Here is a 144,179-nt window from a genome sequence, read left to right as displayed (position 1 = left end):
AACAACAGACTGGTTCAAGACTGGGAAAGGTGTACGGCAGGGTTGTATACTCTCACCCAACCTACTCAACTTGTAAGCAGAACACATCATGCAATGTGTGGGGGTTGAAAAATGCAAGTCTGGGGTTAAAATTGCTGGAAGAAACATTAACAACCTTAGATATGCAAATGATACCACTTTGATGGCCGACAGTGAGGAGAGAGAAGCTGAGGAGCCTTCTTATCAAGGTGAAAGAAGAAAGTGCAAAAGCTGGGTTGCAGTTAAACATAAAAAAACAAGATTCTGGCAACTGGACTATTGCCAAATGTATGCTACAAATCCCTTTTTAAAACTCACTCTCAGGACCCAAGTTCCTGCTACATTGCTTTGCCCAACCTACTGGATCATAGGAAAGACTGCAGCAGTGTCTTCAGAGGGCAAGAAATAAGAAGTATGACAATGATTGTAATGAATCATTCAAGATCCTCTGATGGGTTTTATAGCTTCACAAGATGCATCTTGAGAGTGGCTTTAAATATTCATTGTTAATTTGTGGTACAGATGGGTTAGTGGATCTAAAGGCTAGATCTAGCACTTTCGTTTTAAAGAGTGGTAATGTTAAACCCTGCATTTTGTAGGCAGTTGAAGTGGGAAGCACCATTTTTCAGCAAATGGCTCTTGGTGGCTACACAAAGCAGCTACAAATATTGGGAAGGGTTACAGAAATACATGTTGCTCTAGCAATCGGCAATTGAAGCCAGTTAAAAATTCATACATTAAACATTTGAAGCCCATAAGGAGGTACACATTGTGCTTTGAGGCTGTGCAATCAAAATAGAGAGGAGGAGTAATAAAGAAACAGAGTCTACATTGTATGGTCATTTGAGTGTTGGACTACAACTTTGGAGACCACAGTTCAAATCCCCACTTGGCCCATGAAAACCAATTGGGTGATTTTGGCCAAACCACATGTTCTAAGTATCAGAAAATCCCATGATAGGATCACCTTAGGGGTGCCCAGAAGTTAGAAATAAGTTGAAGGTACCCAGAAAGAATAACAAGAGAGGGGAACACAGAAAATAAATAATAATAAATAATAAACTTTATTAATATCTCACTGCCATCTCCCAAAAGGGACTCGGGGCGGCTAACAAGACACTGCAGTACAGTATATAACATAAATGATACATGAGTATAAAACAATATCACATAAAATATTTAAAAAACAAAACTGCAGGTAGTAGGTACAGGAAAAGTTCATGAAAACACTATGGATATCATAGTGTTGCCCCGAGTCCCCTGGGGAGAAGAAGCAAGATAGAAATAAATGTTGTGTTGTCAAAGGTTTTCATGGCTGGAATCACTGGGTTGCAGTGAGTTTTCCAGGCTGTATGGCCATGTTCCAGAAGCATTCCCTCTTGTCGTTTCACCCACATTTATGACAGACATCCTCAACCTCTGAGGATGTCTGCCATGGATGTGGGCAAAATGTCAGGAGAGAATGCTTCTGGAACATGGCCATACAGCCTGGAAAACTCACAGCAACCCAGAAATAAACTTTTTTATTATTATTATCCCAGATTTCTAGAAAGCATGATGTGGAGTGAAATAATTGTAAGAACGAACACAATACCACTGCATTTTTTAAAAATCTAATTATCCAAGTAGATCCACACAAATCAGTAGGATAGCCATTACCCTCCTAAGTTCTACTAATTTCAATAGGCCGACTTGTAGGGTCTTCTCAGTGGTTGCCCCTTAAACTTCCTTCCTAAAGAGACTCCTTATGAGCCTTCTGTCCCCACACAAAAACTTATTTTATTCTAACAGGTTTTTGAGGATTGATTATTATTTTATTTGTAGAAGCAAGGCTTTTAAGATTAAGCTGCATTGTTTTGCTTGTACTGCTTTTTAAACTGCTTTTTAACATTTCAATTCTATGTTTGAAATTGTTTTTAGTGAAAGCCGCCGTTTTATTATTTTAACCTTGCAGTATTTCTTTGCATCTATAAGCTTATAGAGTCCCATTTCTCAAGAAAAGGCAGGATATAAGCATAAAGGCAACAGATCTTGTTGGAAGATAAGCAGAACCAACCCTGGTTAGTACTTAGATGGGAGATTGCCAACAAATAACAGAATCTGTAGGCTGTATTTCAGAGGAGGAAACTGGCAAACCCACCTCTGTGTATTATTTGCCTATGAAAACACTATGGAAATCATAGTGTCGCCATAAGTTGGCATGTGACTTGAAGGCACACACACACACAGAGAGAGAATTCTCTGGGACAACCAGAAGTCCACAAACAAACAACTTGAAGGCACACACATACAGTTCTCATGAAGTCCAGAAACATATTTGCCCACCGCAAGCTAGAAGTATAGATAGTAGATACACTGCTGTACTGTAGTCCCAAAAGTCTTTTCTCCAATACAAAGTTTGGTTTTGTTACCCCTAGACAAGCAAGCTATCTGAAACTGCTCTCTTTCAGGTCCTATTACTCAAATAATTATATTCATCTTTCAAATAATTTTTTTAAAAGCACTGAGAAGAGTTTGAATTATACAGATTGAACTAAAATGGCAACTTCTCAAGGATATTTCATCTGCATTTTTGAAAATCCATCTAGGTGAAGCAAAATGTACTCCAAGACACACTAGCTGAGTAAAATTGCTACCTGTCCTGATTCCTTATCTTCTGCAGTGTACTAGATGTTCTAGAAAAAAATAGTAAAATGGCTGCATAAAAGTGTATTACTCATATTTGTTCAGCAACAAAGGGCTCAGACAGCACACAGACAGCTCCTCAATGGTTAATTATAAAGTTAGCATAAGTAGGTCACTGTTTAATGGTTTCCGACGAAACATGAGCAAATGTGTCTTGCTAACACAGTGACTTATTTATGACTCAGCCCCATTCGGCAAGTGTGAAGATGTGCATTAGTTATATATGTATAGTTTGGATTTAACTCCAAAACTCAGTCTCAGGTTCCAGTTGCTGGACGTCACTGAAACCGTACCATTTGCTTAAATTATAAACACTGTCTACAGGTGAGATGCTGGGTTACAAAGCTAAGGATTTTATTTATCGTGTCAGGGGCAACCAGACCATTGTATTACTTTTCTAACAGAACAAAACAAACAAATAGATAAAAAAACACAAAGTTTGCAAACTTGGTAGTTGATTAAATGTCCTTTGACCAGTATCTGGCCACTTGGAGTGCCTCTGGTGTTGCCACAAGGAAGTCCTCCATTGTGCATGTAGCAGGGCTCAGGTTGCATTGCTAAGGATGAAAGGGGTGGAATTGGAGAGAACCTAGGTGTATCTGCAGATGAAATGTTCCTCCGCTGAACAGTAGAACAGTAGAACATCTCCTTTACTAAGTGGTCCTTTTCCTTTCCCCACCCGCACTACAGCTTTTCTGCACTGCCTAGAGCAGCATTTCTCAACCTGGGTGTCGGGACCCCTGGGAAGGTTGCAAAGGGGGTTTCAGAGGGATTGCCAAAGACCATCAGGAAACACATATTTCTGATGGTCTTAGAAACTCTTTTGGCAGAAAAGGCTGAAGATCTCTTCACCTGTCCTTCTCTTCCTTTTTGGAAACAGATGGTGAATCTTCTCACTTGAGACTCCAAGCAGGGAGGGGAGAGCAGACGTTTGTATGTCAACTATAAATCCAAACAGCTACAATTCCCAAATGACAAAATCAACCACCACCACCATCCTTCTTACCACCACAATCCCACTGGTATCCAAATTTCAGCGTATCTGGTATTTGTGCCAAATTTGGTCCAGAACCATCATGGTTTGGGTTCACAGTGCTCTCCTGATGTAGGTGAAATACATCTCCCCTAAATCACTGTCAATTCCTCCCAAATCCCTCAAATATTTTCTGTTGGTCACAGGAATTATGTATGGGAAGTTTGGCCCAATTCTATCATGAGTAGGGTTCAAGGTGCTCCCCCAACTCCACCAGTGTTCACATTTGGGCATATTGAGAATTCATGTCAAGTTTGGACCATATCCATCATGGTTTGAGTCCACAGTGCTATCCAAATGTAGGTGAACTCAAGGTCAATGCCCACCAAACCCACCCAATATTTTTTGTTGGTCATGGGAGTTCTGTGAGCCAAGAGAGTTTCAAATCCATCATTGTTGGAGTTCAGAATCCTCTTTGATTGTAGGTTAATGATAAATCCCAGAAACTACAACTCTCAAATGACAAAATCAACCCCCCCCCCCTCAACCCCACCAGTATTCAAATTTGGGTGTATTAGATAGTTGTGCCAAATTTGGTCCAGTGAATGACAATACAAACTGCATGTCAGATATTTACATTACGATTCATAACAGTAGCAAAATTAGAGTTATGAAGTATCTACAAAAGTAATTTTATGGTTGGGGGTCACCACAACATGAGGAACTGTATTAAGGGGTCGTGGTGTTAGGAAGATAGAGATCCACTGACTTAGAGGAATAAGACTTAAGGAAAAGGGAAAAAGAAACAATGCACCAACTGGAACACAAACCCGCCTATGAAAAAAACACCTGGGATTTTTAAAAGCTCCTTTGAAATAAAAGTTTGATCTTGGTTAAATCCTGACAGCTAAAAATGGAAAACTAGCCCACTATTCTCCAGTCAAGTTGTCTTTGTATCTGGCTCTCCGCAAATAGATTTAATAGTTTGCATATTTTAAAATATTAGCTGGAGTCTGAGCAGGATTGGGACCCTATAGCCAGGTTAAGGTGCTGGTTAATGCCTTTTCCCACCTATGTGCCATGAAAATCATATAAATCCCTTTAAACTACTATTCAGGAAGGAAGATTCAATTGGCACTCATTCACAGACTCATCTAGGCCCTTAACATAAATTTCCATTACATTTGTGTTTTTGTCTCAATTAGATTGCACACACAAGAGCAAGGATTAATGATAGGTATTATTTCATACCTTCAGTACTGTTTGTATCAAATTTATTTATGGATCCTGGTTGGGTTTTTAAATCTGACTCTATATGCATACATGTGTGGGTGGGTGTCTATGGTTATAATTATTAATATAACCCATGTGGGGTGTGAATGTGATATATATGTGATTGGGATATCATTAATGAAATAAATACAACTTATGTTTTCATCTTTTGTGCTAAGCTATTATTTTTCTATTAATTTGATCCCTTCAATGTAAAAATGTTATTAAAAATATTACATCAAGTAGAATTGTCATGTAAAGTTATTAATTCTGATGTTCTAGCATTATAGCAAAAAGGGAAATAAAGTTTTAAAAAGAAAAACATCATTCTTCATAAATGTCAATAAAGCAGACCAATCTGCTTAATTTTCCTGCTTTGCTGTTACTTGTGATTTGCATTTCTATAAAGAACTATATTTAAATGCCTACTTGTGACTAAGTATATATAAAATGGCAATGATAAAACCAACTAAAATCTATTGAGTTATGAATTAAGTTGAAAAACGGGCAAAAGAAAAGGGGAGAAATTATTTTTGAAAAACACATGGGAATTTCAGCAAAAATATTTATGCAGAATTAAGTTATTAATTAAGCCATTTAACTAAATAAATGAAAGATAATGCTGAGGTCCCAAGAAATTTTACAAATCAATAGATTGTTTGATGCACTGGATGACAAGTGATGTTTTCAACAATTCACAAAGTTACATACTCTTTAAACCAATAGTTTCCAACCTGTGGTCCATGGACCACCAGTGGTCCGCAAGAACAAACATATGGTCCACGATCTCACCATTACTACACTGTTGCCTTGAAACCACGAGGTAACTAAAATGACTGGTCTCATGAAACCTTCTTATACTGCCGAGGCAATGAGGATGTGGGGAGGGGAGAGGCGGACTACCCATGAAAGATTACTACTACCACATCAGGTCTAGATTATTAAATATGGTTTTCTGTGGGTGAGCAAATGACAGCTACCGGATGGCATATGTTCTGTATCAGAAATAAGAGCTGATGTGGTCTATCCAATGCAATTTTCTGAATCAGCACCCCAAATAACCAAACCGAATCTAAAGTTGACCAAAAGCTTTTGGTGCTAATGTTGGAAAGTGGTCCCTGGTCAAATTGGTCCCTGTTCAAGTGGTCCTTTGTCAAAGTGGTCCCTGGTCAAAAAAGGTTGGAAACCACTGCTATAGACTATCTGACTAGTAATAGAAGTTAAAAACCCGCAAACATTAGGAAGCCACAGCTTTAAACTCAACACAAAATGAGAGGGGTAAAATGACGGATGTGATTTTTCATTGTCATTTTATGTAAAATAACTTTAAATAGCAAAATTACCAGTATTCTTAAAAAGTGCTCCTTTTGATATAATGGAAATTAAAATTTTAAAACATTGAGTATGCCTTGACTGGAATTTCAAAATCCAAAATAGTCCAAAGTTCAAAATTATCCACATGGGTGGCTGAGATTGTAACATATTTGCTTTCTCATAGTGTAATGTACACAAACTTTGTTTCAGGCACAAAATTATTAAAAAAACAGTGTGTACAAAATTACATTCAGGCTATGTATGTAATTTGAATTCCATGTTTAGAATTGTGTCCCATCTCATCTCAAAGATGTATATGCAAATGTTCTAAAATATAAAATTAAATATGGAACACTTCTGGTCCCAAGCATTTTGAATACGGGATACTCAATCTGTAATGTAACTTGTAACATAATGTATCAACCTTTTCATGTTTTGTAAAATGTTCATGTAACTCTCAAGCCGGTATGCCTCAATTAACAAAGCGACGGACAAAGTCCATTTTTACAAAGTCTTCTTATATCTCCTTCTTCCTCTTTCCCTCCATTGATCTGGAAGATACTTTGTTAGCATCAGCACTAGGAAAAAGACAAAATAAACCTGAAGAAGCACAGGCTTTTGGTGCTGCATTGTAGCAGCATGTTCATAGTAAACATTGCATATAGTTTCAGCTGGGAAAAATGGGATTGTATTCTAGCTATTCCTAAAGTAGATGACTGTGTGTCCCTAGCTGCAAAAGACATGTTAAAGAGCAGCTGTGGTCAGAATTCCTGACTGAGCATGTGCAAATAGTTAGACTGGAAAGCAAGGAGATAACAAGGACCTCATCAGATGGGAATGGGGAAAAAAGGGAACCATCCTCCTTCGTTCCTTAATGTTTTAAGGGATGGCCTTCCATTTATTTATTTACTATTCTTGTATACCGCCGTATCTCAAGCCCGAGGGCAACTCACAGCGGTTTCCAGACAGTAAAGACAATAAAAACAGCAGCAATCAATATACCATGACAATTAAACTACACAATTCTATTACTAGCAATAAACAACATCAATACACAGTTATCACAGAAAACCCACCCCCGATTGCCTCATCATCCAAAACGTGATCCAAATTCGTCGTCCATTGTTCCGTTCCTATGTTCAAATTACCTAAATTGCACTGAATTTACTCAAACGCCTGCACAAACATCCAGGTCTTCAACTTTCTACGGAATGTCATTAGAGATGGGGCCGGCCTAACATCTGCAGGAAGGACGTTCCACAGCCGAGGAGCCACCACCGAGAAGGCCCTATCTCTCGTCCCCGCCAGCCGTGCTTGAGAGGCTGGCGGGATCAAGAGCAGGGCCTCCCCGGAAGATCTCAAAGTCCGGGTGGGTTCATAGGCCGAGATGCGGTCCGCTAGGTATCTTGGGCCGGAACCGTTTAGGGCTTTATAGGCCAGTACCAACACCTTGAATTGGGCCCGGTAGCAAATCGGCAGCCAGTGGAGCTGGTGCAACAGGGGGGTTGTGTGCTCCCTGCGCTCCGCTCCTGTTAGAATCATGGCTGCCGCGCATTGGACTAGTTGCAGCTTCCGGGCCGTCTTCAGGGGCAGTCCCACGTAGAGAGCGTTGCAGTAGTCTAGGCGGGATGTGACAAGAGCGTGTACCACCGTGGCCCACATGGTTTCCCGTCCTTTCCATGCTTCCTCTTCATGTTCTTCAATTGGAGTTGGGTAACACTCGACTTCTGCAAAGCCACTCTGGGCTGGCTCTGTTTCTCCACGCTCCTGAAACGGAGCCCCACAGGGACCCACCAGAAGTTGTCCTGCATCACATTATAGGCTTGGTAGGACTCTATTTTGGCAATGCAGAGAAATGGGGAGAAGATGCAGAGAAGGCTGCAAGGGATAAGGTCCTAAGTCAGTCTTACCAACTCCCAACAGAATATTAAAAATGCAATACAAGTTTGGCCTCTGAAATGGAAATACCATATTTCCTTGAATCTAATGCTCACTTTTTTGTCTGAATTGCATAGCCAAAAGTGAGGTGCGCATTAAATTTAATGGCGCATTAGAGTTGCACATGTAAACACACCTGCGCCCCTCTATCAGGGCGAGGCTGGCATGCCAGCCTCAGCCTGATGGAGGGGTGCAGCTTCCCAACTGGCCTCATTCACAAGGCCTTCAAAACCAAAGGGAGGTTTTGAAGGCCTTATGAATGAGGCCTTCGTTGAAAGTAGTATGGATTCCTCTTGCCTTTCAGCCATTCTGATTCGGGCTGAAAGGCCAGCAGGCAAAGGGAAGCTGTGCATTACATTGGACAACAACTTTTTTTTTTTTGCAATACACAACTTCAAAATTGAGATGTGCATTACAATCGATGGCAGATAATACTCAAATAAATGTGGTAATAAAAGGCTGATAAAAGATAAAATCATCCTGAAAAGAAGTTTCATTCGTCTCCAAAAAGTTCAAAATGTTTTTGTTTCCATATATAAGGCACATCTGACCTGGTTGTTTCATTTCACATATGTATTTTATTACTTTAGACTAAAAGGTTTCTTAAATTATGCTGAACTACTCTTTTCTATTACAGCATTAAGAACCTATCACTTCTCTTTCCATGTTATTTCTGCTCCTAAATTTTCTGTAAAGAAAATTAGGCTAGGAACACACCTGCTTTGTTAATAGAGGTATATTTTGCTGTATAGATTTTATATTTATGTGTGCACAAACTATCTCTTAAAATCACCTGTTTTGTCATTCCAGCTTTGAATTCAAAACAAGCATATCAGGAGTACTAGCTTTATACCTCCGACCTGTTTCAGGCATGCCCTCTTAACTCCCACTGATTGAAAATAGGAAATAATGGAAAAATATTTCTTCATCTGAGTGCCACTTTTATCTAAGCAAATACTTTTTGAATCCATCGGGCTCCTGCTCACCTTAGAACTGGCTGAAGTGGCCTAGTAAGCTTTCTCTTTTTGTCTCCAGCCCTATGATAATTCACAACCTTTCAGCTGCTTAACTTCCAAAATCACATTTGTCCTCTGCAATACAAGACTTTCCTTCTTATTCCCAATGGATTAACAAGTATTGTTGAAGCTGGGCACAGACTGTCAGGTGGCAAAAGTGTGAAGATTAAACAACCTTATGGGAGTCTGTTTCTGTTCAAAAAAGCCTTTTCATCAGAGAGAGAGAGAAATGGTTTCCAAACAGACTCGGGAGACTGTAAAAGCTTATTTAATACTATTTTTAAATCCCATTTTCCATGGAAGGCAATAAAAGTTCACATTTGCCGTTAAGAGGGGGAGAAACATGGTTGGTGCTTCATTATTTTCATCGGCTTGCAAGTGCTTTTGGTTCTACATGTCCTTTCATTGCACATCCCCCTCCCATCTCTTTCTATGCAAAGATACACACACATTTCCCTTATATTAACACATTTGGCATTGTTTCTTCCCCAGGGAGTGGAGGGGCAAGATAAAGAGCCTTTAACTAACTTGAAGTAGTAAATCATAGCTATCAAGAATTATGGGGGGAACATTCCTTTTTTACAAGATAACCCAAAGCTGTCTTTATCTCTGAGTAACAGGATTCACCAAGTATTTTAGCAGCTTGTTCACACTGCTATGGTTAAGCTTGCATCAGCATTTTGTATTAAAAATTCCTTTCTTCACACAGGTTTATTTCTCTGCTTAGGAGGGAAAAAATGGACTAAATCTTGGTGCAAAGTGGGGCATGGGTTTAAGACTGACCCCCTCCCCCCTCAGCATTCAGTAATAAAAAACTAAACTTTAAAATGATTTTTAAAGGGGGTATCTAATAAACTGAAATAACAATAGTGTCTACTAATGCTGCCAGTACTGTTGCTACCACTATGAGATTTTCCAAAAGTTACAAGATGCCTATTTTAAGAGACCTCACAACCTCTGAGGGTGCTGCCATAGGTGCAGGCGAAACGTCAGGAGAAAATGCTTCTGGAACATGGCCATACAGCTTGGAAAACAAACAACAACCCACTGCCTATCAATGTATTTGATGGTGCCCCATGTCCTTTCTTTCATATGCAAGTGTATGTAATGCATCAGACCTTCAAATCACAAAGGTGTTGGCAAAAGCTAGCAAAGAGATAGAATCCTTAACAGGTTTGCCCTTGGGCTAAATCCATTTCTTAGTCTCAAACAGTATATTGAATCAATTGGATTTGTTGTGTCAACACTTATATTAAGTCCAATTGACTCATTTTTTATTTATTTATTGTGTTAGAAGTGAGTTGAGAGTACTGTTAAAATGCATTTAAATACCACAAAGTTTTTTAAAAAACGAATTTGGCATTATGCTAAATGTCCTTTGACCAGAAGCTGTACACTTGGAGTGCCTCTGGTGTCACTGCGAGAAGGTCCTCCATTGTGCATGTGGCAGGACTCAAGTCACATTGTAGCAGGTAGTTTGTGGTTTGCTCTTCTCCGCAATCACATTTTGTGGTTTCCACTTTGTAGCCCCATTTCTTATGGTTAGCTCTGCATCTTGTGGTGCCAGAGCGTAGCCTGTTCAGTGCCTTCCAGGTCATCCACTATTCTGTGTGCCCAGGATGGAGTTTCTCATCAGGTCTCAGCCACTAATTGAGGTGCTGGGTTTTATCCTGCCACTTTTGGACTCTTATTGCTGAGGTGTTCCTGCAAGTATCTCTGTAGATCTTAGGAAGCTGTTTCTCGATTTAAGGCATTGGCATGCTGGTTGATATCCAAACAGAGGTTCTTTCATTGCTGGCTGCTAGTTCCCGGTGGATGTCAGGTGGTGCAATACCAGCTAAACAGTGTAATTTCTTCAGTGGTGTGGGGCATAGACATCTTGTGATAATGCAGCATGTCTCATTAAGAGCCACATCCACTGTTTTAACCTGGTGAGATTTTTTCCACACTGGGCATGCATATTTAGCAGCAAGTAGCAAAGTGCAAGGGCAGATGTCTTCACTGTGTCTGGCTCATAGTGCGTACATGCATGCGTTCTGTTGGCCTTCCCTCGAGTGTGGAGAAGAGCAAACCTCAATGTGACTAATGATTAGACTTAGCTCCTTGTCAATAAGCAACATGATCCAAAACATCACGATGAATTAACAACAACAACAACAACAACAACAACAACCTTTATTTGTATCCCACCACCATCTCCCCGATGGAGACTCGGAGCGGCTTACATGAGGCCAAGCCCAAACAACAAATACAATAAAAATAAAACCAAAACACAACTGAAAACGCAAACAGTTAACAGCAACATCATAATAAAATAAAACATGTAAATACATAGCAATATAATATGAAGAGCCTTAGTTCCCATTCAGAGCTTTGAAGTCCCTTTCTCAAGACTTTATTGGTCATTTCCAAAATCAGATGGGAACCACAGAATCTCAGGATGTAAGTGAATCTTGTAAACCCTATGGCCCATTTGAGCACCTCCATCAGGTGGCTCTCCAGTTTTGGTTTCAAGATTTCAGTACCCCTCTAAGGTTATTGGTTCCCCTTTGAACTTGTGTCAAGATCAATATATCCTTCCTAATATTCACCTGGATTCTGCCTTTGTACAGTCTGACACTAGTTGGCTTGCTTACTGGACAGCAGAGAGTAAAACCTTTGTCTTATTTGAAATTAGCTTTTGAAATATTTAAAGGTTAGGCATTTTACAACTTGGGACAGTAGACAATATGTGCTCTCATTCTATGTACATAAGATAAACTGGACTGGTGATTTAATTTTCCCACTGGGCAGGTGGTTTAATTTCACACTGGTGATAAGGTAAAATCTTGTTCTACTACCTGGTCTAAATTTAAATTGCTGTTCTAAAAACAAGCATTTTTCAAGTCCTCAATGACTATGGGATCCAAATGTTTGAAAAAGATATACTTTTGCCCAAAAGAAGTGTCTGGTTCTCAAAAGTTCCATAACTTTGTCATTGACTTAGTGGATTATTTGGGGAAGTATTTGTAAGTCCAATTGCAAGTAGATGGGCTAGAATAAAACAACCCTTTTAAAAGAAAGGATGCCCCTTTGCATAAGAGGCCTTTAGATAATGACTGTAATTATCATCTGGCACTTGCATTGTCTTCTCGCTTGAGCCATTTCTTGCAAATCCCCAATTGACAGACTTTAAGTTGTGGATCCCCTTTGACTTCATTATAGTCATTTGTCTTCCATTGTTCCCTGAAACGAGGGTAGCATCATATATTATGCTGCAAACACTATCACCATTTGATCAGCTCTTTATCCAAGTACATCCTCAAATATTCATGTAGATGCAGCCCACTACCTTCAGACACTTCCACATAGGTGTACACAAGTACACAGCATCCACATTTTATTTGTGAATACAGCAATGAAGACACAACAAATATGAGGAGACATCCATCCATCCTGACTAGAAGCCATTGGTAGCTTTTTACCTGTTTTTGTTTGATGCTAATTGCCACCAAGTTGGCTTTGACTCATGACAACCTTGTGAATTAGAGATCTCCAAGGGTGCATCTAAACTGTGGCCACAAAATGGAGTCCACAACATGCAAGTGTGGAGAAGAGCAAACCACAGACCACCTATTACAATGCAGTCTGAGCCCTGAAACAGGCACAATGGAGGACCTTCTGATAGCAACACCAGAGGCACTCCAAGTGGCCAGCTACTGGTCAAAGGTCATTTAATATAATGCCAAGTTTTTTAAATGTTGTGTTATTACAACTGTACCCTAGATTCGCTTCTGATACAATAAATAAAATATAGATAAATCTAAACTGTATAATTAATGCAGTTTGACACTACTTTAACTGCCATGGCTCAATGCTCTGGAATCAATGGAGTTGTAGTTTGGTGAGGCATCTGCATTCTGTGGAAGAGAAGGCTAAATATCTTGTACAATTACAGCTCCCGTGGTTCCATAGCATTTAGCCATGGCAATTAGAGTGGTGTCAAACTGCATTAATTCTACAGGGCAGATGCACCCCAAGACACTGTAATTATTAGTAGCCCTGTTACAGTCTTGCAAGTTTTCCTGATTAAGTCTATACAACTGTAATGCAATCTTCCTCTTGTCCTACTGCCTTTCACTTTACCAACCCTTATCGTCTTTTCCATTGTATCACGTCATCTCGAAGTATGATAGCCTCAGTCTAGTCATCTTGGCTCCTAGGGAGCATTAAGGCTTGATTTGCTCTCAAATCCATTTATTTGTCTTTTTGGCAGTCCAGGATGAAGTCCTTTTTTAAAGCCACTCAAATTGGCAGCCGCCACTCTACCTTTTGGTGATGGATTCCATATTTTGATTCTGAGCTGACTGCAGAAGCATCTCCTGTTCCCTGTTCAGCATCTCCTACATTTAACTTCAGAAGATAACCATTGGTTGTGATATTATGAAAGATTTAGTATTGCCACATCATGTGTAATTTTATACATCTCTATGGTATCCCTTACTTGCCTTGTACTAAGTTAAAATAGTCAACATGTTATAATTTTGTCTTGCAGGGCAATTGTTTCACTCCCTTGATTATAGTGGTTGCTCTTTTCTGTTGCCTTTTCTAGCTCCAGAGTATCCCTTTTTCACAGAGGATGACTTGTCTTGTAACCAGCAATCCAAGTAAAGTTACACTATAAATCTGAATAAGAGCAGGATGATACTGGCAGCCGCAGTAATATATTTGATTCCTTTAGAAATTATTACACATAATTTGTTTTTTTTTTTAATGCAGGTGCACAATCAGGGCCAGCTAACATCTTCCAACAAAGGATTCCCCTAGACAGGAAGCAGACAGGCTTTGAAGCTGCAAGATCATTCAGTGCTAATCAAGGTGGCCAATTGCAAAATTCACACTTGCTTTAAACAGACAAGAGTTCTTTCTCCCACCCTGGACATTCCACAAATATATAAACCTCACTTGCCAGGTTTCCAACAGATCTCACAACCTCTGAGGATGCCTGCCGTAGATGTGAGTGAAATGTCAGGAGAGAATGCTTCTGGAACATGACCATACAACCCAGAAAACTCATAGCAACCCAATTGGCATATTAACCAGCTTTCCACCACAATTCCAAAATCCCTTTCTTGGTGAATTGCCAGTAGTTCAGTAGCGTCAGTGAATATGACAAGTTGGGAACTATTTTATTTTATTTTTTCTCAATAAGTATCACTTTACATTTGCTTAGACAGAATATCCTTTGCCATCTTAATATACATTTGCCTAGCTTAGGCAGATCCTTTTTGTGCTCTATACTCAATCTGTTTTTGTTCTAAATTAAATTATTTAGTATTGCTGGCAAACTTGGCTACCTCGTGCAATATAATCTGTGGAGCTTGCTTAGTCCTTATGGAGGCAAAAGCATGTGTGACAAATTTACTTCTTTTGTAGATAACATTTGCATAAAGCAACATCCGGATTTTGAAAAGCCGATGCTAACAATTGCTGGTTTGTCTGACAAGCTAAAATGGGGACCTCTCTCTGCTGACCTAATTTCCAGAGATGCCAAAATTAAACACCCACTAACCCAGCAAACATCGCTGGAAGCACGGCAGGAAACTGAGATCTGTAGGCTCGCTCAAAGGCAGGCATCCAAAAGCCAAACTCTTCCAAGACTCCAGTAATGGCATACCTGACTAATGCTTGTACATACTCTGAATTGCTCCAGTGAGACTTTGCATGAGCTTGTTAACCTGTGGTGTTCAATGGCTTACATGCAGGTCTTTCACAAGGCACACACTTCTTCACAGTGACAGCAAGCTGCGAATGATGAACCTAGTCATCTCCCCCTTGGAGAGTGTGGTGGCACTTTTCTAGCTTATCTTCCACAGGTCTCTCCAGAGGGTACATGAACCACAATTCACTCTATGTAGGCGGCTGCATTGAAAGTTGAAAATGCGCACTCCTAAGAGCATAAAAACATTAATAGGTGGGGTGGAGGAAGAGACACTATAATTTCCAGAATTCCCTGGCCATCATGGACAATCTGGTGCCTCTCTCCAGTCTTTTGGTTTCTTATAATTATCACCTAACAGCAATTGTTTGCATCGAATTGTTTTAAGATCTGAGTGTGACCTTTCTTTTTTTACTTCTTCTCCCTCCTTGTCCCTTTCATTGTATCTCATGTCCAGACATTTGAAAGCTTTTTGGCAGGAAAAGGGAAATTTTACACTGGAGGATGAATAACTGGCTGAAAAAAAAAATGTTCAAGAATTCCTGGAAACTGGCAATGTCTAGCCTCAAAATATAGATTATTTATGGTGCAGCTCCTTTCCACACTAAGATCTGTCTTAAAATAGGGGAGGGGGTGATGCTGCTACCATCTCATTGACCCTCCCTATGAGCTTCCCAAACTTTATGGACAATGACTTGATAATTGAATTCAGGGCTGCAGCATTTCAAAATTGCACAGGTTGCTGGTGAGACTGCAATTTTGTGCATGCCTTCCATTAACAAAAAAATTCTGTACAATTCTCCTTAGATGTAGACCTCATTGAGTTCATTGGTTTGACTGTACAGATGTAAGGAACTAGTGTTGCAATATGTTTAGGCGATTCCTTGTTGTTCGAGTATGATGGCCTTCCAAGTGTAGGGTCTTGGCGGTGGATTCGTAGGTGACTGGTGCTATTCTTGATCCGCATGTTCTTCCACAGTGAGGGCATCAGTTTCCAGGTGGAAGGCGGTTCTGGTCAGAGCTGACTTGATGTGCCTTCCTCTTGGCACATTTCTCCCTTTCGCCCTCTATTTGTGCCTCTTCAAATTCCATAGCAGTGCTGGTCACAGCTGACCTCCAGCTATAGAGCTGTCATGATATATCATCAACTGCATCCATGTCATAGTATTTCTGATTGCTATGGATGATTGTGAAAGCTGAACAGTGAAAAAAGCCGGCAGGAAAAAAAATCAAGTCACTTAAATTAATAATAATAATAATAATAATAATAATAAGTTTTGGAACACAATACGCCAGACATCGCAATTGTGGAAAAGAAAAAAGTTTAGATTCTTGATGTCACCATACTGGGTGAGAGTTGCATTGAGGAAAAACAACAAGAAAAACTCAGCCATTATCAAGACCTCAAAATCGAACTGCAAAGGCTCTGGCATAAACCAGTCCAGGTGGTCCCAGTGGTCATTGGCACACTGGGTGCCGTGCCAAAAGATCTCAGCCGGCATTTGAAAACAATAAACATTGACAAAGTCATACTAATAAAGGATAATCTAAACTTTGTGTTGGAAAAGGTCATTAAAGATACTGAAGGTAGATTCATAATGATAATAGGTAAAATTAACAATACTCAGGTATCAATAGCAAGTGTCTATGCCCCAAATCAGAAACAAGTAAAATTTATAAACAAAACTTGCTCAAAAATAGAAAAGCATGCAATAGGAGATATAATAGTCGGTGGGGACCTAAATTTACAATTGTACAAAAAAACGAAGAGTAATAGAACTGGAAATTCAGGTACAAATTGTAAGATAAATTTCAGTAAGTGGAACTTAATAGAGGCCAACAATAGAATAGGGGAAAGAGCAGATACCCCAACACACTACTCACATAGGCACTCAACATTTTCTACCATAGACTATTTCCTGGTGGGTATCAACAACACAATGCCAATAAAAGAACTTTTGGTGGGCAATTATTGGCCAGGAGACCATGCACCTCTCTACTTAAAATTAGGAAATTATACCATAAACAAAGTGAAAAAATGGAGATTTAACCCAAAAGTTGCTTATAAAGAGTCAGACAGGAAAGAGATAAATGAACAAATTATTCAGTATTTTAACTTAAACAGAACCCCTGGAATGAAAGAAAACATAGTTTGGGATGCTTTCAAGGCAGTAATTAGAGGAAAGTGTATAACAATCGAGAAGGGAATAAATAAAAGAGAAAATGAAAGATTAAGGAAATTGAGGTCTGAAGTAGAAGAAGCGTTCCAATCATTTCAAAAAGACCAAACAGTGGGGGGGAAAAAGAGATGGATAGAGTTAAATAAACAACTAGAAAACCTGGAGGAAATTGAAAGTACAAAGAAATATATCTGGGTCAAGAACGACTTTCAGACAAACTCCATAAATAACACAAAGAAATTAGCAAATTTCCTTAAAAAGAAACAAGGGAAAACAAAAATCTTTAATTTGAAAGACGAGATGGGCCAAATAAAAACAAGTGAGGAGGACCTAAAGGAAATTATGGCCAATTACTACGAAAAGCTGTACACGAGTAAGGATACAGTGAAATCGGAAGGACTACTCCAAAAAAAATTAGACCCTCTATCCCAAGCAACACTGGACAGGATCATCACTAGCAATGAAATAGAGGAGGTAATAAAGAAATTAAAAATAAACTCTTCACCAGGCCCCGATGGGCTCACTACAAATTTCTATAAAATTTTTCAAAAGGAAGTCACCCCTAATTTACTAATACTATATAATGAAATCATGGAAAATAAACTAATTCCAGAAACATGGAAAAAATCCGAAATTACAACAATTTTAAAACCAAACAAAGAGGGGACTGACCCCAACTCATATAGGCCTATTACTTTATGCAACGTGGACTACAAAATTTTCACAAAAATAATAGCTAATAGGCTGAAAGAGGTAATACCCACTCTAATTGAGGAAGATCAATACGGCTTTACTATAAAAAGAAAGATAGCGGACCCAATTAGAAATATCATAAATATAATTGACCATGCAACTAGAGAGAAAACAAAATTACTCCTAATAAAATTAGATGTTTACAAAGCATTCGATACAATAAATCATAATTATTTGGCTAACTTATGCGAGGAGAGTAACTTAGGAAAAAAGATATGTGGAGTAATTAAGGAACTGTATAAAGATAATCTAGCTGAAGTGATAGTAAACGGATCCAATTCTAGAACTATTGAAATCAAAAGCGGAACCAAACAAGGTTGCCCTCTTTCCCCCCTTCTCTTTGCACTAGCGATAGAACCTTTTGCTAATCTAATCAGATCAAACAAAAACATAAAAGGATATAAGATAGATAAAGAAGAAATAAAAATAAATTTGTATGCAGACGACGCAGTAGTCCTCATAGGTTCAATGGAGAATTCGGTAATTGAAGTAACGAAAGAAATTAAAAAATTTGAAAAGATCTCAGGCTTAACAATTAATATTGAAAAATCAGAAATCCTACCTAAAAACATGAACTGGAAGGAGGTGAAAGAAGTCCAATCTATTCTAGGGGTCAAACTGGGGGAAAAGAAGTTAAAATACTTAGGAGTGTATATACCTAAAAATCTAAATAACATAATTCAGATAAATTATAACCAACTATGGAAGAAAATAAGCAAACAGATTAACAATTGGAAAAAATGGAATTGGGATATAACAACAAGGGTGAAGACATATAAAATGATGATACTGCCCAAATTTTTGTACCTATTTCAATGCCTTCCATGTAGCATTCCTCCCAAAATAATAAAGAAATGGGATAACTCAATTAAAACATGGGTAGTAGGCTCTAGTAAAACCAGAATTGCAAATTCAATTTTTTATACTCCACAAGAAAATGGAGGTTGGGGAGCACCTTGCCTCCAGAACTATTACGAAGCCTGTCAATTGGTTAGGTTACTTGAATTAGATATCGGTGAGCCCAAAAGATGGGTTAGGTTAGAGAAATTAACAAACGGGTGGGAATATGGATCTTGCATTATGGGGAAAATTGGGGGGAAAGAACTAAAAAACATAAAAGGAGGCCCCTTGTCATTAACAATGACTTGTTGGGGAAAATGGCAAAATAAACTCCCAGTAAATAAAATAGACAAGCTCCCAATAGGTTCCTTAGACAACAGAAAACCCCAGCTATATCGCAACATTCTAAAGAAACTGGAACAAAACGGAATAACAAAGATTGAGGACTTACTAAAACCAGACGGGACTGTAATTCAATGGGAGGAAATAAAAGATAAATGCGGGCATGGAAATTGGTTACAATGGGGAGGGCTGTCTAAAAAGCTAATAGAATTGAAGAATAAGGAAACCTCAGAAACAAATCTCGACAAAATAATAAAATGGAAAGTAGAGAGGGAGAAAGGAATCATGGGATTTATATATAACACAATCACCGAAATACAATACAACACAAAATCTACCCTAATAGAAGTCTGGAAGGAGGAATTAAGTTGCAGTGAGAGAGAAATAGACAATTGGATTAATTCAATCAATAAAATAAAACACCTAAAGATTAAAGAAATGCAACGAAAAATATTGACAAAATGGTACAGAACTCCTGTGCAACTGGCGCATATCACAAAAACGTGCCCAAAATTATGTTGGCACAACTGTGGTAAAATAGGAACATATGCCCACATGTGGTGGGAATGTGAAAAAATCCAAAAGTTCCAAGAAATAATCAGGAAAGAAATGGAGGAGCTATTAGGGATCAAGATAGAATGGAATAAGGCCCAATTTTTCACTCAGAAATTCGAAAATAAAGAGGAATATAAGGAAAGTGAGGAAATAATAAAACATATGATAGAGGGAATTAAAGCCTCAGTGGCCCTGGGCTGGAAAGACCACAAGAAATGGGATACAAAAACCTGGTACAAATATTTAGCAGATTACCTTCTTCAAGATTATATTAGCGAAAGGAAAAGTTACTATATGACGGGTCAAAGCAAAAAGACATGGAAAGCAAAATGGAAGGGTCTCATATATAGAATAAAGGGGAAAGATAAATATACGGTGTTGAACAAAACTATTCTCATGATTGAACAATTGTAATAAACACAGTTAAAGTATCTATTTGTTCCCGGGGGGGGGGGGGGTGTGCTGGTGGCGGGATTGGGGAAAAAACTGGTATTTTGAATGTTATTTTCAAAGATGGAATGTTTCTATGTATTATACAATAGTAATTTTGAATGTTATTTTCAAAGATGGAATGTTTCTATGTATTATACAATAGTAATAATAAAATTTAAAAAAAAAAAAGGCAAAGTCATGATCTGTCAACGACAAAAGGCCACCTTACTTGGATCTGCGCACATCATTCGAAAATATATCACAGTCCTAGATGCTTGTGATTTTGTGATACAAAATCCAGCATATAAGTCTCATTTGCTGTGACATACTGTGCTTTTGTGTCAGTAAAATATTAATAAATAAAAAACTTTATTTATATCTCACAGCCATCTCCCTGAAGGGACTTGGGGTGGCTTACAAAAGCACTCCAAGGTGCATATATAACATACAGCAAGTAAAAAAATGGTACATAAGTACAAACAATCACATAAAATTGTAACAATGTGATGCTGAGGAAAGGTTTTGAGAGTTTTTCACCCATTTTAGAGGAAAGGCAGGTTCTAAATCCAATCCTTTGAGTGGATCTTTGTCTGTACTCTCGTGGCTTGTTCTCGGTCTTGAAGCTCTTCTGATGTCTGTGGTGGAGTATCCATTGGCCTATGGAACCCAGTGTAGGTGGTTCAGTTCACCTTGGGGGAGGCAGAGTTTGCTGATTCTTTTTGAATGATGTGCCAGGGCTTTCATTTTGCTTCTTTTTTTTTTCTTTTTTTTTACTTTAGGAATTCTTGGAAGAGTCTCCAAAACAATACCAAGTAGTGTGGGAAGCCTGTTACTGGCTTTGCTTCTGGCTATATATCTTTTTTCATTTGGAGGATTTATATTCCGCATTTTAACTCGTCTTTTGAGTGAGAACTGCACCAAATCTTAGTTCAGACACCACCAGGAAGGGTAGAGTATAAATAAACCATTAAATAAATAACACAAGTGCTGATAACAACACATATAGGTACAGAGCTAAGTTATAATCACAGGTACGATATGATACTATCAGCTGAAATGACTCACTCTCTCTCCAACACACTTTTCTTTTAAAATACATAGTGAAGAGATCCATAGGGACCTACAAGCCAAATAAAGGCAACATCCATGTTAGGACACAATGTACTTGAACATCAGATGCTGGTACAAGCAATTATGATGGAATACAGCATTACTTCCATGGCCTCCTTCTGAGCTTCCCAAGGGCATTTAGCTACAAATTTTGCCTAGCAGTAAAAACCTTGGGTTGCTGTGAGTTTTTTGGGGTGTGTGGCCATGTGATTCACCCTGTGATTCCAGCCATGAAAGCCTTCAACAACACAGTAAAAACTTTCCTAGGGATCAGGTATATTAGTTTATCTGAGGGAGAGAAGAAAAGCCTTCTGGTATCTGAAAGTTTGCACCAAATAAAACATGAATTATCTTTAAGGTGCCACAAGACTTTCTGTGTTGATACAGCTAGTGGAGGTGCCGGGTGACCTTCATTATGAGGGATGCACCTTATTTGAGGGCAGAAACAGTTCCTTTTCCTGAGGAACTGTTTTCTGAGGATGCCGTCCATAGTTGTGGGTGAAATGTCAGGAGAAAATGCTTCTGGAACATGGCCATAAAGCCCAGAAAACTCCCAACAACTCAGTTCCTTTTCCATTCCAGATGTGAAAAACCTCTGAAATTGGGGGTGGGGTGCTTCATATGGACCAAAATGTACACATTATATATTTTTTTAATTAGATTTAATTTCATTAATTTTACAGAAAACTTCGGATTAAAAGAACTGGAATCAATGCTTTAATTTGATTACTAGGTAGGTAGGAAACAAAATATTTTGTAACTCCAACTTAATTGTAAACCCATGTTATGGAACTTTTTATTCCTGGAGGATAATTTCTCCTTTCCAGTCGCAAGAATGGGGAAGGCTGAAGGATTCTCAGAACATAAACGAGAATGTCTCTTCTGAATGGGAGGAATATTCGGGAGGGTAAAGGCACTCATCACTCCATCTGCCATTGGATCCCTTCAGGAAAAGGGTCACTCCTTGCATATTTCCTTGTTATTTTCATCCCAAAATAGACAGGACCATAGCTTGTTCAATATACTGAACCACTTTGGCTCCAAGACATCTCAAGATATTGCTTTGAATGTGATTTTCCTGCTTCTTGGCAGGAGGTTGGACTGGATGGCCCACAAGGTCTCTTCCAACTCTATGATTTTATGGTGTCACACCCCCTTGCAGTCCATCTCTGTGAGGCCACTTCACTCCTTGCATTGATTTCTTTGAGCCTATCTCAGGGGCCTTCTACACTGCCCTATTACTTACTTAGGCGATCCCTCGTAGCCTGAGGATGATGGTCCTCCAAGTGTAGTGTCTTGGCGGTGGGTCCATAGGTGGCTATAGAGTCCTATTCTTGATCTGCACATTCTCCTGCCGTGAGGACATTGGTTTCCAGGTGGAAGGCAGTCCTAGTCAAGGTTGGCTTGATGCGCTTTCTTCTTGGCACATTTCTCCTCTTTGCCCTCCATTCATTTCGAATAATGCAGCACTGCTGGCCACAGATGACCTCGTTAGTGTTCAAAGGCAATAGCTTTTGAGCTCTCAGTGTCAATGCAACAGTTTTAAGGCCCGTCCACACAGCCCTATATCCCAGAATATCAAGGCAGAACATCCCACAAGCTGGAATGTGTCCAGAGGAGTTTGACTCAAATGATCAAGGATCTGGTGAACAGGCCCTATGAGGAGCAGATTAGGGCCCTTACACACAACCCTATATCCCAGAATACCAAGGCAGAAATTCTCTCAATATTTGCTTTGAACTGGGTTATCGGAGTCCACACTCAGATAATGTGGGATTTACTGCCTTGATAATCTGGGATAATATAGGGCTGTGTGGAAGGGCCCTTTAAGCCCTTCTTTAGGAGCCCCTGGTGGTGCAATGGGTTAAACCCTTGTGCCAGCAGGACTAAAGGCAGGTTGGAGGTTTGAATCTAGGAAGAGTGTAGATGAGCTCCCTCTGTCAGCTCCAGCTCCCCATGCGGGAACACAAGAGAAGCCTCCCACAAGGATGGTAAAACATCAAAACATCTGAGCGTCCCCTTGCAGACAGTCAATTCTCTCACACCAGAAGTGACTTTTAGTTTCTCAAGTTCCTCCTGACATTTCTCAAGTTCCTCCATTAATTTCCCGTTCTTGAGTTTGGAGTTTGTGACTGCCTTATATCCCAGAATATCAAGGCAGAAAATCCCACAATATCTGCTTTGAACTGGGTTATCTTAGGGCCCTTCCACACAGCCATTTAACCCAGATTATCAAGGCAGAAAATCCCAGAATACCTGCTTTGAACTGGGTTAACTTAGGGCCCTTCCACAATGCCATTTAACCGAGAATATCAAGGCAGAAAACCCCACAATACCTGCTTTGAACTGTGTTATCTTAGGGCCCTTCCACACTGCCATTTAACCCAGAATATCTGCTTTGAACTGGGTTATTTTAGGGACTTCTCTTCCTTCCTCCCTTTTTTCTTCTTCTTCCCTTCCCTTCTTTTTTTCCTTCCTTCTTTTCCCAGAATATCTGCTTTGAACTGGGTTATTTTAGGGCCCTTCCACACAGCCATTTAACCCAGAATATCAAGGCAGAAAATCCCACAATATCTGCTTTGCACTGGGTTATCTGAGTCCATATGTTCCAGTTCAAAGCAGAAATGGTGGGGTTTTATTCAGCCGTGTTGTGGAAGGGGCCTGAGTCCACCCCTAGAGAATGTGGGGTAGACTCAGGCCCCTTCCACAAGGCTTCCCTGCCTTGATATGCTGGGCTAGAGGGCTGGGCCCTCACCTCCTTTGGCAAAGCAATGCTCTGGCCACCTTTCAGAGTCAGGGCAGAGGAGTTGGGCTCCTGAGGAGGGAAGGGGGCGGAGTCAGAGGGAGGCGACCCACCTGTGATTGGGCAGCCGGGGCGTCCATTCACTTTCTTCCCCTTCCTTCGCTCCCTCCCTCCTTCCTCCCTTCTTCGCCTTCCCTTATGGATGTCTTCCAGAGGCGCGCTCCCTCCCTCCTTCCCTCCCTCCTTCCCTCCCTCCCTCTGCTGCTGCCGCCCCTCCCGTCGGAAAGGGCAGTTCCAGTCTAGCGCTGACGTCACCCCGCCTGTCTGCTCCCAGCCGCGGCCCCCTCCCTCCCTCCCTCTCTCCCTCCTGAAACTGAATCTCCTTGGACTTGAATGAGGAGCAAAGGACGGAGGGAGGGAAGAGGAGGAGGAGGAGAGAGGAAAGGAAAGGGAAAGAGGGGGAAGGAGGAGGAGGAGGAGGGGAAAGGAAAGGAAGGGGGAGTTGCGAAGCTCTCTCGCCTGGGAGAGAGAGAAAGAGAGGGAAGAGAGGGAAACAAAGTCGCAAGACTCTTTTCCGCCCAGCAGCGCGGCCAGCGCCAACTTCGAGGGCTGGAGGGGAACTCGCAGGAGGAGGAGGAGATGGGGTTAGCCGAGACCGAGACGGCTGGGCTTTGACTAGAGCCAGGGGTCGAGCCATCCCGACCGGAGCGGGCTGCCTCCCTGCCTGAGAAGCGGGGACCGGGGCGCCCCTTTCCTCGCTCTCCGCCCGCCTGCCCGGCTCGCCCTCCTGGGCCCAGGCGAGGCGCCGGCTTTATGGTGATCCCGGCGGAGTTGTGCGCCGAGGGTGCTCCTTGCCGCCGGGCTCCGTGGCCGCCCCGCCGCCCTCCATGTATCACTTGATGGGGCTCAACGGCACCAGCGGAGCCAGCCAGCCCAATGTCTCCTGCACATGCAACTGCAAGCGCTCTTTGTTCCAGAGCATGGAGATCAGTGAGTAGGGGCGCTCCGTTGCGGGGGGGGGGGCGGTAGAAAGGGGGTCTCGCTCGGACAAGGGCTCCTTCCTCTTCCTCCTCCTCCTCCTCCTCCTCCTCTTCTTCTTCTCCACTCCCGACGTGGAGGGCTTCCAGCTCTCCCAAACTTCCCTCTTTTATAGTTTCTCTAAAAGTTTTCTTCTGCTGCGGGTTTGCAAGCCGTCCTCCCATCTCTCTCTCTCCCTCTTTTTCCCCCTTTCCTTCCTTCTTTCCTCTACTTAAGAACCATCACTCTAGCCGTTTGGCGGAGAAATACGAACCCAGGCTTGTTTCTTGACCCATTTCCCAAAAGGCACACAAACACAGAGATATACGCAAACACACACTTTTCTTCTTCTCCAAAGCCAACCCGCTCTGTGTCCCCGTTTGAGGCTTGATTGGCTTTTGAAGGGGGGAGATGAACTTCAACTCGAACTCTGCTCCCACCTCCTTAAAATAAAATAATTATTTAATTATTATTTATTACTATTTTTATTTTATCATTTTATTTTAATTATTATTTATGGTTCAATTATTATTTATAATCATTTATTATATCATTACCTATTTATTCTTTTTTAAATTTTATATTATTTTAAATTATTTTATTTTAAATTATTTATATTTATTATTTATTATTATTTATTACTATTATTTTATTATTTTATTTTAAATTATTTATTACCATTTATTATTATTATTATTTATTGCTATTATTTTTATTTTAGTTTATCATTTTATTTTAACCATTATTTAATTATTTATTATACTTTATTATATTATTACCTATTATTTATTGTTATTTATTTTATTATTTTATATTATTTTATTCTTATTCCCATTTATTATATCATTATTATTTATTACTATTATTTTATATTATTTTTATTATTTATGTTTTTATTTTTATTATTTATTATTATTGTATTATTATGGGGGGGGGTGCAGGGGGAGAAGCCAATCTCCCGGACCAGCCTTGGGGTTTTCCTTCCAGCCTCCAAACGGGAGCAGGAGCAGCAGCAGGAGGAGCTCCCTTTCCTGGCTCCTTTCTCCCCCCCCCTCCTCTTCCTCCTTTTTCGGGGAGTCCGAGGCCGGGTCTCCCTTCTGGAGGAACGAGCGGGGGGGGGGGGGGGAGGAGGCGACCCCAGGCGGCTGCTCTGCTCCTGGCCCCGCGGAGCTTTGTCTCTTCTTGGCCGAGCCAGACGGCGGCCCAGGCTGCTGGGGCTATTTAAAGCACCCGCTCCGGAGCAGCAGGAGGAGGAAGAGGCAGGCAGGCAGGCAGGCAACCGCGCCAGGAGCCCTGGGCTCTCCAGCAGCCCCAGCAGCAGCAGCAGGCTCTCCCAGGCAGCCCCTTCCGATGAGCAGAACCCCCCCCCCTCATTTCCCACCCCAGTTTCCCCCACTTTTCCAGCCCCACTTTTCCATCCCTAGTCTCCCCATTTTCAAGTTTACCCCTTCCCACCCCAGTCTTTACTGATCCCCAGCTCCACTCCCCATCCCAGCTTTTCCTAGGTTCCAGCCCCACTTTCCCACTCCAGTCTAGCCTCCTTTCCCACCGCAGTTTCCCTCTTTCCCAGCCCCTCTTTCACCCCAGTCTTTCCCACTTTTCCAGCCCCCCCTTTCCAACCTAGAATGATAGAATCAAAGAGTTGGAAGAGACCTCATGGGCCATCCAGTCCAACCTCCTGCCAAGAAGCAGGAATATTGCATTCAAATCACCCCTGACAGATGGCCATCCAGCCTCTGTTTAAAAGCTTCCAAAGAAGGAGCCTCCACCACACTCCGGGGCAGAGAGTTCCACTGCTGAACGGCTCTCCTAGTCTTTCCCAGCCCCACTTTTCCACTCCAGTCTTGCCTCCTTTCCCAGCCCCTCTTTCACCCCAGTCTTTCCCACTTTTCCAGTCCCCCTTTCCATCCTAGTCTTCCCCAGGTTCCAGCCTCACTTTCCCACTCCAATCTTGCCCACTTTCCCAGCCCTTCTTTCTCACCCCAGTCTTTCCCACTTTTCCAGTCCCCCTTTCCATCCTGATCTTTCCCAGATACCAATCCCCCTTTCCCACTCCAGTCTTGCCCCCTTTCGCCCCCTTTCCTGGCCGCTCTTTCCCACTCCACCCTTTCCCACTTTTCCAGCCCCCCCTTTCCATCCCAACCTTCCCCAATTTTGAGCCCACTTTCACACTTGTCTTTCCCACTTCTCCACTTGCCCCCTTCCCACGCCAGTCTTTCCACCACCCCCTTTTACACCCCGATCTTGCTCTTGCAGTCTTCCTTTCCCCATCCCAATCTATTTCTATCTGCCTCTGTTTCTCACCACAGTTTCCCTAGCTTTTTCCAGTCTCCTCTTTCATACCCTAGACTGGGGTCTTTCCCACTTTTCCAGCACCCCTTTCCACCCCAACATTCCCCAATTTCCAGCCATCAATTTCCCTGCCACAGTCTTTCCCACTTCTCCAGTTACTCCTTCGTACCCCAATCTTTCCACCTTTCCAGCCCCTTCTCTTTTGGCTCGTCCCCATGTGAGCCTCCCGGAGTCTCTTCAGGGAGATGGAGGCAGAGTACAAAAATAAAGTTATTATTATTATTTTGCTCATTTTGCTATCTTCCTTTCCCCATCCCAGTCTTTTCCCAGCTGCCCCTCTTTCCACCCCAAATTTCCCCTTCACATTTTAGACTGGGGTCTTTCTCACTTTTCCAGCCCCCTTTCCATCCCAACCTTTCCCTTTCACACCTGTCTTTTCCCTTTCCCCAGTTGCCCCTTCCCGCCTCAATCTATCATACTTTTCCAGCCCCCTTTCCATCCCAGCCTTTTCCATTTTCCAACCCCCCTTTCACATCTGTCTTTCCCCCTTCCCACCTCAATCTATCTTACTTTTCCAGCCCCCTTTTCCACCTCATTTTCCCAATTTTTCAACCTCCACTTCCCATTCCAATCTTTTCCCATTTCCAGTCCTTCTTTCCCACTCACTTTCCCCACCAGTCTTTCCCACTTTTCCTTATTCACACACACACACACACGGCATTTCCCCCCAAAATTTATAGTTACAATAAACTATGGTGATGATTGGAAGGATATATCAGCACATTTACATTGAAGAAAGTTAGAATAAGGATTTAATCAGAGTTGGACAATCTTATCTTAAATTTCAGTTTTATGTAAAGTGTTCAAATTGCCCATTGCTGCGCAGCCGCGCATTCCACGCATACTCAAAGTAGAGAGCTGCTGATTTCACTTAAAGTTTGTCTGCAAATTTCATAACACTTCTTTACTCTTGGAATAATCAATCCTATTAAGGATGTATACATTTTGTGGTGGGAAATGCAAGAACCGGTAATAATCCAGAATTATAAGATATAAAGGATATATATTTTTTGGGGAGATACCCTCTTTAATTCGATTTTCTGCCATCTCCCCTGCCCCCCCCCCCCGGCTATTGAATTACCCAGCCCTTCTTCCTGAAGTCATATTATTAAAGGATTCCATGCATTCATTAGGACTGTCTCAAGGTTATTTGCTATGATAGTTACAGGGGAGCCCTCAGGGTCAAGAGGCAGCCCACCTTGGAAAGCCATGATCAGGGTCTATTGGGGTGGACGTGTTATGGATTTGGTGTTCTGTAAGTTTTCAAGGGAAGCCATATGGCACATGTTGGGAGAGCAGAATGCTGGATCAAATGGGTTTGGATTGATCCTGCTGAGCTCTTGTTAAATCCGAGTAGACCTTGAGGAGGGAAAGGGACTAATAGTTGAGCAAAGAAGTTGCCTCACCAAAGAGTCTTGTCTGTTTATGTGCACCTTGAGAATGCGAATGTTGTGTCCAGCACACCAGCATTTGTGACTATAAATAGTAATCACTAGGTCTGAGAAGTAGATTACAGCTCTGTCTAGCCTTCTGAAAGGCTAAGTCAGACAAAGTTGGCTGTTTTCCCTCTGCCTGTGTGTGCGAGAGAGTGTCTATAAAACTGGCTAAGTCAATGTATTGTGCTAGAGACCAAAGAGAAGATGTTTAGCATTGTATTCCCTGGATATTTCTAAAAATCTTATGCAGGCCTATGGCTGTAATAGATATGTGATATATATAAAATGTGTAGGGCTATATGAAAGCAAGATGGGTGATTAAATAGCTTTATACATTTCATAGGGTCCGGGAAACTGTGATTTTTAAACCCAGGCTGCCATTCTCTACCTGCTTACCTGAGTTAGGACCTCATCACACTAGAGAATGAATCCACTTTAAATCCGGTTGCTGCCTCCTGCAGTATTCTGGGGTTTGTAGTTCAGGGAGGAGCCTTTAACAGCCTCACTAAACTACAAAGCCCATAATTCTGCAGGAGGCAGAAACTGGATTTAAAGTGGATTCATTCTCTAGTGTGATTTTTTTTTCATGTCAGGAGCAACTTGAGAAACTGCAAGTCACTTCTGGTGTGAGAGAATTGGCCGTCTGCAAGGTCCTTGCCCAGGGGACGCCCGGTTGTTTTAATGATTTACCATCCTTATGGGAGGCTTTTCTCATGTCCCTGCATGGGGAGCTGGAGCTGACAGAGGGAGCTCATCCATGCTCTCCCCAGATTCGAACCTATGACATGTCAGTCTTCAGACTTGCCAGCACAAGGGTTTAACCCATTGCACCATCATTGTGTGATAAAGTGCTTAGACTTACCTTCTGTATAGCATTGCAATCCATGCAGTCAGATACATTTCCACTCTGTTCTTGCTTTACTCTTCTGTAATGTTATGCATATGATATGCATCTTTTTTTAAAAAAATCTCAAGCACAGGCAAGCTTTAGAAGATATTTAGATTTTTAATAGTTGTTCTGTTGTTTAATGATTTTAGCAGATTTTCAGTGTTTCCACCTCACACTCACATTGAACAAGCAAAGGGTCTGGTATTGGAAGCATATATCTCCTCATTAATTCTTGGTGTAGTAGTGCCCTTGATGTAATTGCTATATGGCTAGACGCATGGGGTCTAATAACGCCTGTGGGAGGGCCTGTCTCTCCCCTTGCCCCTGCCGGTTGAAGGTGTATGTGTCAAATTACTTCCACCCAAAATTGTGCAAATTAAAAATCCCTCTCCATGGAAAATGTGATTTCTCTCAATGCTGCAGAAATTAGAATATCTTTCTCTCCTCTCCCTAACCCTTGAACTGTTTTGGCTGTAGCTTTTGAATACCTATCTACCAGAGAATCCCAGACACATGACAGTATTTTCTTTGCTTACAAAAATATATATGCAGCTTCTGCCCACTGTGTAATGAAATTCCAAATGTTCGTTGTCTCCCTGCCTTCCAAGCCCCGTCTTCACATTTTCCCTCCAGCTTTTCTTTTCAAATGCATCACCTTTATTTTCAGTCCTTTCCTCCAGGATAATCAGCCCTAATGATGTTTTGGCTGACACAGAGGCAGTCTTGTTAATTTCGTTGTCTGCTCTTCCAAATAGACTTCATTTCTCACTTCTGATGAAGTGGTTCTCAGGGGAATTTGACCTGCAAGGTTAGCATTAGTACTAACTGCATTCTCTCTTTCTCTTTCCCCCCTTTCTTTTCCTCTCTCACTGTGTATTTAGAAATGCAACCTTTTGCTGTGATCCCAGACAAAAGGGAAATGGAGGAGGGAGTTTTCGAAAACTTTAGATATTTTCTTTACATTGTTTAAGGTATCGAACCATCCAAGTCCTTTTCATATATGCTATGAATCCCTACAGAAGTGTGTGGTGTACAAATGCTTTTCAAAACCATGGTCTTGTGACTATTGAGAAATGCAGTGCTTTCATTTGTGTGGGATTTCTTATTTAATTATTATCATTATTATTGTCAGGAGCGACTTGAGAAACTGCAAGTCACTTCTGGTGTGAGAGAACTGGCCCAGGGGACACCCTGACATTGCCCAGGGGACACCCAGATATTTTGATGTTTTACCATCCTTGTTGGGAGACTTCTCTCATGTCCCTGCATGGGGAGCTGGAGCTAACAGAGGAAGCTCATCTGAGCCCTCTCCAGACTCGAAGCTCAGACCTGTCAGTCCTGGTGGTACAACCCTTTATGCCACTGGGCGCTCCAGGGATTTCTTATAATAAGCAACAACACAATTAAAGAGCTAGCTCAGGCCTGGGCAAACTGTGGCCCTTCAGGTGTTTTGGACTTCAACTCCCACAATTCCTAACAGCCTACCAGCTGTTAGGAATTGTGGGAGTTGGAGTCCAAAACATGTGGAGGGTCGAAGTTTGCCCAGGCCTGAGCTAGAGGCTGATTTCTTTCTTTAACTCTATATACATCCTTGTTGTTGGTGAAATTTAACATTGTGTGCTTACTTGAGAGTCATTCTTATTTAAATCTGTGCAACTGAGTTCCAAGTATCTGGTATCAAGGAATATTACACTAGGTGTGTTCATATATGTGTGGAGCAAATGTTCTCTTTGATGCCGCAATAGAGCCACTGCCTATTAAGGCTAACATAATGGCTTCATTCTACTTTCTGAGCTATTTCACAACCATTCTGCATTATTCTGGATTTTTGTAGTTTGAAGATGTAGTTTTGAGTTTGCTCTTCAGTTTAGTCTGTCCGCACATTAAATTCAAATTTAACTTAAATCCTTCCTACATATATGTATACAAATGAATATTTTCATATCTCTTCCAGATAATACATAAAGCTAGATTTGCAACACTATTTTAACATACCATAACTAAATCTAATTCTATTCTGTTTGATGTTGCTTGATAGAGAACTCGATAATAATGCTGCAGATAGCTGTGTGACAGACCATCAGTGTCATTTGACAACAGAGGGCATGTAGTTACTGGAATCAGTCTCTGTCCCATAGTAAAGATAAAGGTTTCCCTTTGGCATTAAGTCTAATTGTGTCTGGCAGTGCTTATCTCCATTTCTAAACCAAAGAGCCGGTATTGTCCATAGACGCCTCCAAGGTCATGTGGCCAGCATGATGGCATGGAGCGCCATTACCTTCCCACTGAAATGGTACCTATTGATCTACTCACATTTGCATGCTTTCAAACTGCAAGGTCTGCAGAAGCTGGGGATAACAGCAGGAGCTCAGTCCACTCCCCAGATTCGAACTACCAACCTTCCGGACAGCAAGTTCAGCAGCTCAGTGGTTTAACTCACTGCACCAATGGGGGCTCGTCTTTGTCACATAGATCTTTCAAAAATCTTTGTTTGATTTGATAGGCATTGCAAAAATTCAGAAATCAGCACATCCTATGGAACAGACGAAGATATTCTGCTTTAGGAACAATATGTTCTCTTTGAAGTACTGTGCCATTTACTTGAGAGTAAGCTGAATAAAAAAACCAGTGGAAACATACTTTTTAAGGAAACACGCATAGAATTGGAACTTTCTTTGGCTCATGGCTGCCACCTCGTAGACACTTTGGTTGACTCCAGCATGGTTATCAAAGCCCCTTTGTTTTGTTTCAGGTTGCCCGTCTATGCATTGAATCATTTATGTTGCTTAATAAACACACATTGAAATACCTGTGGGTCAAGCTCTTTAAAACTTTTAGCACTTCTTAAAAATAGCATCAAATGGCATGAGATGTGAGAGCAATCCTGATGGGGGGCACTTGTGGTGCAAAAACTCAAAATGCTTTCTTCCTTCTACTTGATGTTTACTATGTGTACCCGTTTGTGCCCAATAAAGTCTAGATTAATTAATCTCAATTCCTCCCCTATCCATGGCTGAATCTATATGCCATATAATGCTGTTCGGAACTACATTATATGATCAGTATAGACCAGGCATGGGTTAATTTGTGCCCTCCAAGTGTTTTGGACTTCAACTCCCACAATTCCTAACAGCTAGTAGGCTGTTAGGAATTGTGGGAGTTGAAGTCCAAAACACCTGGAGGGCTGAAGTTTGCCCATGCCTAGTATAGACCCATATAATGCAGTCTACCTGCATTGAAGTTCATTACATGGGTGTACACTGGCCATAGTTCCATACTGCCATATATGACAGTATAGATCAAGCCCCTATTTCTTATCCACTGCCATTTAGGCTTATTAACTGTGCTCTTTTCAAGAACTGGGGAGAGGTCCACTTTTCCGCAATTTGAAACAATGGTTGTATGTAATAAGGCTGAGAGTTGGTGTGTGCTAAGGGGTAACTGAGCCGCCTTGAGTGGTGTTGTGTTTGTGTAAGAATAATCCATATAAATGTGTTGTCAAAGACTTTCATGGCCGGAATTACTGGATTGCTGTGAGGTTTTTGGACTGTATGGCCATGTTCCAGAAGCATTCTCTCCTGATTTTTCACCCACATCTGGGGACTTATAGTTAAGAAATAGTCAGGGCCAGCTAATACCTCCCAACGAAGGATTCCCCCAGGCAGGAAACAGCCAGGCTTTGAAGCTGCAAAGACATTCAATGCTAATCAAGGTCATCAATTGCAACATTCACACTTGCCTCAAACAGACAAGAATTATTTCTCCCACTGTGCACATTCCACAGATATATAAACCCCACTTGCCTAGTTTCCAACAGGCCTCACAACCTTTGAGAATGCCTGCCATAGATGTGGGCGAAACATCAGGAGAGAATGCTTCTGGAACATGGTCATATCGCCCAGAAAATTCACAGCAGCCCAGTGATTCTGGCCATGAAAGCCTTTGACAGCCTCTGAAGATGCCTGCCATAGATGTGGGTGAAACATCAGGGGAGAATGCTTCTAGAACATGATCATTTCGCCCAGAAAATTCACAGCAACCCAATGATTCTGGCCATAAAAGCCTTTGACAACCTCTGAAGAGGCCTGCCATAGATGTTGGTGAAACGGCAGGAGGGAATGGTTCTGGAACATGGTCATATCGCCCAGAAAATTCACAGCAACCCAGTGATTCTGGCCATAAAAGCCTTTGACAACCTCAGAAGATGCCCTGCCATAGATGTGGGTGAAATGTCAGGAGGGAATGCTTCTGGAACATGGCTATATAGCCCGGAAAACTCGCAGCAACCCAATCCCTATAAAGCTTTAGCAAACATATAAGAACAAGCAAAAGCATTTCAGTCTAGACAAAATGTGAATCTTACTCGATGTAAAAACTAGTGAGAAAAATATTGTAGAAGGGGAAATAAATACCCTTTGAAAAATATTATCATGTGTGTTAATTTGCACTTAGGTTAATGAGGAGACTTGTGGGGAGGGATCTTCATTTCCAATTAGCGCCTGTAGACAGAGGAAGCACTCGGTTGCTAAACGGCGCTCTTGGATTAAGATTGCCAAAGCAGCCCTTTTCCGCCCCTCGCTTTCCCCCTCCCTCCAAGTTCAAAGTCTTGACTACTGTACAGACTGGCAAGTACTCTGACCCGCCGTAGCAACCATTCATTGCGACGCCCTCCGAGGCAGCCAGACATCTCTGATGTGGTCCTAATCAGACAGATGAAGTGAAATGAGGTCAAGGCAGATCACACTGTTGGCTGCGGTTGTAAATAACAAATCATTCAGATTGGCTGAGTATGGCTCCATCCTTCATTAACCTACTGCGCTTTCTGCCATTCCTTGAAACAGTTAATTCTGCACGTTGATTCTCTTCGGCAGTTGTTTGTCATTGGGTTTGTTTGTTCAGGGTTCACCGTTTCTTAGCGGAGGGCAGTTTGTTTCAAGGCAAACGAAGTTACACTTCCTGCTGAGGGGTGTGTGTGTGTGTGTGAGAGAGAGTATGTTGTGTCTAAGACTGAGAGAACAGGGAACATCTAAGCCTCACGTGCAGAAAGCAGAGTTATAAATCTTTAACTACTTAGCCTTCTTGCATATTCCTGCAAGGCACCCTTAGTAGTGCCTTGTTTTATCAGGACCACATTGGAGACTCCAAATTTTTCATAAGCTATGTTGACCATACTGCAAAATACAATTATCATCCAAAATCCGCAAAGCAATAATTTACTGGGACAACTAAAAATGCATAAAATGCATGGTGCAAGCTTTCAAAGCTCTCTGACTTCTTTATCAGTCAATGGTATTAAAAATCTTATAAACTTAAAAAATGATATTAGAGTTACAGGCTTACATTTTGTTGAGGAGGTGTTTTTTTTTGTTGCTAGGTAAGATGGTAAAGATGGTGATCCTCCAGCAAAGGATCACCGCCTTGTCGGGGCGCTGGAGCTTGAGCACCTCAATGATGTCATGAGCGAAACCGTGAAGGGCCACCCAAGACGGGACGGTTGTGGCAGAGAGGTCAGACCAAGCGTGATCCCTGGGGAAGGCAATGGCAAACCACTCCAGTATCCTTGCCAAGAAAACTAAATGGACCAGTACAACCAGAGATATGTCGGTATGCCATTGGAAGATGGGACTCCCAGGTCGGAAGATGGCCAAAATGCTACTGGGGAGGAGCATAGGATAAGTTCAACTAGCCCCAGATGTGATGACGCAGCTAGCTCAAAGCCGAAAGGAAGGCTAGCGGCCGACGGTACTGGAGGCGAACGACGAATCCGATGTTCTAAAGATCAACACACCATAGGAACCTGGAATGTAAGATCTATGAGCCAGGGCAAATTGGATGTTGTTATTGGTGAGATGTCAAGACTAAAGATAGACATTCTGGGGGTCAGCGAACTGAAATGGACTGGAATGGGCCATTTCACATCAGATGACCACCAGATCTACTACTGCGGACAAGAGGAACATCGAAGAAATGGAGTAGCCTTCATAATTAATAAGAAATTCGCTAAAGCGGTGCTTGGATACAACCCAAAAAATGACAGAATGATCTCAATTCGAGTGCAAGGAAAGCCTTTCAACATCACAGTGATCCAAATATACGCCCCAACCACAGCTGCTGAAGAAGCAGAAGTAGATCAGTTCTATGAGGATCTGCAGGACCTACTGGATAATACACCAAAAAGAGACATTATTTTCATTACAGGAGACTGGAATGCCAAGGTGGGAAGTCAAATGACAACTGGGATCACAGGCAAGCATGGTCTGGGAGAACAAAATGAAGCGGGACGCAGGCTGATAGAATTCTGCCAGGAAAACTCGCTGTGTATAACGAATACTCTCTTCCAACAACCTAAAAGACGGCTTTATACATGGACCTCACCAGATGGTCAACACCGAAATCAGATTGACTACATCCTTTGCAGCCAAAGGTGGCGGACATCCATCCAGTCGGTGAAAACAAGACCTGGGGCTGACTGTAGCTCCGATCACGAACTTCTTATTGCCCAATTTAGAATAAAACTAAAGAGATCAGGGAAAATACACAGACCAGTTAGATATGATCTCACTAACATTCCTAGCGAATATACAGTGGAAGTGAAGAACAGATTTGAAGGACTAGATTTAGTAAACAGAGTCCCAGAAGAACTATGGACAGAAGTCCGCGACATTGTTCAGGAGGCGGCAACAAAGTACGTTCCAAAGAAAAAGAAAACCAAGAAGGCAAAGTGGTTGTCTGCTGAGACACTGGAAGTAGCCCAAGAAAGGAGGAAAGCAAAAGGAAACAGTGAAAAGGGGAGATATGCCCAGTTAAATGCGCAATTCCAGAGGTTAGCCAGAAGAGATAAGGAACTATTTTTAAATAAGCAATGCATGGAAGTGGAAGAAGACAACAGAATAGGAAGGACAAGAGACCTCTTCCAGAAAATTAGAAACATTGGTGGTAAATTTCAGGCAAAAATTGGTATGATAAGAAACAAAGATGGCAGGGACCTAACAGAAGCTGAAGAGATCAAGAGAAGGTGGCGAGACTATACAGAAGATCTGTATAGGAAGGATAATAATATCAAGGATAGCTTTGACGGTGTGGTGAATGAATTAGAACCAGACATCCTGAGGAGTGAGGTTGAATGGGCCTTAAGAAGCATTGCTAACAACAAGGCAGCAGGAGATGATGGGATCCCAGCTGAACTGTTTAAAATCTTAAAAGATGATGCTGTCAAGGTGATGCATGCCATTTGCCAGCAAATATGGAAAACACAAGAATGGCCATCAGACTGGAAAAAATCAACTTATATCCCCATACCAAAAAAGGGAAATGCGAAAGACTGCTCAAACTTCCGTACAGTGGCCCTTATTTCTCATGCCAGTAAGGTAATGCTCAAGATCCTGCAAGGAAGACTCCAGCAATACATGGAGCGAGAGTTGCCAGATGTTCAAGCTGGGTTTAGAAAAGGCAGAGGAACGAGAGACCAGATTGCCAATATCCGCTGGATAATGGAGAAAGGCAGGGAGTTTCAGAAAAACATCTACTTCTGCTTCATTGACTACTCTAAAGCCTTTGACTGTGTGGATCATAATAAATTGTGGCAAGTTCTTGGTGGGATGGGCATACCAAGCCACCTTGTCTCTCTCCTGAGGAATCTGTACAAGGACCAAGTAGCAACAGTCAGGACTGACCACGGAACAACAGACTGGTTCAAGATTGGGAAAGGCGTACGGCAAGGCTGCATCCTCTCACCCAACCTTTTTAACTTGTATGCAGAACACATCATGCGATGTGCGGGGCTGGATGAATGCAAAGCTGGGGTGAAAATTGCTGGAAGAAACATTAACAACCTCAGATATGCAGATGACACCACTCTGATGGCCGAAAGCGAGGAGGAGCTGAGGAGCCTTCTAATCAAGGTGAAAGAAGAAAGCGCAAAAGCCGGGTTGCAGCTAAACGTCAAAAAAACCAAGATTATGGCAACAAGAATGATTGACAACTGGAAAATAGAGGGAGAAACCGTGGAGGCCGTGACAGACTTTGTATTTCTAGGTGCAAAGATTACTGCAGATGCAGACTGTAGCCAGGAAATCAGAAGACGCTTACTTCTTGGGAGGAGAGCAATGTCCAGTCTCGATAAAATAGTGAAGAGTAGAGACATCAGACTGGCAACAAAGATCCGCCTAGTCAAAGCCATGGTATTCCCTGTAGTAACCTACGGATGTGAGAGCTGGACCTTAGGGAAGGCTGAGCGAAGGAAGATCGATGCTTTTGAGCTGTGGTGTTGGAGGAAAGTGCTGAGAGTGCCTTGGACTGCGAGAAGATCCAACCAGTCCATCCTCCAGGAAATAAAGCCCGACTGCTCACTGGAGGGAAAGATACTAGAGACAAAGTTGAAGTACTTTGGCCACATCATGAGGAGACAGGAAAGCCTAGAGAAGACAATTATGCTGGGGAAAGTGGAAGGCAAAAGGAAGAGGGGCCGACCAAGGGCAAGATGGATGGATGGCATCCTTGAAGTGACTGGACTGACCTTGAGGGAGCTGGGGGTGGTAACGGCCGACAGGGAGCTCTGGCGTAGGCTGGTCCATGAGGTCACGAAGAGTCGGAGACGACTGAACGAATGAACAACAACAGGTAAGATGGTAGAAGCCCCCAATAAAGAAATAATACTTTAAATTAAAAATAAAATAAAATCAGTTTATCATGCAGTGTATTTATTTATAATACATAGTATTTATTTACAATTCCTTGCAGACGGCCAATTCTCTCACACCAGAAGCGACTTGCAGTTTCTCAAGTTGCTCCTGACACGACAAAAAAAAATATTTATAATACAATAACGTCATTTTTATAATACAGTAAAACTACATTACATTAAATTAAGGGTTTTTTTCTGTATATCAATATTGACATGAAGCCAGTATAGATTATGGTATGATATAGTATTAGTTAGGCCTAAGTTAGGAGACTCCATGTGGTGCAGTGGGTTAAACCCTCGTGTCGGCAGGATTGCTGACCGAAAGGTCGTCAGTTCGAATCTGCGAGATGGTGTGAGCTCCCATCTGTCAGCTCCAGCTTCTCATGCAGGGATATGAGAGAAGCCTCTCACAGGATGGTAAAACATCCAGGCGTCCTCTGGGCAACGTCCTTGTAGACGGCCAATTCTCTCACACCAGAAGTGGCTTGCAGTTTCTCAAGTCGCTCCTGACATGAAAAAAAAATCACACTAGACAATGAATTCACTTTAAATCTGGTTTCTACCTCCTGGAGAATTATGGGGTTTGTAGTAGAAAAGCGATTTGCAGTTTCTCAAATTGCTGCTGACATAAAAAAAAAAAGTTTAAATGATGTGGAGAGGATATCCCTGACTGGACACTCTTCTCTTTGGTCAAGTGAGCTCTGGCAGACCGAGTCTTACAATCCAGGAAATAAAAAGGTAACCCCATTAGCAAGAAAAATAGCAACTTGCTTTGAGTTCTAGGCTGTTTCTGTCCTGGGTTAGCATATCTACCACTTTCTTAGACAGAGAACATTGAATTTCTCAAAAAGTCTTCGTAATTTTCTCTGTAATTTCTCATAAAATCTCTACATCTGGAAAACCTTGTTGTTCTGTATAAGTCAGACTCACAAAATGCAGTCCCAATGTTTAAAAAGGTAAAGTAAATGTTTTCCCAGACATTAAGTCTACTCATGTCTGACTCTAGGGAGTGGTGCTCATCTCTATTTCTAAACCAAGGAGCCGGCATTGTCCGTAGACACCTTCAAAGTCATGACTGCATGGAGCATTGTTACTTTCCTACAGAAGTGGTACCTATTGATTACATTTGCATGTTTTCAAACTGCTAGGTTGGCCGAAGCTGGGGCTAATAGCGGGAGTTCACTCGTTGCTTGGATTCGAACTGCCAACCTTTCGGTCAAAAAGTTCAGCCAGGGGACCCCTAAAAAAAAACTTTGTTGGGTGTAGAAACCTTAAAGAGTTGAATCCCACTCCATTGGCTCCCTCTTCTTTAGGTCTCTCTTTTGCAGCTAAAATGCAGTATTTTCAAATCCAGAAAACGTATCAAAGGATAGCTGTGCTGGCTGTACACTAAAATGCAATAACATTCAAAATTCACCAATTTATAATGTCTAATTATGATATCAAGGTTCCTTCTTGAAATAGTGCTTTCTGAAGACACTGAATTGAACTTTTGAGGAGCTGCATATATGATTCCCGACCAATAGTGGATGCTCCTGCACTCCTTTTACATGCAGCTACGATGTTGGCAGGTACAAATCCAAAAGAATCAGGCAGTCCCCACTTGAGGTGGAAAGGAACATACCATACCCAACATGATAATCGTAAATCAGTCTTTGGGTATTTGAGTACCATAAGCAATACGACCTAGAATAAGTAACATGATGCAGTCATATAGCTGTGGGGTGGTTTTGAATCAATATTCAAAGTTCTATAAATACCCTAAAGGCTAATGTTGAAGAATCAGCAGGGTCAGCCTTGGTTAATACTTGAATGGGAGACTGCCACTGGAAAGCATGTGCTGAGGGGGGGGGGCATATTTCAAAAGAAGGAACTGGCAAAACCACCTATTTCTTGTCTATGAAAGCACTATGAAATTCATAGGCTCACCATAAATTGACTGGCGATTTGAAGGCACCTACAAATACATGCAGTTCCTAATACTCTCAAAACACAAACACAAGTATATGTGTGCTCGTATGTACTCTACTCGAATGCAATACCATAGTGAAAACAGATTTTTCACAAGGGATGATTCTCTTGTTGGGGGTACACAGGAACTTGCACCTTTGTGTCTCTACTCCCTACCACAGTAGTTCTCAACCTGTGGGTCCCAAGATGTTTTGGCCTTCAACTCCCAGAAATCCTAACAGCTGGTAAACTGGCTGGGATTACTGGTATTTTTAGGCTAAAACACCTGGCCACCCACAGGTTGAGAACCACTGCCCTACCCCTACCCTGCCCACTTCCTTCTTATAAGTGGTCCTTTACCCCAATCCTACTTAGGTCTTGGTACTTTTCTCCTTCTTTTCCCCCTCTGGTGTTGTTTTTATTTAATCTAGCTTTTGTAACCACGGTGTCGTGTCATTTTTCCTCCAGCTAGCCTCTTATTCACACCACAGTGATCTTTCTTGTTCACCCGTAGAATGCCATCTGATCTTAAGCCTTGCAATATTATTTCAGAGCCTTCTCGCTTGTCCCCATTGTCTTTTAGTTTCCCATTTCTTTTGCTCTTACTCCAGACTTTTTTCTATTTGCTTTCCGTCCAACTTCTTTGCCACAGGATTCCCTAAAACGTTCTGGTGCTAGAAACTTCTTTGCAGTCTCCAACCTCTGAGTTTCTCTTTCCAAATTGTTAATATTCTCTATTTCCATTAGCAACTGAATGTTCAATATGGTAACACCAACTCAACCAATCAATGGTTGACATTTCACCATCCAAAGAATATCTAATTTTGGTTGTCCCTTTTAATAAAGACAGAAGAGACAATGCTATTCCAAACAATTGCATAACTTACACCAGTGGTTCTCAATCTGTAGGCCATGGCCCAGCAGTGGGCCACGAGAATGAAAATCCGGTCCATAAACCTCCCTCTTTATTCATTTGTTTGTTTTATTTTATTTATTTCTGCTCCTTTCTGTAGAGCTAACCAGCCCTTCCCTTTTGGTACTACTGTTGGAGAATAGTCCACGGTCAAGTGGTCCCTGGTCAAAAAAGGTTGGGAACCACTGACTTACATCCTTTCTAAGACCTTAAGCAACAAATCATATAAACCTATTCCAGAAAGTACCCTATTCAGATGATGTTTTTAGTAAATACATGTGGCTCATCTGAGAAAAATCCATATTTGATGTCGTAAAGCAAGAACATCTAGTCATAGTTCTATTATTAAGTGTACAGTTAACACGATAATGCGTATAGTGGTCCTGACCACAAACTTGTTCACTTCTGTTGAATACAAGGGGCTGTTGTAAACAAAGTCTGACTAAACAGTTCATTTACCAGTTTCAATGCTGTGTCACCATCCTTATTTGGATGAAAGGCTAAACTCTCGTTTAGTCGCAGAAGTGTGGTGTGAATAGATCTTCGTCTTATGTGCTCCCCCTCTCACTTCTTTCATGGCTGCAAGGCTGAAATCTGATGTATTTGCTTCCTTGTTGAATTAATTACACTTCAGTGCTCTATCTGAACTATGATTGACTGAACCAAGCCTTCAAACAATGGCTTATGAAGTTGCCTTGATTCAATAAACTACAATTAAGTTGAACTTTACTTTGTGGTTCAGGTGGAACACTAAACTATGGTTAATTGAAAATGGGTGCAAAAGCTTCACATTTCATCCTTACAGCTGCACAGAAGGAAAGGGGTGTACCTGAGCCCAGAAATTATTCACATAACATTGATGTGTTATTTAAACTCTAAGGGGGCATTTTGTTTCAAAGCGATGTTGTAAAGGTTTAAGGTCTTTGTCCTTGGTGTAAATATACTTCAATCTGTGTTTACATTACTCTGCAGTGCTTCTATTGCATAGGATTAACCGCCCTGGAGCAGTCACCAGCATTTGTTTCTGTTTTCTCTAGTGAACTACTAATTTCTTTCCTTAAGACCTCAAGCAGTGTTTTATACCTTTGTTCCCCTTGCCTCTTTTTGATTATCAGGAAGTTAAAGGGTTATTAACCTAAGGGATTTGTCGAGGTGAATAGGCCCAGAGTGCTTTTTAGAGAGAACATGATACATTAAAAGTTCCCCTGATATGTATTTACCTTGAAGTCTTCTTAGAATAAACTTTCGGGCATATGTGTAGTGAAGAGGCATATATATATAGATACCAGCAGTCCAGACGACCCAAATCTGTAGGGATTTGACATAGACTACAGTTGGGTCAGAAGTGAATCCCAAAGCAGACATTCACAGCATGGAAGTCAAAGACAGCTCAATATTACTGCAAACAGCTGTATTGAGAAATTGGATGCATTCCAGCCTATGCCACAAATACGCATAGGAATAAAAATCCATTTAACGGATCTTCAGTCTGTAGGTTGAATTTATTTTGGCAAAACAAATAGTAAACGTTCACTCTTCATTTTGCTCATATTTTCCACATTCAGAAATTACTCATTGGACTTGGACTAAATCATTGCGGGAAATTATCTTCTGGTATAATACAGATGGGCTTGTTCTTACAATATTTGAGTGATAGCCAAGAACAATGGCTCCAAATCTCTGGTCCTCCAGGTGTTTTGGACTTCAGCTTCCAGAATTCCTGACAGTTGGCCAAATTGGTTGGAGCTTCTGTGAGTCCAAAGAAGAAGAAGAAGAACTTTATTTTTCTACCCTGCCTCCATCTCCCCGAAAGGACTCAGGGTGGCTTACATGGGGCCAAGCCCAGGGCACAGAACAATAACCAGTTAAAATAGCATAAATCAACACAAACAGTAATAAACAAACATCAAAGCAACAGCAGACTAATTTTTGGAGGGGGGGAGAGGGAACTATGCAAACTGGTTAAAGGATAGGGGATCAAGGGTTCAAAACCACAGGCCTAGAACAAAACTTTGACATGGAAGAGGTAATCATGGGAATCCCCAAGAGGAATAAAAAATGCAGGTATCCTTATAAACAAACTAATTTCTGTACTTTCACCTCTGCCTGCAGCATGGGCCCTAATTACACATTGAAGACCAAGCCACTCCAAACCACTTAATGTTTCAACTGCTGACAGAATGCAACAATCCGCTGGTGCTGGGGAAATCAGCAGAAATGTTTTTTTTTAATTAAAAAAATATCCCTGGTGGCGTGTCCAGCCAGACCGGCCTCCTTTTTGGCTCCTCTCCCATATGTACATTTTTGGTGACTCTCAAAGTCATGTGCACTTACTTTTCCATACTGCCAGCTGTGCTGTGCCTTAAACTCTTTAATAACGGGTTCAGTTCTCTTTTGGGGTAACACCTTCCTCCCTTTGCCCCATTCCACCTAATCGTTTGGGGGTGACCAACCCTAGTGATGCCACTGGCCATTACTGTGAGCCTTGTCTACTGCACCACTACAGCTTGATAGGAAGATTGTAGTGCCTTACGTCATAAGAACAATGTTAACTTCCTCCTTGTACATTTCAGGGGCATTATTAGAATTTTCTCCCTCATAGTGGAAGTTAGAATGTGTAAATGGAGAGCTACTTAGATGGTTATAAGTCTAATTGCCATGTGTATGCAAGAAGCTGTTAGGCAAATGATAGATAATCAATCTGTGCTGTTCTCCAAATTACAGTTTAGGGGGTGGGTTGTTCCAAAAATCTAATGTTTGTCTTTCTGAATCCTCCACTGATATAGATCTCAAAGTGAATCCTCTCCAGCATGTCACAAAGCCCACATTCTAAAAACCCACTGTAGAGTCCCTTCTCTTTTTGTGTTTATTATTCTAGCCATTTTGTTCTGCTTCTTAGCATGACTTGTGCACTTCTGATCTTCCAGGTGGAATATGTACATTGCAGTCCTATTGGTGCTCTTACACTTGTGTAAGTCCCATTGGGAAGCGGTTGAGAATTTTTATCTGGTGTGGAATGGCCTCATTCAGTTCAAAACCATGGGAGCAGAGTTATGCATGCACTAATTTTGCCTATGTGGATGCATATTTGATTGTGTGTTTGGTTGTAAATTCAGTTTCACATAGAGTGTGCAATAGTGCTATTCAGCACAAGGGTACTACACTCAAAAATTGATCCAAATGTAAGATCTCATCCTCAAAATACAGTGGGTTGCTTTGTTCCATGTCTAGGAATATTTGTCCATCTAGGTTTGAAATTACCTACTGTTAATGACAGGGTTAACATAACAGAGAAGGTATTTCACTTTTGGAGATGATGAGGACCATACACGAGACCTTCTGCACATGAAAGTTCATGCTCTACCCTTGACCTTTGTGCCTCCCATTTCAAACCCTTTTATTTTAACTTTAGCATCCAGTGTAATCAAATGCCCTGTCTTTGATTTGCCCATGTTAGAATTTAGAGTAGACAGCTTCATCCTATGGCTTGTTTTCACTTCACACTGTGGGCTAGTTAACAACAAGTAATGACTTGCATATGTAAAACAGAAACCATTGCATATACTCCATCCACACCCCTCAGTATTGCATGAGATATTCAACTGTGGTGCAAGCACTGAACATTTCAGGGAATGTACGTGTTATGTGTGAGCAAACCTACCACTGCCATTTTGTTTATTTGTTCATTATTTTTATATCCTAACCTTTCTCCAGTTAGTTTAAGACAATATACGTGTATCTCTTCCAGTCCTCACATAACAGACAGAGCTTAGGTGGTGAGTGTCATGGTTCCACACAGATTTGGATGTGGATTTCCCAAAGTCCAGGTCCAGCCAGCACTTTAACTACTATGTCGCATTCACTGAAAGGGGCTCCTGAAACATATAGCATGGCTCTTATCCACATTAGCAATGCTGTATCAGTAGATTTTTGTACAATTCCTATCTATTTACTTTATTTATTTTATTTTATATACCACCCTCTCTCCCTTGTTGAGGAATTAAGAGCGGCTAACATATGGCAGCTGTTTGGTGACATTCAACATACACTACATAGTAGTCAAAATACAAATAAATACATATAAAATTTATCAAGCTAATCTAAAAACAATAATAGAGGATAGGGCAATTATTCAAGTGCCTATAATTAAAATTAAAGGCACCACTTTCCCATTGCCATATTCCATGCCCATTGCACTTAACTCAACTTAGCCGTTGTCTTCCCCAAAGGCTTCCTTCCGAAGGAAGGTTTTTCTTTATTTTCTGAAGGATAACAGGGAGGTAGTCATTCTGATGTCCTTCAGGAGGGAGTTCCAGAGTTGAGGAGCCACTGTTGAGAAGACCCTCTCTCTCATTCCCACCAACAGCACCTGAGACAGGGATGGGACCAAGAGTAGGGCCTCACCAGCCGATCGTAGGGATTGGGTACACTGATATCGAGAGATGTAGTAAGGTAGATAGGTTGGACCTGAACCATTTAGGGCTTTAAATGTTAAAATCAACACCTTGAATTGCGCCCAGAAACAAACTTGTAGCTAGTGAAGCTGCCATAACAGGGGGATGTTTGCTCCCTGTACAGCACTCCAGTAAGCAGCCTGGCAGCAGATCTTTGAACCAGCTGAAACTTCTGAATGGTCTTCAAGGACAGCCTTATGTAAAGCTCATTACAGTAATCCAGTCTGGATGCGACAAGGGCATGGACCACCATGGCCAGATCTGACTTCACAAGGTTACAGGCACAGTTGGCGCACACGTTTTAATTGTGTGAAAGCTCCCCTCATCACCACCACCTAAGGTTCCAGGGTCAGTGATGGATCTAGGAGAACACCCAAACTGTGAATCTGTATCTTCAGGGAGATTGTAACCCTGTCTAACACAGGCTGTAACTCTATACCTTGGTCAGCCTTACAACTGACTAGGAGGATCTCTGTCTTGTCAGGATTGAGTTTCAGTTTGTTCGCCCTCATGCAGTTTGTTACTGCCACCAGGCACTGGTTTACGTTCAGAGTGGCTTCATTGGAATTGGGTGGAAAAGAATAGTAGAGTTGGGTGTCATCTGCGTAGAGGTGACACCACACTACAAAACTCTGAATGATCTCACCCAGCGGCTTCATATAGATGTTAAAGAGCATGGGGGAATAAGACAGACCCCTTAGGAACCCCACAGGATAAAGGCCAGGGGTTCGAACAGGAGTTCCTCAGCACTATCTTCTGCAACCAGTCCTATTCCGGTGCCTCACTGCTATGTAAATGTTTGATTAGATGCTTGTTCTATAGGATAGGGTCTGTTACTATAGTCTGGTTTAATATCGATGGCTTTCCTGAAAATTAAACTTAGAAAGGGTAGCTCTGTAGGTTTTGGTTGTATCCTAACCTGATTTCTCAGCCAGTCACTTTGGAGGTGTTATGATGTTTGGTTGAAGATGGTGTGGAATGTTATCTGTATCCTCCCATGTCATTATTTACCACACGTTAAGTGTAATGGTTAGTTATCATTATAATTTATTTCCATAGAATAAAATAGTGAACAAGCCTACTGAGTTTAGAGACTGTTAAAATTTAAAAGCTAGAACAGCTATTTACAAGCCTATTAAAAATGTAAACGTTGGCTGAATTTTTCAATAATTGCATTTATTTGTGAAATGTTTAATTCCTGTTCAATGGGAACATCTTAATATTTTGTTTGCTGTGCCAAAGTGCCTTGGCCACACAAGGGTATTAGTTATAAGAACTTATCTTCAGTCAAACAAAGAGCTATTGATTACATATATGTGTTTCTAGTGATTAAATCTTTCATTTTTTTTAAAAAAATGTTGCAACTGTTAAACTTAGGTACTAATATGGCGAACATACAAAGAGTTCTCTTAAATGTGATGATAATGGTGTCAAGGCAGAAAAAATGCACCCATTTCAAAGATATATGTCCTGGGGCAAGAAAGAAATATATTTAGAAATATACCCTGGAACAACAACATTTTAATGACGTTTAATAGCTTAGATCCCATGTATTTTATTTCTGTTCATGGTAGCCCAGACAGCTGCAGGCTGTGAATACATTGCACTGCTAGTAGAAGAAATGTTAAGCATGCTCACCACCCTATCTACTACAATCCAGCGTCATCTTCTGAAATCCAGTTTTCAGAAAGTTTTGATAGGTGTCAGACCGGTTTATGCACTTGTGCATGAACGTGTGCACACATACATGCTATAATTTCATGCTATTATAGTCAACAAATGTGAGCCAAAACATACCCATTATTAGTTAGGGCTAAAATATGACATCTCCACAATTTATTGTATATTGGAAAGTCCTTATTCAGTGACCCTCAGATCTCAGTTGATGCTATGGTGCAAAGCATGCTCCATGATTTGAATATAATACTATAGCTATACTAAGACTGAGAAACTGAGGGCGCATCTACACAGTAGAATTAATGCAGTTCATAACCACTTTAACTGCCATTGCTTGATCCTATAGAACAGGCATGGGTAAACTTTGGCCTTCCAGGTGTCTTGGACTTCAACTCCCACAATTCCTAACAATTCTATGCCTGCTGTAGACTATGGGAACTGTAGTCTTTAGCCTTCTCTGCTGGTGCTTCATCAAACTACAGATCCTAGGATTCCATAGCATTGAGCCATGGCACTTAAAGTAGTGTCAAACTGCATTGACTCTACAGTATAATTGCAAGAGAAAAGGACTTAGTGAGTTAAATAAAAAGTCCATTCAGTTTAAAGCCTGGAAGAAATACATTGTAGATTCTAGGAATTGCATTCAAAAAGGTAGCATTTTTCAAGCACTTGGGAGTAGCTGTCATCCGCATTTAATTCTATGCTGTATTCCTCTTGTTTATCCTTAGTCCACTACCAAGAATCAGTTCAGTTGTACAACTCAATATTATAGTACTATAAAGTTGGGAGAAAATTGTACCTCTTTCCATTTTTCCACCCAGTGTGTATAATTTTATAAGCCTCGTTTTCTCTGGTTTCTCTCCTAACCTCCTAATTTACAAGGATTCAGATGCCTGAGAAAGTCATTGTAGGTAACATGCTCCAGCCCTTGATCATCTTCTTTTTCCTCCGTTCTGTGGTCTCTTTTACGATGGGGTGACCCGAACCGTACACTCTTGAATTGGTTTCGTCTTCCCATTTGCAGACTTGTTACACTGCCTCCTGCCCCACCGTCCACATGATTTCTAGTAATAAATCTACAGCTCATGAATCAACTTTGATTAGTGTTGTGTAAAGAACATGAGTAATATCTTTGTTTTCCCCCTCCCCACTTTTGACTTTCTGATTGGTGTCTACAGAAGGCCAAAGGTATAGTCTTATGGAAAGCGTGATTCATTTATTGGTTTGCCTGTCGACTAGTTATCTTTCAGTAATTCCAGAGAGCTGCTACCAGCCAAGAATGAATCATACATGGCTAAGTGCACAAACAAATGGGGTCATGCTCATCTGCAGAAACTTTTCAGATCTATTTATGGCATCAGGGAAAGAGGTGGGTGTATGAACGATGGTGGAATGGGTGCCACTTACTTTTGTGAATAAACCAGTTAGGTAATGTTAACTCAACGTTATATAAAACACTTTTTCTCCATGTTTCTAGTGATCCTTACAAAGGACAACTCTTAAATGCTATTATGTCTGCTTAATCATATAGCTGTCCTAAGTGTTTATGAATAATTACTTTGTTGAAAGACAGCTGAACCTCTAGCTTCACCATACCCACAGAAAATGTTGCTGATTGAAATACCCAATCCTCCCATTCTATTTGAAGCACTTGCCTTGACTGTTAGGAGTCAGAGTTGGCGACTATCTAAACAAGTGTTTCTCAGCCTCCCTAATGCTGTGACCCCTTAATACAGTTCCTCATGTTGTGGTGAACCCCAAACATAACATTATTTTTGTTGTTACTTCATAGCTGTAATGTTGCTACAGTTACGAATTGTAATGTAAATATCTGATATGCAGGATGTATTTTCATTCACTGGACCAAATTTGGCACAAATGCCCAATACACTCAAATTTGAATACTGGTGATGTTGGGGGTATTGGTTTTGGTCATTTGGGGGTTGCAGTTGCTGGGATTTATAGTTCACCTACAATCAAAGAGCATTCTGAACTTCACCAACAATGGAATTGAACCAAACTTGGCACACCGAACTCCCATGGCCAACAGAAAATACTGGGTTTGGTGGGCATTGGCCTTGAGCTTTTTGGGCCAAATTTGGCAGGAATACTCAATATGCCCAAATGTGAACACTGATGGAGTTTAGGGGAAATAGTTTTTGACATTTTGGGGTTGTAGTTCCTTGGATTTATAGTTCACCTACAATCAAAGAGCATTCTGAACCCCACCAGCAATAAAATTGGGCCAAACTTCCCACACAGAACCCCCATGCCATGAAGGGAATTGCTGGTGCAAGCCTCCCTCCCATCTCACATGCCCTTTCTCACCTGCACATGCTCACCACGCTCTCCCACTTAGAGTCTCAGAAACAGCCCTCCTCTTGGCTGAGAGCCTGGCTGAGATGCTGGCCAATCACAGCAGGAGGGGGGCTTTTGGTGGGAGGATTTGCCATCTGTTTCCAAAAAGGAAGACAAGGACAAGCAGAGAGATCTTTGGCCTTCTCTGCCAAAGGGGTTCCTAAGACTATCAGAAATATGTGTTTTCTGATGGTCTTTGATGACCCCTCTGACACCTCCTCGCGACCCTCCCAGGAGTCCTTCCTCCCAGGTTGAGAAATGCTGATCTAAAATATAATGTGTGTATCTGTCTTGGAGGCCACAAGGCGATGTATACAAGATTCAGAATGGAAAAAAGCCCTTATCTATCCTTTATAGCACCACAACTTTATTTAAATAGCCCATTATCAATGGGCCAAACCATGGGTGATTAGTATTTACTAATTTAGTACTATATGATTTAAACATTCCATGGAAACCTACTTAGGTGAGGTTCATGAATCCTATGTCGTGTACAAATCGGCCTGGATCTTTCACAAAATGCCAAACAATAGTGAAATTTAATTTTTCATTTGGTTTTGCTCCAAGAAATATGTATATGGTTCTGACACTCAGTTACAATACATTTTAGGTATTTTTAGATACCAATATCTTTACAACTTGGACTTGCATTGCGATATCTGATTGTGTCAACCTTTTGGAGATGGGGTGGGGGGTGGTATCTAGGCACAGTAATTAACTTTATTGCTCTTGGGTTTTTTTCTTTTTCACTTTGGAATTCCTAGTCTTTTGCTCTTGTAGCTTGGACTTCACTCACAGAGTTGCTTTGGGAATAAATGATTTTCCAATGTTAGGTAGTTTATGTTTTTTAAAAACATAAGCATTGACTCTCCCCTCAGTGAGCAATTGAGTAGATTTTATTGTAAAACTCTTAACTGCTGCAATTTCATTCCTTATTTCTCTTTAAAAAAACCTGGAAGCAAAACAGAATAAAATTCTTATATTCCAGTAAAACAGGAGAACCCTTTAAAATCAAGGAATGGTATTAATCTTGGAAAGCTTGATGGAACAGCATTGGACGTGCCAACCATCTAAAGGCCAATTGCAGTGGATGCTAAGGAGGGTAAAATGCTCCCCTAGATGCTGTTAGCAGATGTTTAAAACTAACTGTGGCCCCTCTTTGTGTAGCTTCTGTTGACATTATTGGCTAACTATTCATATCAGTTGTGTCTGGGATCCTCAACCTTTAATATCCCACCAAAGCCTACTTCTCCAGAGAATAATATTTATAAGCGTTTTGTTAACTTATGTATCTTTTTTGTAATGGATATTAAAATTACAATGATATTATTGGGAAAGAAACAAAAGATAATTCCATTAGTAGTTGAAATTTGTAGTATTAATCTTGACACTGATTCATTCACCATAACAGTAAACTGTAACAAAAGAAATTGAAAAATGGGAGGGGTGTATATTTTGTATAGATTTCTTAAAAGTAACCATTTTAGTTACCCTGGTTGTGCAGCTGGTTAAACTGCTGAGCTGCTGAACTTGCTGACCAAAAGGTTGGTGTTTTGAATCTAAGGAGCAGGGTGAGCTCCTGCCATTAGCCCCAGCTTCTGCCAACCTAGCAGTTTGAAAACAAGCAAATGTGAGTAAATCAATAGGTACCACTTTGATGGGAAGGTAACAGCGATCTATGCAGTCATGCCAGCCACATGACCTTGGAGGTGTCTATGGACAACGCTGACTCTTCATCTTAGAAATGGAGATGAGCGCCAACCCCCAGAGTTGGACACGGCTAGACTTAATGTCAGGGGAAACCTTTACCTTTAATCATTTTAGTTGCTTTCAAGAAAGGGACAAGCAAGGCTTTTTTTAAAAAATGAGCAATTGTAATAGTAAAATTAACTAAAATTAACTACTTTGTGAGTGGAGCGGTAACTATAAGGGAAATTCCTTTTAGAAAGTAATCTTCTGAGCAAGGTAGCACAACCTATATTCTATCTTTACCATTATACTACACTTCAAATCTAAATGCTGTGATTTGGAATCCTTGTTCTATGCTGAAGATTTCATACTTTTTAAGGAGGGAGAAACAGTCTCCAAACACACACACATCTCTGAAGAACTCAAACAAATACTTGAAAGTCTCCTCTTCTGTCCGCAGGCTGCTATGCCTGCTTCACATACCATGCGGTGGAGAGGAGGCAAGATGCCTATGAGTGTCCACCGGTTAGTCATTGGCTTAGTCATTGGCTGTTAGGTTTTTTGCTAAACATTCCTTTACTCTGTGCTGACAAAGGCGAGGCCCCAAACAATGGGTGGGCTTCCTTTACATTGCACTTCAGTCCCATTAACGTGGTTGTGACATTTTCAGAATAAATGGTTCAGCTATTTCTACCTATTCAGCTTATATTGAAATCTTATTTCAAGGACCTTCATTCAGACTGATGTCTTGAAATAAAAACTACAAGGGGTTCACATGTCTATTCAACATAATTTACACACATTGTGCTGATCTGTACACTCATAGATTTGTTTTCCCCTGCAACACATATATAGTTAACTATTACATATAATGTTACAGTTATTTACACATGCATGTGTTCAAAAAAAAGGTTATGGTTTTATATTCCTGTTCAATATGTGCAAACAGCAGAAACATGGGATTTTGTGCAATTTTTGAAAATACAGGCAGTTTTTCCTAAGAGTACAACCAACACAGAAATGTGTTCCTTGTGCAACTTGTTGGGCTTCTTCTAATAAATTCAGATCTTGCTATCATTGTGAATTTGCACAGCAATATGGTCTTAGCCACTCAGATCTACATTTTGGATATTAAAAACATTGGCATTCTCTTCACAGCATTATTGTACATAGTCAGTTTCCTGAGTTGAAGCATAGCTGAGTCCCAGCAGTGCCTGGATAGGAGATATGTCCAAATGTGAACACTGGTGGAGTTTGGGGAAAATAGATCTTGACATTTGGGAGTTGTAGTTACTGGGATTTATAGTTCACCTACATTCAAAGAACATTCTGAACACCATCAATAATAGAATTACGCAAAACTTCCCACACAGAACCCCGATGAGCAACAGAAAATACTGTGTTTTCTGATGGTCTTTGGCGACCCCTCTGACACCCCCCCTTTCGATTCTCCCCAGGGGTCCCGACCCCCAGGTTGAGAAATCATGCTGTAGAATGAATGCAGTTTGACACCGCTTTATCTGCCATGGCTCAATTGTATGGAATTATTGGAGTTTTACAACCTTTCTTTCTATGAGATTTGTAGGTGCCTCCTACAGATCTCATGATTCCACAGCATGGAGTTAGAGGGAGTGGTTGAACTGCATGAATTCTACAGTGTGGACATTGGCATTCTCTTCAAAGCTTTATTGTACATAGTTAGTTTCCTGAGTTGAAGCATAGCTGAGTCCCAGCAGTGCCTGGATAGGAGAAGACCTGGAATTCGACATATACATACAGTAAAGTCTCACTTATCCAACTTTTGCTCATCCAACGTTCTGTATTATCCAACGCAGTCTGCCTCCCGCCAGGATCCATTGCTGTTTCAATACATTGCAGTGTTTTGGTGCTAAATTCGTAAATACAGTAATTACTACATCATGTTACCATGTATTGAACAACTTTTTCTGTCGGTTTGTTGTAAAACATGGTGTTTTGGTGCTTAATTTGTAAATTCATAATGTATTTTGATGTTTAATCCCTCCTTATTATCCAACATTTTGCTTATCCAACATTCTGCCATTACGCTGGATAAGCGAGACTCTACTGTACCTTGAAATCTGTGCAAAAGAAGTGGGGAATATAAATGTACTGAAAATGGTATGGCAGTATCAGAGCTCACAGGGCCAAAGTACTCAGACAGTTTGACTAGAAGGGTTGAGAGCATTGGGCACCCAACTCCGATTTCTCTGTCTCTTCTGAAATTAGCAGCAATTTTCATAATGATTTAGCATAGGATGGATTCTGTCCAGCAACACATTTTGGCCAGTATTCTAGATCAGCTACTTAGCTTAGTCATGTAGCAAAACACTGTCTCCTGGCCAGACACCTCCCTCCAGTCCTGACTTACTAGGCAGCAGGTGCTGCAAGCAACAGCGATCTGTCTTCATGTTGTTCAGGACACAGCAGACAGATGTTCCCATCCTCCTCCCTCTAGCAATCTCCTGAGCAAGGAGAGATTGCAACAGAGTTCCTTCTTATGGCTGTCACAACAGAGATCGCTGGAGGGAAGGGAGTGGGAATGTCAGTCTGCTGCATCCCGATCAACAGAGGACAGACTCCTGGGCTGTCCAGTGACTCAGGAATGGAGGTCTTTTACCTGATTGAAGGCAGTCATTCAAGGAAGGACTCTGGTATCAGAGGCTAAGCTTTCTAGTTAGACTTAAGTCCTGGTTTGTCTCAGAACTATACAGCTGGAAATAAAGATGTGGGAGAACTCTGGACACATGGAGCAAGGAGATGACGACCTCTTATTTTAAGCTGGCTCCTAAGTTTTGCAAACAAAAGTTTCACCTTGGCTTTCGAGTCAAGCAGAATGCAATGATTATGATAGCCATAATCATGGTAAAGGACAGAGCGAACCTTTTTTCCTGCACTGTAGGGGTTTTATTGCTTGGCAAGGCACATGTGCTCTATTTATTCTCAAAAGGCTTTTGAAGGAAGTATGTGTCATCTCCTATTTTGCTCTAGGCAGGGTCAGAATGTGTGTATGCTTTTCCTGACTATCTGTCTAGGAATTTGTATTGAAATCTTCCACAGAGTCATCCTTGTGCAAACAGAACTCTCACTTGAAACTGGCAAAGGTGGCTCCTTTCTTGCTTTCCTTAAATAATGATGATAGCGGCAAGGAATTCTTATTTAAATAATAATTGTATTGATATGTATGCCCTTGTTTAGTGCAAAGAAAACACATTTTCTGAAAAGAAGGGAAAGCATTCCTTTTCAATTACGAGAAACGAAGCAGGGGTTTTCATCAAGTCCTGTGGAAACCATGTATGAGTATATCATCTGGCTCCTCAACCAGGCATCAGATTCCTCCTTTCCAAAAAAAAAAAAAAAAAAAAGAATCCTTCACTTTCCACTACCTAGAGCAGTGGGCTGTGGGTTAAACCTCTGAGCTGCTGAACTTGCTGACTGAACGGTTGCTGGTTCAAATCCAGGGAGCGGAGTGAGCTCTCACTATTAGCCCTAGCTTCTGCCAACCTAGCAGTTCGAAAACATGCAAATGTGAGTAGATCAATAGGTACCGCTCCGGCGGGAAGGTAATGATGCTCCATTCAGTCATGTTTGTCACATGACCTTGGGGGTGTCTATGGACAACACCGGCTCTTTGGCTTAGAAATGGAGACGAGCACCAACCCCCAGAGTCGGACATGACTGGACTTAATGTCAGGAGAAAACCTTTTAACCTTCCTAGAGCAGTGGTTCTCAACCTGTCCATCTTAACAGCTGTCAAACTGGCTGGGATTTCTGGGGGTTGTAGGCCAAAACAACTGGTGACCCACAGGTTGGGAACCATTGACCTAGAGTGAGATATTGCTAGAATTCATAATCACATCTCCTTGTTAACTTTGCCTTCTACTTTTCTTTGGTTGCTCAGACTACATTTCCCAAAGTTCAGCTGAAATGTTAGGTTTCTGCAATGCTGGAAATTTGAGGACTGGAGGAAAAATTCATCAGGCAGGGTCAGAATTCTTATTTAAGAGCAATATCCTCACCCCACCCCATAGTACAGCCCTATTAAGGTAATGTGTAATCTGTCTATAGCCAATAAAGCCAGCTTTTGAAAAAATGCAGGTGTGAACCTACAAAGAAGCTTAGTGCAGCTGTTGTGTTTCCAAAAACATTGGCTGTAATCTAACAACTTAAGCTTTGTTTTGTGTCTGGTTAGGTACTGCATATTCAAGTGGTTGGAATGATTCAGGATATTTAAGCCTTTTGGATGTGGTGGGATTGCGGGGGGGGGGGGGGGTGCTTTCTTTGCCGCTCCCTTGAGCGGAAAGAGGGGGGAATTTTCTCCTGGCATAAAAGCTTTCCCTTTCCACTCTCCACATGATCAAGTGACACTCTGATAGGGTTTGAATGCCATCCATTTTAGGACAAAATGAATCTCAATCTTGGGCTTAGCAACACCGGGGAAAACAAACACTTCCCACAGAGCTGTCAACAAGAGTGGTTTTGGAGTGGTAGACTCAGAGATTATCTTCCTCTCAGCCACTTTTGAACTCGTTCTACTGCCCCTAGACTTGCTTTCTTTTTAAACCTAGTCAACTTCCTCAACGTATGTTTATTTCTTTGTTGTGGTTTCTTAAGCAAGGGCATTGCCAGTTAAGACGAGCTTTGCCAAGCATGGGAGGTGACAGCACTGCTGCAAATTTAACTTAGAGAAAGGGGTTTACCAAAACTTTTAACCAAAAGGAGCTTGCAAAAACCCTTGATGGTCAAACAAGACAAAGCTCTGGTCCAGCCTCTTTGAGCACAAACAAGTGTTTTTAGTTGTTGTTGTTGTTGTTGTTGTATCCTGCTTTTTCCCCACAAAGGGACCAAAAGCAACTTACAACATATTAAAAACAATGTTTTGCAATGCCTGCCATGCGTGTGATCCAGAAGATATGTTTTGTATGAGGTGAACTGCAGATCAAGTTTAGAATTTGCACACCAAGCAGAACACAAAGCTGATAAACACAATAGCTTAAAGTAGGGCAATATAAAGAATATTAATGTAGTTGCTTTGCATAATACATTCATCAGGAAACAACTTCATATATTAAAGTATGGATCAGTGGGGGGTGTTGTTGTTTTATTTATTTATTTATTATTTATTTATTTATTTTGAGTATTCTCAATGCTGGAGGGGGACTCAGGGCAGCTTACAAAAGGCAACCATTAGATGCCAGCAATATACAAGTAAAATATCACATAGTTGGTCACTTAGAATAATCTCTTCCTAGTTGCTGCATCTGCTGAAATGCTTGATCCTACAGCCAGGTTATAAAGGTTTTTTTTACGAAAGGCCAGGAGGGAGGAGGCAGATCTAATTTCATTGGGGAGGGTGTTCCACAGCCGTGGGGCCACTACGGAGAAGACTCTGTCTCTCCTCCCCACCTGTCACACCTGCAAAGAAGGTGGGACTAAGAGCAAGGTCCCCCTGGATGATTTCAATGTCCTTGGTGGTTTGTAGAGGGAGATACATTCGGACAGGTAAACTGGGCCGGAACAATTTAAGGCTTTATAGGCTAAAGCCAGCACTTTGAATTGTGCTCAGTAGCAGACAGGCAGCTAGTGGAGCTATTTAGTTTTGAGAAGCTTGAAGGACGACATATCTTACAACTATGTCAGTTTGCGAGATACAGCAGTTTCATTCTCTGTGGTCCCACTTTTGCAACTCATGTTAGAATGTCGCAGTCCTCCCCTCTCCCCCAATTACTTTTGTTTCTGCAAACTGAGTTCAGAGCACAAAAGTAGTTTGTATTCATTTGTTCATAGGTTGAGAGTATGTTTAAGGGTCAAAATTATGGATTTTTATATGACCCATAGATCAGTCATGGAGTGGGGAAAGCATCAATGCCATCTCAGAAGAGCAGCCACCACAATTTCTCTGTCTAGTTTTCCAAAAAGGCCAGAAGTGGTGCCATGGTGGAGAGAGCAGTGCTTCTTTGAGGTTCTCCAAGGATCAGAGAATCCTAGAATCAAAGAGTTGGAAGAGGCCTCATGGGCCATCCAGTCCAATCCCCTGCCAAGAAGCAGGAATATTGCATTCAAATCACCCCTGACAGATGGCCATCCAGCCTCTGTTTAAAAGCTTCCAAATAAGGAGCCTCCACCACACTCCGGGGTAGAGAGTTCCACTGCTGAACGGCTCTCACAGTCAGGAAGTTCTTCCTGGCTGTGGATGGACTAGCCTAGGCATGGGCAAACTCTGGCCCTCTGGGTAGTAGGCTGTTAGAAATTGTGGAAATTGAAGTCCAAAACACCAGGAGGGTCGACGTTTGCTCATGCCTGAACTAGCCTCTTGCCTTTTGCCACTTTTCTCAGATGGCTCCTTTTAAGTAAGTGTTAAGGTACAGTACAAAACTGACCCATGAATAAGTCAACCTGGTGTTTTTTTTTGGGGGGGGGGGTTGATTTTTTGACTGAAAGTTTCAAACATGGCCATGAATATATATGGCAAGTCAGCAGCAAAGAGAGGAGAGGAGGGGAGAGGAGAGGAGAGGAAAGGACGGAGTCTTTCTCTTCTCAGTAAGTTTAGGCAAAAGCAAACTGTTACAGCATCTCCTAGCTTGTGTGTTTTTCATCATTGATTAGTTTTGCCACTTTGTCTACACACTGATACTGCTCCCAGTGATGCATATCTAGGAAATATTTGATGGAAACTTTTAAGATCAGAAAAGATAGTGCTGATTACCATGTGAACTAGATTAAGGAAGACAACATCTGCTCGCCCTCTCCTCCTTTTCCATTTTTTTGTTTAAACAACAACATTTTCTTTTTATTCTCCTTATCCTCTAATGATATAATGTTTGTGTGTATATGTGTCAGTCAGGAGTGACTTGAAAAACTGCAAATCACTTCTGGTGTGAGAGAATTGGCCGTCTGCAGGGATGTTGCCCAGGGGATGCCCGGATGTTTTACCATCCTTGTGGGAGGCTTTTCTCATCTCCCTGCATGGGGAGCTGGAGCTGACAGAGGGAGCTCATCTGCACTCCCCCTGGATTTGAACCTGTGACCTGTTGGTCTTCAATCCTGCCAGCACAAGGGGGCTCCTCTAATGGTATAATGACCAGTCTTTTGGATCAGAATATAGTTTTCCAATGTTTTAAGATGTTTCATTTTTCACATTACAAAAAGGATGTGTGGACATTTTTGCTCTTTGATTGTCCCTTTTAACAGAATATGCTTAAAGTTGCTTTTATCTCCTGGGAAGGAAGCTTGGGTTTGAGGTGGTTTCAAATGTAAGAAAGAGAATAAAAATGGCTTTCAGATGCTGGGGAACACATTTGATCATATTGTCAGCCATTTCATTGCTCCAGTAGAATGTTATGCAAGGTTAGCCACACCTTTTCCCCCTTCATTTTCCATAAAAGTTCATCTGGAAAATCTAAAATCCATGCCACAATGTCATATTTTCCCCTTTTTGTTAGGGCGGGACTCATTATAGCTTAGAAACTTGGATATTTCTCCAGTGTCAGAGTGAAACACTTGCCGATCCGGTTAGCATGCATTGCTTTGGAAGAAATGGATTCTCTGTATTAGAGTAATATCCATCATCAACTGGCCTAGGTCTGTTTTCCTGTCAGAGCTTGGAATGGATTTCTTATATGATATATACCCAGTGGCTAGTTGGACATGGGCTTGAAAATCCAAATGTAGTCTCCAGTTGGTCATGAAATTGAACGGGCAGCCTTGAGCAAACCAGTTTTCTTAGTCTCTCTTACTTCACAGGGTGATTATGAAGATAACATGTTGCTGTAAGCTCCTTGAAGTGGGTGTTCTCTGTTCCTTGCAATCAATGCGTGATCTGGCTCACTTTTTTTTTTTACATATCCATACACCCCTAAACTAGTTTGATGGCTACATAATCATGGGTGGCCCAGTCACTTAGGCCCCATATTGCCCTCCTGATCTCCTGGGGCACCCCACTTCAGCAGATGTTCCTCTACTTTTCTTATCCTTCCTCTCATCACTTCAACATTCACAGCAGGGCTGCACAGCATGAATCCGTTCTTGAACCATGAGGTGTTCCTCTTCCACTATTTGGGAGTTATGAGTTCACACCCATGCAATGGGGAAAGGAACACAAAACATAGTTAATTTGCAAAAGGACAGAAAGCTATCTCCACTCAAGTTATAGTTATAATGTAGTTAGGAAAATGGAATTGATTATAATCACGTAGTTTTTTTTATAACTTAACTTCCAAGCTTCCAAGCTTTGATTTACTTAAATCTATTTTATTTCCCCAGCTTGAAAGTTCCACCAAAGTCTTCTCGTGTACTCTTCCTGTGAATATCTATGTCGATTTAAAAATTCACAATACTTATCTATTTAAAATAGGATGTGATTCACCCAACCGTCCTACACTATAAACCTGTGTAAGATTGTTATAGTCCTTGCTTAATATAGATATGAGTTATCGAAGGCTTTCATGGCTGGAATCACTGAGTTGCTGTGAGTTTTCTGGGCTGTATGGCCATGTTCCAGAAGCATTATCTCCTGAGGTTTCACCCACATCTTTGGCAGGCGTCCTCAGAGGCTGTGAGGTCTGTTGAAAACTAGGCAAGTGGGGTTTATATATCTGTGGAATGTCCAGGGTGGGAGAAAGAACTCTTCACTGTTTTAGGCAAGTGTGAATGTTGCAGTTGGCCACCTTGATTAACACTGAATGGACTTGCAGCTTCAAAGCCTGGCTCAAAAATTCCATAAAAAAACCAATAAGGACCAGCTAACACCTCCCAACAAAGGATCCCTCCATGCAGGACACCGCCAGGTTTTGAAGCTGTAAATCCATTCAGTGTTCATAAAGGTGGCCAACTGCAACATTTACATTTGCCTCACAACCTCTGAGGATGCCTGCCCTAGATGTGGGTGAAACGCCAGGAGAGAATGCTTCTGGAACATGGCCATACAGCCCGGAAAACTCACACCAACCCAATATAGATATGGTTTGCATGCACTTCGTTTCTAACATAGTCTGCGCAGGTTGCAACGGAATATATATGCACAGTTTTTCTTGGTTTTGTTGGCATTAGAACATTTAAACAAATGGATTGTTTCCCCTTTGATTAGTAAGGTACCAAGGGCAAGGGATGGTAATAAACTTGTTGGCATTGATCTTAGTGGCATTTTTCACTTCCGTCGCTACTCATGATAAATGGTTTGAGGTGCCACATTTAAATAAAGATTTATCGGATGCGCACAGGCTGATGTTAACATGCTGCCCAGTGGAGGTTCAGTACTTTGCTTTGTATGCCCTAGCAGATAGTGTCCTAATGGGTTTTGGACATGAAAAGCCTATTTGCAATTCATCTGATGGGTGAACTTATTTGAAACCAAACTCCACACAGTTCTGTAGATTAGGCTGATAAGTTGGAGAATGTGGATGAGATGTTTATTCATAAAAGCAAAGAGCTTGGGAGAGTATATTTAAGTGTCTATAGTACAAAAAATCAGAATAGCTCAGTCATAATGGACTGGGTCTCTGAATGCTTCACTCCAGAGAACTTTGGCAAGAATAGAGTTTTGGGTCAGCAAGAGAAGTGAAATCATGCAGACCAATTTTGATTGTGAAAAATCAATTTGGAAGTTACCTTGTTCTCATTATGGAACTTCTTAGGAGAAATTGCACACTTGTCTCTCTTCCCCACTGGTTCTTAAAATCATTACCACGAGTGTTGTGGATTGAACTTCAAACAAAGCTATGAAATAGTAAGATGTAATTATAAATTTCTGGGAATTTGCAGACTTTGAAGAGTTCGCTAGTACCTGCCCATTGATTGACATATTTCATCTGTTCTGAATTACAGCATTTTTTCATATGTTCATTTGTAAGAAGTATAACATCTACACTGAGTTCTACTGCATTTCAGATGAGGCCAAAAGGCAACACTGTAACAAGGATAGCCAATGCTGAGAAAAGATGGAAGTTGCAGTCAACATCTGGAGAACCATGTTTTCCATCCATGCTTTAATTCTTTCAAACCTATGTTATTTATTTATTTACAACACTGATATCCTGCCCGTCTCACCCCAAAGGGGATTCAGGGCGGCTTACATGAGTGACATTATTCCATGCCCAAACAACAACAACAGTTAAAAGCAATTAAACAACAATTTTAAACAATGTGTTGTTTTTGGTTTTCATTGCCGGGATCACTGGGTTGTTGTAGGTTTTTCGGTCTGTATGGCCATGTTCTAGAAGCATTCTCTCCTGACGTTTCACCTGCATCTATGGCAGGCACCCTCAGAGGTTGTATGGCCATGTTCAGGAGATAATGCTTCCAGAACATGACCATACAGCCCAAAAAACCTACAACAACCCAATTTTAAACAATATTAAAACAACATATTAAACATTAGACGACTATTGTGCATTGATCCTAAGCTAAATAATCATATTCATCAATTCAAAGCCAATTCCAACTGTAATGCACAGATAATTATCCTGGGACAAATGCTTGCTCTCCAAGTCTAGTTTTCACTTGTTTGCAAAATGACAGGAGGGAAGGGGCTGATCTAATCCCACTAGGAAGGGAGTTCCACAGCTGAGGGGCCACCACTGAGAAGGCCCTGTCTTACATCCTCACCAGTCACACCTGCGAAGGTGGTGGAACCGAAATCAGGGCCTCCCCAGAAGATTTTAACCTCCATGATGGTTCATAGAGGGAGATGCATTCATAGAGGTTCATAGAGGGAGATGTTAACATTGTGACCTCTTATTTTGAGGGAAGTAATTCAGTCTGGCCAAAATCTACTGATGCCTGCTTATGTATGGCAGAAAACAGAGTTAACCTACAGGGTAGAAAGAGAAATTTGGGTATTAAAAGCTAACACTCATTGACAGATATTATCCTGATGGGGCATGAGTGAGTTCTCTATGCCACTATATAGAGATGACTTTTCTAAGGTAAAATATTGCTAATATTTACAGGCAAATGCAGAAGCTTATGAGTAACGTAATATTTACAGCTCTGAATATTGCCAGATGATGCAATTTTCAATTTTGGATTATATGACTTTAAAAATCAAATCAAATAAGCTGCACTGCACTTGGCATTTTCGTTCGTGAATGCATTTCAAGTATTATTGGGAGGGAGAAAAATTATTATTTGGTGGACTCCATTCACTTCAGCCATTTTTTGTCTATGGTCCTGAATAACAAAGGTGAGCTTTTTTCGCTTGGCAGCTAGACAAAGAAGACAATGTGCTGCATCCAACAACAGGATATGCCTCCTTTCCCTCGTGTTAGCAAATTGGATATTTACTTACTCTCTGCACCTGCCCTCCTCTTTCCGCCCACATGTTTCAGAATCCAGAACAAGATGTCCTATGACATGGGAGGTATCTGGCAGTCATGTGTAAGAGTTGCTCCATGTGTGGTTGCTGAGACAGAAGTGATAGGCGTGCTGACAGACAAGCTTGTTCAGAGGTGAATTGCTTTTCATTCCAATGTCTCCAGGCACTGAATGTCTGGCCACACTTTCCCAGGTAAACTGGTTCCGCTCAGTATTGCCGAAGCTGCCAGGATTTACCGTAGTTACGCTTCTCGCTATGTTGCCAAGAGCTGCCATTGCGAAGCTCATAAAATGGTATGAGAGTTCCTTTTTGTGCCATTCATGCCGCTTTCTGGGAGGACTGCTAGGTGCTTGAGACATATCACAAGCAATAAGTACACTTAAGATTTCTTTAGCTTGTTTGAAGTGTTGGGTGATTTTCACTGGGTGTTGCCCACGCACTAGAAGCTGAGGATTGTCCTTAACAGCTAAGAAGTCCAGGTTCTGTGTTCTTGGCTAGCAGTGCATATTTCCTTCAGTGCTTGTGGGGCTTTTTTTTGAATACACACAGCCTTGGTCATTGTGGCTTTCAAGGTTAGGAGGTGTTCAATCAGAGGAAGGAACTTGCAAAGCCACCTCTGAGCATCCCTTGCTTAAGAAAGTCCTCTGAAATCTCTGGGGTCTCCATAAGTAGACAGACAATTTGAATGCACACACACACACAAGAACACTACAATGGATGTGATATATATTGGTAACAAAATGTGTGATCCAAGGAGTAGTTTAAATAAAACCTCTAACAAAGATTGCTTTGTGAAATGCTAGAAGGAAAAGGGGAGGAAGGTGTACGCAGCACAGCAAAACAAGAAGAGAGCTCTGAGCATTTCAATAAAAGGCAGACCTCCCTATATCAGATAGATATTCTCAGAGCCTTTGTTGTCTGGGTCTGGTCTGTAGCTACAGTCTGCCTGTTCGCTGCAGCCAGAAGAAAGGAAAAGCTACTCTCAAATCCAAAAGTGCTTTTCTAGTCACAAGCTTTTGTCAGTGTTACCATATGGTTTCAAGTTCCCTCCCCTGAGACGGTGCTACCTATTTCCAAAATACAACAGGATACCTTTTCTGCATTTTGTGGCATTATGTATTCCTTGCAGGTGTAACAACTGCCATGATGTAGTGGTGAGGCTGGCGTTTTTAGGCACTGATTGAGGCTTATGCTCTAGTAGAGGACTTTGTATTAAACCCTAAAGCCATTCTCCTCCTCCTCCTCCTTGTTTTTGCCCTTCACAGAAGTAGCAAGGACATGGAGAGGTAACAGCAGCCTGCATTTGGCTTCTGGGATATGTTACCCATTGAGCCCAGTTGCGAAGCATGAGAAATGACAGTGACAAGAAGGTGAGCCCACCCAGGGTGGCTTATCTAAAGACTTTCTACAATTCAAGCTGAACCTCACAACCTCTGAGGATGCCTGCCATAGATGTAGGTGAAACATCAGGAGAAAATGCTTCTGGAACATGGCCATACAACCTGAAAAACTTATAGCAACCAAGTGATTCCAGCCATGAAAGCCTTTGACAACACATTGAACTTGTACAGTTAACATCCTTGTGGTCATTGACAACTTGCATGCTAGGAGACATGATTTCAGATTCCCCCTTTTTCTGTGCTCAAAGACCCCAAGGGCCTCTATTTACTCCCAAAATAGGTGACATCAGCAGGTGAAAAGGGACATGCTTTGTGTGGAGGAAGTCCAAAGTCTCATCATGGCTGTTTTCATTTAAAACAAGTGTTATTAATGCACAAAAGGTATTGCTTGGTTTTGGCTATGCTGGCTGGGGCTCATTGGATTTATTGTCAAACAACAGCTAAAGTGCTACGAGTTACCCGCTCCTGAGTTAAAGGTTGTCTACTAGCAAAGTCTACTAACAGGATATTGCATTGATTAGACAAATCTAATCAGTGCAAACAGTCCTGAATAAAACTGATTGGTGATCTGGTTAGCTATAAGATAACTTAATGACTGCATGTATCTTTACTAGAACACATGTTCTAACTTACCCAATAATATGTCCGCCCACCAGACGCATTGCAAATAAGCTTTCCATGTTCAGAATGCACCAGAACACTATCTGCTAAGACATACAAAACAAAATACTAAATCTCCACTAGGTAGCATGTGAATATTAGACTGTGTGCATTTGGTTTTTTTTTATTTATTTAAATGTGGCACGCCAAACCATTTATCATGAGTAGCGTTCAAGTTGACTCCCAATTTTGGTGAATCTATCCTAGAGTTTTCTTGCCAAGGTTTATTCAAAGGAGGTTTGAAGTATAACTGGCCTACAGTCACCCAGTGGGTTTCCATTATTGATCAGATTCCTTAGTCCAGTGCTACAGGTTGAGAACCCTTACCAGTGGTTCTCAACCTGTGGATCCACAAATGTTTTGACCCACAACTCCCAGAAATCCCAGCCAGTTTGTTAGCTGTTCAGGGAGTTGAAGGCCAAAACATCTGGGGACCCATAGGTTGAGAAGCACTAATCGGGTTTTTTTAGAAAAATAAAAAAGCACTCAGTGCTTGTTTGTTTGTTTTTTTAAAAAAAACTTTCTCATTAGCCATTTGGTTGGTGAAAGTCTGTCTAAATAAAAAGGTCTTTGTCTCATTAGAAAGCTTGACCCACAGGAGATGTTCAGTATTTAAGCTGTTCTCCTTTTCATCCCTAGTGGGTCTTGACAGCCAACCACAGCTCTAGTTCAGTTTCTTGCTGCACAAGTATTTCCCAGGAAACATCTGTGCTGAGGAAGTAATAATTGAGCCAGCACATCCCTGCTTCCAGCTGCTGCTTCTCCTTGTGGAGGTTCTGCCTTGGTGTGGCAGCTAAAAAATATATCACTGTACTCATGCAAACTGCCACTGGAAAATAGCTAGTGTGGTTAGGTTTATGCTGGGTCAAGGATTGCTTTCTCCATGTGGCTGCATGATCCCTAGGAGTGCTTAGACTACTTCATGTGCGGGAAGCACCTGAACATCTGGAACAGCCCTCATCACAGGTCCATATTAAATTCTACATTGTTGACATTTTTTTTACTTTCTGTGTGAATGCTAGTTCGGTCTGTGGCACAGCAAGACTTGGACTTCATCAAAGATCCGCAAGGAAGAGAGCTGATAGAGGGCCTTGTTTTGCATCCAGAAGGTCCTGGGTTCAATCTTTCTAGTTAAGAAAAGAAACCAAGGAGTAGATGATGCTAAAGGTGTAGGCCTGAAGCAACATACCCTCCACTTATGCAGCAACAGTCCCCAGTTAATCCACGGTTGCTCCATAATTTCAACTGCCTTAAAATGCCCCAGTTTATTTTCCCCACGTCCTCCCCATTGTCCTCCATTTACTTCCAAGGCTGCAGCATGGTTTCAACTTCAAAAACAGTTTGCACCCAACTAACTCTGCAGAAGGGAGAAGGAAGCAAAGGGAAGAATTTTGTCCAGTAGACTCAGGCAAAAGCAAACTGCTGCACTTTCTTCTGACTTGTCTGTTCTTCCTCTTTAATGTCTTTAACCTTCTTTCAGAAAAATATTACCATGAGAGGATTTTCTCTTTAATTTTTGTATGGGTTGCCTTGTAAAGATGATTGCACACATCCATACACAAAGACTGATTTGTGACTTGGCGTCCTTGCCATCATTTTTGGGAATATAGGATATGGACTACAAGAACAAAGGAGTCATTTGGTCAATCCTGAATCTTTCCCACTCACACGCCATTGTAGAGGCAGGAGATGTGTTTGGTAGTTGCTTCCATGGCACCTCCTGTGTTTAATGCATCCCCTATTCTTCCTCTCAAGAGAATTCTGGAAGTATAAATATTATGGCAAAATCTCCACCCCTGCTCTCTCTTGCTCACTCATACAAAAGGAGGGTGGGAGGGGAAAAGTGTCTCTGGGGAGAAAACATGTCTTCTCTCAATGATGAAAGGTGAAGCCCATTTTAAGAAGTGGTGAATAAGCACAAGAAAGGTGAGGGTATATATTCGATTTTGTGTGTGCAGAAAACCTCACTTGGAATGAAAATTAAAGCTTAAAAAACATTTTGACTCCTTTTTGGGGCTGGGAGCTAAACATCGCAGAACACGTATTGCAGAAGATGGTAACAGCGCCACTCCTCATCCACTTTATCATCCACTTAATACAAAGTCTGTAGCTTGACAACAGTGGTGTTGCAGGTTTGCCTAATCCAGGGTTGGGCCACTGTGGAAAGGGTAGGGGCCAAATTAAACATCTCTTCTCCCCAGTTATATTATACTGGCATATCAGAGTGCATAGACCTGCTAAAAATATTTTTGGGTATCCCAACTCCCTCAAGAAAGGTCAACATTGCTACAGATTGTGAGTGATTTGCTCCTCAATCTTCAACCTCCCCATACCTTTTAATTCCCCAAAGTAGTGTCACTTCCCATTTTTATTTTGACAATTCTTTGTCCCCACTTCCCTTGGGGAGGGCTTAATAATGGGGGGTTAGGGTGGGGGCTGTGCAAACCTAAGCCTTTTTGAAGTAGGTTAGACTCACTTGAGGATCTGGGGGCTGAATGTTTTTTCAACAGTTTGGGGTGATTTGTGGGTTTGAGGGGGACTTAGGTCTATACGATAAGGTTCCAAGGGTAGCATATTGCACACCAGTGGCTTAGACTTTCTTTACTTCTTCTTTGTGCAAAAGTGAGAAGTCCATAGCATGGTGATGCTCTAAGACATGTTGAACTACAACTCTCACTGGCCATACTGATTGGTGCCAATGGGATGTTCAGGAGGCTGTCTGGTTGAGGAGATAGCAGAAGGAGGAGATACCAGACAGTGGGTTTCAGCTATAGATGGTAAGATTTCAACTGGGCCAGATTTGGGGAAAGTTTGCAAACATATCACAGTTCTTCACCTGCAAGTCCCATCATTCTTCAACACTGGACAGAGTGGATAAGTTATTTCTGGATTAGTGCCCATGCTGGTCCTAGAACTATGGGAGTTACAGACCAAAACGTGAGCATTTCCAAACTTTGTCATCAGCCTTGCTGGCTGGAACTTATGGAGTTGCAGCCGGACAATGTCTCTCCCATCCCTAATTCACAGGCTGCCAACTTTCCAGATCCAGAGAACCATTTGATCTCCCAAATGGCCCAAAGAAGGTTATGTGTTCTGACAAATCGAATGTGGGTAGCCTGAATGGAGTTTCTATTATATCTGGCCATTTGGCAATGCATGGTTAGCAGTCTCACTTGAAATTGCCAGTTATGATTTGATATTTTTCACATAGGAGTTGGTGAATAAGAAACACAAGTTGAATAAGTGGATGAGTAACCTTTTGCTGCAATGTGATTTACATTTACAGAGATTCTTTGCTTGTTTTGCTTGCTTATTGTAATCAGCATAAATGCCATTGATCCTAATAAGGTTTACAACCTTTTTTATTTGGGAGGAGGAAGAGATAAAAATCTGTATTGTGCCCTGCAACAGGCTGCTCTGAAAGAAACTCAAGTCACCCATTAAGAGAGTTTTCAGAGATATTACAATTTAATGACCAGGGTGCAGGAGGGAAGGAGGCAGGTTAATAGTTATTTCAATTTGCTGAATTCAGGCAGAGAAATGATACCTGTGCATCAACTCATGTTTACTTACTACCTCATCAGACCTCCCTCTTCATTTGCTGCACAGAGTCCGCCAGCTCCCATCACACGATATGGATCGACTTCCAGGGGACTCCATGGTGCAAGTGAAGAAGGAGCATTGTAAGCCACTGCCACGGCAATATGGGAGGCTTCCTGTATTGCATAGGCAACAACAGGGGGGAAGCCAGGCAGCGGACGCTTCTTCCCATGAGATGGAGTAACAGGGAATGCAATCCAGGGTGACGGGTGATGGGTTCCCTATGCCCCAGTGCATGGCAAATCCCAGTCTTCAAACAGAAGTGGTAAGCTTAGGGACCATATTGCTGTACCTAGATTCTTGAGTTCTTACGGACACCCCAAATGTCAAAAATCAAATTGAGCGCCCCCATATATCCTAAATGGCTACCCTAAAAGACTACCATTACTTCCATCTTGATTTGGCAAGGACGATCATTTGAATTTTCAGCTGCTTTTAAAATGTCCTAGTTTCTCTCTCCACTTTTCCATTTCCCCCCTTGTCTTCAGTTTACTTCAGTTTCTGCAGATTTGAGTCCATGTGGAAAATTAGTTTGAATTCAGTCAATTCAATAGGGGATAGTTGAGAGCAAGGAGCAGAATCTTGGGTTCCAACATCTCATAGTTTATCTGTCCTTCCTCATTAATATTTTTTCTTTCTTGATCACACACTTATGTTGCTTGGCCACACATATTGTGGTTTTCACCTGTAAATATGGTGGGAGGCATAGGCTTTCTATTATTATTATTATTATTATTATTATTATTATTATTATTAGAAACACAACAAGATTGGTACACAGCAAACAAGATCACTATGCTAGCTGTTGTACTGGATCATACGTCAGACCCTTTCCAAGTGTCTAGGACTGTGTGATGTATCGATGAATAATGCATGTAGATCTGAGTATGGTGGCCTTTTGCAGCTGTCAGATGATAATGTTGTCAGTGCCAATTGGGTTTAAGTGCAGGCCAAGGTCTTTAGGCACTGCACCCAGTGTGCCGATCACCACTGGGACCACCTTTACTGGTTTGTGCCGGAGTCTTTGCAGTTCGGTCTTTAAAACCTCATATTGTGTCAGCTTTTCCAGTTGTTTCTCTTCAATCCTGCTGTCGCCTGGATGATGGTGGTTGTTATTATTATTATTATTATTATTATTATGTTTGTTATTATGTTTATTCAATCCACTTAATGCTCTGAAAAGAGATAGCTTGTTTATGATTTCAATGCATACATAAGCCCTTGCAACCTATAGAGAGTTTCTTGGGAAGGCAATGTTCTATTTTAAGATTTTTGACTACGAAAAAGGGAGTTTTGAGATATTCAAGTTAGCCCAGGGGAGACCGGGGACATATTTCTCCAGGGCGCACTTTGCCCTCCTTTGCCATAGGAGCAGTTTCCAGCGAACTCAGTGGGACTTTCCCTCTCAAGTAAGTTGCATGGACTTCCATTTTAACAGGATCAATGTGCACATAGAATGGCAAAAATGAAGAAAACAATTTTCAATATCACACCACTCTTCAGGGAAGAAACAAACAATAAATAAATAGGAAGGAAGGAAGGAAACAGTGACTAAAGGTGTTAGGTCTGGCATGTTGCAGTCTGGCTTTGTTTCGGTGTGCTCCAGGACCTCAGCATGGTTCAAGTGCAAACAGTAACCCATCACATGGCTTTCTTAAAATGATATGTGCAGCGAAATCCTCTTCCAATATATTACAATTGCCACATTCTTTACCTTTTCCTGGTCTTCCTCCCTGCACCCCACTCCAAGGCTTCTTTCCAAGTGGTGTCTGCTTCCTCCCTCTCCCCTCCCTACCAGTATATTCCAGCCTCTGTTCTCTGAAGCAAAGCATGTATCTCAATAATACAATACTTGCCTTCTCTTGCATTCAGACTGGAGGTCTAGACGCTTTCTCTACCTTTTGTTCGCAGGGGTCATGGGGTTAGGGTAGTGTTCCCAGCCATTTCTCTCTCTGCCGAGCCCTGGATGCGTTCCCATAATAGAGGGTTAGGCTTGGGAAATAAAACCAGGACTTGTCCGCGGAGAGCAAACCCCGCTTTTTAAGCGTGCTCAATTTTTATAATTACCAAGGCAGCTCCCAAAGAGAAACGTGCTTTTGAAATGCGTTCAAAATTCCTCCCACTCCAGTTCTTACATGCACAGATTCTCAGCTGACACCGTCTAAATAAAAACCTTTTAGCCTATGCCAATAAGTCTCAAGCAAGCTGCCAAATAGGAACCAGGACCAAGATACTGAGAAATAATTTCTAAAAAATCCCCACCCTTGAAACATGGGAGTCAAATCTAAGCAAGGCATGCCTCATAGAAAAGGGTACAACTGATGTTCTTCTGTCTACTGCGTTCCACACACAAGATGTTCAGTCTTTTGGGAAGGGGGTGTTGTTGAAACACATTAGCAGAATTTTAAATATCTTTGTTAGAGTCAGTCCCATAGCAACAAAGCACAGCCAATGCATTGGCTTCTGTAGGTTTTCTCCTTCATTCTTTTTTAAAATGGTAAGGCGTTTACTTTATTATTAAAAGTTTTATCCCCCCCCCTTTCCAAACAGTATTCTGTTTATTCAAACAACCCCCTCCCTTCAACTTTTGCAATTGTTGTGATGGGGCCATCTGTTCTGCTTGTTGAAATCCACATTGACTCCATTGCTTGATCGAGCGGGCTGTCAAGAGAATAAGATTGCAAGGCTAAGCGTGCTGGCTAGGAAGTACGTCACACCAAAATGCATAGAATGTACATCTTACCTATCAAGCCGATAAATAAATGTTCAGATCTGGCCAAAATGTCTACACCAAGATTAATTGTATTTACACGTAATATTTGATTACAGGGGACTGTTATATTTGGGGGTCAAGCAATGTAAGGATCCTACTTCAATCTTCCAAAGTACAATTGTCTCTGCACATTTGTGTTTTTGACTTTTGCAGATTTGGTTATACATGGATTTTACTAAAATGTCATCTCTAGGTTCCTAAAGGCTCTATGGCAGTGGTATCCAACCTTTTTTCTTCTTTTTTTTACTAGGGACCATTTTGACCAGGGACCACTCTCCAACATTACTACCAAAAGGGTTACAAATCAGGTTTTGGTCAACTTTAGATTCAGTTTGGATATTTGAGATGCTGATTCAGAAAATTGCATTGGATAGACCACCTCAAGTCCAGTTTCTATTACAGAACATATACCATCCAGTAATTGCCATCTGCTCATCCATAGAAAACCATATTTAATAATCTAGAGCTGATATGGTAGTAGTAATCTTTCGTAGGTCGTCAGCCTCTCCCTTCCTAACATCCTAGATGCACTATAAGATGGTTTCACTTTTCTTGCTGCATGTTTTTGAGTCAATGGTGTAGTAATGGTGAGGCTGCGGACCATATTTTTGTTCTTGTGGACCACTGGTGGTCCATGGACCACAGGTAGGGAACCATTGCTCTATGGTTAACTCCTTCAAACATGCTGGAGGACATGGAGACTTCTAGAAAGAATGCCTCGCTAGGAATCTCTAGGTCCTACAGTGCAATTCTGTGTTCGGTTTCAAGTAAATGTTAACCCTAGTGTCATGCTGGAAGACCGAGAAATTCCTAGAGAGGTATTCACTTAGGTTAATACACACACACACACACACACACTTCACTTTCACAGGGGTCCTGTTCCCCTGCCCCTCATTATTTACATTTGTCCCATACAAAAGACACAAAATACATCATGATTACATCTGCTGTCCCCTGGCAGCTTCTTCAAGGAGAGATGGTAAATATAACGCAGGAGAAGAAAAGTAGTGGTAGACACAGGTCTGCTTCTTGTTTCAGGTATTATTTAACCTGTGTCAATGCGGATTACAAAGTTAAGCCATAACATCCCATGGCAATAAACAAAAGCAATAAAAGAGAGGGGAAAAACACAGTAAAATACATTTTCCATTGCAGTATAGCAACAAAGCACTTCCTTTTTGAGAAGTGTTTCTCCCTTGATGATCCTAAGGGACATTGTAGGGCCACTATTAGCAGCAGACTGGTAGATAGACAGGTGCTTGATCTGGCCCTAGTTCTTAAGTTCCTACCAAGTTGTCAAAAACCCATCCAGTCTTTCGTGAGGGATGGTTCTTACAGGGAGATAATTGAGTTCAGAATTGGGTTGAGAATAGAATCGAGGTTAAGAGAAATCCCTTATAAAAGGTTTGAGAGGAGGGCAACTTACAAATCCTTCAAAAGGGGGTGGGGAGAAGAGACAGAAGAATCTATTCTTCACTGTTCTTTTTTTGTAATTTCTTTCAGATAACCTACGCATCTGTGTCAGTGCAATTAAAAGAGAAATTCTGTCTAATGAACAGTTGTAGCCCTTGGGCTATTGTGGGAAGAGCAGTGAAGTTAAGAACAGTCTTATTAAAATAATAATTAAGAAACAAGGAAAAGGGGTTGCAACATAAGGAGAGAGGTGGGATAATACATGTTGATACTGCAAAAAAAGTGGTGATAAATGGCAGCAAATCCAATTTAGAATTTCCGGGACAAGCTTCCTGGTCACACCTTATCACTCTAAGCAATAGCGGCAAGAAACAGAGCCACAGAGGTTACTGATCCCATTCTCTCATCTCAGTGTGTATCTAAAACACAACAAACAACACAGTCTTGTCTACTCAGATGTAAATCCCACTGAATTCAGTTGGCCTTATTTTCAGTCAAGTTTGGCAGCAATCTTATGCACACTTGTATCCGAGCATATTATCATACTATCCAATTGTCCCAATATAACAGGAACAATCCCAGTTCATCATGTGTTGTTCAATTTTTCCAGTTGCTTTGTATGTCATAGAATCATAGAGTTGGAAGAGACCTCATGGGCCATCCAGTTCAACCCCTAGCCAAAAAGTACCCCTGACAGATGGCCATCCATCCTCTGTTTAAAAGCCTCCAAAGAAAGAGCCTCCACCACACTCTGGGGCAGAGAGTTCCACTGCTGAACAACTCTCACAGGAAGTTCTTCCTCATGTTCAAGTGGAAACTCCTTTCCTGTAGCTTGAAGCCATTGTTCCGCGTCCTAATCTCCAGGGCATTAGAAAACAAACTTTCTCCCTCCTCCTTATGACTTCCCCTCATATTTATACATGGCCATCATGTCTCCTCTCAGCCTTCTCTTCTGCAGGCTAAACATGCCCAACTCCTTAAGCCACTTCTCATAGGGCTTGTTCTCCAGACCCTTGGTCATTTTAGTCGCCCTCTTCTGGACACATTCCAGCTTGTCAACATCTCCCTTCAACTGCAGTGACCAGAATTGGGCACAGTATTCCCGGTGAGGTCTAGAATATCTCTGTTTCACCCCCCCCCCCTTTTCCCTCTTTCTCCTCAGTTTACTTCTGTTGCTGCAAACTTAGATCAAAGTGCAGAAGTAGTTTGCATTAAATCAATTCAGCAGGGAAAGAGAAGGGAGATGAAGCTTGCCTTTCCCTGAAGGTACAGACAAAAGCAAAATGTTGTAGTTTCTCCTAGCTTGTCTGCGATTCCTCATTAATATCTGTTGCTATCTTGACCAAAGACAGATGTTGTTGAGCATGATATGTACCAGTTTTCGTCTGTGATGTGTTGTACAATGGATCCTTGTTATCTACTGAAGTTTGGTTCCAGAATACCCATCCCCATAGATACCAAAATACATGGATGCTCCAGTCCCATTATATTCTATGGTGTATTTGGATGTGTCCCTTATATAAAATATCAAAAAAGAAGGTTGCTGTTTGGAATTTTTTAAAAAGAGCTGTGCGTGGTTGTTTCTGTAGATACAGAATCTGGATATGTAGAGGCAATTTTATGTATTCTTCCATCACTGTTGTGAAACCTCAGCCTCCAATGTGTATGAATAACTGTAGCTACTTTTTACTTCTTTGTGGTACTTCATCCATATATCTAGGACCATCTGACCATTACTTGCTTCTTGATATGAGACTGTATTAATTCACATTTTAAAAAATGCAAGAACAGAACTGAAACAAGACAGTGTCCTATTGAGTAATCTTGCCAAATACATCATGCCATTTCAGTTCTGTATAAAAATGTGTTATTCAGGAGAGTGGTTCTTTTTCTTGTTTTCCTGTCCATTTTGCGGCCTGACATAGGTGAGTTATCTGCGCTACAAATGCAACTTGGACTTGGTTTTCTGCCAACTCCTAGGTTTTCTCTCTCTTGGAAATAAGTAATCAGAGAGAGATCTTGGCCAAATTGCTTCATAGAGAAGGATCACAGGAAACTGCCACATGGCTCTGCAGGAAACCTTTGAAATATAACTCCTTCTGGCAACAACTTGTAGAATCTGCCCACTAGCATGACTTATTTGAGTTTCAGTCAAGTGTCTTTCTCAGATCTACTTGGAGGCACCAGAGATCAAACTTGGGAACTTCTGCATACCAGGCATGTGTTCTACAACAGAGTTCTAACCCTTTCCCCAGTCTCAGTGACTCTTAACCCAGCAAATATATTCTTTCTAAAACCTACATTTTAAGAGGTGGCATAACTTCAGAATACCAGATACTGAAGGTATATAATCGTAATGGTTGCCTTTAATTGGAGTTACAGTGCTGAAGGTAATGTGCCTTTAAAGATAAATGTATGTCTTTATGTTCTGGGGAGGGGGATTTACAGTCAACTCAGTGCAAACTTCATTTCACTTTGTACTGGTCTATGGCAACCTGCCCTCATCTCATGCTGCAACTCCCATAATGCTCAAAAAGCATGGTCTTTAACTGTAGAGATGATACAAGTTATAATTCAACACATACAGAGTTGGGAAGACTAGTGTGGAACAATAGTTGTGCCATTCCTATTATTCCTCACTGAATGAATATCAGTGATGGTTGGTAAGCTTCCCTCAAAAATAGGTTACCAACCTCTCCTGATTGTCACTTTCACTGTGTATTTACAACCTTATATTCTGTGGAGGACTCTGAAAACAGGTAGGTATTATTTTTTAGTGCGCATATTCAATTTATACTGGTCAAACGAGAGACTAGCATTCAATATGAACTGATTGTGTGCCCTGACAATTTACCCGTTATTGGGGTAGACAAAGTATAGCCTTTGAGTTGTGTACTTATCATCCTGGGCTGTGTATTGTAACTCACAAGGAGCAAAATATGATGAAACAAATCCCCCATGTCCACAGGAATCACTGAGGAGCATAACCAATGTATTTTGTAAGTGGGTGCATCCCTCCAAGGTGTACTAGGGGTTAGTGTGAGCCCTTTGACTCGTAATAGTTGCTCACTCTTGACTTCTGCCCAGAATCTTCTTTAATAGTAATTTTAAAGCCTGAAGTGCATAGTTAGGAGGAATGGGCTGTTGTTGTTTTTTTTTTCAGGTCATTTGTTGGTACACTTTCATTTTGTCCACTACCACCTGACTTCCTCAACACCTTGTTTTTCACACTCCAGAGAAACAATCACACAAGTTACAAAGGAAGTTGGGGTCATGTTCTTCCATTATCAACTGTTATGATATACCATCAGGTTGAATGCTGCTCGGAAGCCCTCCTCCTGTCCTCTGTGCAGGTGCCATTCATCTTTACTGTTGCTATAGCTTGCCCATGATGCAAATACTTTTTTGGGATACCCCAACTGGAAGCAGTGAGGGAAGCCAGGCTAGACAAAGGCAAAGAGACAGCACGAGTGACCAGTAGAGCCAGGAAAAAGAAACAAGGCAGTAGGCCTTCAGCCAGCATTCAGTTCTCTGGTATATCTGCCAGCCTACATTCAAAGGAAGGCTCAGAAGTCCTCCAGCTTACCTTTCAACTCTTATTTCAATAAAATATATCTGTTTGTTGATCTTTTCCTGGCTGAGATGTGAGCATTTCTCTGTCTTGCTTTTGTTGGGTTTTCATTGAATTTGGCCTGTATTTTCATCCTGTCCTTGTTTTGTATCAAGGCTATGTCATTTCATGTTTTCTTCCCACACCGAAACATATACAAGTTTGGCTCTTATTCCTAATTGATACATGTGTTTGCACATTCGTATCTAATCTATACAACTTTTCTCAGTTTTTCCCTCAATTATGAACATTGACTCTCATCACATTTTAAATTCACTTCTTTTATATGGTCTTTATGTATCACAAGTATGTGCATCTTCAAATTAAAGCCTTAAGAGGTGAAAAAAGCATTGCTGCCCAGTGAAATTTCCTTCCATTCATAATTCCTGTCCAAGTTCATCTCAAACAACCAAGCACATTACTGCTATTCTTCCAGGAGACTGTGCTACAAGAATACAGGACACCACGCTTTGTGACACATCAGAAGCTAGACATTCCTAAATACATTTGTGATATCACTGGCAACTTGGGGTTGATCTGTAAAGTATCCCCCATTTCACTGAGTTTACATAAACCTTAGGTTTCCAGAAGTTTGCTTACAACTTGCAGAATCTCTGACCATTCTTATATTGGGTAGGAATTGTGAGAGCCATAGTCCAGTCAATTCTGAGAGCTGTAGTCCAGTCACATCTGGGGACATCATTTTGATAGCCACTGCTGTTTTGGTCCCCTTTTGGTATTGCTTGTTGCCAGTAGATTTACTCTGAGGGTGCAGTAATGGCCATATTGAAGAGATCCGTGATTGTGGACCTCCTGCAGTTGCTGAGAAGTGCTACATGCTAATTCAGGGCATGCATGTTATGCTAATAATAAGTCTCCATGGAGCTGATAATGTAAGTTATTTCCTCCAGGACTCATTCCCCAGTAGCAACGGATCTGCAGTATTCTTCATTATCACTCTTGGGCATGCTCCTTCTTTCAAATCTAAGCAGATTGTGTATATGTTATATGTGTGTGATTTGAAATATTTTAAGTCTCCAGCAGCTCATGAATGCAAGGAAGCAGAAGATGTTTCCTCTCTTGGCCCGGTTTTTCAAGAATTTTCACTTCACCCACAAACTTGCCCTTTTGTTTAATAAAGCAGGTTCAGATGCCAAGATCAATTGGCTGCCTGTAACTGAGAAAGTTGTCTGCTACTGCTTTTAAAGTAAGCAGCTTGGAAGGCAACATTGTGTTTCTAGGAGCCGATGCATCACTTAACTCTTTGCATATGATTGAATTGCTGAGCAACTAAAAGGTGAAAGAATTAAAGCTGCGTGAATGAGCCTAGTGCTAAGCAATGTCATCTGTTGCTTTCCTTTCTTCTTCTTCTTGCACTGAGTCATCCTGGTATGAGTCTTGACTTTTTTCAAAGTTCTGCCCACTTGGCATGACTAAATGACATTGTGAAGCATGTTGACTCCATGCCATCATGCAAAATGGGTAGAGCTACATGCGGAAAATACATAGCCCAAACAGCACAGACTCAGCAAAGCAACATGGTCTGTCGGCACATCACACTTTTTTGCATTGCTAAGGGTCAGAATATGGCACAGGAGAATGCAGTATTCAGCTTAAGTAAGCAAGCAAGCTATAAACAACTCGTTTACTGAATCATATAATGAAGACTAGATAACTTCACCCTTTCTCAAATAAGGTAGATTTCCCCAAGCCAATACCAAAATTTGGAATTATATATCACCATATAACCTGTTATTGTTGAGGGGTTTTTTTCGTTTCTCAGGAGCAACCTGAGAAACTGTAAGTCGCTTCTGATGTGAGAGAATTGGCCATCTGCAAGGATGTTGCCCAGGGGATGCCTGCATGTTAGATGTTTTACCATTCTTGTGGGAGGCTTCTTTCATGACCCTGCACAGGGAGCTGGAGCTGACAGAGGGAGCTCACTCTGGTCTCCCTGGATTTGAACCTCTGACCTGTAAATAAAAATAAAAAGGAGGGCTGTGTTCTGTGACATTCTTTGCTGGAACTGACATACAATTTACTTTTAAAAACATTACTTTTAGGAAATATCTTCCACTCTTTTCCAGCAGAGCATGGAAAAACTACTTTTTGGATTACAACTCAAAAGAACCCTCTACTGACCTGATTCCTTAAAAAAAATCCAACAAAAACAAAGTTTAAAGGTTGTTATTAGATGTCATGGTCTGCTTTGACTTATGGGAATCCTATGAATGAGAAACCTCAAAGAGCTCCTGTGGTCAGCAGACCTGTTCAGGTCTTGCAAGTTCAGGGTCGTGGCTTCCATACCTACTAATGGTCTTCTTTCTTTTGTTTTGTTTTCCACTTTACAAAGTATTACAGCAGCCTTAATTGAGGCCCCCTCTACATCGCCATCTAAAATCCAGATTATTTGCTTTGAACTGGATAATATGGCAATGCAGATTCATTGCCATATTACTGGGTTGCTGTGAGTTTTCAGGGCTGTTGGCAAAATGTCAGGAGAGAATGCTTCTGGAACGTGGCCATACAGCCCGGAAAACTCACAGCAACCCAGTGATTCCCACGAAAGCCTTCAACAACTCATATAATCCAGTTCAAAGCAGATAATGTGGATTTTCTGCTTTGATAATCTGGCAGTGTAGAAGGAGCCTTAGTGAGAGTTCAACCTTGTTTTACTATAGGACCAATTCATGTGCTCCACCCACCAATCACAATCAAATGAGTTGGTTTTCCTCCTGGCTGCTTTCCTCATAGTCTAGTTTTCCACACATATACAGGCAGAGCCCAACTTACAAACATCTGACTTACAAATAATTAATTGTTGCAAACAGGGGTGAGACAACAGGAAGTGAGAGAAATCTATCCCTCGGAAAGGAAATTCACTATTATTTAGGTTCTTGTGGGTTTTTTCGGGCTATAGGGCCATGTTCTAGAGGCATTTCTCCTGACATTTCGCCTGCATCTATGGCAAGCATCCTCAGAGAACATGGCCCTATAGCCCAAAAAAACCCACAAGAACCTAGTGATTCCAGCCATGAAAGCCTTCGACAATACATTCACTATTATTTATTTATTTATTTACTTACTTTATTTGTACACTACTGAAAAGGTTATCATGGGGAAAATGTGTCCCAAATGGAGCGTATTTTGGGGACTGCCTTTAATATAAAATACTATGGCATGGATTATTCTTACTTTGGTATCCAATGATATATCATTATACTTGAGGATCTTAGTTCCTTCCAACTTCTAGTCTTCTGATTTTTTTTTACTACACTTTTCATTTCTCACTGAGTGACCCATGAACTGTATCAATATTTTTTATCATCTACATTAAAATTATATAAGTCATTTTTGCTTACTATTTTTGTTTCCCAAATATTCAACTGTAATCATCCTTTTACACGTTCTTCTTTAAATTACATCAGTAGTTCCAAATTTTTACTCGTTTCGGCTGGTAATGTGGTGTCATCTGCACATCTTAAAATGTTGACATTTCTTCCCCCAATTTTCACACCTCCTTCTTCTGAGTCTAATCCTGCCTTCTGCGTGATACGTTCTGCATATAAATTAAATAGATATGGTGGAAAATGCCATTTTGTCTGATCTTCTTGCCAATTGAAAATCATCCTGTTTCTCCATGTTCTGCCCTGTCCGTGGTCTCCGGTTTAGGTCACACATCAGGTCAATCAAATGTTGTGCACACACATTGTTCAAGTAGCAATTCATAGCTTTTGCATGAGCTATATAATCAAAGGCTTTGCTAACAAATTATAATGAGAGAGATTTCCTTCTGAAATCCTTGGATGTGCACCGTTAGCCAATGTGTGTTTGCGATATGCTCTCTAATACCTCTTCCTTTTCTTGAACCCAGCTTGTACATGTGGAATTTCTGTGCATAAAGCAGAAAACAGAATCGTAGTTTCCAGACATTTTCAGTGTATTACAGATGAAATGGAAGCCATGGAGATGCAGGCACAACACTCCTTTTAGAACCAGTAAACCATGGTTTATGTAGTGATTACCATTTTGTGTGAACCAGAACTTTCTCTGAAGTATTTGAACTGTATAACTGGGATAATGCACCATATAATTCTAAATACCAATGTTTGAATTTGATGTTTTGGGGGGTGTAATTTGTGAATCATTGCATTTTGAAATTGTATCGAACAAAGTGGCCAATGGACCCCTTTTTTGTGTCGCAAGCAACTTGAGAAACTGCAAGTCGCTTCTGGTGTGAGAGAATTGGCATCTGCAAGGATGGTGGCCAGGGGACGCCCAGATGTTTTACCATCCTTTGGGAGGCTTCTCTCATGTACCCGCATGGGAAGCTGGAGCTGACAGATGGGAGTTCATCCCATCTCGCAGATTTGAACCGCCGACCTTCAGATCAGCAGTTCAGGCAGCACAAGGGTTTAACCCAGGCCTGGGCAAACTTTGGCCCTCCGGGTGTTTTGGACTCCAACTCCCACATATGTTAGGAATTGTGAGAATTGAAGTCCAAAACACCTGGAGGGCCAAAGTTTGCCCAGGCTTGGGTTAACCCATTACACCACTGTGGCTCCTCTTATTCATACAGTGTATAAATAAAAGACGCTCACTCGCTACCCCATGATTTGCTTATAGCACTTAATATTCTGACCATTTGGACTAGGGTAGATTTCAAATTCAACCAAAGTCTATTTTGAGTATTGGCTGTAACAATAACCAAGCTTATCATTTTGCATTTCATAGTGGAGAAAGTAGGAGAGGAAGGGAGGGGAGGCTATTTAAGTTGGAGAAGAGTGCCAAGAGGTTTAACCAAAGGTTTCCTTGGAAAGACCAGATTTGAAGCAAGAAAGATATGGCATCGAGTAAAGCAATAAGGGACAGCAAGAAGGAATGTGTGTGTGACTTGATAATAGATCAGAGTATTGCCAACCCTTTTTAGACAACAGTTGATGATAATATTGTCCACATTTACAAGAAGAAGAAAATATACCTCTGTTCTGTGTATATTGGAGCCATGAATGGTGCAGTGGGTTAAACCACTGAGCTGCTGAACTTGTTTACCAAAAGATCTCAGGTTCGAATCCAGGGAGTGGGGTGAGCTCCCACTGTTAGGCCCAGCTTCTGCCAACGTAGCAGTTCAAAAACATGTAAATGTGAGTAGATCAATCAATACCACTCCAGTGGAAAGGTAACGGCCTCCATGCAGTCATGCCAGCCACATGACCATGGAGGTGTCTATGGACAATGCCATCTTTTTGGCTTAGAATTGGAAATGAGCACCAACCCCCAGAGTCAGACACAACAGGAGAAAATGTCAAGAGAAAACCTTTACCCTTACCCTTTTTGTATATCATGTTTTTCCAATAAGTCATGAGAGCAGATCAGACTATTATTTCCAGAGCAAGTGGCATCTGAACAACTGTGGCTGATAGAAGGAGCAGAAGTAATGAGCAAATAGTAAAAAGGCTGGGCAAGGCAAGAACTTAGTCGACAATTGTTGCAACAATGAGAATATAGCACCATAATATTATTAATATAAGAGCAAACTAATATTTGAGAAGAATACGTTGTAGATCAGTGTGTATTCACTAAATAAGAATCCCTTTTTGAAAAAGTCAATCTATTTTGAGTTCTTTCTAATATAATAAAATAAAAATAAACCATAGCCATCTGGTTATGGTGTCACTGTATATTGTGAATCCTGGGATTTAGGGGTGTGTGGGGGGGATGAAAAATGATTCACAATCAAGTATTGCTCATTTTCCTTTAAAGATCCATCTGACAAACTGCAGTCAACTGAGAAATGCAATGCTGCCTCTTTAAATGGCTACTCTCTGTCACTGCATCTTGTGGGGCTTAAATGCCCTTTGTTATCGCAGTCTAGACAGGACGCAAGCAGAATGTATGAGACTGATATTTTTTTTCTAAAGGTGCAGGGCGGGGGAATTGACAAGTGTTAGGTGAATTCTGCTGGCTTCATGTAGAAAGCGGTTTCAAGGGGCTTTTCCCCCTCTCTCATTACTAGCAATTTTTTCGTGTCTTAGAAAACTTCTCCCCTTCTTTTGTTTATTTTCAAGAAGGCTGGGGATGAAACACTAATATTATGGACTATGTGTTCTTAAAATTGCTCCATTTCTCAGAAGGAGACATTAGCGTACTGCAGCTTGCTCCACTTTAATTGCCCCTTTTATGGCTGTCTAGACATCATTCAGATACAGACATTTTCCTCTCTGGCTATATGATAGTCCAAAGGCTTTTCATCCATTCCCTTTTAACCTCTTGCCTTGTTTTTGTAAAAAATGCTGTTCCTTTTTTTAAATAAAATTTCTCTATAATGCTGCTGATGTTTAAGTGTGTTCCAATGTATGCAACTAGGAGAGGGGTCCATTTCCCTCCCACCCATCCTCCAAAGAGGCATAAAGCTTGGAAACAGGATTCTCTTTGGGACTCACTTAAGGAGATCATATTTCCGAAACCATATTTATATTCTGCTACGACTACATTTGGAGGGTGATTCTCCCCTGTTCTTTCATTCATATTTCTGGTAAGGGGGAGAGAATACAATTCCCCAGGCTGAGTTTTAAGAATGGAGGCACCAAGACATCTGAATGAGTTTGAGAGGAGAGTTTTAGTTTTGCAAATGAGATGCATTAATTAACCCTGTTGCCATAGCTACTTCTTTATTGGTAAAAGGGGAGGGGGAACCCGGCTGTCCTCATGGAGACTCTGCCCCTCTATTCCCCCCTCCCATTCCCAAACCAAAGGGAATAAAACTGAACAATTCCCCAAGAATATTGCAATTTTCTGTATTCCCTGGTCAAAATTGCAGGAAGGAAACTAGGATAATAAGGAGAAGAAGAAAGTTTCCCATTCATTCCACAATCATTTTCAGGGAAGGTATATCACAAGCTTGTTAGAAGCAAAGCTAAAATTACATATGTGAAGGCTGATAGGAGCCTTTGGGTGAGGGAGTGGGGGGTGGGCCAGGCTTTCTTTAGCCTGCAATAAAAGAGGGATTCTGTTGCTTTGTATTCCCCCTCCTCTGCCTTCAGAGCTGATTGGGAGGGGGAAGGCATTGTTGGTGTTGACCTTGCTAAAAAGCCATAAATATTTGCTTCCATTCCCCCCTCCTCCAACCCAGCAGCATCCATCTACCTTCTGGTTGCTACACTTAGGGTGGCAGAAAAGACCTCAATTGAGAGCAGTGTTTCCAGGAGGTGCAAGGGTAAGATTGGGTAACTAGAAAATCAGTTGGGTATGTACATGTGCAAAACTTGTGCTGCTTCTACTTGTACTTTAGCAGGTATTTGTTACCAAGGGGAAAAATATTTTATCAAATTTTAGAATATAGTAAGCCATCCACTTTTTCTGGGATTAGAGGTACAGGACCCTCATGAAACTGGGAAAATGTGAATTTTTAATACACTATTTGTTTCCCCAAACAGAATACCTCTCTAGGTCCTCCATGGTGACTATATACCCCAAAGGTGACCATAGAATGACTCTGGAACACCTAGAATTTCCCAGAAGTGTTCTTTTTACAAATCTCTAGTTTCTCCAGTGTGATTCTGTGATCAACTTCTGGCAGAAATTGAACATAGGAAGCACTAGAGAGAACGTAGAGAATCGTAGAGAAAACATGTTAATCAAAATCTTGAATAATCATATTTGCAAAAGTTTAAATAAATACTCTTTGGACTACAACTCCCATAATTCTCAATCAGATAAGAGCATATAATAGCCCATCATAGCTGGTTGGCACGGGCTGGGGAAGAGCTCAAGTAGACAATCAGTGTGGTCTTGCTTAAGCTCACTTCCTTATATTCCCAAAAACTGAAAGGGTTTCTTTCATATTGGGGTAAAGGATGGACCATTTCTTTGTGTGTGTGTGCCCGCCTTGATATACTTCTTGATTTATGGTGACCTCCTAAATTTCTTAGGGTTTTCTTAGGTAATGAATCCTCAGAGATGGTATTTCTGAAATATAGCCCATAACACCTGGTATTCATTGACGGTTTCTCACCCCATTACTGACCAGCCTCCAAAATCAGACAGGCTTCTTACCTAGAATTTAAGTGGCCAGTGGTACACAGATGTGTGAGCTTGGATGGTTCCTACTCTGAGGCATAGCTCAAATGTTCTGAGTTCATCTGTTTGACTGAATTGCATCTTCTGCTTGATTACGGGTAAGTTGTACCTACCAAATGTACAGTTTGATTTAGCCCCTCTTGATAGAGCCATGCTTGCTCACAACACAAGAGTTAATGTGGGTCAGTGGTTGGAGTGGACTATGGGGGAGGGTGAGGTTCAAATCCCCATTCAGCCGTGAATTTCAGTGCATGTGTTCCCCGCTTTCTGCCCAACCTATCTAACATGGCTGTTGTGGAGATGCAGAGATGCATGTATGATGTCTTGCTCTCATTGATAAAAGAATATGTCAATGGTGAACCCAATTATCATACCAAGGAACAGTGGTAGAGGCCTCACTTCTAACTTTCACTGCTGTTCCAACATTGCTGAAAGTTATAATGAGTCGTCCATTGCTAAGTTACACTCTACAGTTGGGTATGCCTATATCTGTTTACCAACATGAATCTTAGATACAATATACATCTATTCCCCACTCAGGATAGCTTAACATCCACTAGAATAAGTGCTGAAGCCACATAGCAATGCCTGAAGCTCACCAACAACCTTTGGGCAAGGCATTTCCTCAAAAGCAGAAGAAAGATTATGGGTTTCCTAAGGGTACAGATGACCTGGCTCTTGGATATAGGATTGTTAATAATAAATGCAGAGAAATGAAGTGTATCCCTGTGTGCCAAATGTCAGGCTGGGGTAATGTTTGTTGTAGGAACGTGCCTTTTAATACTAGAATTCTAAAGTAAGTTACTACTGTACTACAAGGAATTTCTCTGGCCCACCACATATACTGTTACATAGGATAGGTAGGAGAGGTTCTTCTTGGTGGCTGTTCCCAGGTTTTGGAACTCCCTTCCTAAAGAGACTGGCTATCCTTTCACTGATAGTTGAACACCACTGATGACTCAGGGAGGGAAAAAAAAGACATTTCACAATGTGTTACTGTTGAGTTTTTGTGATCTTTTGAATGGTCTAGCTTTTACATTTATTATTAATTTACTTGCATTTTTTAACATTTTGTAGAATATGGATTTAAAGCTTTAAGTAGCCTTCGACAATACGATGAAGCAACAGTTTTAAGACGATTATTTTATTTTTGCATGCATTTTCATGGATCCAAAGAAGTTGATTTATACACAAAACCCCATGCTGAAATAAAAACCTAACTAGCCTTAAAGGTGTTGCTCCATTCCTTTTCCTCCCTTTTCCTTCTACTTCCCTTCCTCATTTTTATGATGCAAGGAACTAACACCCACTTCTTTGAAAACTTAGTAAGAAAAGGCAGAATATAAATTGATATTGCTATTGTTTACCCTTGAAATGGCAAGCCTAGGAGGGTTCAGTTGCTCCCAACCTTCAGATTTGCCTCTGGTTTTGCTCCCACGCTGCCTCCAGCAACACAGAGAGCTTTTGCCCATTTGGCTGGAGTGTTGTGTGTTTACATAACATGCAACCCCCAAGGGGGCAAGTGTCACTGCCATGTTATGTAAATACAAAGTATGCCCAAACCACATGGGGAGCATCTTTACACCTTCCAGGAGCAGCTGTCATGATTCTGGGCCATAGGCTGCTGAGGAAGCTGGCAGAGAAAAAGGCCTGAGGCAAAAGCCCCTCAAAGGGGAATCCACCGGGAAAGGAAAAAGAGCCAAGGCAGCAGACCACTCACCATTCTACACACAGTAGGCTTTTATGGTCCCACCAGGCCCAAAAAAGCCAATTGGATGCTCAAGATGAGTGGCATCTCTCTGGAACCTTTTGGAGGATGTCTTCCTGTTGGAATGGCTTGGTCCACTGCTCACTGAAAACAGGTGAACCTGAACCTGGGCTGTTCCACTTCATATTTGGGAAGGGGGAGGCATGTAGGAGAACATTCAACTCTTTTTCCTACATGCGGAAAATAAGATTGTGGAGGGAAAAGCTAGTCTCAAACTCTTTTCAAACAGAAAAAAAGTCCTATAAGCATCCATCATCAGGAAACATATGATAGAATTTTCATTCTGATGACAACTGCAGCAAGAATTGTGTATGGAGAAACTAGAAGAAGCACCAAAAAGTGGAAGAATGGATTGTAAAAGTAGCAGAAATAGCATAAATGGACTTTTTGACAAAATATCTTAAGATAAAAGACCCTTCAGTATTCAAGAAAGACTGGGAACCTTTCAAAAGTTTCCTGGAAGAAAATAAAATTTCAACTTGGAGACTTGTGTATTGTTGAAGGCTTTCATGGCTGGAATCACTAGGTTGCTGTAAGTTTTTTGGACTGTACGGACATGTTCCAGAAGCATTCTCTCCTGATGTTTCGCCTGCATCTATGGCAGGCAACCTCAGAGGTTGTGAGGTCTCTCACAACATCTGAGAGTGCCTGCCATAGATGCAGGCAAAATGTCAGGAGAGAATGCTTCTGGAACATGGCCGTACAGCCCAAAAAACTTATAGCCGCCCATTGAGATTTATGTTTAAAATGTTAATTTATTACATATGTTACACAATGAACTAGATAATATAGAAACAACAAAATGCTTATGTATCTGAAAGAAGAATATGCGAAGATTTGACAATATACTTCAATTAAAAATGGGAAAAAAACCGTTCATCATGTGATTTCAGAAGAACACTTTAAAAGCTTCATAAACTTGTGACATTGTGTGCTTTATTTTTAAAGGAAGTGGAAACCCTACCCATCTGATCTCTGTTAACTTTATTGCAGCAGGAGCAAGCTCTCCAAGGAATGAGCTTGTTTCCCTTCTCCTTCTGTATTATTTAGGGAACCCAGAGAGCCAGACAGTTTGCTGGCGAGACAGATGTGGTTGGGCAACAACAAACATCTATTTCCATAACTAGAAACAAATTTAGTAATTGCCTCTTTCAGTGGAACTTGATCAAGCAGGAAATGAAATTCCTAAATGGCACTTAGCAGATCTATAGCTAAGCATCATAGTGAGGCAGGCATTCTGTTATCCAGACTTTTACATGGCTTGAGGGAGAAGACTATATTCTCCAAGCCATGTTTCAACAGAGTTTTACAATGGGTTTTTGTTACTGAAATGGAATTGTATATGTATATCAGTGTGCCATAGTGGCGTGAGTGTTGGATGAGTTTGGAGAGCAAGTTTCAGATCCTTGCTTGGCCGTGAAAACCCACTGGATACAATCATTGTATTGGAAGAAACCTCTTGGGCAATTCAGTCCAACCTCCTGCCAAGAAGCAGGAAAATCACATTTAAAGCACCCCTGACAGATGACCATCTAGCCTCTGCTTAAAATCCTCCTAAGAAGGAGGCTCCATCACACTCCGGGGCCCCAGAAAATTATGTGACAAGTGCTTTAGGTTTGGTTGAAAGTCAGTAGAAGCAGAGCTTTGAACCAGAATTTTGGATGATCAAATGTAGAATCCCCCCAGCCTGTGGAGCTAGTCTCTGGGGTTCTGGCTGCATATATTCCTGGATTATTATCTTTGTCATTATTATTACTGCATTGAAAAATGGTGTCAGTTAGAAATTATGGGACATTCCTTCCTTCCAGTTCGGAATTATGTTTTTGTGCAGTATATATTTACAAAGCTGAATGCCTCTGTCTGACCTTTTGTCATGATAAAAATCTATGATTTTAGTGGAGAAACCCAGCCAGACATTCCTTTGTATGTTTGTGTGTATAACAAGGAGTGTGGGTAAACATTAGGGTAAGAATAAAGGTTGTTTAGCCGGAGGCCTTCTAAATAGGTCTGGGCTAAACAATGTTGCAGCTTCCATTAAGCATCCACTCTGTATTAAGACTGATATCTCTCCCAGAAAGAAGTTGTTGGAAATTTGCAAGTTAATTTCATTTAAATGTACAGGAAATTAAAATATCCCCTTGACTACCCTTGTAGCTGGGAAGCCGGAAAACAAAGCCCCTTTAGGTCATGCCAATTTGAAAATGGCCAGGTGATAAAGCTACATGTTATTAAAATGCCCTTTAGAACCTAGTTGTTGCATACATTGCTGCACACGACTTAATGTATGATTTTAAAACAAAATTGTATGTAATATGTACAATTTAATGCAAAATGAAAATCTGTAAACTTCTTGGGGCAGAATACTGTCTCTTTCCTTCTGGTTATTTTCCTCCATATAGTAGTGTATTGAGAATACCACTGAACGACATAACACATTTCCCTTTCATTGTGAGTGTTTAGATTCGATGAACAGAACAAGAGCCTGATCTTTGTCCCCATAGCAATTGGGTTGTGCATATAACTTTCTCATATACTGCATATGAAACCTTTGGCTAAAGATAACCATATTTGAATCTGACCATATATGTCTTGCCTGTACATCATCCTTCTTGTATCCTTAGACTCAGCATTACAATGATTTAGAAATTCTGTGCCAAATGTAAGTGCCATGTGCTTTGAAGTCATCCTTTGACTTGCAACAACCCTATGAATTTCATATGATTTTCTTAGTCAAGGGATGCTCAAAGGTGGTTCTGCCATTTCCATCCTCTGAAATGTAGCCTGCAGCACATGGTATTCTTTGACAAGTCTCTCCAAGTACTAACCAGGCCTGAGCTTCCAACATTAGGTGCCTTTAGGGAATTTATGCCATCTCTACATCAAATACATAGGCATAAAACACTGCCAATATTTGTAGGACAGTTAAACATCTATCTTATAGAATCATAGATAATAGAATCATAGAGTTGGAAGAGACCTTGTGGGCCATCCAGCCAAGAAGCAGGAAAATTTCATTCAAAGCACCCCTGACAGATGGCCATCCAGCCTCTGTTTAAAAGCCTCCAAAGAAGAACCCTCCACCACACTCCGGGGCAGAGAGTTCCACTGCTGAACAGCTTATTTCATCTCATATTTTGTACTAACTTTTAGAAGGCAAGCAAACAAATTTGTCTGCAAGGCAAACAAACACAATTTTTGGTTGTGATAAGGTATTTCTGCTGACCTTGATGTCTAGGAAACAAAAGAGGGTGTATTCCCTAATCTATATCTTCCAGCTAGAAAAGAGATACTTAAGTGATAGTATGATAGTTAAGGGATAGTAGGCCAAGGGCAAGATGGATGGATGGTATCCTTGAAGTGACTGGCTTGACTTTGAGGAACTGGGGTTGGCCACAACCGACAGGAAGCTCTAGCATGGGCTGGTCCATGAGTCAAATGCGACTCAATGAACAAACAAGTATGATTGGAACCCCCAAATTATTTGGGGGGGGGGTCATGTAAATGATGGAAGAAATCTGTGCTCTCTTGCAGTTAATCTGAACCACTGGGTTCAAATTATAAGAAAGGGGGTCTTAACTAAATATTAGAAGCATCTATCTCTTAAAATGCAAGATATTGTGACAGTGGAATTGATTTATCTGAAAGATAACAGTCTCCCCTTCTTCAGATAGTATTGCATAGGGAAGTTCCCTAGTAGTGGGTCTTCTGTATTGGCAGGAGCCAGGGCAAGATAGCTTTTGAGGTCTCACCCTAGGAAGCTAGGAAGCTTCCTCCTACTGAGTCAAATCATTAGTCCTTCTAAGACCTCATCCCTCCAGCAGGGGAAATGGTGAGAACCGTCTTACCTCGTTCCCTCCCATCTTTCCCCAACTTCTGGGATGTCCAATCACCACCCCCACCACACCACCACCACCACCACAACAACAACAACAACAACAACGTTTATTTCTTGCCCCCCTCTCCTCGCGGCTTGAGGCAGGTTACAACATTGTGAAACACACATTCACCTAAAACATTCTTTAGAATACACATATTAAAACATATTTCCATAAAATACATATTAAAATACACAAAGCAAAAGTTTGACAAAGAGTGAAAGTTTAAAATGTGTCATTGAAACTGTCTAGGTAGGCCTGCCGGAAAAGATAGGTCTTCACTTGTGCCTTAAATTCCGACAGTTGATCTTACTGTCAAGAGCCATCCCACGTCCTTTCTGTGTCCAGGTTCCATCTTTCCCCAGTTTTCTGCCACTTCCTTCCATTTGGAGTTGGATTTAGGACTTCATTTCCATGTGTTGCGGAAACTGGGTCCTACCGGAAGTACCCTTACGTCATGCAATGGCTTCTATGGGACTCTCGTGGGACTTCGTTTCTGAAGTGCACAGAAACAGCTCTAAATTGGTGGGCTTAAATCCCTACTCCAGATTACTGGATTGTAATTCACTTAAGAGAAACTTCATCCTCCACAGGTTCTCATCCTTTACATGCTGTGAGTGCATGGAGTCACTGTGATAGTTCAGTGTATTTTTTCTGTTTGGATACATTATGATTTTTCATTGTTTCCCTAAAGAAGATTGTTCTTCCAGACATACTGTGTTAAATCAAAGAACTTTGAGTAGAAGGAACATGTCTTCTAGTTGTGTTCCAGAACTGCCTACACTAGCTCAAATTTCATAGCATCATAACAGTTGTATCTACTTGCGCAAGATGTTGTACATGTTGGTTCACATTTCAGGAATTGGAACACTTTCCTAGAGTAAAACTCCAGTTTGAGATATAGAAACAGCCCATTCTGTTTGTGGAAGATATCATTTCACTACAAAATCACGTCTTTTGAATCCAAACCATTGTGGACCCAGGAATGATATCACTTCTCCTTTATTCTGCTTTGTGTTTGCCTACGGATCAAAGGGAAAGCTTGTGACATCATGCAAAGGCTACATATCTTTTTCCATGGAACAATCATAAGCCAGATAATATTTGCAATGAATTTATATAAGAATCCACACGGACTTTGATTTCTCATATTGTGCTTTTCTAGTTGATTTCTCCATGGACATTTTTCTATGAAGGAACTGGCCTTCACAGACTTTACCACATGCAACCTAAGGATGCCCTTGGGAAGTAGGGAAGAGCTACCTGCAGTATGTATTTCCTACTGCTATTTAGCATTTCTGAAGCACAGAAAGGTCTGTGATCATCATAATCCTCAAAGCATCCTATGCTTTGAAATAGTCCTATTTGATGTAGAGGTGCTACTGCTAAATTAGGACTTGAAGAATTGCAACCTAAGGGACCTGACCTCAAGTCAACTGTGAGGCCAGATGAGGAAAATGGAAGCTAGTCTGTGGAATACAAGCATAAGCAAAGAAGCATTAACAGAGTTTACAATGTCTTTAAAACATGTTAAAGTTTTCCTGGCATGGGATTAACATTTAGGAAATTCACCAGATAATTTTATAGAACACATTCTATTCTTCTGAGAAATATTGTCAATTTAAAGAAAATCTTGGCCAAGCTTCTTCTAAAGCAAGATGGGGAACCTGTGATCCTCCTCAGGTTGTTGAACTATACTCTTATCATCCTATACCAGTAGTTCCCAACCTTTTTTTGAACAGGGACGACTTGAACAGGGACCACTCTCCAACATTAGTATCAAAAGGGTTATGAATCAGGTTTTGGTCAACTTTCAATTCAGTTTGATTATTGGGGATGCTGATTCAGCAAATTTCATTGGCTAGACCACATCAGCTCTAGTTTCTGATACAGAACATATGCCATCCAGTAGTCACCATCTGCTCACCCACAGAAAACCATATTTAATCATCTAGAGCTGATGACAGTAATCTTTTGTGGGTAGTCAGTTTCTCCACTCCTGACACCTCTGTTGCTTCAGCACTATAAGAGGGCTTTGCGAGATCAGTCACTCTCATTGCCACATAGTTTCGAGGCAACGCTGTAGTAGTGGTGAGACCATATTTTAGTTCTTGTGGATCACTGGTGGTCCATGGACCACAGGTTGGGAATCACTGTCCTGAACAGTAAGATCCCCACAGCTTTGGAACCCATACCTGAGTTTTCACAAGACATGAGCTTTGAGGAGGTGTTTTCTTTTTTCTAGGCAATTCTATGATATACTTCCTCCAGAAGTTACCATAGTATTGTGTTGGACCTAGCATATTCCTAGAGAGGCTAACCCTCAAGGAATCTTTACACCGTCCAATACAACTCTGTTATACACTGAGATCAGATGTGAGTTAATTTAATGGCATTTGGTCATATCCACGATTTCACATAAGCATGGTCTGGCCGAGAACATATCCCCCCATGGATATGGGGCTCAGAGGGGTAGGGTCTTATTGGTTAATCAAACTGGCTGGAGTTGATGTAGGAACTGCATTCAACAGTGACAGGATGACTATGGATTCTTCTCTCTTGGTCTAAAAATGAGATATGTAACACAGGATGGAACAAGATTTGGGCATTTTGTAGCCACACTACCTCTATCCACAACACTGGGAATACCAGCCATTTAGAAGTACAAGACTTTTGCATCTTTTTTGCCTTGTCTTTTTGTTCTAGTCATACATTTCTGCCTCTATCTGTCTGTCTGTCCATCTGATCAGCTCTTGTTTCATTTTCATCTCATAGGTGTTAATTTGTGTTATGATGTACAACATTAGGGTAACAAAACTTCATTGTTGATTGGTGACCATGAGCTATTGTTTCCAAAAACTGGGTGGAGGGATAGCTGCAAGTGGGGAAGTATCACTATATATTTTAATTTTCTTAATTTTTTCTTTGTTGAAAAACAATTTCACTTTGGGTAGAAATCTAAAACAGTAAGAGTTTTAGTACAATCTACACTGCTGGTTATCTTACTTTCATATTTTTTTATTATTTATTTATTTCCCACATTTCTAACCCGCCCTTCTCAACCCCCAAGGGGGGACTCAGGGCAGCTTCTACCGGCAACAATTCAATGCCACAAGATAATACAAATATAAACAAATATATCCCTGTATGTCGCCCCAGTAAGTAACCTGTATAGGACCATTGAAAATTCAAGATTCTTTATAATTACCTAGATTGAGTCTGTTGCATTTCAGAGAAGCCCATGCTTCACGATTAGTCATGAATGTCAGGATAAAGTCAGAGCCAGCTATGAAATGTTGGTCAAGTCAATTTCTGACCTGGTATCTCATTAAGTGATTACAACTCAAAGGGCCTTCTTATTAACCATGTTTTAGTGGACAACCATTGTAAGCATTGACATGCCAAAGAGGTGGTTCTTAAACTATTTTCTCAGGAGGAAACCTTGGTGCCTTTCACGAGAATATTCTTGGAAGCTCCAGAGTGAGAAGTGCAATGGGGATGCACATATCATTTCTGAAGAGCAACTTGGAATTGCTAGTCTAACTGCCACCATGTACAATGGCAGGTCATAGAATCATAGAATCAAAGAGTTGGAAGAGTTGGAAGAGAACTCATGGCCCATGCAGTCCAACCCCCTGCCAAGAAGTAGGACAAATTTGTGCTGTCAAATGCAATGATGAGTTGCATTTTTACTGTCATGTTTAAGAAAGGCTTTGAGATTTCCTTCCTTAAGTGTTTCTGCAGGTTGCACAACAGTCCTTAGTGCTCCTAAGTAATATAGCTGTTACTTTCCACTGCCAGCCTAGGCACCCCATTTCCCTCCACGATCTTACAGAGTTATGTCTGCGAAGTTGCTCATTATGCCACATCTCAATAGAATCTTGACCATTGCCAACTTTACCCAACTGAGTCCAGTAGACAGGAAAAGCTTACTATCTTCTTTGCAGTTCTTTTAAATTGTAAACAATTGTATTGGAACCATGTCATTTTCTTCCATTTTGTCGAAGGAAAAACTGAGACCGCATTATTCTTTATCAAGAGGTTCTGAGATGCAAGAAAGACGCTGCCTCTCAACTATTTCCTGACTAAATTTTTGCTGACATATCACCCATAGGAAGCTCCAGTTTATCTCTCCAACCCCACAACTCATGTATATTTTGTGAATCCTCTTTAATCCTTTTATCCCTCTGATTTTCTCCCCTCTCTGCTAACTATCCAGTATAATCTCTGGAATTCAGCACAGGTGTTTGTGCTTAGCTGAGGAGCTTTAGTGTTCAAGCAACACCCACCCCCTTCCTTAGCTTTCAGCAACGTAGCGAGTAAAGGAAAGAGAATACAGATGACAATTTAGGATTACATTCTATAGATACCTTTTAAGGGAAGACACCCACCAGAGAGTCTGTTGCTAAAAGAAGGGCAGGGGTGTGGGGGGAAGGATATCAATGCAGGTTCCTTCAAGGTCCTTTCTATTGTTTTCTGGAATGCTGTACAAAGAGCAGTGTGCCTCTGCATTACAGAGCAGCAAGATATTTCAATCCCTTTGTAGTCAGCAGTGGAACTCGGAGTGTGGTGGAAGCTCCTTCTTTGGATGCTTTTAAACAGAGGTTGGATGGCCATCTGTTGGGGGTGCTTTGAACGCAATTTTCCTGCTTCTTGACAGGGGGTTGGGCTGGATGGCCCACTAGGTTTCTTCCAAGTCTATGATTCTATTATTCCTATATGCTCATTCAATGTGTGTATGCAGACATGTAGATATGAACAGAATTTTTGTTATTGATCGCCACCAATGCTGACTTTAACTTTTGGAGACCCTGTGAAGGAAAAGCCTCAAGAACCCGGGTCCTAGAGGTCTAACAAATTAAGAACTGGGATTGAATTGATCTCCCTGCAATGCAGTATTCCTCTTTTGCTATTGCCTTCTACTTTGCTGAGCATTTTTGTCTTTTCCAGTGAGTCAAGTCTTCACATGATAGAGTAGAGTCTCGCTTATCCAACATAAATGAGCCGACAGAATATTGGATAAGCAAAAAATTTGGATAATAAGGAGGGATTAAGAAAAAGCCTATTAAACGTAAAATTATATTAAGATTTTACAAATTAAGCACCAAAACTTCATGTTTTACAACAAATCAACAAAAAAGCAGTTCAATACACAGTAACATTATGTAATAATTACTGCATTTATGAATTTAGCACCAAAACAGACAAATGTTCTTTCTTTCTCCCACCCTGGATGTTATTCTGGGCAGGAGGCCGACTGCGTTGGATAATACAGAATGTTAGATGAGTGAAGGTTGGATAAGCGAGATTCTTCTGTATACCCAAAGAGTGACAGCCAGTTAGAGTCCAGGTTTGATTTGCTCAAGAACCCATTCAATTTGTCTTTTTAGCAGTCCACAGTGTCTGTAAACCTCTCCTCCTGCACCAAATTTCAAATAGGTTGATTTTCCTGCTGTTAGCTATCTTCACTGTCCAGCTTTCACACCCCACACACTGGAACAGTGAGTGATGAGCAAATGCTTCCATTTAGGGAAACAATGTTTTTAACAGAATCAGCATTATATTTAATAATAATTTGATGCTCAAGAACATTCATAAATGAAAACCTCAAAGCAAACAAAATACATTGTTCAGAAGTTTGGCTCTCAGCATGCCTTCATATTGGTTTCATATAACTATGTTATGGTGTGGTCTGATCCTTGCTACTCACCCCTACTTTTTTCATTGGCATAATTCTTGTAGTCTTTTCTCAAGCCAGCTAGCTTTGATGAGCCGATTATATAATAATTGGAAGAAATAGGAACAGCAGCTGTAAAATGTTGCTACCCAGTTTCCATTCCATATGCCCAGTTTTGCCTCCCTCTTGCTAAAATTTGGCCATTGAAACATCAAAAGTTACTAGGTATTTCCATGTTTAATAGGCGTACTCCTTCCTTGTTAATGTGAGTCATTTCCTGGTTCTATTGAGAATATTTTGCCAGATGAAATGAGAAATGCTTGCTTTACATTAGGTGGGAAGTGAGTCCTATAGAGAACAGGACATTAAGCCACATAGTTCAGGCAGTGCCTTTGGGTGGTGTGTTGATGGTGTCAAGAACCAACTGGGAGGAAAACAGGGAAACTTACACATAAGTCCTGAGAGCATACCGTGATGCTTAATGAGCAGAGTCAAGGAAACTACCAGATGTTGAAATCCTATATGAACGAGAGTGCAAATAGAGGAAAGTCCATGCCAAAGGAAATGTGAGTTCATAATAAGAAGTATAAAATTTTTAAAAATAGGGACAGATATTGCCAAATTCATTACAGTTCTTTAGAAACTTGAGAAGCAGGGAACCAGGTAGGGAGATAGTTGAGCCAGGCAATGGAAAAGATATGAAAGATCTCTTGAAGGAGGTTAAAGAGCCTCCTCCAAGTGAAGATGAATGAACTTCTTGGGTCAGATGTCCCTTTGGAAGATTGCTGGCAGATGCTCCCATCTGAATAGTTTCTTTGGGTTGGCAACTAGTTGTTTTTGCCCTATTGGTTTTGTCCTAAACCCATCGAAAAGTTAAATTTAGTCAGTTCAACCCCCACTACTGCTATTTCCAGGTAGCACTAGAAAACTCCTATCTAAATACCTATAGATTACTACCAATCAATGTAAACTAGCCTAGTTCTATACATTGGCCGTGCTGGAGAGATGGGAGTTGTACTCCAGAACATCTGGAGGTCTTTAGTGAATTAAACTGTGGGCTGATTCAGCATTAGGCCACTTCAGTGTAAACTCCCCGAATGATCTTGGGTCATCCACCCAATTTACTTCACTGGATTGTTGAGGGCATAACACGAGGCCCCCTTTGAGGACGTCTGAGGCATAAGGTCATATTTGGAGATGTGCTGAAAAGCAAGTGATGATTTTTTTTTTGTTGTGTCAGGAGTGACTTGAGAATTGGGCGTCTCCAAGGATGTTGCCCAGGGGATGTCCGGGTGTTTTTGATGTGTTACCATCCTTGGGGGAGGCTTCTCTCAACCTGTGGGTCCCCAGATGTTTTGGCATACAACTCCCAGAAATCCTAGCCAATTTACCAGGATTTCTGGGGGTTGAAGGCCAAAACATCTGGGGACCCACAGATTGAGAACCACTGTCTTAGAAGCTGCTTGTTTGAGGTGGTCAGGAAGGCTGTTCTTCAGCGATGGACAGAAACAGCCACTGATTTGAATCCATGTATAGGATCCAGTCTGGTCTTGGAAGCTAAGTAGAGTCATGTCTTGTTAGTACTTGAATGGAAGACCATCAAGTACTGAGTGCTATACTTCTGAGGAAAAAAACTGACAAAACTACCTCTTATGCTTTGCTTTAAAAAGCTATGAAATTCATGAGGTCGCAATAAGTCGACAGGCAACTTGAAGGCAAACATGCACAAACGCACGTGTGTTTCCAAACAGAGAGCAAGAGCAACAGACTTTGCCTGTTTAAAAAAAGGAGTCTGCAAATGCTCAGTGACTTCTGCCTTCGAAGGCACCTGGCTTCTATTGCAAAGTTATTCCTTTTAGTGTCTGCTTCAATTTGGCTCGTGGTTCTAAAGAAGCAGGTCTTCATTCAAATCAGGAGGAAACCTTGGCTGGGTTTGCACTTGGAGCTGAGATAAATGAAATTGCATGCCCGTTGCAAGTCAGTCACATGGGGCTTGCTGTGGAGAATGATAATGAGTCCCTCCGCCTTCCCAACTCGCCTTGTCACACAGATTGCATTGGCTAACAAGATTAGATTTTCATAAATTTGAGACACTTCCCCTCCCCCGTGCCTCCGTGGGCAGCCGGGAGTCCAGACATGGCTGGATCTTGCACATACTTGGTTGTTCGCCAGGGAGGGAGGGAGGGTGTGCATTGGGGAAGGGGAGGGGGTTTGTAGGTCAGATTTAGATTGTTCTAGGAAACAGCTTGTGCTTTTCTCCTTCTCTCCCATCTGCAATAAATTGTTGCAGCATGGATGATTGAATGGGCTTCTAACAGATTTGGAATGCCTTGGAATAAAAATAAAAACAGATACAAACCAGGGTGGATTAGTATTGAAACAAACCAGTGTTTTCCAGTTTATGGATCAAATGTTGAAACATGGTAAAAGAAGGCAATTTCCAAAATTTTAAATGCAGCTACCCTATTGCTTTGCTAGTAGTTTGAGAAATGTTTGGCAATGCTCTGTTTCAAGGAATGCCAGATTTCCCAGAGATCCAAAAGTAGTGACCAAAAGTGAGTTGTGAATTTGGAACCTTGTTGTTTTCAAGTGTTATTTAGGTCACAAATGTGTAAGGTGAACTTCATTAAAGCCCTTCTTTTTCATCATCTCTCTCTCCATCTGCACTGATCACAATTGTACTGGTTTTCCTCAATGAATTGTATTGTTGTATGGACTTGGAGCTTTACAGATTCTACTATTAAAAGAAGGAGTATGTACAAAGAATGGAAAGAATGTATTGTCAAAGACTTTCATGGCCGGAATCACTGGGTTGTTGTAGGTTTTTTGGACTATATGGCCATGTTCTAGAAGCATTCTCTTCTGACATTTCACCTGCATCTATGGCAGGCATCCTCAGAGGTTGTGAGGTCTGTTGGATGCCTGCCATAGATGCAGGTGAAACGTCAGGAGAGAATGCTTCTAAAACATGGCCATATAGCCCAAAAAAACTACAACAACTAAATTGAAATAATATTCAAAAATATGTTTTTGAATGTTGATAAACTTTGATGGGGAAGAATCCTGGACTCACAATAATCTTCACTGTTTAGGAATTATTCTAGGAGCACCCGGTGGCACAATGGGTTAAACACTTATGCTAGCAAGACTGAAGACCAACAAATCAGAGGTTTGGATCTGGGGAGAGCGCGGATGAGCTCCCTCTGTCAGCTTCAGCTCCCCATGCGGGGACATGAGGGAAGCCTCCTACAAGGATGTTAAAACATCAAAATATCCGGGCATCCCTTGGGCATCCTTGCAGATGACCAATTCTCTCACACCAGAAGTTACTTGCAGTTTCTCAAGTTGCTCCTGACATAAAAAAAAAGGAATTATTTTGTGCAAAATTTACATGTGGTTGCTTTGTACACATAACAGCATTTTCTGGACAGAGAATAGCATTTATAAGCAGACGTGTTATTTGCTGCATAGAAAATGCTTTTCCAATGTAGAAAATACTGTTTTTGATACAAAACAGTCATGTGCAGATAAGTCCTGAATTGCAGTACTGTGTGGTTTTTGATGACTTTTTTCCAGGAGGAGAATTACCAAAATTACTTGTTAACTTCCTTAAGAAACAGAATTGTCAAAATTTGCATCCCTATTACATACAACATTGCGCTTCTGGGATGGTCCAGTTCATTTCTTTGGTTAGGGCTGATCAGTAATCGTATGCACACTAATCCCTTTTGTCAACCCACTTTTGTGATCACACTCAATCATCCATAGAGCAAACTTTGGAATAGTGACTTTATTACTGTTCCCATTTAACAGAAGGTGCAGTGATTCTGTGAGCGAAAGATCTTTTCCATCAGATCCTCTGTGAGGTTTGTGGTTGAACAGGGATTTCAGTATAGATCTGCCCAAGTCAAAAGCAACACAATAGCCATAAAGCCATTGTCATTCTGTCACATGCTACTTTGTGATCTTTGTTCTTTCTTGCCCTTTTGGTAGACTGTCTTGGGTTGGACTTCAGAAAATATCTTTTTAAAACATACCCAGCCCATTGGCAGCTAGTTTTTCACTCCAATCTAGGATAAAATCTTAGTAGAATTTGACCTTTAGGCTTGACCCTGTCTTATTTGTTGTTTGTACTCAATTATGGATACCATACATGTTAAAGTTTTATTATATACAGTAGTGTAGTAAAATGGTGTCCCCTATATTAAAAAAGTGGGGGAGCCCCTGGTGACACAGGAGGTTAAATAGCTGAGCTGCTGAACTTGCTGACTGAAAGGTTGGCGGTTCAAATCTGGGGAGTGGGGTGAGTTCCTGCTGTTAGCCTTAGCTTCTGCTAATCTAGCAATTCAAAAACATGCAATTGTGAGCAGATCAATAAGAACCGCTCTGGCAGGAAGGTAATTGCGCTCCATACAGTCATGCTGGCCACATGACCTTGGAGGTGTGTGTGGGCAATTCAGGGTCTTCGGCTTAGAAATTGAGATGAGCACCACCCCTGAGAGTCGTACATGACTTGACTTAATGTCAAGGGGCAACCTTTAACTTTACTTTATATACAAATGGCAAAATCAAGGTTTATTTTTTTTAAAAAAAAAACTGGAATATTTTGAAGCCTTGGGATGGTACAATCCACAGATGCAGAATCTGTAGATAACGCGGGATGTATATATTATACAGTCATTTTGCAATCGCACATGTAATTTGCCTATGGTTAGAAAAATGCCTCCATGAAATCAGGCAGGCAGACATTTAGGAAGCCGACTATTATTTTCTTTCATAATCATCTGTTTGTATGTATGTTGTCTTTCTCAATTAAACTGTAACCTGTCCAATGTGTTCCTCCAAATAATATGCAATGAAGACAATAATAAATATAATAATGCCAATATATGTCCAAATGAAGCTTGAATAGTTTTTTTCCAAAATATGTAAGCAAAATTTATAAAGCAACCCCATGGTGGTGCTACAAAAGTTATGTATTTATCAGTTCATTTCTGATTTCTGCATGAAAATTCAGCACCTGAATTTCCAAATGAAAAATTGACGCTAAATGCTTTAATTTCCAGTTTGTAGTTTCCTCTGTATTCAAAAGATATTGATGATGAGCCAAACTGAACACAAATTTCCAAATGATACCACAAGTCTACATAAGACTATTGGACTGATTGTGACTCAATCAAAAACTGATGGTTACCTTGTCAGGTGCTGTCAAATGCAGACGACATGCCTGCTGTCAAAATCTGTCAAGTGTTGACTTTCAAGGGGAGAGGAGACTTTGGATTTTGGGGGGTGGGGTAATGTTGGAAAGGCAATGCCCATCAAAATATCCATAAATACAGATTTCAAATAATGGGTTAATAATTGAGGAGGGGGTTTTCTATACCATTTCGCAGATGCACATCTTGCCTATGACCCGATCCAAGTTGTGATTGGTGGACTGCTGGCGTAGAGCAGGAAGAAACCACATTTTCTGCAGCAGCCTCATTAAGTCCCACTGGAGTAAGCGGTTTGAGGTTTACAGCCATAATTGAAGAAAACCGGCTATTGCTAAAAAGAATTTTTAAAAAACACACCCTCCTGAGACATCCATGTGAGTGCTAGATATCCGTAGTGATAGATGAGTGTTTTCACTCAGTCCTTGAAACTAATAATACATATGGGAATGTAGAAAAAAAGTTATTTATTTGCAAAAGCCTTGTTCTCTAGTCCTCCTGCCCGGATTCCCAAAGCGTCGGTGTTTGTCTAGACAGAAAATACAAAGAAGCAGGTTGTGTCACTTCAATGCGGCGTCTGAACCTGCCTCAGAAAATGTATTCAGGAGTAAAAATTATGCTAAATTAAATTAGTGTGACCTTACTTTGCATTTTGAAGCCACATTTGTCCGTCTCATAAAGCTCGATGCATCCATCACCTTTCCCTGGGGAAAATTACAGAGAAAAATGGAATGAGGTCTCCTCTAATTGAAAAGTGACAATGATTAGGAAGCCCAGTACAAAATGTGTTGATTTTTTTAACAGAAGAATTACACAAATAGACGTGAGCTGAATGATAAATTCGTGTAGTTTATTTCCTTTTCTCAAAGAATTTTATCTGCAGTGTGACTGAGGTGCTTGTACAGTTATGGTAGTAATATATTAACCAAAGATTAGTTTAGAGACTAGCTGTCTCTGAACTGAAAACAGACCAGGTAAATTCAGATCTTTACACATCTACCAGCCCCTGGAAGGGGGGCACCTAATTAATACGAAATGGCAATCGTATTTCCTTGACTACTACCTTTGCATGTACAAAGCTGTTTTTAGTATTATGAGAAAATAGTTTTCACTGTGTGTCTGTAATTCTGGCCAAGATAGTGTTCCAAGATTATCAAAATCCCCTCCACCATTTATTTTATTTCATTTTTCTATGTAGTAGGGGCTGGCTGGCTGGCTGACTGAGAGAACTTTGCCTCTGATCAGGTTTGCCTCTGGGTTTAGGACAAAGACTTACTTTTTTTTAGCCTGAATTCTTTCACTTCCTGAGATGGAAGGAAAAGCATTCTCTCTCACCATCATTGATGGTTTTCGTAGAGTCAGCCCAGTCCAGATGCTTGGCTGTGATGGATCTTCCTCGAGGCCAATCATTTTGGCCAGGAACCAGGTGTTCTTGGACATCACCTTTGGTATCAGAGCATTGGCAATTTCTCAGGGCTCATTTTTCATAATGGGAGCATCCCCAGGCAGCTGCATAGTAGTCATTTTAGCTAGGACTCTCCAGAGTTGTGAGTAGCTAGGAAAGCATCCCTTGGTTTGACCAACCAAGGCTGGTGTTTCACAGTTTTAAATGGGAGCAACATTCATGAAGAACATGGTGCATACCATTTTTCTTAATAGAACACTCTAGTCAAATAATAGTATATAAACACAAAACTCACTAGTTCCTTTAGGTTATGATTGTGGATTATTTATTAACTTTTGGGGACATGTTATTAGCCCACCAAGGTTGCAAAGCATCTACTAAATGTGATAGTACTTTGTGAATGACATCTTTGTCCATCATTGAAACCTATTTTCAGTCTATCACATTGCCCCCAAAGGATTATAAAGCTAATAATAAGGAAATTCAGATGTACTGTTCAGATGTGGACTTAATGATCTTCAAAGGGTTTGTTAGAAGCCTCTTGATTTGCATATAGTAAAGCCTTGTTAGTGGTAGCACCCACTCTGTAAAATTGATTTTCTAGAGCAGTGTTTCTCAAACTATGTTCCTCCAGGTGTTTTCGGACTTCTGCTCCCAGAAATCCCAGCTAGCTTACCAGTTGTTAAGAATTGTGAGGACTGAAGTCCAAAACATCCGGAGGAGCAGAGTTTGAGAAACACTGCTCTAGAGAATTTAGAGGTGGCTCTCCGTTATCACATTAACTGTATGCATTTTACAGAAACATTTTTTGCATGTTTGTTGATGTTACAGCTTGTTTATTTTCAGAACAATTCCATTTAAAAAAAAACCCTTAGTGTCCATAGTTTCAGTGTTTTTAATGTGTGTCTCCATTGTCCTTCATTTTCACCAGAGTTCCTAATGGAATGCAGTATCTGCAGAGATTTTATTGAACATTGCCCATTTAGACTCAGACTTTTCAACTTCTATAATGACATAATTGGTCTATTTTTAAGAAACAACATTTTGTATTGTCAAAGGCTTTCATGGCTGGAATAACTGGGTTGTTGTGAGTTTTCCGAGCTGTATGGCCATGTTCCAGAAGCATTCTCTCCTGACGTTTTGCCCACATCTATGGCAGGCATCCTCAGACCTTACAGCCTCTGAGGATGGCTGCCATAGATGCAGGCAAAATGTGAGGAGAATGTCTGGAACATGCCCATACAGCTCAAAAAACTCACAACAACCCAAACAACATTTTGTTGTTGTCATTGTTGTTCTAAGGAAAACTGAAAATACTTTATGCTTCTCAGGAAACTGATCTTGAGTAAAAGATCCATTATGGGTTGAAGTTTGGTGCAAGTCAAGTCTTTTGACTTCATGGAAGCAGCTCATTCCAAGAACTTGCTTTCTCATTTGCTTTAAACACTGTAAAATGTAGTTTTGTTCTGGTACATGTTACTGTTCCTGTTAATGACAATGTTTTCAAGGCCATATCTCTCATCCAGGGGGGAAATAAGGCATTCCTTCTCCCTAAAAAAGGACTGCCTCTTCATTTTCTTTTCAGTATTAAAACAGGAAGAAAGGGGGAGGAAGAAAAGAAAATGAAATGTAGCAGCACCTTTAAAAACCAACTTTTTTATTTTCACATAAGATGGATATAAACCAGCTTTTTTGGATGCAGTGGTAATAAATATTCTGGTAGAAAAGCATGTTTACATTGTTATGGGATTGGGATGGAATGCCATCCATTCAGCATTATCAAAAAGCCACAAAAAAAAAAAATAAGCATCAAACATTAACAATTCAGATGTAATAAAACTAATGAACGAAGCAGGGCACTCTGCAAGAGGAAAGGGAAAAAATGCTGTACCTTGCTTCTGATTTTTTTCCCCCAAAACCTCTTTTTGGCATCCCTTTCTCTGCTTTATTTTAAAAGAGCCCATATTCTCTCCAAATACCTACTGCTTTGAGCTTCACATATGCTCAAAGCAGGGGCTCCTTTCTGCCCTTGAAAAGCCAGCACTCCTAAAGTAGGGCTGGGCCAAGCCAGGAAGAGGGGAGAGGAAGCAGCCAGTTTCGGGGACTCCTCCGCCGACATCTCTCAGCCCCCTGCGACTCTCCCAGACGGCACCGAGTGGCCTCCACTGTTGTGCGTGATGTGACTGCCAAGAGCCGGCTGCCTGAACTCCACCCTTGAGGCTCCCTTGTATGTCTGCCAGAGTGCTTAAAGCTGTCTAGGACTCAGCCAACCGTACCCAGGGTGAGAGCGGTTAACACAAGGACAAGGGGATTGTTCCCCCACCTCCCTGTTGGGTTCCTGTTACCTTTAACCCCTCCTGGCTGGCACGGAACAAAAGGGATCCCAACATGCCAGGCTTTTAGTGGCCTCTCATTCCTTTTGCTTCGGCCAAGCTGGGAGAGCCCCTTTACAAAAGGAGCCCTTGAATGTCCCCAGCCTTCCTACCGCCCCCCCCCCCTTCTCTCCTAAAAGGGCTAAACATTCAAATGAGGACTGTGTCCTTGTGTGTGACTGGGCTTTGTTGTCTCTTCCCCACCTCCTCAAACCTTGACGCCAGTTGTGCCACGTTTTTGGGACATGTATCTCATTACAGTACAAAGGAAATCCCTACCTCTTCTCCCTCCCTTCCCCACCTCAGTTTTGGAGGGGGTTTAAAGTCCTCTGTTTATTTACAGACTCTCCAGGCAATCCCCTATGAGAGGCTATGGCTAGGATGGAGATGTTGAGAAGGAACAATACGGGCACTGTATGATCCTCGCTGAATGGAGAGGCTGCACTCTTGCTTAAAGTATGGAAAGCCAGCCATGGAGGGAAGCTGTGGGGGGCAAAAGAGAGGGGCTCCGTCCAGCTCTATTCTGTCTCTCCACTGTTGCTGGGTAAATTTCTCCAACCCCACATTTTGGCTCCAGTGAGGCTCTTCCTGGGGCCATTCATTTCGTGGATGCTGAAAGAAAAGCAGTTTAGTAACCAAGGCACTGGGGATGTGCAAAACCAAATATTGGAGTGAAGGAGGATCACCCAATATCAAGAACAAACAGTGCAAGGAAGGAAAGGGAAAGGAAGAACATGATGGAGAATGGCATAGCCAAATTTACTGGCATTTTCTCATATTTTACAGCATTTTTGTCACCTGTCTTTTAGGTATGTTTTGCTGTAATATGTTGTCCGGGCTTGGCACCATGTAAACCACTCCGAGTCCCCATTGGGGAGATGGTGGCAGGGTATAAATAAAGATGATGATGATGATAATTATTATTATTATTATTATACTTTTTCAGAACTAATATGGCCTCACTATAAGCATAATTGCACCAGATCTTGATTCTAAGCTTTCCTGAAGGATGTAACTAAGCCTTATCTAAGTGCACACTTGACTATAGTTATAATATGCTTAATGTGTGACTTCCCTCAAAAGTCCATAACAAGTTCATTGTGGCAATGAGAATATATACACCTCTCCTTCTTTAGTACTTGTTTTTGTGGACACAACAAGTACTTTGCTCCTGCATGGAGTTAAGTTGCTGAAAACATTAGTACAAGATTGCAGCTCAAAGCTTCGTTTATTTATGCTTAGGCCAGACATCTTTTAAAATGTTGTTTTACTGGATGTCTTTTGTTGTGTAAATATGTTTGAGGAGGTATGAAGTAATAATTTTGAAACACTTGGTGTTTTGTTGTTTTAACGGTGTATTTTTTCATGTCAGGAGTGACTTGAGAAAGTGCAAGTCGCTTCTGGTGTGAGAGAATTGACCGCCTGCAGGGGCGGCTCAACCCATTATGCAAAGTAAGCATTCGCAGTATAGTTGATTTTGACCAGGGGGCGCTCTTGAGGCACTCTTGGGGGAAAATAGACCTTGACATATGCAAGTTGTAGTTACTGGGATGTATAGTTCACCTACAATCAAAGAGCATTCTGAACTCCACCAATGATGGAACTGAACCAAATATGGCACACAGAACTCCCACGACAAACAGAAAATATATATCAGTGATTGATTGGGGGGGGGGGGATACGTTTGCTTACTGTTGAAAATTACCTAGGGCCGCCTCTGACTGCCTGCAACGATGTTGCCCAGGGGACACCCAGATGTTTTGATGTTTTACCATACTTGTGGGAGGCATCTCTCATGTCCCTGTATGGGGAGCTGGAGCTGACAGAGGGAGCTCATCTACTCTCTCACCGAATTCGAACCTCCGACCTGTCGGTCTTCAGTCCTGCCGGCACAAGGGTTTAACACATTGCACCACCTGGGCTCCTGACATTTTAATGGTAAAAGGCTTTGAGATACAATGTATGATTGTTGAAAGCAGGACATTGTTACTTAAACAGAGAGAAAAAATCTAATTTAAAAAAAGTTAAATACTTTTTCTAAGCCACATTCTGCTGACTGGCTACATCAGGGGACATATATTATGTTTTGAAACCGGATTAATTAATTGAAAGTTAAGCAGGCATGTAAGAGTTTCTACTGCACAAGGATGTTGTTGGTAGTTACGGAACTTATTTGTGACACCTTTGGGAAGGAATGTGGGAAATGTAATACAGGGCGGGGAGGCATTCCCGATGGCTGGCATAGCAGCTGCTGCTTAGCAGGCTGCTCCAAAGTAACTGGCAGAGCTGGTCTCCCTCTTTACTTGGCATTTAACATGCTTTCACTGGCACCTCACCATGCTTCGATGCCAGAAGGAAATCTCACCATTAATCCCCCCAAACCCAGCCACTTTTTCTTAAACAAAGTCAACACACACCAATCAAGTGCATAAAAGAAATAGTGGAGACATTGTGCATTCGGTTCCAACCGTTTGACTGTTCCTTGGTGGTAGTTGAGGGCTGATTTTGAAAAAAAAAATGGTTTCCATGGCTGCTTCTCTCTGTGTGAACATAGTTTGGATAAAAATAGTCAGCAGTAGAGTTTGATGCCTTACTTTTAAGTGCTCTTCTTCCCCACCCATCACCCTTGCCAATTTTTCTTTCAGTCTGCTTTTCAAAAACATATACGCAGAGTGAAGGATCAGGGTTTAAGTTTACTAGACCCAAACTTTCATCCCTGCATGCTTGAAGAGTGCACTCTGCCCATGTTCGTGCATCCAAAACGTTTTTGGGTATTCTCAGCCCAAGGCTTACAATGTGAGGTGAAGTATTGGGAAACCTTAAATTAAATTAATATTTTTTTCACTGGAAGCTCTTTAATTCTAGCCAAACTGTGCACCAAATACAATTCTAAAAGGATCACCCTACTCATGATTCAAACACTTCTTAACATCAGTTCACCAAACAGCTTCTAGAACAGCATTTCTCAACCTGGGGGTCAGGAGGTGTCAGGGGTCACCAAAGACCATCAGAAAACACAGTATTTTCTGTTGGTCATGGGGGTTCTGTGTGGGACATTTGGCCCAATTCTGTCATTGGTGAGGTTCAGAATGCTCTTTAATTATATTTGAACTATAGATCCCAGCAGCTACAACTCCAAAGTGTCAAGGTTCATTTTCCCTAAACTCCACCAGTGTTCACATTTGGGCATATTGAATATTTATGCCAAATTTGGTCAAGATCCATCATTGTTTGAGTCCAGAGAGCTCTCTGGATATAGGTGAACTACAATTCTAAAACTCAAGGCCCACCAAACCCTTCCAGCACTTTCTGTTGGTCATGGGAGTTCTGTGTGCCGGGATTAGTTTGGTTCCATCGTTGGTGGAGTTCAGAATGCTCTTTGATTGTAGGTGAACTATAAATACCAGCAATTACAATTCCCAAATGACAAAATCCATCCCACCCCAACCCCACCAGTATTCAAATTTGGGTGTATCGGGTATTTGTGCCAAATTTCATCCAGTGAATGAAAATACATCCTGCATATCAGATATTTACATGACAATTCATAACAGTCGCAAAATTTCAGTTATGAAGTAGCAACAAAAATAATGTTATGGTTGGGGGTCACCACAACATGTGGAACTGTATTAATGGGTCGCAGCATCAGGAAGGTTGAGAAACACTCTTCTAGAACTGAAAAAATTGCCATCTTTGGATCTCTGAGGCAAATAAACTGCCCATGTCAATTTAGCTGGAAGTCACAGAACATTCTCCTCTATGAGCAATAGTGAACGGGACAGAATTTACCTATTAGATCTTCAAGCCATCCCCAGCCATTGGGATAAGTGAGGATGTCACAGCAAATTCAGTGAAGAAAGGTAAAGTGTCAATTGCTTAACCTTGATAATCAATGCAGCTGCTGCAAATAATCTGACTGGGAAAAGAGCCTGGGAATAGAAGTCTGCAGGAATAGAGAAGGAATAGAGAAGTGTATGGGACAAAGAGACCAGCAGGACTGAATTTCACACACAGACTTAAAATAACCAGCTAGCTCTCTTTTCTAATGGTCTTATTGGAAGAGATTGTCCAGCAGAATAGCATTGAGGAAACAGCTGACAGGGACTAACTCACGGGATTCATATTGCAGGCGTCTACTCTTAAGTAGTAGATCTAGTTCTCTTTTATGCTAGTGGCAACCATGGGATCTAAGCCACATACACAATATGAATTGTAGTCAAGTGTTTTATCCATTTGGCTGGCGGATTGCTTTCCAAATGCAAACTTGGAGTCTAGGTGCAAGTTAAACATGTATCATGTTCCCGTGCACCTCTTTTTTCCCCCTAGCAAAATGGCAACCAGTAGGAAAAGTCTATCAAAATTGAGACTCTGGGTAGCAGAGAAGTTGGTTGTTCTGGTAGCTCTTATTTGGAACAGAGTGGAAACTGATAGCAGCTCCAAGGGATCTTTGGATGGACTACAGTGAGCAAAAGGTCATCCATTGCTAGTAGCATAATGTGTTTACCAAAATGGTATTGGGTTTCTGTTTTGGTAGTTAGGTTTTGGCAAGTACAGTGTTCCCTCACTTACCATGGGTGTTACGTTCCAGGACCACCCGCGATAAGTGAAAATTCGCGAAGTAGGATATTCAAGTAGGGGTGCCGGGAATTTCTGTTTAAAGACTTCCAAAAGGCAAAATTGAGAGTTTTCTTCACATATTAAACTTAGGAATAGCAGCTGAGTGTAGGAAGGGGGCACATTGCAAATCAACATTCTGATAACCGCAAAACAGCGAGTCCTCGGTAAGCGAACCGCTAAGTAACGAGGGAACACTGTAAACTGTAATTGTTATATGGTGAATGGGTGGTCTAGTGTAATGGAATTGTGTGGTGTGCCCTCATCATTTCTGATTTAAGGCAGCCTTAAGGGAAACTTATCATACCGGCTGAGTGTGTACGACTCACCTAACATCACCCAGTGGGTTTTCAGGGCTGAGCATGGATTCAAACTCGGGTCTCTCAAACCATTACAGCGTACCGGCTCTCAAATAGGCAAGGACTTATGGTGATCCCATGAATGAGAGCCAGAAATAAATCTCCTGAGTGTTGGAGGAATGAGCTAATTCCTCTTTCCCATGGTTTCTATCCTCATACTTCTCTCTCCCCAACCCACATTTGTTGCTGCTATTTAAAAGGTGAGGAAATAGACATGCAAGACAAAACTACCCATTCAGACGAATGTGTAGCTTGAGCCATACTTGCTCATTCCTGGCTCTGATTAAATCTTGGCTCTGTTCCTTCCCAACAACATTCCTGAGTCTGGCGCATACAGCCCATAAGGGAAAAGGCCTATTTCTTCTTAATGCCTGAAGCACAGGTGAGCATCTGTGTGTTTTGCAGCATTAATCTCTTGGCCCCCAGACAAGAAAGAGAGATATGCAAGGATGGCATCTGTGCAGTCTGCTTGGAGAATACATCCTCCCTGGGCTGAAATCGCCAGGGAATAAGAGTCTCTATCAAATGGCTGTGTTGTGTCTCTGGGATCAAATTCTTTCCTTCCAAAAACCACACCACAGTCCAAGCAACGTGTGAGGAACTGTATCCTGCTCCCACAATGCCCTCCGCCCCTGATTCTCCTGAGCTCATCTGAAGTTTAACTATAGCCTGTTGCTGCTTGTTCTTGTTTGCTTGGTGGCTTGGGGTTGCATTTCTTCCTCTTCCACCCCCACCACACTTTTTTTCGCAATACACTTTTGTGCCAGCCCAAGCCATTCAAGCTGCCACTGCCAGCTGGCTGAACTGAGCACTGAATTAAATTACGTCTGGAAGTCTGGTATGTGGATGCAACTGGGAATGGTTTGGAATCAGCATAGGTTAAGAAAAGCCCATGCTTTTTCAACAGAAAGGGCAAGACATTTGTTGTTGTTGTTGTTGTGTTGTTTGTATCCACTGCCTGTTGTTAGTGGACTGGATCACTGTGAGTGAGAAGTGTGTAGATCTGGAAGAATGTCTTGTAATGGGGAAGCCATGGAATCAAGGTACACGTTTTTGAAAGTTTCTGACTAGCAAATGCTTTCTGAAAATGTATTTTGAAAATCAGGGGAGACGGCTGACTTCACAAAATTCCTAGTTTTTGCCTGTTTGAAGCATACCTGCTTTCTTGTTGTTGTTGTTGTTGTTGCGCTTGTTATTTTAGACTATTTTATTCTGATGTGATCTTGCAGTAAAGGATTGACAAGAAAAGATTAAAGGCGGACATTCCTTTTAGCATTGACTTCCACAGGAAGACCTAGCTATGCCTGGAGAATTGTTCTGTCTAGACATCTAGTGCAATTCCATGGTCAATGTCCAGTAGAACTTCCAGTGGAAGTTGACCATAGAATCATGTTGGGGTCCTCGAGTGAATACTTCTCTAGGTCCACCTATACAATTTTGTGGTATTCAAAACTCTTCACATATAATTGAAAGCAAGTGCAACAAGTTCATGTAATATGCATGCTTTCTTGAGACATGGAGAGTAGTATTAATGATTGGCAGTAGACGTAACCTCTTTCTGACCTGTCTTAATTTGTCTCTTATTTTTGCCAGAAGACAGGGACATATGTTTGTGGGTGAAATCTAGAGAGCAGAGTTACTCTTTCTCTTGTTAATTCTTGTTTTAACTTCGTCATGAGACATCATCAGTCTTCACATCCTTTCCAAACAGAGCTGTCTAGTGGAGCAAATTATTTACAAAGCCTTGCCTCTTCATGTTGTCCAGATAACACATTTTCCTTTGCGGAAATGGATTACATCTTGGCTTTTATGAAGCTGTACTTGTCCAGTTTGGCCCTGGGTCATTGATTAGAACTGCTGCCATACATTTTGCATCACATTCTCTGCAGAACCTATGAAGCTTACCAGAAATGTACTGAATTCCATAAAAGCCTTTGTGCACCTTATTCTTCCTGGTAATGCAGCTCTGATATATTTCGCATTACTCTCTGCAAGAGTTTTTGTTGGTGGGAGGAAGTTTAACTGTTTTGCTCATCTCCTGATTTGGAAGCTGAATGGGGTGTTGACACTCTATGCTCTTTTTTAATTGTGACATATTTAATTTAGCTGCTTGACAAATTAGTTTGAGTTGAAAAATGACTGATCCTGAACCAGACTGGCTCATTTTCCTTGAAGCTGGATTATCACTTGAGTGACACAGTTTACAGCTATAACTGAACTATACAATTACAATAATCCTACTTTAACCATCATGGCTCTGTCCTGTGAAGTTTTGAGATGTGTGTTTTGGCAGGTACTTCAAATTCTCTGAACTATAGTTGAAGGGAGTAGACTAGATCTCTCTAGCACAGAATTATAAGTGCTTCGCCAAGTGGGAAATCCTAGGATTCTAACGCTGTAGTGCATATACCCTCATACTTTCATTTGTTTCATGCCTTCTCATGCCAGTGCCTCTCTAAATGTGTGCTCTTCTCTTCTCTTTTTAGCGGAGTTGGAGTTCGTACAGATAATCATAATTGTGGTGGTCATGATGGTCATGGTGGTTGTTATCACGTGTCTGCTGAATCACTACAAACTCTCTGCACGGTCCTTCATCAATCGGCACAGCCAAGGGCGGAGGAGAGAGGAAAACCTATCATCAGTAAGTAATCTGAGCCACCCAAGATCTGTCATATTCTTGGATCACAATTATTGTTATGTGTGCATTCTTTAGCAACAAGGATGGAAGGGATTTGTGGCAGCCTAGAAAAGAGAAAGAGCAGCAGGTCTGACTGTCCATCCAGCATGTAATTAAGGCTATATAATTAAGGCTATATAACCAAAATAACATGTTCTGGCTTGCCCCCCTCCCCAAGATCTGTTCAGCTCCCAATCAGGATGTTAGGATAATGATATTTTGACTCTCCTGTGACTTCTGACAGGGATCTTGCTTCTGTCCTTTGCCACTGCAGTCATTGGTTGAGAAGGGAGAATTGATTGTTTAGTTTTACTAAACATAGACAGGTTACGCACCTCTAACTCTGGGTTACTGCAATTCTTAATGCAGGTTGAGTTTTCCTTATGTAAAATGCTTGTTTTGGATTTCAGGGGAGGTCTTTGGTTTTGAAATACTTATATTTGCCCCTACATCCAAAATGAGATATTGTTGAAATTCATATACACATTAGACCCATAGCCTAAAGATAATTTTATACACAATGTTGTTAATAATTTTGTTCATAGAAAAAAGTAGGTTTTCATTGAACCATCAGAAAACAAAGGTGTTTCTATATTAGCTGTGCATGTGAAATTTTTGGATTTTGGAATGCCAGATAAGGGATGCTGAATCTGTATCAATATTTATTTCTATCTTCTGTTAACAGTTATTTTAAAAAGATAGTTGTAGACATTAACTAGTATAAATAGCACCTAATTATAAGCTGTTATATTGTCAGTTGAACACCTCAGATGCAGGAGTACTGGTGGCAGAATGGGTTAAACCCTTGTGTCGGCAGTACTGGAGGCTGACAGGCCAGAGATTCGAATCCAAGGAGAGCAGGGATGAGCTACCTCTGGCAGCTCCAGCTCCCCATGCGGGAACATGAGAGAAGCTTCCCACAAGGATGTTACAACATCAGAACATCTGGGCGTCCCCTGGGCAACGTCCTTGCATTCAACCAATTCCAGAAGTGACTTGCAGTCAAGTCACTCCTGACATGAAAAAAAGAAAAACACCTCAGAACTTTTCCAAAGAGAGTTAAGGGCCTAAATCTGTGTCAGTACGTCAATCAAAAGAAATAAAGATAGGTTGGCTCTACATTGCAGTTATGGTAGATTGACACCACTTTAAGTGTCCTGGCTCTAGTCCAGTCGTTCTCAACCTGCGGGTTCCCAGATGTTTTGGCCTTCAGGTCCCAGAAATCCTAACAGCTGGTAAACTGGCTGGGATTTCTGGGAATTGTAGGCCAAAACACCTGGGGACCCACAGGTTGAGAACCACTGCTCTAGTCAATGGAATCCCGGGCTTTGTAGTTTGGTGAGGTATTTGGGATTCTCTCTTGATGGTACTTTACACTGCTGTGGTACAGTATTTGAACTTTCTAGTGTACACCAGACAGAGAAAAAGTGGGATCTAAATAAATATAATAACAACAAGAACAACAACAACCAATCCCATTATTCTGCCTGATGGCAATTCCAGTGGAATCAAATTACTATAATTGTGCAATGTGGTTACATTCATCAACTTAGTAGAAAAGATAGTTCTGCTGTGCTGTCAAAAATAACATGTTTTCCTTGGGTGATTCTATGATTTGAAGGACAAATGTTCTTCTGTGGAATTTTTTTAATTCTAAAGAGTTATTAGTGCTAAAGTGCCATTACACTGATTTTGTCTATAGCTCTATAGTACATCTAAAGAATTAAAAAGGAAAGCAGAACACATGTGTACTTTTTCCCCATGTGTTTCAGCATTGAAAAGAAACCTACTTGAGGCAGGGAATAAAATTTTGAAAATGATCCCAGGAATTGCTAAAAAAAAAAAACTCTAGGAAAACAAAAACATTATCAGTATTGGCATTATGGTCCCCATATTTTTTGGGGGGGCGGGGGGGGGGGAGTGGGAGATAAATAAAAGAAAATATAATGTTTCCAGTCTTACACACAACCCTTTTACCATACGTCTGAGAAATACCAAATGTTTGATGTTAAGAAATGGCTCTTCAAGAAGGAAACACTTGAGCATTTTACCTTAGGGGATTCCTGTGTAGCTCAGTGGTAAGGAGGTCAACAGCTGATAACTTGCGACCTGAATTACCCGAGTCTCTGTCAGACAGGCTTTTGAATCCCCTGGCAGCAAAAATGCAATCAGCTTTCAGGCAGACATGCCCTACAGCAGTGTTCTGCATGTTCTAGGTTCTTTTCCCATACATTGACCTAAAAATTATACATAGGATGGCTTTAAGGACCATGACTTGGAATCTCTCAAGTTGTTCCACTTTCTTTAAAAAGGTGCCTGTTAGGATTATGGCTCCAGAATCCCCCAGCTAATTATGGTCATAGTGGCCGGAGGATTCTGAAAGCTGCAGTCCAAAAAAGTAACTTCTTCTAGCCTTGAGCAATTACTGGTCGGAAAAGATAAATCCCTTCTTCATCAGTCAAAGATTTAGCTATGTATGAGACCGGATCACATATTCAGCTGGGTAATACCTTTCTTTCCAGATACAGATTTTTTTTAATTTGTCAGATGCATCTTGAAAGTAATATCCCTGCATTAATTGCTGTTACATAAGGTCTTTGTGTCGTAGCCCAGACTAGCTTGACTCTACCTAATAGAACTGGAAATGAACAACTGAAATGATCAAGGGGCTGGAACAATTCCATTATGAGCTTAAGGCTTGGGATTGAAAATACTAGAACCAGATTGGAAATGATAACAACTTTGTTTCCCCAGCACCAAAGGCACTGACCTAAAATTATACATAGGATGGCTACAGCACAATTGTAACTGTAATTTTAGATGTCCAAGTCTCTTGGATGTTTCATATTGGTAGGATCCCATAAGTCAGAGTCCCTTTGATAGCAAATTACTAATTAGAAAAGTATATCATCACCAAATGGAGGAGTAGGAATATCCTATGGTTCAAATGCTGGCTAACGCTATATCTTGCATTCCTAATTCATGTTGTAAGTATCAAGGTAATGATAAGATGGACCAGAAGGGACAGGCAGCTGCTAACAAAGGAGAGGCAAATGCATTCTTGAATTTATTCCTGCTCCCAACATTGCAACTGCAAATTGAATGGGAGCTCCCCTGGCATTGGACCTTCCTTTTCCATTGCTTGGCACCACAGAACTTCCATTCAGCTTAGAGCAAATGCAAAATAAGAGACAGTAAAATGAGGAGTGTCTCCTACCTCTGTGAAAACCATCTATGGGAAAGGTGTGGGTTTTGTTTCACAGGGCTGCTTTTGGTTTCTCAAAAGGATTGGGGGGGGGGGGGGGAAGCAGCACAAACAATAACTCTACCTACCTTGGAGCTGATGTATCAAGTCACCAAATGCCACTCTCCTAGCATTTGGTATAGCTGTAACAAACTTTTTTTCTTTTCTGTATGGACCATGATAGGTGGAAAGAAACTGCAGAATGTTATGTTCTGCCAAAGTTAAGTCATACATATATTAAAAGTGGCTGCTCTAGGTCTGGTATAACATGTATGGAAACATAAACCAGTTCAATGTGTTGTCGAAGGCTTTCATGGCTGGAATCACTAGGTTGCTGTGAGTTTTTCAGTCTGTATGGTCATGTTCCAGAAGCATTCTCTCCTGATGTTTTGCCCACATCAATGACAGGCATCTTCACAGGTTGTGAAGTCTGGCAATTCAAGACCTCACAACCTCAGAGGATGCCTGCCATAGATATGGGTGAAATGTCAGGAGAGAATACGTCTGGGACATAGCCATACAGCCTGGAAAATTCACAGCAACCCATAAACTAGATCTATAGTTTTGTGTTTTAAGATGTATTTTAGTTCTTTTGTAAATCATGTGTCCAGAGGAGGATGACTAAAATGATCAAGGGTCTGGAGGACAAGCCCTATGAGGAGCGGCTTAGACAGCTGGGCATGTTTTGCCTTCAGAAGAGAAAGCTGAGAGGAGACATAATGGCCATGTATGTGAGGGGAAGTCATAGGAAGGAGGGAGCAAGCTTTTTTTCTGCTGCCCTCAAGACTAGGACACAGAACAATGGTTTCAAACTACAGGAAAGTAGATTCCACCTGGACTTTAGGAAGCACTTCCTGACTGTGAGAGCAGTTCAGCAGTGGAACTCTCTGCCCCAGAGTGCAGTGGAGGCTCCTTCTTTGGAGGCCTTTAAACAGAGGCTGGGTGGCCATCTGTCAGGGGTGCTTTGAATGTGATTTTCCTGCTTCTTGGCAAGGAGTTGGACTGGATTGCCCACAAAGTCTCTTCCAACTCTATGATTCTATGATTCATCCAGAATATTTTTTTTGTATAGAACGTTGACCTAATTAGCGTGGTGATATTAGTGTGGTCATAACAACGATTCATTATTACATTTTTAAAAGAAAATTAACTGAGACAAACCTAACATGACAGAAAAGTAAGCAGTTAGATAGGAGATCCTTAAAAATAGCTCTGGCATTTCAGTTTTCTGCCTCCATTTTAAATTTCTGATTATGACTTTATTTAATAGATCATCTGAATTTTTGTTTAACAAATGAGAAACGGATGGATATTTAACCTTTTGCTTCAGCTGGGACAAAGTGTAACAGCAGAAGTTTAGTCTGGTGTTATTCACTGATAGTGAATACAAGTTTATTGTTTACAGACTCTAAGACCCTTCAAAGTGCAAGGAAAAATAGATGGTTTAAAACTCCACAGAGTTTCCAACAACGTGACAACCACCAGCTGCCTCCATCCATTTCTTTCCTTACACTAGAGTATACAGCCTGACATCAGCCCAAAGAATTGGAGCAGCAGATGGGATAACGCAATGGCATTGCCCACTGCTAAATTAAATATAAACCAGTGAGCATAAGGCAGTGATATACTCACCACTTCATAAATCTGCCCAATGGGATGGTGAAAAATAAACATTTGTATGGCTCACCGTGATTCCCGCCTCTGCCCTGTGTTTTAAACTGTTATCAGTCAAGCGTCCAAGGCAGCCAAGTGGAATTCCTATTGCAGCAAGGGTCTCTGATGTTTACCCTCAAGTACGTGTGCCTGAAATTTCCACTGATGTATCTCTGCCAATGAATCCTTGGTGGAGAAAGCAATGCTTCCTTATCTTATGGGAATGTCGCAGTTATTCCTGATACGATACATATCAACTGTTTGAACATCTCAGAAGCATTCTGTATGCAAAGTGTGGCTATGTGGCACTCTCCTTGCCAAAGGGGTAAATTTGTGACTTTATTTTCAATAGGTAAATCTCATTGCAAGATCCATAAAAGTTTCTGTAACTTGCCCATTTCCTTGAATTAAACTAAACTACTTAAACTAAATTCAAGGGTCTGGAGAACAAGCCCTATGAGGAGTGGCTTAAAGAGCTGGGCATGTTTAGCCTGAAGAAGAGAAGACTGAGAGGAGACATGATAGCCATGTATAAATACATGAGAGGAAGTCATAGGGAGGAGGGAGCAAGCTTGTTTTCTGCCAACCTGGAGACTGATCTGTCGGGGGTGCTTTGAATGCGATTTTCCTGCTTCTTGGTAGGGGGTTTGACTGGATGGCCAATGAGGTCTCTTCCAACTCTATGATTCTTGGATTCTAATGGGGCAGAGAACAGTGGGATTACACTTTCAATGAGCATTAAGTCATATTTCCATTTTCTGTCTACTTTCTGGTGGTTCTTTTTTTGTTGTAGTAGTTTTTGAGCATTTTAATAATGTATAAGCAGAAATTAAGACAAAGGCACCAAATCAGGGACTACCTTTATAGCTGCAAGCACTAGGTTTCTGAAAGATGAGTCTTGTATTAGTTATTTACTTTATTTTATTTATTTAGGGTATTACTACCCCGCCTTTCTCCGCAACGCGGACCCAAGGCACCTTACAGCATACCAGCATATAAAATCCATCAAACAGAAATACATAAACAGGTAAATCATAACAAAACATCAATCAATAAATTCCATAGTAAAGGTAAATGTTTTCCCCTTTATATTAAGTCTAGTTGTATCCAATTCTGAGGGGTGGTACACATCTCCATTTCTAAGCCGAAGAGCCAGCAATGTCCGTAGATGTCTCCAAGGTCATGTGGCCGGCATGACTGCATTGAGTGCGGTTCCTTTCCCACTGAAGCGGTACCTATAGATCCACTCACATTTGCAAGTTTTTTAACTGCTAGGTTGGCAGAGGCTGGGGCTAACAGCGGGAGCTCACCCTGCTCCCTCGATTTGAACCACCGACCTTTCAGTCAACAAGTTCAGCAGCTCAGCAGTTTAACCCACTGCCCTAACGGGCTTTTTTGAAAATCCATAAAGTAAGACAAAAGCAGTAGTCTCCTCCCCATGTATGCCCCCATATACCAACATTTAAATTCCCAGTATCATCCCATACTTCAATTAAAAGTCTTATTAAATAGAGAGGCCCAACCCCTTCCTAAAGCTGAGAAGGGATGGAGCAGCTCTTCATTCTTCATGGAGGGAGTTCCAGAGTTCTGGAGCAGCACCTGAGAAGGAGCCTTCTCTCGTTAAGCATAATTACATACTGGTGGGGGCTCGCATGACAATTCATGTTTCCTCACTAGATCTAAGTTTGTGCATTTGGTTGTATTGGGGGACATGGTGATCCAAGTAGTTACATTGCTCAAGTATTGCAACATAATTAATATGCCATATGAAACCAACATTGGCAGTCTATTGTCTTTCACTCCAGAGTAGGCCCTTATCTTATGCATACCATTTTAAATACAATATTTGCTGTAAAACAGAAAAAAAAATATTAAAGCATCTCAGCATCTTATTTCCATATCCATGGCTTTTGTCCCTCTTTTGGTAGCAGGACAGCCTTGAGATTTGTTTACAGGTTCAGGTTTTCGAAAAACAGCACAACAACGCAATATCATAGAATGAATTTATTAAATAGTTGGTGTCACATGCAAAGCAGCTAGTTGTATTGTACACTCTGCCAGGACTCTAAGCTATGCATTAACTCCAGCAATATACAGTGGGGGAAAGTATTTAAATTTTTAAATCCACAGTAGTGTACTACATATGAAAAGTACCTTGGGTTTGTAGTTGATTGTCAGTTGACCATGAACCAGAAGTGTGATGCTGTAGCAAAGGAAGCAAATGTGATTTTTGCATGAGAAGCATCGTTTCTAATGGCAGGGAAGCAGTGGTCCCACTAAATTCTGCTCAGATCAAACCTCATATGATCAATTATGGGAATGTAATTTTAAGAAAGATTTTAAGAAACAAGTTGGAATGAGTTCAGAGAAGGACAAGGAGGAGAGGTATGGAGGCAACATAGAATCATAGAATGATTGCCCTCTTTAAATATCTCAAGGGCTGCTACAAAATGAGGAGGGGTCAAGTTTGTTCTTTGGGGCAATTAGTGGTAAGAGTTAAGTCTAATGGTTTTAAGTTCTGGAAGGTTTGGATTGAACATTAGAAGCAACGTCTTGACTATGATGGAACTAATTGCCTTGAGGAATCGTGGAGTCTCCTTCTCTGGATACTTCAGAAAGAGGCTGAACCAGTTGGCAATGCTCTAGCTCAGTGTTTCTCAACCTGGGGTTGGGATCCCTGGAGGGGTCACCAAAGACCATCTGAAAACACAATATTTTCTATTGGTCATGGGGTTTCTGTGTGGGAAGTTTGACCCAATTCTGTCATTGGTGGGGTTCAGAATGCTCTTCAATTGTAGGTGAACTATAAATCCCAGTAACTACAATTCACAAGTGTCAATGTTTATCTTCCCCAAACTCCACCAGTGTCCACATTTGGGCATATTCGGTATCTGTGCCAAGTTTGGTCCAGATCCATCCTTGTTTGAGTCCCCAGTGCTCTCTGGATGGAGGTGAACCACAACTCCCAAACCATTCCAGAATTTTCTGTTGGTCATGGGAGTTCTGTGTGCCAAGACTGGTTCAATTCAATTGTTGGTGGAGTTCAAAAGGCTTTTTGATTGTAGGTGAACTATAAATCCCAGCAACTACAACTCCCAAATGACAAAATGAATCCCCCCCCCCCAAACCCACCAGTATTCAAACTTGGATGTATTGAGTATTTGTGCCAAATTTGGTCCAGTAAATGAAAATGCATCAGATTACAATTCATATCAGTAGCAAAATGACAGTTATGAAGTAGCAATGAAAATGACTTTATGATTGGGGGTCACCACAACATGAGGAACTCTACTAAGGGGTTGAGAACCACTGCTCTAGCTCAATGGCTGCCAATCTTTGGCTGTCCAGGTGTTTTGGACTTCATCTCCCACAATTCCTAACAGTTGGTAAACTGCCAGGGATCTCTGGGAGTTGGATTCCACACCAACTGGAGGACCAAAGCTGAAGATCCTATATTGAGTAAAGGGTTGGACTTGATGGCTTGAAAGGACCTCTTCAAGCTCTATGATTCTGTTATCTACATAGCCTACATTTAGAGATTTCCTTTTGTAGCATTTGCATTTTTCCATCACAACTTCATTCTACCCAATTTCCACATCAGTTCATATTTTTAAGTACCCGAGATATTTGTATACGTTTCCTTTAAATGTGTACATTTTTGTGAGAAATAATCGCTGTTACATGCCTTTTGTATGTTGTCTCCCTTCATATAAGCACTTTTGTATCTATTTTCCTTGAAGGAACACAGTCATGGGTATTTTTTGTGATTGGAGAACCGTCCTAAAACTGTGTCAAAACCAAAGGATAATTCCATGCCAATTTGTGTGGAAGTCTGAAAATATGAATGAGATCAATTCTCATTGAAATGCAAAGCACACAAATTTCTCTGAAATCCTTACCTACCTTACAGTGTTCTCATTAGGACTGAATGTGCTAACTCCGCTACCCCATCTTCGTTGGAGAATAAGATACAAGTCTATTTATGTGTTAAATTATTTATATCCCACCTTATAGCAAAGATGGGTCATGGAAAACAGAACTGTTTTTAAAGAATGTAGGTAATATGAAATATAGATCCAGTAACCTATTTTAAGAGTGATAAGACGTGTTTCTGATTTCTAAACTGTACAATTTGAAATGCCGTGCTTTGGATCAAAGGACTCAAAGGCAAAACAGATTGGTGAAGCCCCTATATGAAGATGAATGAAGCCCAGCAATTACCCTATCGACCCATGTGTGTATCTAGAAATTTTAGTAAAAAAAAAAAAAAATCAACCCCAAAAACCTGGGTTGATTTATTCACAGGTCAATTTGAGTACTCTACCTTAATGCTTATCAAAAAAAAAGGAACCATCTCCTTTGATTAGTAGAGTGGCAAAAGGCAAGATCTTAGTCCATCCCGGAAGAATCCAAAAGAAGCACCAAACCCCTCTGCCCTCGTCGTCACAGTGCCATTTCTGGCCTTTTTGAATGTCTGGGCATGGAAATGCATCGGCGGTCCAGAAAGCTGGCCATAGAATCATAGAGTTGGAAGAGACGCCGTGGGCCATCCAGTCCAACCTCCTGCCAAGAAGCAGGACAATCGCGTTCAAAGCACGCCCAACAGATGGCCATCCAGCCTCTGTGTAAAAGCCTCCATAGAAGGAGCCTCAACCACACTTTGGGGTAGAGAGATCCACTGCTGAACAGCTCTTACAGTCAAGAAGTTCTTCTTCATGTTCAGGTGGAATCTCCTTTCCTGTAGTTTAAAGCCATTATTCCACGTCCTAGTCTCCAGGACAGCAGAAACAAGCTTGCTCCCTCCTCTCTATGATTTCCCCTCACATATTTATACATGGCTATCACGTCTCCTCCCAGTCCTCTCTTCTGCAGGCTAAACATGCTCTTTAAGCTGCTCTTCATAGGGCTTGTTCTCCAGACCCTTGATCATTTTAGTCACCCTCCTCTGGACACATTCCAGCTTTTCAATATCTCTCTTCAAGAGGTGCCAACGATGCTTTCCCCTCTCTGCAGAAAAAAACATAAATTTATTGATAAGTCATAACAAAATCCATAACTTTAGCTCCAAAATCTGCCCTTGACTTATATATGAGGTCAACATATACATGGTTATATAAAGGTAATGCAGGATATTTCCCCATTGCTGCACTATATACTACTTTCTGAGTTCAACACACCTTGCAATGTATTTGCTATCCCATGAGCTTGTCTAGCAACCTCCTTAGGTTTAGGCTGTAGAAGTGAGATTTTTACAAGGCTAGATTTCTTAGAATATACTGTCCTTAAGTACTTAAAAGATGCAGATGTTGTTATTCTATAGTTCCTTCCATAGTCAAAGACTTAAGCCAACCTTTCTATCTCTTTACACACCTGGCTGCTGCATTAGAGGAAGGGCTTGTGTGGGAAGATAGCCATATCTGATCTGGAAATAGTTGCGTGGAACTGCCTCATCCACTTTACAAAGCTATTGCAAGGGTTACTGAGGATCATTCATGAGAAACCTCTGCAATCTTTCAGAACAGTGTATATATGAATAGTATACTGCTTTGAGTCCCCTTCAGGGTGAGAAAAGTGGTATACAAATACTGTAAATAAAGAAATTGTGTCCAGCCAGCTTTCTTTCAGGCTGCAGTGAAGAACGTATGGCTACTAGAATGCACCCTCCTCTAACTCCTTCATAGCACTTGGCAATATTCAGACCTTGCCCCCCCTTCTCCTAAACACTCTTAATTACTAATATTAAGTTCTGGGACCCTTTCACACTATTATATTTGTATGTTTCCACTTGCTATGGTTCCGTCCTGTGGAATCCTGGAGTTTGCACCTTATCTGACGGTCTTTTGAAATCTCATCCAGAGAGCTTTGGTGCCTCACGAAATTATAAATCCAATGTTCTGTACAATGCAGCCATAGCAATTTCAGATAGAATCATAGCACTATCATTATATTATGTTAAAGGGTCCACAAGTTATTTCAAAATAGCAGAGACAAGGGAGACAAAATAGATGTCCACAAAGCACTTGAATCCTAGTCTTAGAAATTTTGAGAGACCAAGAAATGGCCTTAGTCAGAAATGTGTGTTTCTTGTGTGCCTTCAAGTTGTTTCCTGCTGAGTGTCTGAATTCATTGCTAATCTTGCATTGGTCAGAAATTTATAGCCTTGAGACAAAATATTAACCTGTTGTCCTTATACCTTTCCATGTGTGGAAAATGTGTGGAAAATACCTTATATTGGTCTATTTACCATATATCCGTCCATTTAGCTCAGTGCTATCTGTGTAGCATTATGGAGGCTCTGGTGTCTTTTCTAGTTTTGAACTTGGGATATTTTGCATGCAAAAGTATGTGCTTCACCCCTCACCTACAGTCCTTGCCTAATATTGGGAAGATAGCCATATCTGATCTGGAAATAGTTGTTTGGAACTGCCTCATCCACTTTACAAAGCTATTGCAAGGGTTACTGAGAATCATTCATGAGAAACCTTTGCAATCTTTCAGAACAGTGTATATATGAATAGAAATCATTAATGAGTTTAAGGTGGAAGGAGGCATCATTCAACTGGGATTCTCAAACGTTTTCCTGTTCTTTCCAATTTTTAGGAAGGAAGCTTGTGGCCTTCGGAAAGCACAGTGTCAGGAAATGGCGTAACGGAGGTAAGGATCGGAGTCAAAACATAGCTTGAAGCAATTTTTGTGTTGGCTGGCGCTTGAAACCCAAGGATCATGTTTTTCTTCTCTCTTGTCTCCAGCAGCAAGTCTACACCCCGAGGCCTACAGACAGACTAGCGGTTCCATCCTTCTTGCAAAGGGACCGTTTTAACAGATTCCAGCCGACGTATCCTTACCTGCAGCATGAAATCGACCTGCCGCCCACCATCTCTCTGTCGGACGGAGAGGAGCCTCCTCCGTACCAGGGGCCCTGCACGCTGCAGCTCCGGGATCCCGAGCAGCAAATGGAACTCAACCGGGAGTCGGTCCGAGCGCCTCCCAACAGAACCATCTTCGACAGTGACCTGATAGATAATTCAGTGTACGGGGGACCCTGTCCTCCGAGCAGCAACTCGGGCATCAGCGCAACCTGCTATGGGAGCAATGGCAGGATGGAAGGACCGCCTCCCACGTACAGCGAGGTCATAGGCCACTTTCCTGGGTCCGCTTTTTATCAGCACCAGCAGAACAACAGCGGGATGCCCTCGATACTCGAAGGGGGCAGGCTTCACCCTTCGTCACAAATCAATAGCCTTGAGAGCACAACGGCATGGAACAAAGATAAAGAGAAACAAAAAGGGCACCCCTTTTGAAAGAAAAAGAAACCATTTGGGGGGACAAGAACACTCTGCACTTCTTGTTATTGGGATCGGAGGTTTGGTTGGGTGGGTGGGAAAGGTATGGAGAAATAGGGGGGAAGCCGTGTGCGGAACAAAACACCCTTCTCCACCTCTGTGTAGTATAAATATTTACATGTTACGTTTGGTCTGAATGCACAAGCCAACAAAGCTTGCAAAAACGGTTTGTTGAGCTCGGTCTAGAAGGTTTTGGTTTGTTTTTTTTTGTTTTGTTTTCTAAAGAAATCTACAGCAGTCCTTTTATTTTCTCCCCTCACCTTTAGTTTTGTTTCAAATTGAGCTGCGTGTGTGAATGTGACACCTTTTTTTTTGTTTATTTCACTTAACTTTAAAGACAAAAATATTTGCACAAAAATGTTTGTTTAAAGATCTGCAATATATATATAAATATATATTAAAAAAAGAAAAGAAACTGTATGTGTGTTGGGGAAGCAGGAGTATTTTTATAATAGAAGAGGCCTATTGAGGGGGGGAAACGTTTTTGTTGTGTTTTTCTGAACTAGAATAAAAACATGGCAATTTTTGAGAGCCAGCTCAAAAAAGCATGTGTTATGTTGTAAAAAGAAGAAGAAGAAGAAGAAGAGGGGGAAACAAAAAAACAAACAAAAGCAGGGGTTAGAGTTATTTATATAAATGTTGAAAATTTTGCACTATTTTTTAATATAAATGTGTTAGTGCTTGTGTTGGTCGGAAACCTCTTTCATGTCTACCACAAAACTGTTAAGAAAAATATGGTGAAGACTAAAATGTTATACGGGAGGGAAATACCCATAAGACAGAGAACACAGATCGGGAATGAACATCATGTAAGGACGGCATCTTGTGCAATTTTTTTAACTCTCCAAATTCATATGCTCATGTCTCCAACCTGAATGGATTCTATCGCACCTGACTGCAGGTATTGTCGGATACCTGAAAATGAAATCTATGTTCCAATGCATCACTTGCGAAGGCAATGCATGTGTTTGTTAATTTTCTCTTTCCTTGTTTTTTTTTTAAACAAATGTGTTGTTTTGGGCCCCTATTTCTTTGTGTATGGAAGGAGGGAGCGCATTTTGAAAAGCAAGCAAAGAGGCTATTTATATTCACTCCTCTCAATTGACATGGTGCCTGTAAATTTTATTTTATGTCACTCTTAGGTATCTGTTCCTCAGGGTTGCAATGCATCCATTGTTTTACATTCCCTGTAAAAACAAGATTTACTGTTTTTCCTTTTTGTGATTTAAAAGTTCTGAGTCTGTATTTGTGTTATGATTATTGGAGGTGGGACAGAAAAAATAAATAATAGGATTCCAAAACCACTCTGCAAATGGGCCCTCCTAGCCAGAGCTTGAAAATAACAGATTCCAAATTACAACCGTATATGTGGCATGTTACTTTGGGAAAACCTGAAGGCATAACTGTGTTCCTTTTAAAAAAAGAAAAGAAAGCATATTAACAAGTAGTAATGATATGACTCTACCTGCCCACATGAGACAGGGCTAAAATGCTTTGGGAATATGGAGGGGACTCTTCACCCACCCCCAAAATCAGATGAATTTCTTACTTTATTATTTTTTTAAGAAACTTAACAGAAAAGGGAACAGATAATTAATTTATCAAACTTTAATGCCAATGAGCCACTTTGGGGACTTTGTAACAAGTTGTGTAATAAATGAAGTTTCTTTTCAAGCTCTGTTTCTAGCAAATGCTCAAAAATGGGAGCGAGTGGGAGCTTCTGTTGGATCCAACCTCTGTCTGCTCTGAAACCCTTGGAGCACATAGAGGTGACATGTTCTTTTGTGACAGCTCTGGAGAGCCAACCTCCTTAACAGGCAGTTAGAACAGCCCTTTCTATTGCTATTGTCTCACTAATTTCAGGAGGACCATAAAAGCATAAGCAGTCATTAAATTGCCTTCTTTTTAATGACTGGGTGATGGCTTCTAATTGTCGTCTTCTCCTCTTTTTTTTAATATCAAGCTAATTTGCCTGTCTACAATTAAGGTAATAAAAGCGGGGGAAGCGTCAAGAACCCATAAACCTGCCTTATAGATGACTTTTTAAATAATACCCTGGAAACCTGGTTTGGGGCACCTCATGTTTTCCACAAGGTTTTAAATAAGCTGCATAAATGAAGGTTGCCCAGATGGTGAAGGGCAAAGTCTCTGTGCCACTAATACTTAATGTAGAAAAGGGGGAGAGGAATGGCAGGTGCAGAATGCGTGCTGCTCTGAAACACCTTCTATTTACATACCAATTAATGAGATGGGAGTTTTGTTCTCCTTTGTATTGGATATTCGGCCCAGACAGAACTCCCTCCAGGCCAGAGTGAAGCCTGCCAACCATATATTGCATACAACCAAGTATCCAAATGGCACCCTCCCTCTTATATTTTTGCAGTTCCAGGCAGACAGCAAAAAAAGGGGGCAGCAACCTTATCCATAGGGCAATAATTTCTGAACATAGATCTTTAGATACAGAACTAATGGGAAGCCTTACTTCTCTATGGGTTGCTTGCACTCACCCATGTTAGGCTACAATTTGCAGAAGCTCTAGCCCAGTGGTTCTCAACCTGGGGTCCCCAGACATTTTTGGCCAACAACTCCCAGAAATCCCAGCTAGTTTACCAGCTGTTAGGATTTCTGGGAGTTGTAGGCCAAAAACATCTGGGGACCCCAGGTTGAGAACCACTGCCTAGCCATTGGCTATGTTGGATGGGGATGATGGAAGTCATTATCCACCAACTTTGAGAACAATTGACCTAAGGTGGGGCTGCATTCAGTGAGATGGTCCAGAGGTTGTGCAGGCTTATGAAATAGAAAAGGCAAGCATCCTTAGTCCTATCAAATCCATATTGGTGGTCTTGGGATTCAGTCCCACTCTTGTGCTTTTCCTCAACACTGAAAGAAACAGAAGTGCTCAATAAGCAGTCCTAACAGATTACCTTCTTTTCTTGACTGCCTCTTGTTGTTAACTGTATTTTATTTCTTCTAGCTGAAGAGTTTGGGCACACATCAACTCCAATGGTGTAGTAAAAGCTAAGGAACTTTAGAAACAGTCCCTTTCCATGTTCTGCAAGTTTGTTTTCCCTTGCAGTTCTTTCTGGTGCAGCAAGGTTTTGGCACCCGGCCCTCCTTCAAACACATCAGCCCATGTTCCCCTTCCCGTCCCTCCCCCTTGTTTCATCGAGCATTATGTCTTACAATGCTATTGTTTACATTGTTTTTATTGATATTGTATAAAAGATCTGATCATTTGCTTTAACCCTCATGGTGCATTTGTATGTGACTGAGTGCAAGTGAGTGAGAGGCATAAAATATGAAGAACAGGAAGAAGGACATGTAACACACACACAATATACAAGGAAATGAGACCCCTCTTCTGTCTTGTGTTATAGATATTAATCTATAGCTAGAAAGGCTGCCAGCTGTCCAGAAATGAACCTGTCTGTCCTATTCTTCTGCCTTGAATAGTGGCATCCTGGGCAGACATTGGCAAACGAGACTTTTGAACAGTATGGCAACATCAATGCGATTCCATATTCATCTACATCCATGGTTCTCACCCTGTGGATCCCCAGGTGTTTTGGCCTACAACTCCCAGAAGTCCCAGCCAGTTTACTAGCTGTTAGGATTTCTGGGAATTGAAGGCCAAAACATCTGGGGACTGACAAGTTGAGAACCACTGGTCTACATGGATCGTGAAGGATAAATCCGTGAGTGGCTACTGGGCAACTGGGAGGGAAACAGCAGAGGGAACCTTGTTGGCCCTCTTTCCTGAAAGTATCAGATTGGCCACTGTGGGTCACTGAATGTTTGCCCTGAGATCTACAGACCACTCCATTATGGTGTTATGTTTTAAACTGGTGAGAAAGGAACAGCTGCAACAAGCAGTTGAAACGTTGGCAACCTTTATGTCGACAGAGTTCCATCTTCTGGGAAATACAAGGGCACTCCATTGAAGGAAGCAATGGGATTGCAGAGGGAACAGTACTGAGTGACCTTTACTTTTAAGCAAGGGAGTATAATATTCTGCCAGATGCTAACTAGTAAGATAACATAAATGAAAGATATGAAGACAATACCTCTTGTTTTTATGCGACTTTCCTATTACTTGAAGAGGAGTGGGAAGAGAACAACATTGGAATGAAAGAGGATGGTGATAACAGCAAAGAGATCAATTTGAAGTTTTTGCCATTTTTAAATCAAACGTTTGCCTCTTCTTTTTTGCCTAGTAATCGGTTCTTGAACCTTTTCTTTCACAGCATTGCAGCCTTGCCTCCTTCCTTACAACACCTACATACACAGATTTTTTAAAAGAACTCAAAAGCTTCCTAGCTTCCTGCAAAAATTACAAAGTCAGTGAATTTCTAGAAGCATTTTTAAAAAGTATCTTTCCTTTATGTGACATGTCTATTTAGTGCCTTATTTTACAAAAACACAGAAAGCCTCCCTTTAATAGAAAATAGCAAAAGGAGAGGGGAATCCAATCATTTCTAGTGAAAACTTCCAGGGTGTGGTCACTTTTGCTTTTAGATCCCTGGGTTGCAATTTTCTCTCGTTAATTTATGTGGGGGAATTTTTTTGGGGGGGGTGGGGTACCTTTTCTTTAAATTGTACCTTTGAGCCCCACTATAACCAGTTTGATGTGCCTAGCTGTGTAAGGTGCTCCTTCGCTGTCTTGCCATCTGTTTTCTTGGGACTGTTTGCAAGGGAACTTGAATACATTTTGTGCACATATCCTACTCCATAGGGTAGTCCATTGTGGTGGATTTTGTAATCAAGGATACCAACCAAAAGACAAACTGAAAATATATCTACTGCCCTCTTGAGCCAAAATGAGTAAACAGTAATGTTTTGTGTTTTTGTTGTTTGTTCTTGCTGTCCTTGCTATAATTATTATTCTTTTATTTGTTCCGTGATTTTACTAGTGTGTTTGCTACACACCTGTATACATGTCCTTCTGTTGGTTTGGGGTGGAGTATGAGCATCACATATCTAAAAGCTCTGCCATCATTGCAGAATTGTCAGCATGGCTGGAGGTTGTTTTAAGAAATCACACTGGAGTGCCTTGTACAAAATGGGCAAATCTCCCAGGATTCCCATGGGGCCACCAGCAGAAGCAGTAGGGATTGGTGGTGTTGGGACCTTCAGGGAGCCCTCGCCGACCTCTCTGGGCTTCATAGGGCTGCTGTTCCTTCTCACTTGTTAGGGCCCATCTGCCCTCTCCAATCAAACAAACCATGACAAGAGTGATGACATGAAGAAGCCCTCGACTTGCCTTCATGCTTTCCTTCTGGGTGATGGGATAGATTGGGTCCAGAGCACAACTGCATTGGGCACCTGGGACAATTGTGGAGAACAGGACTCATAGAGAGCATCTTGTCCAAAGGACTTCCCAAAATCTGGAGCAGGTTGCTAACTTGGTATTTACTAGAAGACTTGACATGCAGCAGTGAAGGCAAGACAAGGTCTTTCTTGGCAGTAAAACAATGGCTGAGGCTTCAGCCATTCTATTTCTCCACGTTGGGTTCTGTTAACTGGACAAGATCAAAGTCAGTAAAGACATTTTTCACTAAATCACCAAGATAAGATTTTTGAAGTCTTAACTGATGTTGGAGAGCAATTTATTTTTCTGAACTGTTGATTGCCCTCCCAACACTCATTCACGCACGTGTGTATCTCCCTGAACAATCCTTGCCTATACTTTCAATAGGTTAAACCCTACAAATTTTGAGGATTAGGTAATCAGTTCCAGTGTTAGTTTAAGCAAATACCACTTTGACTATACTAAATGCCACATGATTGAAATATGATTTTTTTGTGTGTGGAAAAAATTGATTTCTCCCTCAAAAAGGTTTAATGCCAGCAGACAGAGGAGACATGTTACTTCATTTGCTCTGTTATTTTAATTAGGAAACAGACATTTTTGTCCCAAAGCAGTAGCCAAAAATGAAAGCATTACTTTTTGGACAACAAATCCATATCTCCAACCGTCTCAGTTTGACATGAACCATCTCGATTAATCTGCTTTCCCACTTTATCTTCTTTTCAAATGTCCCAATTTTTCCCATCTCCTACTTTACCTACTTTGTCTTCAACTTTCTTCAGCTGGTGCAAACTGATGTCAAAAGAACTTGGCATTCAACTCAGCAGGGAGAAGAGGAAGTGGAGGAATCTTACCCTTCCCAGTAGGCTCAGGCAAAAGCAAACAAAAGTCCTCTCCTAACTTGTGTGTTATTCCTTGTGAAGAACCATCTTGACCATGTTCTGATATTGCTTGGCCACCTGTGTCCTAGTTTTGAACTGTGAAGTGTTGATGGGTATGCAACCCAAATTCTTTCCAGCCAGGCTGGGGCCACTTTTGGAGTTGAAGGCAAAAAGCTAAATCTCTTTCCCACACCCCAGCTCTAGGCCGTGGCTGTAAAATGTATCCAAAGCACCACCACCACTATTCAGATGCATTCCTGACTCTAGCTGTCATCTTGGATTTCAGCTTGCCACTATTTAATCACCTAGAGCTCCTGCACAGGAGACTAAAAATATTGCAGGCAAAACTTTTCCCATTACAGATCCTCTGTGCCAGAAAAAGCAGTATGTGTTGGCTTTTTCCTATCAGGTCCAGGAGTTCTGCCAAAGGAAAAAAGAAGAGTGGCAACCTTAATTGAATTGTGCCGAGAGAATTTCAAACTGACTAGGAGCGATCAAGGACTCATGTTAATCTTAGGTTTTCTCACATTGCTTCTTTTTTTTACACTTGTGTATTTATATGAAGAAATTCCCCTATAACTATTAGAAATATTTTTGAAGTAAGATCAGCAACACATGTAAACTGGCATCTTGACCTTTAAATCAGTCCAGTTCTTACCTAGCCTTTTAAGATAATCTGGAAGTACCTGTTGCCAGGTTGTACAAATTCCAGAAACTAGGAGCATCTTTTAGCACCAACTGTCACATGAAGACGTGCATAATGGATAGATCCGTGGCACTAAGAGTACTGGGAAATGACTTGGCCACAGTCAGGATGTTGTTGATAAAGGTAGATCTTCGTTGATGTGCTGCTTGTGACTCAAGAGAAAAACTAAAATCGAAGAAGCAGCAAGGCTCCTCTGCCATTTTGTCAAAGATTTTACAAGTCAGGTTAGCCTCAAAACCAATGAGGCAATATGTTTGGGACTGTATCTTCAAGCAGAGCAGAAACCAATCTTAAAATCAATTCCATTAAAAACGTGATGCACTGAGATATGAATTTGGAAATCATAATGGCAGGCCTTAGTTGGTTCTTCCTTTATCAATTTCAAACATTGTAAGCATTAAGCTTAAAAATCTGATCCATTATTGGTTTTAAGAATAAGGATATGACTGTCAGCCAAAAGTGGGGAGGATAAAAAATCAATATACTTCTTGAGAATATCTTTTTAATACATCTAAATCTCTTTAAAATTGCACTAAATGCTCTATTTAATGGAAAGGAAAAATTTCCACCATTTCCCCCCTTTAAGAGTTGAATTTTTAAAAAGCCAGATGTGTAGCATAAACATACTAACCAAGAACAGAATGAATTCATTTTCTCCTGTATGATCTGTGTGGCATTCAGATTTATATAAAAATATATATTTTCCCCCATGTACTACAACTAAACTTAAGGGGTTGGATGGGAAAAAAACATACAATTTTCCATAAACTGCGCTTTCCATTTTTTTGCTGTAATATAGAAGCTCATGAAGGACTACATTTAAAGTCCTAATTTGCCTGCCTTATAGTCACATTTCATTGTATTTTAATATTTTCTTCAATTTCCAGTTGCATTGCTTTTGGCTTTGGAGTTTGTTATAGGCAGTCCTGTAATCCTGATTTTTTTTTGTTCAAATAAAAAATTACGTAAACAATAGACAGCACATGCAATGCAGTAATTATATTTTGCTGTTTTAGTATGAATATGTACTCTGATGCCAATTTCCACAATTCTGTTGTAAAACGCTTCTTGTGTAACAGTAACCAATAGTGGCAAAGATATGTCATTCTATTCTTAAAAAGCTGCAATACTTAAAACAATAAATTTTACAATACTTTGGATTGCCTGCCTTCATCTTTTTAGTTTGTTTCACCCAAACGTATCATGTTTTGGAAATGTGACCTCCATGTTTAAGAGAGGCAACAGAAAGCTGTCAGATACATAGATATTTAAATCTATCATGGTGGGTTAAAATCGACATTTTATGGGGGCTGTGTGATTTCTGGAAATCTGTTGCTGATCTGTTGCACATGGCAGGGTTTTGTGTGCGCACATGTGCAAAAAAGTATTTAGATTATAAGAAAAGCATTTCTGATTTGCTTACTGCACTAATATTATATGTCATGTTATCCTGCCTTTTGGAGAAGAGAAACTTTAGTCAAAAATTCTTAACTTGTGTCAATCAGTGAACTGTGCCAAATTGATAGATGGTAAAACACAGACTGCCAGAATTGGGACTCGTTTCCCTTTTTCCTTTCCAAAGTTGTAGTCAAACTGCAGCAGTGACATTAAAATCAGATAACCGAGGGCCCCTTCAGTGTCTTTTTCGAGGTCTTAACACAAAATGACTGAGATCTTACATAGTTATAGATACATTGTGCTACACACTGTTGTGTTGCATAAACCATTGAAGAATGTGCAGCCCAACACACATTTCACTTCTTATATGCAACACATGACTGTGCACAATGGCACCACTTGTGCAGTTACACTTCTGCAACCTGTAACTGAATACAGACTTTGTAGATCAGACAAAAGAGAGCCAGCATGGTGAACGTTGGAATAAGACTCTGAAAAGTAAAGTGATTCTCCATTTGGCTACAAAAAGCCATTGAACACACCTTGGCCCCAGATACCCTCAAAAGAGGTTCACCTTAGGTTCACTATAAGTCAGAAATGACTTGACAACAACATTTTTTTTCATGTGAGGAACGATTTGAGAAACTGCAAGGTGTTTCTGGTGTGAGAGAATTGGCCATTTGCAAGGACTTTGTCCAGAGGACAACAACAAATATACCAATAGGGTTCTGTTGATATGCTTTTCAGCTCAAGTACATATTGCCCAGTGTTTGGTAGCTACGGATCAGTAAACATGTTCCTGCCCCTTTCAATGGGCAGTATTGGAAAGTCTTAAGTTTCCAGAGAATACGGGGAATTTAGGTTTACAAAGTGGTCATTTTTCATCATACAAATGCACCCACACAAAGAATACTGACTTAACTAATACATATGTAGACTTTTTTATCTTTTAAGTGCCAGTGTGGAAGTTATGACTGGTGCAGAAATGGAAATGCAATATATCTTATAGTGAGGACTGTTGACAAGGTAACTTATCTGCTGTCTGGGTACTAATTTTTGATTTGCCCTTGTAAATCAAATCCTTTTTTATAGGATTTACTTATGGGGATTACTGAAAGAAACTGCAGTATGAGAGACAATAATATATCCACTGCATTGCTCATTCCTGAGTCTTCACATGAACGCACAAGAAGTGGATAACATCACACAATAGATTTACCCCAAATTCATTTTCTGAAACTTTCTGTACCAAGCAGTCACCTTGCCAGATGCAACATGAAGAGCTTTTACTGTTTCCCCACAATAGTCACAAAATATGAGCATGAATTAAACTTCCCAAATCACAATTCATTCCTCTTTCTCCCAAACCTGGGACAGATAATTTGACTCATACTGAGTCAGAGCTCAAGTCCATTTAGCCCAGTTCTGTCACCTCTAGTTGGCAATGCTTCTCTGGGACTCTCAGCGGGATTTTTTTCCTAAACCAGAGTTCTTAATATTACCTGGTGGTGTCCCAGGCAAGTACCACGATAGGTTGTGTTCAAGATTATAATAGGATAAGTTAAGCATTTACCTAATGGACATTAAAAGCCACAGGGTTCCAGGTCCTTTTAACATGCAAAGGGTGGGCAGATTAGGGTTGGGTTTCCATCTCTTGAAACAGGATGGGAAATTCACAACTCCTGGCAATGGTTATATTCTTGCTGATGTTCCTAGCATCTCAGTGGTTGCATGCCAGTGGTTGGTAAAAGCAGAGCCCAAAACATGCACTGTATCTGCTTCTATACGCAGTGCATGTAGAACTCTCTTTCCTAGGGTGACAGATAGATAACTCTTACCACAATCTGAACAAATTTTGTGCAGAAAACTGAAATTACACCAAGGTCCCCAAGCAGTCCCTTTGGCCTCACCCCAACAAACAACATTTTGGCATGACCTTAAATACAGGTAATGTAAGGGTGAACTGTGTCTATTTATCCTAGAATAAATCACACCATACTCCAGCAGACATGCTTACAGTTACATTGTATATCCCTAAAGTTACAGATACAGTTACAGAAGTGTGTTCCTGGGCATGATTTTGGTACCAAAGACACAGAAAGAATGGGGAACATTTCAACATCTTTCAGTAAACTTTTTATTGAAAACTACTAATATGCACATGTGAGATGAAAGATAAGCCTTCCAGAAGAAAAAAGACATAAAATCTGCTGGAGACTACTTGAAATCTTCTTCCAAAAGGCATTTATAGTTACACTGGCCTCCGCTTTTCTTATGATTTCCATTTTGGTAGCCATGTCTATCCTTTTTTAGCATTCTGACAGGGAGTTGGTGGCAAGGCAGGTCTATCTACATCTATCTCTTTCCCTTGCACATGTTCAGTGAGGGATTCTGGAGGCAACTGCTGTTCATCTTGCCAGATGTAGGCAGGCATACACAAGCATACACAGCTACAGTTAGTGTAAAACCCAGCTCATTCTCAAAAATTGTTTATTGGATTGTTTGCAGCAAACATTCTACAGTAACCTGATGCTAAAAGTCTCATCTCTCCAGCATTCATTAAATGCTTTGCTTCAACATCCTTTGAAAACTGTAGCTGACTTTTTTAGGTCCAGCTAGCCAGAACGTGAGGAAAGAGGTGATTGACAAGTGTAAAACAATCTTTGCAAAGCTTTGTCAGAGGTCTTGTTAACCAAAGCATGGTTATATTTAACAGTATGTGCAGTTTTGTTGTGTACTTTCAAGACATTTCCAACTCAATACACTTTCAGGTGAACCCATCACAGGGTTTTCTTGGCAGTATTTGTTCAGAGAGGGCTTGCCTTTGCTCCCCTCGGAGCCTGAAAAGGCATCAACCAGTGGGTTTTCATGGTTGAGCAAGGATTCAAAACCTGGTCTCCATAATCTAATGTCCAAACCACACAATTTCTCGTATATTTTACCATGAGCTATATGATGGGGGAAAGATAGGATATACATATAATCAAAAAGTATATAAACAACAGAATTTCATGTTTGACAAATTATCTTTCCTGCATAATTTAGAAGCCTCCACCATCTGTAACCTTGCAAACATTAAGTGAATTTATAACAGCATATAGTTGTGCTCAGAGATGTTCCAAAATCTCTGAAACAACAATATGGCGCAATCCTCAGTTCAGATTCCAAAACACAAATGACATCAAGATCTATTTTGAAGAACACAACAATCTCTGGGTGTCTCAAAGAGTGTTGTGCCAAATCATTTCCTTGGGTCACTATGACTAAACAGCTGAGCATGTGGGTCACATTGACTCGTGCTGGTGTTATTTATTAGGCTTCTGTTGGAGTTTGCTGTCTGTGCTTTTCAGCTAGACTGATCTGATACTGTTTACCAACAACACTGGAAAGGAAGAAATAGGACATTCAACAAAATGGAAGGTCTTGTTCAGACAACCATCTTCCAGGTTATTCCATTTTCCTTTCCCCATCCTCTGTCTTCTTCCATACCAAAACTTAGGAATGCTGTTTTCCATTATAATTAATTATTCATTATGCTTATTGGGCAGCTGTGGATAGAGGCCGACCTCTTAAGTCTCCCTCTCAAAATATGTTTCTTAGTTCCACACATTTTGGGGTCCTTCCTCTATCTCACTGGCTCCCTTTTGTCAGCATTCCTATCAGCACTCACCAGCTGTGTTTGCTGTTTATAAGGATAAGGCATAATGATAGTAGTAGTTCCCAAGTGGGAAAATGAATAGTTTTGCTCTTTCTTTATTAACCAAGGTTGTTTCCCTGTTTCCTGTCCTTTGTAATGTCTCATTTAGAGAAAAGTTGGAGATTAAATTCTAAAATGTTACCAAAACTCAGAGGCATGCTCATCCTGCTTAGCTTTAAGGATTAGACAGGATCCAATGCCTTTAGAGTATTTGCATATACAGTACAGCTTCTTTATATGTGAGGGGGACATTCAAAGTTCCCCTATGAATTCCTGAAATCATGAGTAATAGCAAAATCTAAATTTTGACAGTACTTGGGCAGGATGCATATCATACAATCACACTGGAAAACCTAGAGGCCTCCAGAGGAACAGTGGACATGAACTTCACTGCACAACAGCTCCAAGAAAAATGCAGGGAACAAAATCAACCTCTATACATGGCATTCACTAACCTTGCAAAGGCATTCGGCACAGTGAATCACAGCACTCTCTGGACCATCCTCCAAAAAATTGGGTGCCCTGATGAATTTGTGAACATCCCGAGGCTCCTCCATGATGACATGATGGCAACAGTCTTGGACAGCAATGGCTTCCAAAGTGACCCATTTAAGGTGGAATCAGGTGTCAAACAGGGATGTGTTATTGCCCCAGCCTTATTTTCCACCTTCATCGTTATGATGCTTCATCTTGTTGATGGGAAGCTTCCCACCAGAGTGGAAATCATCTGTCGGACAGATGGCAAGCTAGACTGGTCACAACATCTGTTATAGATCAGCAGACTGGTCACAACATCTGTTATAGAACTTCAATATGCTGATGACAATGTAGTCTGTGTGCATTCAGAAGAAGACCTACAAGCCACTCTAAACACCTTTGCAGAAGCATATGAGAAGCTCAGCCTCTCATTGAACATCAAGAAACCCAAAGTGCTCCTCCGCCATCAACTGTGCTGGACTGGCCACATTGTCTGAATGCCCTATCATCATCTCCCAAAGCAGTTACTATGCTCCTAACTCAAAAACGAAAAACGTAATGTTGTTGGACAGGAAAAGAAATTTAAAGATGGCCTTGAAGCTAATCTTAAAAACTGTGGCATAGACACCAAGAACTGGGAAGCCCTGGCCCTTGGGTGCTCTAGCTGGAGGTCAGATGTGACCAGCAGTGCTGCAGAATTTAAAGAGGCACGAAGAGAGGGCAAAAGGGAGAAACGTGCCAACAGGAAGGCATGTCAAGCCAACCCTGAATGGGACCGCCTTCCACCTGGAAACTGGTATCCTCACTGCGGAAGAACATGTGGATCAAGAACAGGCCACCTACATATCCACTGCCAAGACACTACACTTGGAGGGCCATTATCCTTGGCCTACTAGGGATTGCCTAAGTAGATAAGTACAAATTGGTTTGTTTGGGGGGTTTTTTTGGGGGGGGGGGGCTATTTTTGGATCATGGGTAAGTGAAACTGGATATTAAATCCATGAATAGGGGGACGATACTTTACACATTTTTTTCAAGGCAGCATTCTCCTTCTGAGATTCCCCACTCCCTTGCTTTGAAGACAAGGTGAAAGGGTCCAGGCTTTGAAATTCAGTGGGACATGGGTACAACTGCACCCTCACTCTTGTATTTCCCATTAACAGAACACTCTTGGTACCAAGCATTTCCAATGAGGGATAATCAACCTGTTTTGTGTTATGATTGAGAACGTTGCTTTTTGCAGACTCTTAATAATCCCCAGCCAACATTTGGGGATTTGGGAATTCTAGCTCAAATAAAATTGTGTCCTAGTTATTATCTCTTGATAACCCAAAAAATGATAACCCAACAGCAACTGAAGAAAATTGTAATGCTGAGAAACAAGGAGAACTGTCAAATGTAGAAATGTTGTTATTCTCATGTTTTTAAATACCGTATATATGCAAGTATAAGCCAGGGTTTTCAGACAGTTTTTAAGGCTGAAAAAGTCCCCCTTGACTTATACTCGAGTGAGAAGTGCATGGCGAAAAGAGGAGGCTGCCGCCGCCAGTGCACACACCCTTGCCATCTCCAAGGATTACTTTCACCAACCCTATAGTGCAGACTAGGGCCCTCCAGGGGTTATGGACTTCAACTCCTACAACTCCTAACAGCCTACCAGCTGTTATATCCCATCTTAACTGACATGGCTCCATCCAACAGAATCTCAATATCTATAGTTTAGTTACAGACTTACAGTTTTGAGTACAGAATATATTCACAAACTATAAATCCCAAGATTCCATAGGGCAGAACCCACTATTATTATGCAATGTGAGAAAGATCTTAAACATATTTTTGTTTGACAACTTCAGATGATGCATGAGACATCATTTTTCAGAACTGCTCCTATTTTTTCCCATTACTTCCCATTTGCCTGTATATTGTATATCTTGTGCTCAGTTGTCATATGGTTAGTTTTGTTATCATCAGTAAATGCTGCATTTCCCACCCTTGACTTATACTTGAGTCAATACGTTTTCCCAGTTTTTTGTGGTAAAATTAGGTGTCTCAGCTTATATTCGGGTCGGCTTATAGTGGAGTACATACGGTACCCCTACATTGTTTTTAAAGTGTTGGTGTAAATATGGTAAAGGTAAAGGTTTCCCTTGACATTAAGCCCAGTCCTGTCTGACTCTGGGGGGTGGTGCTCATCTCTATTTCTAAGCTGAAAAGTTGGCATTATCCATAGACACCTCCAAGGTTATATGGCCAGCATGACTGCATGGAGCACCCTTAACTTCCCGCCGGAGTGGTACCTATTGATACTCACGTTTGCATGTTTTTAAACTGCTAGGTTGGCAAATGCTGGAGCTAACCGCGATAGCTCATGCCGCTTCTCGGATTTGAACCTGCAATCTCTCAGTAAGTTCAGCATCTCAGCGGTTTAACCCATTGTACCACTGGGGGCTCCCGTAAATATGGTATTTTATTTAATTATCATTTAACATTTTTTATCACTACCGTTTAGACATTTCTTGTTATAATTCATGACATGAGTTGCCTTGGGTCCCACCTCAGCAGAAAGGAAATAAATACATTTTATTTGACATTTACCATGTTTGGTGGCGTGTTTTGTTTTTCTTTTTTTTAAGCAAGGAAATGGTGTATAAGAGATGCATGTGAGAGAACTGTTTATTTCGCTTGACAATGACCCGCTGGAAGGAGGGCAGGGACAGGAGAAGGATCCAGAGTGTTTTGACAGTTTCTCAGCACATCAGCCATGTTCCTAGATGCTGACACATCCCTACAAAAGCTTAAGCCACACAACAAACTTTAACTTTAAGACACCACAGGACTCTTTTTAGTTTAATGAGTCCCGCTCCTTTGCCACCCCTGTCACCGAAATGGCTGGCTAGAAGGTGCATCCTTTGACTTGAAAGCTCTTCCTCACGCTGCAGTTTCTTGACTCTGACTTAGAATTTCCTTTTAGTCTGCGGAGGTGCGTGTTTTATGTGTGTGTCGTTTCCTTTTGCTCATTCTCAGAGAAACCCAAACTTAGTTCTTTCTCTCCTGTTGTTGGGCAGAGTTTCCAATTCCGTAGCTTTCTCCTCCTCAGGCCCGGGCTTAATCCTCGTTCCCACAGCTTCTTGACAGCTCTCTTTATGATTCACTTTCTTTCGCTCTGCGCAGCTGTCTATGCTTGCATTTAATCACCTCTTATTCCTGGAGGCATCCCAGCTTCAGGCAAGGGGGAAAAGAAGTTTCCGCCATCCGGCTTTAAGAAGCTCTTTGCTGACTCCTCTGGTCATGGCCTACTTCACAGGTTTAGAGCGGAAAGTTGACATGATTATTTAATTTTTTAAAAAGGAAGTAGGTTATTTTCTTCCAGTACAATAAACCCATGGAGGATACTTTCCAAGACACACTCCATGGAGGCCTGGAACTGCAGATCCAAAAGAGTATCCCTTATCTGAAATACTTTGGACCAGCAGTGTTTTGGGTTTTAAAAAAAAACGAATTTTAATACTTTGGAATGTTTATATTTGCATATATGTACATAATGGAATATCCTGGAGATGGGACCTGGACACATGGCATGAAGGTAATTGTATATACCATGTTTTTAATCAAATGTGTGCATGGAACAAAGTTTATGTAGCCTTTTTGATTGTTTCAGAAGCGACTTGAAAAACTGCAAGTCGCTTCTGGTGCGAGAGAATTGACTGGCAGCAGAGACATTGCCCAGGGGATGCCTGGATGTGTTACCTTCCTGTGGGAGGCTTCTCTCATGTCCCTGCATGGGAAGCTGGATCTAACAGATGGGAGCTCACCCCGTCTTGTGGATTCAAACCGCTGACCTTCAGGTCAGCAGTTCAGCCAGCACAAGGGTTTGAACCATTGCACCACTGTGGCTCCCTTTATGTACACTGAGCTATTAGAAAGCAAAGGTGTCACGATTTCAACCACCAATGTGGACATTTTGGGATTTTGGAGCATTTTGGATTTCGAAGTTCCAGATAAGGAATGTCCAATCTGCATTACCAAACCTAATATCAGTAATATTTTTAGATCTCTGTTTACCATGGTTAATGGAAATTGTTAAAAGTGAACTTGCAGATAAGAGGGGGCTACACCATATTTTCAATATGCAGTTGACAGCAAGTAACTGAAACCACCGAAAGCAAACTCAAAGATAAGGTGCAGCCATCATCATCATCATCATCATCATCATCATGCCGAATACATGTCTAATGAAAAGTCTATTTTCCCATACATTTTCGTTTGTTTAGAGGCATCACTTTTATTGATAATTGATACACTACATGTTTAAGAGTGGTTGAACGGCTCTCTAGGAAAACAGAGGAAAAGATCCCAGCGCAGCTTGTGTCTGGTTTTTCAAAATCTTTGGCAGTCTGTGTAAAAGCTTAGAAGTTTTTTTATTTAATAAAGCTGAATTTATTTGAATCTCCCTGGAATGGAGAGTAGCATAAGCAAAATTTAACCTTCCAGATGCATTGCAGTTCCCACTAATCCAAGCCAACTCTGAGTAATGCAGAAAGTTGCAGTCCAACAACATCTGGAGGGCTGGAATTTGCCTGACACATATTTAATGTATTTCTAGCATATCCTCCCAACTGTTTCATTTTGGCAGAGACAGTCCCAATCAATCCTTTGTTGTCCTACTTTTTCAGGTGCCTTTTAAATGTCTCCGTTTCCTTCTCCTCTTCCCACTTTCCCACTTTGTTTTTAGTTTACATCAATTGCAGCAAACTGAATTCAAAGGGCAAACAGAAGTTTGCACTCAGTTAATTCTGCAGGGAAAAGAGGAAAGCAGGAGGCAGGATATTAGGTTCAGGCTAAAGCAAACTGCCGCAGTCTCTCCCAGCTTGCTCATTCCATTGTTGCTTGCTAGACATGTTCTGGCTTTCACCTGTGAAATATTGGAGGGCATGTTACAGTCAGAGAACTGGGAACCTTTGACTCTCATACAGGAAAATGAGATAGAACAGCAAGTGTTTTCCCTTCCTTTTCCCTCTTCCATCCTTTGCCCAAAATGAGTGTAAAGTTCATTTGTTGTTCATTCATGAGTGTAGAATCATTTGTTGTTTCTTTTTTCAGTTGCTTCCACCTCTTCGTGACCTCATCGACCATTCCACTTGTCGGCCATGGCCACCCCCAGCTCCTTCAAGGTCAAGCCAGTCACTTCAAGGATGCCATCCATCTTGCCCTTGGTCAGCCCCTCTTCCTTTTTCCTTCCATTTTCCCCAGCATCATTATCTTCTCCAAGCTTTCCTGTCTTCTCATTATGTGGCCAAAGTACTTCATCTTTGCCTTTAATATCCTTCCCTCCAGTGAACAGTCAGGATTTATTTCCTGGAGTGTGAACTCGTTTGATCTTCTTGTGGTCCAAGGCACTCTCAGAATTTTCCTCCAGCACCACAACTCAAAAGCATCTATTTTCCTTCTCTCAGTCTTCCTTATGGCCCAGCTCTCGCATCCATAGGTTACTGTGGGGAATACAACTGCTTTAACTATGCAGACCTACATTGCCAGTGAGATGTCTCTACTCTTCACTATTTTATCAAGATTGGTCATTGCTCTCCTCCCAAGAAGTAAACATCTTCTGATTTCCTGGCTGCAGTCTGTGTCTACAGTAATCTTTGCACCTAGAAATGCAAAGTCAGTCACTGCCTCTATGTTTTCTCCCTCTATTTTCCAGTTATCAATCAGTCTGGTTGCCATAATTTTGGGTTTTTTATGTTTAATTGCAACCCAGCTTTTGCACTTTCTTCTTTCACCTTGGTTATAAGGCTCCTCAGTTCCTCCTCGCTTTCGGCCATCAAAATGATATCATCTGCATATCTAACATTGTTAATGTTTCTTCCGGCAATTTTAACTCCAACTTTGGATTCACCAGGCCCCGCACATCACATGATGTATTCTGCATACAAGTTGATAGGTAGGGTGAGAGTATACAACCCTGCTGTACTCCTTTCCCAAACTTGAACCAGTCTGTTGTTCCATGGTCAGTTCTTATTGTTGCTCCTTGGTCATTATACAGATTCCTCAGGAGACAGACAAGGTGACTTGGGATCCCCATACCACCAAGACCTTGCCACAAGTTATTATGATCCACACAGTGAAAGGTTTTAGAATAGTCAATAAGACAGAAATAGATGTTTTTCTGAAACTGTCTACTGTCCTCCATTATCCAGCGGATATTGGCAATTTGGTCTCTTGTTCGTCTGACTTTTCTAACTCCAACTTAAATAGCTGGCATCATAGAATAATAGAGTTAGAAGAGACCACATGGGCCATCTATTCCAACCCCCTGCAATGCAGGAAAAGCTCAATGAAAGTACCTCTTGTTACCATCATTTTCCTTATATTCACGATAAATGACTTGACTCTACTATAATGGAAGTAAAGGGATGACATGTTGAACTTTGGCTGGGACACCCAAATTCTGGCTTTGACCCATTCTTGATTCCTAAAGTTTATCCCACAGCTTCAATTACTTATGAAATGTGAATTTTACCCATGCTTCACCAGATTGTTATGGGAGCAAATGTATTTATTTTCAATCTTGCTGCAGGAATTAATAATATTAATGTCACAAGGAATGACTGCTGACAGCTTTCATGTCAGTGGGGCAATGAATCCACACCAGATGTCAGTCTGAACTTTAAAGGAACTTTCCTGAGTTTCTTTGGGTGATAGGATTCAGGAGAATGGATAGAGTCCCTAAAATTAAGATGGAAAGCCAGAATAGATTTCTAGATACACTAAAAAGCATAGCTCACAAATGAAAGTTTATGTTTTAAAATGACTATAGGAAGGCTAGAACAAATTGGCTCAACAGAAAACAACAAAGAGAATGACTATTAGGGTACAGTGGAAGGACCTACATAGCAAAGAATGGGCCCTGAAAGTGCTATATAGTCAGAGATTATATGATCAATAATAGACTTGTATTGCGTAATATGAATAAGTGGCTTATGGAATGGAAGCACACAAATCAAAGACAAAGTCATATCCTGGGAGGTTTAGTGCCTTGCCCTTCAGAATTGATTTATCTTCAAAATATAGGTTTATGATTTGAAATGCTAGATTTAAGGGAATGTGTGATATTATGAGTTTTTATGCTAAAAATCCAGTTCCTCAATCAGAGTGTAAGAATAACTAGTTATTTGACATTAGTTCCTTTCTCCAATAACTATGGCATTATCTTAACAAGGATTTTTATCTCTACTAGTTTGGAGTGAAACTGTAATTTTGGTCCAGTTATCCTGTTTTCTACTAGAAAGTGCATATTTGGCATCATAATGTCTAATTCAGTATCAGGGTAATACCAGATACATATTGAGCCTCTCTTA

General features: G+C 41.0%; 1 protein-coding gene across 2 annotated transcripts; it reads left to right on the top strand.

Annotated features, from left to right (window-relative positions):
* The first annotated feature begins 24,220 nt into the window (after window positions 1–24,220).
* On the top strand, window positions 24,221–132,409 carry PMEPA1 (prostate transmembrane protein, androgen induced 1). Of its 2 annotated transcripts, none has more exons than XM_060772051.2 (4): window positions 24,221–24,859; window positions 111,921–112,075; window positions 123,609–123,662; window positions 123,761–132,409. In XM_060772051.2, exons 1-4 carry the CDS (start codon window positions 24,757–24,759, stop codon window positions 124,307–124,309), a joined length of 861 nt encoding a protein of 286 aa, XP_060628034.1. In that variant the 5' UTR covers window positions 24,221–24,756; the 3' UTR covers window positions 124,310–132,409. The 2 variants fall into 2 exon arrangements, with proteins under 2 accessions (XP_060628034.1, XP_060628033.1); XM_060772050.2 differs by having other exon boundaries at window positions 24,222–24,859; window positions 123,758–132,409.
* Window positions 132,410–144,179: the final 11,770 nt, after the last annotated feature.

The sequence above is a fragment of the Anolis sagrei genome, chromosome 4 (assembly GCF_037176765.1).
Source record: "Anolis sagrei isolate rAnoSag1 chromosome 4, rAnoSag1.mat, whole genome shotgun sequence".
NCBI classification, from domain to species: Eukaryota; Metazoa; Chordata; class Lepidosauria; order Squamata; family Dactyloidae; genus Anolis; species Anolis sagrei.
The sequence above is the reverse complement of the archived record's forward strand: the minus strand, read 5'-3'. Positions and strand labels throughout refer to the sequence as shown.

Coding starts and splice junctions, on each gene's coding strand:
- PMEPA1 (XM_060772050.2), top strand. CDS start 24,757: ATGTATCACTTGATGGGGCTCAACGGCACCAGCGGAGCCAGCCAGCCC. Junction 24,860..111,920: donor GTTCCAGAGCATGGAGATCA/GTGAGTAGGGGC, acceptor TTCTCTTTTTAG/CGGAGTTGGAGTTCGTACAG. Junction 123,663..123,757: donor CAGGAAATGGCGTAACGGAG/GTAAGGATCGGA, acceptor TCTTGTCTCCAG/CAGCAAGTCTACACCCCGAG.